The sequence below is a fragment of the Lepidochelys kempii genome, chromosome 28 (genome assembly GCF_965140265.1).
Source record: "Lepidochelys kempii isolate rLepKem1 chromosome 28, rLepKem1.hap2, whole genome shotgun sequence".
Taxonomy (NCBI): Eukaryota; Metazoa; Chordata; order Testudines; family Cheloniidae; genus Lepidochelys; species Lepidochelys kempii.
Window position 1 is genome coordinate 850,170 of NC_133283.1, and position 138,132 is coordinate 988,301.

Below are 138,132 nucleotides of genomic sequence, written 5' to 3' on the forward strand. Positions count from 1 at the left end.
CCTTCCATTCACTGGGGGACCCCACACCCACTGCACCCCCTGCACACACCCACTGGTGGGCCAGCCCTCCCCCCCCCCAAAGCCCTGTGGCACTCCTCCCTAGTCCCCTCCACTGAACCCGCACCCTCCCACGTGAACCTGGCCCTACCAGCCTGGGGGCACACGGATGCATGTCCCCCACCCCGCCACATCACCGCACATGTCGTCTGACTCCCGGCTCTGTCTCCCGCAGGGGACGTCTTGCTGAGGCCCATCTTGGAAGCGGCGGGAAAGGACATTAGTCACTGGTTCAACCCCAAGACCAGAGACGTGAGCACTGGCAGAGCGGGGGGTCGTTACAGGGGGCCGGTGCTTGCCCAGATCCCCAAACGCCACCCCTGCAGTTTGACATGGGCACAGGGTTCTCCTTCCCTTCCTGTCCGAAACCGTTGTGAAGTGGTTAAACAGCTGCTGGGCCCTGCCCCAGAGGTGGCTGCATCTCAGTACAGGGGAGGGATCCCTGGATAACCAGCCGCCCTGCCCACCCTAGAGGTGGCTGCATAGTGGGAATAGAACGTTTTCCTTCCTTCCTTGTCTCCAGGGGTCCTTAGAGGAATTCCCCAGCTGGGCGCAGAACTCCCCCCCCACACCCCCACGGATGGAAACCTTCCCTCCCAGCCACATCACCCTCTCCAGCTCTGCCCTTTCCTGTCTCACAGGGTGGGACTGGCTTGTTCGCTAAGCAGCTGACTACAAGCTCGCTGACTTGCCGACGGGGTCCTGATCCACAGCCATTGGGGCTTCAGGGTCTGATGCCTCTGTCCCCTTCCCCCATGAACCCCACACTCAGGTTCCTGTTTGTGGTTCTTCTTGAGGGAGTGGGAGGCTGGGATCCATCCTCCGCTGTCAGTGGGGTCTGGGACCAGCTGATCTGGTGGAATCCTGGGGCTGCCCCCTTCGCCCAAGCTGTGAGCCGATATTCAGGGTTGTTCCCATTGGATGCTGCGAGTCAGGGATTTCGGTAATGCAAGCAAAGACCGTACTGCAATCCTGTTTTCTGGGATCAAACACCAGGCAGTTTCCTTGCTCAGAAATCCCCAAGCCTGCCTCTCCAGCCAGTCCTGTGCCCCAAAGAGCTCTGCCTCCTTGCTGACTCCCTCAGCACGGCTTCCCTAGCTTTCTTCCTCGCCCCTGCACAGACACAACTGCAACCAATCCATATCCCAGTTGCAGGGAAACCTTTTGGCTCTCTGGCCTTGGGCGGTGGCTTCTTAGTCAGCTCTTATGATGCAAAGGGGGTATTTAATTGCTCCTTCCATTTACGGTGCTTAGCAGGCCCATCAGCTTTAAGCAAGTCTGTGATTCTTGTCTGCCTGTAACACATTTATTGACCTAGGAGGCAGTGGCTGGGGGAGTGCAGTCGGATTCCCCCTTAACCCTGCTAATGGAATCGCCTGCCTTTCAGATCCAGACCCACGTGGACCCGCTGACGGGCTGCGTCAAGTACTACACCCCCCAGGGCCGCTTCATCCACATCCCACCCCAGCTGCCCCGCTCCGACTGGGCAAACGACTTCGGGCTGCCATGGTGGAAGGACAGCAAGTATGAAGTGGGGATCCTGGCTTCCAAGACCCGGCACATCCGCATCGTCAACACCCTGACCTCGCAGGAGCACATGCTGGAAGTGAGCTGGGCCTCACACGGGGCAGGGAGCTTGAGTGGCAACGCCGGGCGAACTGCCATCCCCACGCACTATTCAGGGGGGCCTTGAGTTACCAGGACATACGGACAGGCGCTAAGTGGGGTCTCCAATCAATCTAGAGCCCACTCCTGTCCTGAAATACACATGATGCGGTAGCATGCTGGTCCTTTAAGGCTGGTCATGACCCCATTTCCCCCGGATGCAGGGGGATTCTGGGAGTTGTAGTCCCTGAGGTGGAGGGCTTGGTAGCAAGGCATGCTGGGAAGGAGGGATATAAGAAGCAGGGCAGGGTGGGACATGGAGCGGGGTGGAGGGGAGTTGGTGGTCTGAGCCAGCAGCTGCTTTACACAAGGCTGGTGCTGCTGGGTTAGGGAGGCAGTGAACTCCCCTGTGAGCAGCAGGGGGCGCCGGGGGGAGATGGTGCTTTTGTTTCCCTGGGAGCTGAGGTTGGAGGTTTGGGGGAAGAAATATTTGCTCGAGGGCCGGTCAGTCCAGCAGGCCCCAAGTCTCTCACGCCATCCCCCAGGTGTGCGCGGAGGAGTCCATGTGGGAGATCCTGTGGCGCTACCTGCCCCACAACGCCCACGCCGCCAGCTATACCTGGAAGTACGAGGGCGTCAACCTGGACATGGACAAGACGCTGGAGCAGAACAAGATCCCGGACGAGGACGTGGAGTTCTGCCAGCTCAACCTGGACTCCGACCTGTACACGCCGGGCATCTTGCTGTACTTCAACGACGACCTCACCGAGTTCTAGGTAGCGGGGGCGGGGCCACCCATTGGGCCCTTTCCTTGGGGAGATTTCTGCCCCAGGTGGGAAACGGCTCTCAGTTCTCCTCCTGAATTCTCCACCTGCAGCAGCGCTGGGTGCGTCGCTCTGTCTGCAGGCCTCGAACCCGGGACCTTGCAGCTCTCGAAGCTGAGCTAAAGAAAACCCGGTTCCCGGAGCTCAAAGCGCCGCGGAGTGTTAGTGTTCCCTGCTTCATCCCATCCTGCCCCCTATGTCTCACCCCCAGCATTGCCAACTCTCACTCAAATCACAAGCCAAACCGGATTGGACCATAGGCCCATCAAGCCGGTATCCTGTCTGTGGCAGGGACCAATTGCTTCAGAATAAGGTGTGTGACACCCCCTAGTGGACATTTGTGGCATAGCCTGCCCAGGGGAGATGTTCCCCTGAGCTTAGGGTTTGCAAGTCCGTCCCGAGCGCCTTTGGTAATTCAGGATGTGCTCATTTATCCATATTGACCCTTTTGCTGAATCTTCTCTAAGCTCGGTATCTTGTGGCAGAGAGTCCCCCAGGACAGCTTCGTTCTCTACCCAGGTATTCCCTTCGATTGCTCTTGACGACCTCTCAGTTGTCCATGAGTGAGGCGTCATGGTCTCCGTGTTCTTTCTGTCCTAGGCGCAGGGAAGGATTGGCCCCGGTTCGGGAGCTGAAACGGTCGCTCCCGTTCCACGTCGGATGCAGGGTTCCTGTTTCTGGCCTGTCTCTGTGGTGCTGGTACCGTGGGGCTGTTTTGTACCAACTTGTCATGTTCATAATGGAAATAAAATCTTTGTTACGACACTAACGTTATGATCGTCTCTTGAGGGATGGGGGGTAGGAATTGTCACCATACATCAGGACCCATCAATAACCCACCCCTTCCCTGCCACCTTAAATCAGACCTGTGGGCCCATCTAGCCTGGTATCCTGGCCCCTCTCTGCTGCCCTGGATCATACCTGTGGGCCCATCTAGCCTGTTATCCCAGCCCCTCTCTGCTGCCCTGGATGAGATGCATGGGCCTATCTAGACCGGTATCTCCCCCATGGATTTGTTTACTGGCCTGACCTATGAATCCTGGATGCGTGCTGTGATCCCAGGGCCCTGCGCACTTCCACAGGCCTCACCCCCTGTGCCAGGTAATGAGCTGCTCTGGCCACTAGATGGCAGCAGCTGAGCATCCATCTCCCAGCCCTCAGCTGCCTTGCCAGAGATCCCTGACCCCCAGCTCCCCTCCCTCTCCCCCAGCTATCACAGTCGACAGCTGGGACTGGATCTGACACCTGGGGGGTGCGGACTTCATAGCTTCTGACGGCCGAGCTCCGTGCACACCCTCCTGGCATCCTTTGTCCGCCCCACTAACTCCCTGTGCACCCCCCCTCCCTTCCTCCTCTGTTGCAAGGACCCCCTGCCATTCCCCCAGTCCTTCCTCTGTGCCAGAGACTCTGTCTACCACCCCCTGCCAGGGGCTCAGTGTGCCCCATTTCCTCTCCCCCCCGCCCAACACACACACCAGGGTCCCCTTGCTCCCCTCAGCTATGGGGTGGGATCCTGCAATCCAGCTGCTCTCAGAGCTGCTCTCCAGGTTACACCCTGCCGGTCTCCAGCCATGTTCCTTCGCCCCCGGGGCGGTAACAGTACACAGTGCCCCAGAAGCTGGTTCTCTAGAGCAAAGCATGGTTTATTTTGCCCCAAGGTACACACCGCTCAGAGAAGTGGATTTAAAATAACTGAGATCTACACACTCCGCATTCCCCTCCATTCTTCTTTGAGTGAGTGGGTGCTCCACTCCCGGTTACTTTAAGTGCACACGTGTCCCCATACGCCTTGGATTTTTGGTGTCAGTGTTTGTTTGACCTACACATGCGCCCCATACCTCCTTGCGCCCTGTACTGAGGACATATAGGGCTGTGTGGGCGAACGCCCTTCAGTTCCACCTTTGTCCTGAGATGGAGTGTCGAGCGTGCCCGGTTAGTATAGTTTGCTAGTTTGGTTTAGTTGTTTTGTTGGGGCGGTTGTTATCCTTTGGTTCCTTTTTTTCTCCAGTTGAGAGGTTTCTCTGGCCTTTTCTGTTCTGCGCGATGCCAGGCTATAAGCGGTGTCCTTCCTCCTGGAAAGTACAGTAGTACAGAGAGCATCACGTTCTAAGTCTCTGGGTATTGACAAGAAAAGTAAAAGTGCTAGAGGTCCTTCTAAGAAGTCTTGGTCACCGAGTGAGAAAAATGTTCCAGAGACCACAGGTCCGAGATGGAGTTCCAAGTGGGTTCAGCACCGTGAGGATATCTAAGGCTTCCTCTAAGAGCCTTAGTATTACAAAACAGGATTGGGTACCAAAGACATCTTCAGCTTCGGGTGGTAGTATCCATACTAGTAGAAGGTCTACATCAAAAAAGTCTGTGCCTTTGTACGCTTCTGCATACCTGTACCTATACCATCATCCTATACGTACCACCAGAGTCTGACTCTGAACTCATAGCAAGTGTTTGGGGCCCGTAGCACTGATGCTCTCAAGATTGGTACCTGCCTTGATATGGAAGCTGGCCTCCTCATGTAACTACCTCCTAAGTACCATTGGTACTGCAGGAGTTTAGATACTCAAAGGACTTTCTTGGGTCAAATAAGCCAGAGTCCTCATTATTTACCGCCACCAGACAGCTGTCCGTATCAAGATCTTCTGGGTCACTGACTCCACATTTTTTCATCAAAACCTCCTTATACAGGACTTCAACCCTCTAGGGTGAACAATTATCACCTCTCCTGAAATATGTTGACGATGACTCTTTCAGCCACCAGATTTTATGTTGGGGTTCTCCTGTTTATTCTGCAAGAGGCAATGCTTCTACCAATTCTGGCATGATCAATGGTGGATACCTCTTCTTATGCCCTATGGGGACCCCCAGTGGCCTTATTGAGACCCCTGGGCCCTATATCATCAACAGCCATAAGTGCCCTGAGTCACTCTTGTAAGGAGCAGAGACAGAGCCTTCTCCTTCACTTCAACCTTGTCAACCCGAACCATTAGAGGAGACTTTTGAGGAGCAGAAGGCAAGGGTTGGCAAGAATGTGGCAGGCTACATAAATATTTTGTCATTCCCAGATGAGGTTATAATGACTCCACCACCTTCCATGGCAGATTACTTCAGACAATTCCAGGAGCTGATAAAGCATGTCACTGGTACACTTCAAAACCCTTAAGAAGAGGTCCAGGATTCCCATCATAAACTCCTGGACAGCAGCTTCTGCATGTGTGGCCCTTCTTTGCTAGAACCTGCTAGGACCATCTGGCAGACTCCAGCAATGGCCCCTCCTACTTGTAAATGTGCCAACAACAAATATGTTCCAGCAAAGGACTCAAGAGTTTTAATTTTTACACCCAACACCAAATTCTCTGGTTATTGACGCAGTTAATGAAAATGGTAGACCACATCTGGGATCACGCACCATCCAGGGCAAATGGTCTCCCCAAAAGTGTCTTCTGTACATCCACATTCTGAAGTTGACAGCAGTCAGGAAGGCTTGCTGCCACTGATCAGAACCAAATCTGTCAAGATCACGACAGAAAATACGGCCTGCATGTTCTACATCGGTCATCAGGGCAGGGCACACTTCCTTTCACTCTGTGCTGAACCAATAAAACTATGGTATTGGTGTGTAGCTAACCAGGTAGTCATCTCAGCTTATTACCTCCTGGGTATACAGAACTCCATGGTTGACAGCCTGAGCAGGCACTTCTTCCAGAATTAAGAATGGGAGTAGGATTCACGAGTCCTAAAAAGCATGTTTCTCACCTGGGGGTTTCCAGGAGTGAGCTTCTTTGCCACTGCCCACAAAGTGCAAAAAATGTTGCTCGATCCTCAATCAATAGGAAAGACCTTCCTTATTTCATGGGCAAGGGGGTTTCTTGCTCTTGAAAGTTCTCAACAAGATCAAGTAGGACAAGAACAAGGTCATTTTGATGGCATTGACTTGGCTAAGACAGGGTGTGGTATCCTTGCCTGATTTGGTCTTGCTTGACATCCAACCTGGATGCTTCCAATCAGTTGCTGCTTGTTGTCTCGGGAGAACACTTCATCCCAAATTGGAAGTTCTGTAACTCCAGGCTTCTGAATGGTTCTCAGGGGTGGAGACTTGCTGCTCAAAAGAGGTACAACTCTTATTAGTAAACAGCAGAAGGACACCGATGAGAAATACTTCCCTTCAGAAATGGAAAAAAATTCACCACTGGTGTAGCCACTGACATCTCTCTCCAGTTCACTCTCCTCTTTCCACCATCGTGGACTACCTGTTGGGATTAAAAAGATGAGGTTTCCGTATGGGTTCCGTTAAGGTACACTATTGCAGCCTTTCATTTGTCTATGGGAGGTTTTTCAATTTTTGGTCATCCTCCAAATTAAAGATTCCTCATAGAACTGATTAAACTTTCCCCCCAGATTAGAGAACCTACTCCAATATGGGACTTGATCCTTGTCCTTAATTGCCTCATGAAACATCCATTTGAGCAAATTAGCTACATGTTCATTGCTTCACCTGTTTCATGAAAACAGCTTTTTTCGTGGCCGTCACTTCTGCCCAGAGGATCAGCGAACTGGGAGTTTTAATGGCAGACTATCTCTTTACCTTGTTTTTCAAGGAAAAGGCAATGCTATTACCACATGCTGAGATTCTACCTACGGTGTCTTCGGACTTTCATATTAATGTGACCATTCATCTTCTGTTTTTTTCCTCAAAACCGCATCAGACTAGGCAAGAAGCTTCTTGCCGTATTTTGGATGTCACAAGGATGTTAGCCTTCTCTCTTGGCAGAACCAAACCTTTGTGAAAGTCTCGCCAACTGTTTCTTTTCAGTTGCAGACAGATCCAAGAAATCCATAATCTCCACCCAGAGATTCTTGAAATAGGAGTATTATTTAATGTTATGACTCCTATCAACATTCAGCTCCCTTCTAGGGTGTTAGCATGTTCTACAAGGTCATCATCTACTTCCATGACATTACTCAAGGATGTTCCAACTGCTGAAATTTGTAGAGCTGCAACCTAGACTTCAGTACATACTTTCCTCAACCGCTGTGCTTTAGTTCATGCGTCTAGAGCAGATGCTGCAGTTGGCAATGCAGTGCTGTCTTCGGTAGTAGACTCTTGCCCAAAGCTCCCTCTTCTCTGTGGGGATGTTGCTTGACAGTCATGGGAGTGCCCTCAAAGACGCTACTCAAAGAAGAAGGAGAGGTTACTCACCTTGTCCCGTAGCTGGAGTTCTTTGAAATGTGTCCCCCTATGGGTGCACCACTCCCCGTCGTCCTTGCTGTCTGCTCTGGAACTTTCTCTGCGAGACTCTGTGGTAGAGAAGAAACTGAGGGTGGTTTGCCCACGCAGCTCTCTCTAGCCTCACAACAGTGTACGAGGACGAGTAGGGCGTGTCTTCAGATCGAACAAGCACTGCTACTGAAAATCTCTGATCGAAGGTGCATGGCAGCACATGCAGAAGCAGCAGAAGATACCTAAAAGTGGATAGTCCGCCAGCGCCCAAACCGTGGCCCTGCTCCGGCACTGCCCCTTCTCCCCGAGGCCCTGCCCCCACACCACCTCTAAACCCCCAAATCTCCCCGCCATTCGCTCCTCTCCTACCCCCATCACTCTCCTTTACAGACAATAAAAAGTGGGGGCGGGGGCATGGGTCTCTGGCCCACCATGTTCCGCCGCCCCGGATGCATGCACCCAAGGGGGGAACACATCTCAAAGAACTCCAGTTACTGTGCAAGGGGAGTAAGCTCTGCGCAAGGGGAGTAAGTTCCCCTCCCCCTGTACACCAACTTGCCTGCTGCAGACTCAGCCTTGGCCAACAACCCTTTCAACAGAATCATAGAATATCAGGCTTGGAAGGGACCTCAGGAGGTATCTAGTCCAACTCCCTGCACAAAGCAGGACCTAATCCCCAGCTAAATCACCAGCCAGGGATTTGTCAAGCCTGACCTTAAAAACCTCTAAGGAAGAAGATTCCACCACCTCCCTAGGTAATGCATTCCAGTGCTTCACCACCCTCCTCGTGAAAAAGCTTTTCCTAATAGCCAACCTAGACCTCCCCCACTGCAACTTGAGACAATTGCTCCTTCTTTTGTCATCTAGTACCACTGAGAACAGTCTAGATTCATCCTCTTTGGAACCCCCTTTCAGGTAGTTGAAAGCAGCTATCAAAACCCCCTCATTCTTCTCTTCCACAGACTAAATAATCCCAGTTCCCTCAGCCTCTCCTCATAAGTCATGTGCTCCAGCCCCCTAATAGTTTTTCTTGCCCTCCGATGGACATTTTCCAATTTTTCCACATCCTTCTTGTAGTGGGGGGCCCAAAACCGAACACAGTACTCCAGATGAGGCCTCACCAGTGCCGAGTAGTGGGGAATGATCATGTCCCTCTATCTGCTGGCAATGCCCCTACTTATACCGCCCAAAATGCCATTGGCCTTCTTGGCAACAAGGACACAGTGTTGACTCATATCCAGCTTCTTGTCCACCGTAACCCCTAGGGCCCTTTTCTGCAGAGCTGCTGCTTAGCCAGTCGGTCCCTAGTCTGTAGCAGTGCATGGGATTCTTCCATCCTAAGTGCAGGACTCTGCACTTGTCCTTGTTGAACCTCATCAGATTTCTTTTGGCCCAATCCTCTAATTTGTCTAGGTCCCTCTGTATCCTATCCCTACCCTCCAGCGTATCTACCACTCCTCCCAGATAAGTGTCATCTGCAAACTTGCTGAGGGTGCAATCCACACCATCCTCCAGATCATTAATTAAGACATTGAACAAAACAGGCTCCAGGACCGACCCTTGGGGCACTCTGCTTGATACCAGCTGCCAACTAGACATGGAGCCATTGATCACTACCCGTTGAGCCCGACAATCTAGCCAACTTTCTATCCACCTTATAGTCTATTCATCCAGCCCAGACTTCCTTAACTTGCTGACAAGAATACTGTGGGAGACCGTGTCAAAAGCTTTGCTAAAGTCAAGGAACAACACGTCTACCGCTTTCCCCTCATCCACAGAGCCAGTTATCTCGTCCTAGAAGGCAATTAGATTGCCCTTGGTGAATCCATGCTGACTGTTCCTGATCACTTTCCTCTCCTCTAAGTGCTTCAGAATTGATTCCTTGAGGACCTGCTCCATGATTTTTCTGGGGACTGAGGTGAGGCTGACTGGCCTGTAGTTCCCAGGATCCTCCTCCTTCCCTTTTTCAAAGATGGGCACTACATTAGCCTTTTTCCAGTCGTCCGGGACTTCCCCGGATCGCCATGAGTTTTCAAAGATAATGGCCAATGGCTCTGCAATCACATCCGCCAACTCCTTTAGCACTCTCAGATGCAGCGCATCCAGCTGCATGGACTTGTGCTCATCCAGCTTTTCTAAATAGTCCCGAATCACTTCTTTCTCCACAGAGGGCTGGTCACCTCCTCCCCATGCTGTGCTGCCCCGTGCAGTAGTCTGGGAGCTGACCTTGTTCGTGAAGACAGAGGCAAAAAAAGCATTGAGCTTTTTCCACATCCTGTCACTAGGGGACAACACTTTCCCTGACCTCCTTCTTGTTGCTAATATACCCGTAGAAACCCTTCTTGTTACTCTTAATATCCCTTGCTAGCTGTAACTCCAAGTGTGATTTGACCTTCCTGATTTCACTCCTGCATGCCTAAGCAATATTTTTATACTCCTCCCTGGTCATTTGTCCAAGGTTTCACTTCTTGTAAGCTTCTTTTTTGTGTTTAATATCAGCAAGGATTTCACTGTTAAGCCAAGCTGGTCACCTGCCATATTTACGATTCTTTCTACAGAGCTGGGGCCAAGCCCTTCCTGGCTATATACGTTTGAGGGGATGCTCTTTAACTATCCTGCCCTGGTTTCTGCTAACAGCTCCTTTAGTGCTAACTCTATGCTAGCAGTTTTCAAACTGTGGGTTGCGACCCAGTACTGTCGCAAAATGACAGGTTTCAGAGTAACAGCCGTGTTAGTCTGTATTTGCAAAAAGAAATAACACGCATCCGATTAAGTGAGCTGTAGCTCACGAAAGCTTATGCTCAGATAAATTGGTTAGTCTCTAAGGTGTTGCAAAGTGTAAGTCACTGGGTCTCAGTGGCTCTGGCCAGCCCTGCTGACCGGGCCATTAAAAGTCCCGTCAGCGGTGCTGCCCAGCTAAGGCAGGCGAGTCCATACCTGTTCTGACACCACGCTGCGCCCCGGAAGCAGCCAGCAACAGGTCCGGCTCCTAGGCTGGGGGGCCATGGGGCTCCGCGCGCTGCCCCCACCCCGAGCACTGGCTCTGCGCTGGCCAATGGGAGCCTGGGGGGGCGGTGCCTGCGGGAGAGAGCCACATGCAGTTGCTTTGCGTGCCTCCGCCTAGGAGCCGGACCTGATGCTGGCTGCTTCTGGGGCGCAATGCGGTCTGTGGTGCCAGGACAGGCAGGAAGCCTGCCTTAGCACCCGCACTGCGCTGCTGTCAGGGAGCTGCGGGAGGTAAGTCTGTGCCCCAATCACCTGCCCCAGCCCTGAGCCCCCCCAAACCCAGAGCCCCTTCCTGCACCCCAAATCCATCATCCCTGGACCCACCCCAGAGTCTGCACCCCAAGCCCAGAGCCCTGACCCCTTTCCACACCCCAACACGCAGCCCTGAGCCCCCGCAACCCAGAGCTCCCTCCTGCACCCCAAACCCCTCATCCCTGGCCCCACCCCAGAGCCTACACCCCCAGCCCAGAGCCCTGATCCATTCCCGCACCCCAACCCCCTGCCCCAGCCCAGAGCCCCCTCCCACACCCTGAACCTCTCATTCCCGGCCCCACCCTGCAGCCCTCACCCCTGCATCCCAACCCTCTGCCCCATCCCTGAGCCCCTCCCACACCCCGAGCCCCTCATCCCCAGCTCCGTTGGGTCATGGGCATCAACAATTTTTTTCAACTGGGTCGCCAGAAAAAAAAGTTTGAAAACCAGTGCTCTCTGCACTCAGGCAGGACAATATCCCACCTATCCACTGAGGTGCATATGGTATTTATTAAGAAATAATATATTTCCCAGTTCTCCACAGGAGTAGGAACACGAACCAATGGAGGGGCAGGATCTCACTCACACCAGCGTTGATCTGGACACCGATGGGAAAAGTTACTACAAATTGATGCTGGCGTATCAGGGTCGGATGAGCTGTGAGTGGAGCAGAAAGCACTATCGGTGATGCTTTGTGGTTTCGGATGAGGGCCGGTAGGTGTCACAGCAATGGGACAGAAAGGGATCAGGGATGCAGGGTCACGGATTTGCAGGGTGAGTCCCAATCGCTCTGGTAGAGACTTTGCCCCCTTAGGGAGCGATGGAACCAGAGACCCAGGGCAGCTGTTGCAAAGGGGCCTTTCGGTTAGTCTGGGAAAGCCAAGTTTTGCTCAGAGTCTGCGTTCATAGAATAACAGGGTTGGAAGGGACCTCAGGAGGTATCTGGTCCAACCCCCTGCTCAAAGCAGGACCAACCCCAACTAAATCATCCCAGCCAGGGCTTTGTCAAGCCAGGCCTTAAAAACCTCTAAGGATGGAGATTCCACCACCTCCCTAGGGAACCCATTCCACTGCTTCACCACCCTCCCAGTGAAAAAGTTTTTCCTAATATCCAACCTAAACCTCCCCCACTGCAATTTGAGACCACTTCCCCTTGTTCTGTCATCTGCTACCACTAGATCCATCCTCTTTGGAACCCCCTTTCAGGTAGTTGAAGGCAACTATCAAATCTCCCCTCACTCTTCTCTTCTGCAGACTAAACAACCCCAGTTCCCTCAGCCTCTCCTCATAAGTCATGTGTTCCAGTCCCCTAATCATTTTTGTTGCCCTCCGCTGGACGCTTTTCAATTTTTCCACATCCTTCTTGTAGTGTGGGGCCCAAAACTGGACACAGTACTCCAGATGAGGCCTCACCAATGTCGAATAGAGGGGAACAATCACATCCCTCGATCTGCCGAATCACCTTGCGTTCTTTTCCAAAGTGTCCTGGAGCTCATCTTCAGTTCCTGAGACTTCATTCGTACCAGCCCATCCCTTACCCCTGTGTCCCAAAGGAGACATTAAACACTTCACACCCAGCAAGTGGGGAAACCGAGTCATGCATAACGTTCCTAAATATATTACAGAAATGCCCATATTCTCCACACACAATCCTCTCTGATCCGCGTGACTCACGCGGAGAAGTCAGCCGGGCAGCACTCAGTCTTGGGGTATTTCTACACCAGAGCCAGAGGTGAAATTACTCTGAGCTAAAAACAGAGGTGTAGTTGCAGCAGTGGCTAACCACTCCAAGTACAACCCTGTCTGAAACCTTTGGAACATACTTGGGCACCATCGTGGCTACACACCTATTTTTAGCCCTTTAACTCAATTACAGCTAGTGCAGGTATGTCTACCTGAGTTGGGAATTACACTTCCGGCTCCAGTGTAGACGTGCCCGTAAAGACACAGTGTCACCAAGCCAAGCATTCAAAGATTCTGCATCCGACCCCTGAAAACCACAATATTGGCTTAAAATCCATGAGCTTGTTAAAAAATAATAAATCTGGGATTCTTCCTATATTTCCTTCTGGTTTTTGACCCTCTTAGGGATTGAAACCCTTTCAGTACCATGCCCTATGTATGTGTTTTTGTCATGGTCCAAATTTCTTGGTCAAGGTCCAGACTCCCGAGAAAATAATAATAATAAAAAATAATAAGAATCATAAGGAAATAGAAAGATTTCAGGGTCTGTTCAAAAGCATCTGGTGATCCAAATTTGGCCCGCGGTCTGCCTATTGACCACCTCTGCTCCAAGAGGCCAATCTGTTGCATTCAACAAAGAGGAGATGAAGGGGTGACGTGATCCTGGTCTCTAAGTACCTACACGGGGAACAGAAATGTGACGATAGAGGGCTCTTCAAGCTAAGGTCGAACAAAAGCTAGAAGTGGAAGCCAGACAAATTCAGAGTGGAAATAAGGTGTCAATTTTTTTTAGCAGGGAGGAGAATTAACCATGGCAACAATTTACCACAGGTCATTGTGGATTCTCCATGACTGGCAATTTTTCAATCAAGGTCTCTGGATGTTTTTCCGCAAGACCTGCTGTAGTTCAACCAGGGATGAATTCAGGGTAGCTCCATGGCCTCTGTTATAGAAGGTATAGATGATCACAATTGTCCTTTCTGCCCTTAGAATCTAGGAAGTGATGAAAAATTTCCAAATTTTCTCCACCAACATGAAGCGTAGAAATTTCATTTTAAAAAGAGAAATCATGTGACTTCGGGAGCCGGAGCCTTACGTGAAAAAAACCACCAACAGGGCGAGACTCGTTGGCTGAGCAACGTTCAGTCCTACATTCGATAGCGCTTCTCTGTTTGGCTGCTTGTAATGCAGTCGTTTTTGAAAACTGCATCCGATCAATTCCAAAGTGTCAGGGCCTGTTCGAGGCGTCCATTGGCAGAACGCCCTTTTGATGTGGGTGAAAATCATCAGACTGGAAAACCCGGATGTCTACTCAGATCAGGTCCTCAAAGAGCTTGCTTGGGGCTGCATGCAAAGGAAACCCCCCCACCCTCCCTATTGCCTATACAGACCACAGGCAATGAGAAGAAGGAGAAGTAAGTCTCTAGCTGGGATGGTTGTGAAACAATCCTTCAAAATGTGACCCAACTGTTACCAATGCAGGGAGACTGCCTGAGTCTGCAGAGAGCCTGAGCCCATCTCTCTGAGAATGGGGTAACGGCCCTGAAAATAATTGACACAGCGAGTCCTGCTTGAGTCTGCAGAGAACCTGAGCCCCATCCCCTGCCATGGGGCTCAGTGATCAGCAGGAGAGAAAGCAGCAGGCTTGACTCACTCTGCCACCCAAATAGATACCCTCTGGTGAGGAGAAGGGACCTCCACTGTGCCCAGGAGGAAAGAGTGTGCCGCTTATGTTCCTGGGGGTGAGGTAGCAGGCTCATGCCTCTTTGGGAGGTGAACTGCCACTGTAAATGGGGTGGATCATGACCACTCTGGAGCCCCAGATCACCTTCATTAAGCCCTGCAGGGAAAGGACGAAGTGGGTAGCGATTGCTTCTGAAAATGTCTGAACAGCTGAGCCAGAGCTCGGCAAGCAGAAGTCGGAGTTGCAGGGAAGGATCAATTATGAGGAGTGTGATTGCTCATCATCTCCTGTAGGGAGCAAGAGTGGAGGAAGTCAACGGATCCGGGGGGGGCAACGAAACCCACCATCTGGGATCTCCCAAGCTGGCGATCACACCAATAGACCTTGCGGGCCCTGCGGGAGGGAGGGAGGGAGGGCAGGCTACCCACACAGGGACATCTGCTCCACAGAGACACTTGCAAAGAATAACCAGGCCCAGAGCGTGGGAGAGAAACATCTGTTCAGCACTCTGGGGACCACCCGGAGAAAGGGGAGGAGGGGAGGTTAGACAGGAGCCAGGCGAGGCCGCCGGTGGCAGGGCTCTGAGCAGTGTAACCTCTGTGATGACTGGGCTCGTGCGATAATTGCTCAGTGGGTGTTTCTGTCTCAGTGAACGGCAGCCGGGCTCCCTGCCCACTGACCTGTGTCTGTCTGCAAAGAGACAGCTCTGTGAAGGGGAGAAAAAAAAAATCCCTCGCTGTTCAAAATGTGGCGAGGAGCCCTTACATCTCCCAGGCATGCGTCTGTCTGGCTCACTCTCTCTCTATCTGCTTCCCCCTGGCCATCTTTCTACCACCTTTCCAGGTTTTATTGCCACAAGGCAGCATCTGGCAGGGGACGTTTTTTCTCCGACGTACAAGACAAGTGATGTATGTAAGATCCAAGCCCCCAGCCGAGATGAGAATATGTTTTCTGCCTGGGTGTGATGAGGAATCAACCCACTTTCTTTTCGGCCCCAGTCATCTGAATATCACAAGTCGGGCCCTCAAAATCATGTGATTGGCTTGAAAAAATCATGAGACTTTGAAAAATAATACATTTGGGGTCTTCTGATGGGCCTTGTGAGTTTTGAGCCATTGTGTGTGTGTGTGTGCGTGGGGGGGGGGATGGTTTCAAGTTTTTTCCCTCGCTGACGAGAGCTAGAAATGTATGATTTTTTTTTTCTGTTTAAGCGAAAGCTGTGATTCTCGCAGAATCACGTGACTCCGGGAGCTTTAAGAAAAAACCATCAACGATTGGCAAGGATGAATGGAGCCTCACGATTCTCCCAGCTGGCAGGGAAGGCTGTGATATCAGCTCCATTTTGCAAATAAGGAAACTGCAGTCTGGAGAGATTAGCAACCATATTTTCAAGTGTCCTCTAATTATGGGATACTTGAGATTACTTAGACCTGATTTTCAGAGGCTCACAACTCCACAGAGAGCTGGGGTTGCCGAGCATCTCTGAATAGCAGGCCCTAAAATCCTTAAATCTGTCCCCTAAGAATCGAGGGAATCACAAATTTGGAAAAATCTCTCTTGAGTTATTTGTCTACGGTGACACATAAAGTGACATATGCTTAGGAAAGACGGTGTAGCAGTGATGTAAGACATGGATGTGGCAAGAGGATGTCACATGAATTAGAATTCACTGACACAAAACTTTAATTAGGTTGCCCTGCGGTATTTTGTGCCCTTCCGGAACGTCAAGTTCAGCAAAACTCAAACCTCTGAAAACTAGGCAATACAGAGTCAAGGTACACGCCGACACAACCTTAACTCTGCCCTCTTTCAGCACTGCCCGATTTACCCATAATTCTCATAGTTGCACTGTGCCTTCCCAGATAGTGCGTGTAGGAAGATTCTGGGTCATACCAATGGTCCATCTAGCCCAGTATCGTCTTTCGACAGCGGCTGGTGCAAGACGCTTTGGAGGGAGTGAACAGAACAGGGTAATTATTCCTCCTCCTCATATCTTTTTTGAGATGGGGTGACCAGAACTGCACACAATATTCAAGATGTGGGACCATACATAGTGGCATGATGATATTTTCTGTCTTCTTATCTATCCCTTTCCTGCATGGAAACTTTTTTAAAAACACCATAATAGAGGCTCTTGTGACAGTTCAGCTATATTCACCTCTTGGACCAGATCCTGTGCTCCACTTAAGACTAGATCAAGAATTGCCTCTCTCCTTGTGGGTTCTAGGGACTAGCTGCTCCATGAAGCAGTCGTTAATGGTGTTGAGCAATTTTATCTCTGCATCCCATCCTGCGGTGACGTGTTTCCAGTCAATAAGGGGATAGTTGAAATCCACCATTATTATTGGATTTTCTGTTTTTGTAGCCTGTCTAATCTCCCTGAGCATTTCACAGTCACTTGGGGAACAGGGCATGTGACAACTGTAACAGAATTAAATGCCTTCTCTTTTCTAAAGCACAGCTTGTTTTTAGGTGATCTGTATCGAACAGGCCAATGATGGCCATCAACTGAATATCCACCTCCAGGACCTCGCTAGATATCTATCCAGGTGGCTCCCCTGCAGACTAAATCCTTCTGGGATTTGTCACGATGCCGATGCTGTTCTGAACAGGAGCTCCCTATGCCTGTTCTGCACTCAGACACTGAGCCTGCTCCCCAGAAACAACCCCATACTTGCTACATTTTACAATCCCTTCAGCAAAGCTCTCAGCCGTGGCTTCTTAGTAGGGATGAAGAGCAGCTGGTTAGCACCGGCACATCCAGATGCTGCCCAGCCTGGTGACACTGACTGGGGCCCGAGAGACTCCCCTCCTTCCTCTTTAGGGAATCGTGGTTCCTTTGAGCCATGGGGAAGCCCCGGGTCTAGTGCGGTGACAAAATGCAATTTGAAGGGCAGACGTGTCTATTGGCTTGGAGCTGCCAGGCCCGTCACTTCAGGGAGAGTACATCCCATCTGTGAGACAGACAGCAGAGAGTCATCTGATGACATGGACTTTAGCGCACGAAAGCTTATGCTCAAATAAATTTGTTAGTCTCTAAGGTGCCACAAGGACTCCTCGTTCTTAGAGCCAAGAACGCCGCTTTTGCTTGCCTGACTCCCAGCACGTGCTTTTCATCAGGATTTAGTATTGTGCCAGGCCGGGAAGGGGGTCAAATGGTTCTGAGCTTGACTCCTGGACAACTCCGCCACCACCGATGAGCGTCCCCCTTACAGCTATGGCAGTCACTGGCATGGAAAAGTGATGTTAGGGAAATGTTCTGTGTATTTTTAGCTGCTTTCGGGATGATTTAGCAACTGGAAACAAGGAGGAGAGCCAGCATCACATAACCAGCCAGCTCTCTATGGACCTCAGCGTGGGAACCACTGCGCTAGGCACTTTACAGACCTGCAAAGGAGCCATACGTCCTCGATTAGTGTGATAGCACCGACTGGAATCAGAGCTCCATTGTACAAATGCATAGTAAGAGACAGTCCCTACAATCGGAATAGACAAGGCAGACTAACTAGGTTTAAAATTAAGTTTGATAAATTGAGGAACAGGGTGATATCACTGGGGTGGCCTGTGATAGCAGGAGACTGGACTTGATCCAGAAGGTGATCAGGAACAGTCAACATGGATTCACCAAGGGAAAGTCATTCCTTACCAACTTGATTGCCTTCTATGATGGGATAACTGGCTCTGTGGATATGGGGAAAGCGGTGGACGTGATATATCTTGACTTCAGCAAAACTTTTGATACAGTCTCCCACAGTATTTTTGCTAGCAAGTTAAAGAAGTATGGATTGGATGAATGGACTATAAGGTGGATAGAAAGCTGGCTAGATCATCGGGCTCAACAGATAGTGATCAACGGCTTGATGTCTCGTTGGCAGCCGGTATCAAGCGGAGTGCCCAAGGGGTCGGTCCTGGGGCCAGTTTTGTTTAACATCTTTATTAATGATCTGGATGATGGGATGGATTGCACCCTCAGCAAATTTGCAGATGACATTGAGCTGGGGGGTCGGGATAGGGTCCAGAGTGACCTAGACAAATTGGAGGACTGGGCCAAAAGAAATCTGATGAGGTTCAACAAGGACAAGTGCAGAGTCCTGCACTTAGGACAGAAGAATCCCATGCACTGCTACAGGCTGGGGACCAACTGGCTAAGAGGCAGTTCTGCAGAAAAGGACCTGGGGATTACAGTGGATGAGAAGCTGGCTATGAGTCAGCAGTGTGCCCTTGTTGTCAAGAAGGCCAACGGCATATTGAGCTGTATTAGTTGAAGCATTGCCAGCAGATCAAGGGACGTGGCTGGGATGATTTAGTCAGTGTTGATCCTGCTTTGACCAGGGAGTTGGACTAGATGACCTCCTGAGATCTCTTCCCACCCTAATCTTCTATGATTCTAAGGTCGCTTCCAGTCCAATATGTGTCCATTGGTCACCTGACAGGTGAGTGGCAGCAAATGCATTCGACCCCTGGACTCCAGGCAATTTACAGTCTAAGCTGGCATGAACAGAATTTTCACAAGACGGGGCCTAGTCAATCCTTCATCTCTTGGATGAGATGTGTCCTGGTTGACAAGCGCCAAATGTACAGACAAGGATGCAGTCTACAGATGTGATGCCAAAGAGTTGTCAGCTGAGGATGAATTTTTGGTCCAGATTCAAATCCATAATCAAGAGGCAAATAAAACCCCTGTAGCCCGACCCTGATTATCTGTGCCATCCCGTTTCTTTATCCCTAACCTATGCTGCTTGCTTGGGTGTTCAGAATACCCTTAAATATTGCTGTTCTGCTTTTTAAAAATGGCGGGCAACCTTGCACGTATTTTTAAAATTTATTTATGCACTTTTAATAGAAAGGTCTTTCACTATGTTCTCAAAAGAAGCTGCTTTGGAACGACCCTTTGGTTGATCTACCTGGGGCTTCCCAGTGAAAATGGTCACACAAAGGGAAATGAAGAATGAATCTCTCATCTGCTTGACCAGTGGTAGCCTCTCACTGGAAAAAGAGAAACAGCCCAGCCATCGAGGAATGATTCAAAGAAATATGGGAGATTTGTGATTATGGAAAAATTAACACACCAATTATGTATCCAGCAAAATAGACAGAGAGATAGATAGATACTTAGATATCTGGTTAACATTTATTCAGTACTCAAAGTACATTCATTTGCAAAAAAAAAAAAAAAAGAAAAAAAAAGAAAAGCACACCCTGTTCAATTTTTTTGAATATTAACATTAGACAGACATACCTGGTTATTGGTGCTTTCTCTGTAGTATGGTGACACCTTGTTAAATAAAAAGATCTGATGACTATATTCCTGTGTAATGTCTCTTGAACCAAAAGCTAACTGTTGTGATGATTGTCTTGTTTCTGATATTTACATGGCAAGGGTTTGCAAACTTCTTAAAATTCCCTAAATAAATAGTTTAAAGAAGAAGACGACTGCTCTGATCTTTCTGATGGTATTAATACTTAACATTTCTAGAACATCTTTACACCCAGGTCCTCAGCTGATGTAAATCAGCATAGCTCCATCAAAGTCAGTGGAAGTAACCAGTTTACACCATCTGAGACATCAACCTTTAATCTTCAGTGCACTGCATTACTGCCTAATTAATCCTCACCATGACACCAGTGTGTATTGTTACATGCAAGTAATTATCGTCATTTTTGTTTCACAGAGGGGGAAACGGTGCCATAGAAGGGCAGAGTGTTAGTGGCAGGGGTAGGAATGACGCACACTCCATGCTGAGAAGCAAAGCGGCATCCACCCGTTTCCCCAAACCTGGGCGCATCCTGGAATTTTTCCAGCTCACGGTTTTACAATCTTTCCAAAGATTATTTTTTTTAAAGTTCCAAAATTAAAAAAATACATACTGTATTTATATGGAAACCAAGTCCCAGAACAGTACCCTGAACTACCTCACTTAACTAAGATCACATCTATATGATGTTATATATATTAACATGCTATTTTTGTCAGCCTTAAAATCCACCCCTGTGCAGATGGCGAGCCCAAGGCCTATGCACCTATTAAAGCCTACTGCAAGTGAGTGACGGCTCTGTTTACTATCAGCTGTACTGCATATTACCCTGAGTAGCCCCACAGTGGAATTACTCGCTGTAGTAAATCCTATGCCATGGTAATAAACCCTAAGCCAGGATTCAGACACAGTTCTTCAGACCCTAGTCGAAAACTTAGCCCCATTATGCTGGGTGCTAAACATGTATGTAGCAGAAGAGGCAGACCCTACCTTGAAGAGCTTACAGCCTAAATAAACCAGACAGATGCGGGGACTGCAGCACAGAAAGAGAAAGTGACTTGCCCCCAATCCTGTAGGGAATGTGTGGCAGAGCTGCAAATTGGGCCCTTTTCTCCTGAGATCCCGACCTGTTTCTGACCTGCGAGACCATGCGGTGGTAAATGCTACAACTTTTCTAGTCCACGTGTGCAAAAATTAGCCGGGGTGAAACCATGGCCCGTCACTGCCAAAACTCCCACTAACTGCACCGGGCCAGCATTTTGCCCTCTGGTTCTTTAGCGTTGAACGTGGCATTCCCCCATTGTTATAGGTCGCCACACAAATTTAACATGTTATTAAAGAGAGAGAAAAAAAGCATCAGTATAGAAAACCAGTGGGGAAGAGGCCAAGGCCATGGCAGTTGTCTTGAAAGATTTTCCCAGTGCAAACAGAGCCTGAGACAGTTCCCTTGGGGTTATTACCGTCTGGGTATGGCCGTCTCGGCTCTTTGATCCTCTTGCAAGACAAAATGCGGTGGGCGAACCATTCTGATAAACACTACGACTTCTCTATTAACACTGTGCTATGTTTCTTCAGTGGTCTCCCTCTGACAGTTGCTGAGCTACAGAAAAACATCAAACAGAGATGAGAGACGGGTAAAAAAAAAACAAACCCAAAAAACAACACAACCCACCAAACCGTTCCCTGGGGAGTATAGACCAAGCCACAAACAGCCAGGGTCAAGTTGAAGAAGAGTTTCTCTTATTGTCAGAAAATGTGTGTTTTGCTCTGTGTGTATCTTTTTGTTTTTTAACAATATGATAATACCATACTAACCACCCTGCAAACATAATAAATTGGCAGCTTCGAAACCAGATGATCAGATGCCCCTTTAATTTCTTCCCCCTTTCCAGCAGCTAACCAGAGGACAAAATAAGTCAAAGATCATGAAATCAACTGCCACAAAAAAGCCCTTGTCTATTGCATTTTAAATCCAAAGAGAAAAACCCCAACCCACCCCTTTCGCCTCCAAATTCGTCCAGAACCATTGGCTTCTAGCGCTGCCAGGGAACTGTTTCAACATGAATGAATAGGATCAGCGCCCATGCTCCTGAGGGCTGTAGGGGGTGTTGAATTAAATATAAAAGGCACAGAGGGAAACATTTGGTTGGCAAGCAGTGTTTCCCTGCAGGCGATGGGCATATCCTATGTGGGTATTTATGACTATTCTGCAGGGGGAATGGAGCTGAGAATTAAACAGCATTCATAGTGGTGTGCATGCAAATCCGAACGCTTTCCTACCAGATTTAACACCACAGTTAATAGAAATACAGCACCTATGGCTAGGTTACGATTATGAAAATTACGACTGCAGTTGTAATGCAGTTAAAACTCCTTGCTGGGAGTTCTGCCTGTGTTAAAATTGCACAATCGGGTCCTACCTTCTAATGGTCACCTGTCTTGGATTCCCAACTTTTTTTTTTTTTTTTCAGATAGATTCCCCAGAAATGTTGTCCCAGAAGGCTGGCTACCTCTGACAAAGAATGCCGTAGAGTCTTCAGAGTTCAAAAGTCTTGTCTAGAACGGGCTTTATCCAGAAAATAGAGACTGCGGTTCTCTGGCCCGTATTATGCGGGAGGCCAAACTAATCTCTTCTGGACTTAAAATCTGTGAATTTTTCTCTCCTGGAATTGACAGTTGTAGAGAGAGATTACAGAGGGGAAAAATGAATAATCATCATACTTTCCCTGTAAATATTGAAGAGAAATTCTTCCCCCACCCAACCCTGGCTTGTAATTTTATTTGCTTCTTCCAGGCGTCAGAGTATTTGAAAATCAAAAAAGTTTAGAGGGTGTTTCATATTGTGCTGACATGCTTAACCGTTCCCAGGATTGGATCCATATTTAGAAAGGATTTCTCCATTTGCCTTGTGGTGTGATTAGCGGTCTCTTTTATTTTAATATACAGAAAACGAAACAAGCGGGGTATAATATGCCTGCAAAGGAAAACAAAAGGTAGAAAGATGGTTTAAAAACAAATATAAGTAGGGAACTCCAGGATCTGTTTGGATCCTCAATTAGGCCCTGATCCTACAACTGAATCTGCTAGCATAGACCAGGATTGGGGCTTTTATTTTACCTGCTATATTTTTTGAGTTGGTGAGGATAGTCCTAGAAACCTAGATGCATTTGAAAAGAAGATGGAATCAGAACAGGACTGCATCCCTTATTCCTATAGGAGGGGTTCCACAGCTTTCATTTTGCGGGGGTGCAGGTGGGGAAAGGGTATTTGAAATGCAGGTATTTTAAAGCTACAGGAGACTGTATTCCTTCAACATTTACTTTAGGAGCTCCCTGATTTTAAGGGACACAACCAAGCGGCCGATGAGAAGAAAAATAATTAAGCTTGGCATTCCCCAGTTCTAGGTCCAATTCTGTTCCTATTTCAGGCAGTTGCAGAACTCCCCCATCATCCTCATTAATATCGAAGGTCCCATCCTGCAAACAGGTACATGTGGGAGCAACTTTACCTGGGTAATCCCAAAGTTATATATATCTATAACATTTGCAGGATCGGGCTCTGTGGATGAGTGTCCAGGTTGTATTTAGGGCCCAAGCCGACACATGCTGACTATACACATCGTTATGGGGACTACCAACTGTAATAAACGTTGGCTAGGATTACTGAACCCCTATCTCGCAATCACTAGGCACCGCAAGTATGTTGAGTCGCAGACATGCAGCCAGTCACAGGATCAGGGCCCTAGAGAGTACTGTATCCCTTATATTTTTAGGAGCACCCCAATTCCATTTGCATTTTGGGGGTGGCTGTCAAGAACCTAGATGGATTTTGTGTTCCAGCTACAAGTTTAGGAAAAATTCCCCCTTCAAAAGCAGAAGCTTAAAAGAAAAATAAAATAAGGTACAAACAATTATAATATTTTGTTCCCCAATTTTATGTGGGAAAAGTTAACAACAAAGAAACAAAAAAGAAAGGACAGTGGTTTTTAATAGAAAAGCGGGGGGTTGGGGGGGGGAGAAATCTCATTCTTTTGTTTTGTTTTGTTTTTTTTGTGAGTGTGTGTGGAAAACCTTCTTGAAAAAGATATCAAGGAAAAGACAGAGTTAAATCCATCCCCACGATGTACTTCACCGAATTTGGACCATGCGTTTAAATTCTTTTTTTTTTTCCCCCCTTGGTTCTTCCTCTCTTGCCTTAAGCCTAAAGAAAAAGAGAAAAAAAAAACAAAACCCCACCACTCCCTTCTGAAGTATTTAAAAGTAAGAAAGGAAGAAAAAAAAATGAGGGCCCCCCTTCTCTTGTCTCTCACATGAACTAGTAAAGCAGGCAAAAAAAATTATATATATATATGGTGTTACTAGTATGGAACTAGTTAACCTTTAACAATTTATGCTGATGTCACACTGAGCATGAGTACTGATTAATCCCAGCCTTTTCTGTCCTCCCCCCCCGTAAAATATTTTTATTGAGGGAGGTGGGGGGGGGGAAGTATAAGAAAAAAGAAATAATTTAGAGCAGCCATCTTTGTTTTATGCAGAAATCTTTCTCTTTCAGTTCCCCCCCAGTGCCAGGAATATACAAATATTGTTCATCTATGCAATGAGCTGAGAGATTCAAACAAGCAACAATAAGGAGAAAAATTAAGAGGGGGGGTCTTTTTGTTGTTGTTGTGGCTGTTTTGGACTGATTTTGGGGGGGGCTGGGTTTTTTTGTTAACCTCAAGGAAGAGGTGTGTGTGTGGTGGGGGGGGGTGACTTAAAAATCAAGCCAGCCATTTTGTGTTTTTTTTGTTCAATAAAGAAAGGGGTGGGGGGGATTTTTTTCCCTTTTTTTTCCCTCGTGGGGGGGTCTGTTTTAAAAATAATTTAAGGGCGGCCATTTTTGTTCCTTGCTCTTGTGGCAAATATTATGCTGAGCTGCCCCCTCAGAATTTAAATATATTTTAAACCTCCCTCTCGCTTCCTCCCCCCCTTTTATATTTTTTAGAGGGGGGGAGGGGAAAAAGTTAGGTTTTTTTCCCTCTCTTTTTTTGAATTCATGGGACTTTTTCAGGCTCTTCTTTTTTTTAGTGACTGAGGTGATCTGAAGTGGGGGGGAGGATTTTTGTGTGTAGTGAAGGGGGGTTGTTCCCCCCCTTCTCTCTCTGTGTGTGTCCCTGCCCCCCCCCCCCCCAGCACCACCATGGCTTCCCCTCTGAGGGAGGACGAGGAAGAGGAGGAGGAGATGGTGGTGTCTGAGGTGGAGGGGGATGAAGAAGAAGAGGAGGAAGAGGAGGAGGAAGAAGGAGCAGGGGACAACAGCCCAGGCGACATATTCCCGCCCGCTGCTGCTCCGCGGGCACCAGCAGCATCAACTCCACCAGCAGCTGCGGCTCCTCCAGGTAAACAACCCCCCTCCCCAGAGCCGGGCGCCAAAACAGCCCCCCTCCCCCTCCAACGGCTTTGGAACTTTGGGGGGGGGCATTGTTTGTAAACAACCAACGGCTGCGGAACGTTGAGGGGCCGAGAGTTCCGACTTCCGAGGCTTCCCCCCCCCGCGGCAGCTATCCCCGTCGCGCGCGCGCCGCTGCCCAACGGCTTTGGAACGTTGAGGGGCCGAGAGTTCGCAGTTCCCCCCCGCGCTGCCCAACGGCTGTGGAACGTTGAGGGGCCGAGAGTTCACCCCCGCCTTCCCCCCGCAGGCGCGCGCTGCCCTGAGGGGAAAGTTTCCATTCCCCCCCCCTTCCCCTCTTTGGATCGTTGACGGGCCGAGAGTTCCGATCCCCCTCCCCCCTCCCGTGCGCCCGCGCTGCCCAATGGCTTTGGAACGCTGAGGGGCCGAGAGTTCAGCCCTACCCCCGCGCGCGGTCCCAACGGCTTTGGAACGTTATGGGGGGCCCCGAGAGTTTCTGACCCCCCCCACCACGCGCCTCGCGCGGTGCCTAAACGCTTTGGAACGTTGAGGGAGCCCCACCTGCCCCCAGAGATTCTAGTCCCCCCCCCCGCGTTTTGCTGGATCAGGATGGGGGGAGGGGTACAGGCAAGTCCCCCTCGACTTGGTTTTGAGGGCCCTCCCCCACCCAAAGTGGCCTCAGTGGGGCCCGATGCTCCCCCATGGATTCCAATGGAGAACAAGATTGCCCCCCCCACCCCCGAATGCGCGGTGGCCCTGATTGCTTGGGGCCTGCTGGGTGTTGGCGGGCAGGATGGGGGATGCTGGGTGTTGGCAGGAGTGGGGGGGTGCTGGGTGCCTGGCGGGCAGGACAGCTCCTGCTGGGTGTTGGCGGGAGTGGGGGTGAGCAGAACGGGGCCCACTTGGATCAGCTGGCACCGGGTGGCGTGGGGGCTCAGTAACCTGTGGGGTGGGGCCTGCTGGCATTAGGGGCGGTAGGTGTCATTTGTCTCTCTGACTCGTGGTGGTCTCCAGGGGATGGGATCTCAGGGTGTAGGGAGCAGGTGGAGATCAACACCCAACCCGACTCAGTGCCCTGTGGGATGGGCCACCATGGCTCCGGTGCCAGGGAGAGCGTTGGACTCTGGGCAGGGTGAGGGTGAACTGGGAGTGGAAGTGGCTCGGCTGTCCATGGGACAGGGCCACGGTGGTTACCTATATCTGTGTGTGGTGGTCCCTTGTGGGGCAGAGGTCAGTAGCCACCCCTCAGGCTAGAGTTACGTCACCTGTGACAGGAGTAAAGGGTGCCTTAAGGAATGAGGCCCATTCCCCTCAACAGGAGTGGATGGGTCAGGGCCAGGTTGGTGATGGCGGGAGTGGAGGGTGAGGGGAGGACGGGGTTAATGGGCTGTGGGGCCGTGGATGGGTCAGGGCCGGGTTGGCGATGGCAGGAGCGGAGGGTGAGGGGAGGACGGGGTTAATGGGCTGCAGTGGCAGTGGATGGATCAGGGCCGGGTTGGTGATGGCGGGAGTGGAGGGTGAGGGGAGGACGGGGTTAATGGGCTGTGGGGCCGTGGATGGATCAGGGCCGGGTTGGCGATGGCAGGAGCGGAGGGTGAGGGGAGGACGGGGTTAATGGGCTGCAGTGGCAGTGGATGGATCAGGGCCGGGTTGGTGATGGCGGGAGCGGAGGGTGAGGGGAGGACGGGGTTAATGGGCTGTGGGGCCGTGGATGGGTCAGGGCCGGGTTGGCGATGGCAGGAGCGGAGGGTGAGGGGAGGACGGGGTTAATGGGCTGCAGTGGCAGTGGATGGATCAGGGCCGGGTTGGTGATGGCGGGAGCGGAGGGTGAGGGGAGGACGGGGTTCATGGGCTGCGGGGCCCATGGATGGATCAGGGCTGGCTTGGCGATGGCGGGAGCAGAGGGTGAGGGGAGGACGGGGTTAATGGGCTGCGGAGCTTGTGGATGGATCAGGGCCGGGTTGGCGATGGCGGGAGCGGAGGGTGAGGGGAGGACGGGGTTAATGGGCTGCGGGGCTTGTGGATGGATCAGGGCCGGGTTGGCGATGGCGGGAGCGGAGGGTGAGGGGAGGACGGGATTAATGGGCTGCGGGGCTTGTGGATGGATCAGGGCCGGGTTGGCGATGGCAGGAGCGGAGGGTGAGGGGAGGACGGGGTTCATGGGCTGTGGGGCCTGTGGATGGATCAGGGCCGGGTTGGTGATGGCGGGAGCGGAGGGTGAGGGGAGGACGGGGTTAATGGGCTGCGGTGGCAGTGGATGGATCAGGGCTGGCTTGGCGATGGCGGGAGCAGAGGGTGAGGGGAGGACGGGGTTAATGGGCTGCGGGGCTTGTGGATGGATCAGGGCCGGGTTGGCGATGGCGGGAGCGGAGGGTGAGGGGAGGACGGGATTAATGGGCTGCGGGGCTTGTGGATGGATCAGGGCCGGGTTGGCGATGGCGGGAGCAGAGGGTGAGGGGAGGACGGGGTTAATGGGCTGCGGGGCTTGTGGATGGATCAGGGCCGGGTTGGCGATGGCGGGAGCGGAGGGTGAGGGGAGGACGGGGTTAATGGGCTGCGGGGCTTGTGGATGGATCAGGGCCGGGTTGGCGATGGCGGGAGCGGAGGGTGAGGGGAGGACGGGGTTAATGGGCTGCGGGGCTTGTGGATGGATCAGGGCCGGGTTGGCGATGGCGGGAGCGGAGGGTGAGGGGAGGACGGGGTTCATGGGCTGTGGGGCTTGTGGATGGATCAGGGCCGGGTTGGCGATGGTGGAAGAGGAAGGTGCGGGGAGGACGGGGTTAATGGGCTGTGGTGGCAGTGGATGGGTCGGGGCGGGTTGGCGATGGCGGGAGCGGAGGGTGAGGGGAGGACGGGGTTAATGGGCTGCGGGGCTTGTGGATGGATCAGGGCCGGGTTGGCGATGGCGGGAGCAGAGGGTGAGGGGAGGACAGGGTTCATGGGCTGTGGGGCCTGTGGATGGATCAGGGCCAGCTTGGCGATGGCGGAAGAGGAGGGTGAGGGTGAGGGGAGGACGGGATTCATGGGCTGTGGGGCCTGTGGATGGATCAGGGCCGGGTTGGCGATGGCGGAAGAGGAGGGTGCGGGGAGGACGGGGTTAATGGGCTGTGGTGGCAGTGGATGGGTCAGGGGCGGTTTGGCGATGGCGGGAGCGGAGGGTGAGGGGAGGACGGGGTTCATGGGCTGTGGGGCCTGTGGATGGATCAGGGCCGGGTTGGCGATGGCGGAAGAGGAGGGTGCAGGGAGGACGGGGTTAATGGGCTGTGGTGGCAGTGGATGGGTCAGGGGCGGGTTGGCGATGGCGGGAGCGGAGGGTGAGGGGAGGACGGGGTTAATGGGCTGGGGGGCCTGTGGATGGATCAGGGCCGGGTTGGCGATGGCGGAAGAGGAGGGTGCAGGGAGGACGGGGTTAATGGGCTGTGGTGGCAGTGGATGGGTCAGGGGCGGGTTGGCGATGGCGGGAGCGGAGGGTGAGGGGAGGACGGGGTTAATGGGCTGGGGGGCCCGTGGATGGATCAGGGCCGGGTTGGCGATGGCGGGAGCGGAGGGTGACGTGAGGCAGGGAGGTCAGCGAGGTCATGGCCAGGCTGAATGTGGCGGGTGCTTTTCAGGACAGGCTCGTCAGCCAGGTTCGGAGAGCAGCGGGTCGGTGCCTCATGTCAAATGGCCGTGTTTCGCGGGTTGCCCTCAGACCAGTCCATATTGCCCCTATGTAACTGACTTGCTTCCTACTTCCTGGGGCCCATCCCCTTGGTGTTGGAGTACTGGTTTAAAAAGTAAACATTAAACGTTAATGAAATCACGGGGATGCAACCGAAGGCTCTTGTCCTTTAAAAACATTTTGAATCTTTTCCTGCCGCCAGACATATCTCTCCCCAGATTCGCTTCGATTTGCTCTCCCTTATAAAGAAAACGTCAGGCGTGGCGGGGGGAAGGAAACATGAGGAATCGGAGGAGCAGAGAAATCAGGAAGTGTGGGCGTAAAATGCCACTGGTTTTACTTCTCCCTTTATCGTTGCCGTAATTATTAATTTATTTTTAGTCCAGTTAACACATGGAGGCCCTAATCATGGTTCAAGGCCCCATTGTCTTAGGCTATGGTACCTGGCTAACACATATGTCGTCTCTGTCGCAAGAGTTTACAGTCGATCTTGCAAAGACTTGTCATTCACCATGCGTCATGTGAAAGACGTGCAGGTCTTTTGCCTTCGTCTAAATGGACAGTCTCTGCCCCAATCCTGTTGTTCTCAGCAGTAGGGTCTTTCCGCACATGGATTGGTCGAAACGATCGGTGCGTAGAGAGAGAAAAATTACTAGTTTCAGCCTTGTAGGTAAAGGATTTGTGACTTAAAAAAAAGAGGAAATAAAGCCAATGTTTTTCTGTCACCAAATTTGATTTCTAGGTCCACAAAGTCACTTTGCTTTCTGTTGATTTAATAAATACGTTAATTTTAATGTTGAGTGTTTTTGGGCGGGGGTAGTTATTGATGCCAGTGTAAAGACTGCTGTCTTCCTCGACCTGCTTTCGTAGCATTCCCTGCCTGGTGGAAACTTGTGATCGCTACGTATATAAAACCATGTTCAGTGGTTTCAAAGCATTGGGTTTCTGATCCTGGAGACACTTGGGTGAGTAGCTTTGCTCATGGAAGTCGTCCCATTGGCTTCAGAGTGTGAGTCAAGTTCCTTGTGTTGTGTGTTAAGTCATGCCTGGAAGATGTATGGCTTGAGAGCTGTGTTCAAATCCTGCCTCTGCCCCTGGCCTTGCGAGGTCACCTTGAGCGAGCTGCTTCCCCACCCCTTTCCTCAGTTTCGCCCTCTGTGAAATGAGGCTAAAGATACTGTTGGCCTGCTTTGGAAAGCGCTTTGAAATCTACTGAAGAAAATAGGTAAGAGCTGGGGATAATTATTATATGAGAAAGTGGAGGAAAGATTTGCAGGTTTACGACATAAAAGGTGTGGCTAATTTAAAGAAAGGCAAAGATTATTCCCCGTTGCGAATACTGATTGAAAAAAAAACGCTAGAGAGGGAGAAAAACATTCACTTTATTTTCTCTTGATCAAGAAAACTCACTTTTCAGTTAAAAGGAAAAGGTGTGTGTGTGTGTGTGTGTTTAAGCTCCAAGTTTTAAAATAGAGTCTCCTCTTCCCCGCTTTTCAAAATGGTCAGAAATCTGTGTTTCAGTTTTAAAAGCAGCATTGCTTCATCACGAAACCGGTGTCCCTCCTTCCCCTCAATCTTTAAATCCACCTCCCGATTCTCCACTTGTAACACTGAGGCGCTTAAGCGAAAGAATCCAGAACCGTTCATAAAATGACAATATGGCTTTGCTTTTTATTGATTTGTATTCACGTACAGGCTGCTGAGCAGAGATCAGGGCCTCCTTGAACTAGGCCTTGTATTGAGTAGGCCCTGATCCTGCAAGGCTTTTCAGCATTTATGATGAAAATCCTGGCTCTGTTGAAATCAGTGGGGATTTTCCCTTTGTCCTCAATGAAGCCAGAATTTCGGCCAGAATTTTTTAACTTCTAAACACCTCCAGACCAGGAAGGTAGAAGATCACAGGTTGACTGCTTTTCCCAGAGCTCTCCCTTTCCTGAAAACATCCGAATTGTGGGGCTGCTTCTGGAAAGAGTTAAAGACACGCATAACAATGTGGACAGCTAAAGTCACTGATCGAAGCGGGATTCCTTGTGGGATCAGAATTAAGCACCCAATTAAGTCTTCACAGGATTGGGTACCCGCAGGATGTAACACCCTGGTGCCCGCTTCGGACGCTAGTCTAAGAAGCAAGTTCCTGGTTTGAAGAGGTGCAAAGGCTCACCATTTGTACTGAAGTCTGCTGGAGCTGGAGGTGCTCAGCACCTTTGCAAATCAGATCACTAAAGTTTGCAGGAGGGTGCTTTATAATTACCCCCCCCCCAAAGGGGCACTTTAAGTAGTATTTCCCCGTAAAACAACCAAATGGAAATTCTTACGGGATCTGAGAAACGTGGGGATATGTTTAGCCCCTGATCCTGTGATTGATGACGGATCCAGCTGGAGGATTGGCGGCCTTGGTTGCTTTCCAGCGTGAAATCTCTTCCAAAGTAGCTGTCCCCTCTCCTGAGTAGGGCACTGGGAACTCCACCAGGTTTCCTTGGCAAGAGTTTTCCTCACATTGGTCCTAAAGCGGTGACTGCTTTTCCATCTCCTGCTAATCCAGCTCATCGTCTGAAATGCTGGAAGGTCTCAATAACCTTCCTACTTCTGCACTGGGTCTCTGATCTCTCCCGGCCCCCCTGCTGGAGCTGCATTTACCAGGGACATTTCCTTGTCAGCTGGTGTCCCTGTGGATTTATACCAGATAAAGGCTAAATTTGCAAAGGGGCTCAGCAACCCACCTGAGAACAAGGGGGAAAGAGGTGGGCATTACGCACTTCTGAAAATCTGTCTGCTTCAGTCAGTTGCTTAACGGGGGACCCAAGCGCTTGCTGAAAATCTCCCTCATACCCTGTGTTTAATTCGGCAGAGTCCCGAGGTGCGTCGCCAAATGAAGTTGTACCCGTAATCCCTCCCCACCAAACCTGACTGGCGAATTTCTACCTTGCGGACAATGATTTTTAAAGCCACTATTAAAAATAAGAAGGGCCCATTCCCCTGCCCTGGTGGAAATGCCTCCTCCCACCCCCCTGTCCCGTTTCGTAGATAAAGGATCTGTTCTTGGTTTGCTTGTCTTTTGTTTAAATTTAAATATGCAAGTGGAATGGAAAAGACATCTGTAGTGAATGAGATGAAGATTCTTGAGTCTTTCTTTTGTTGCTGGTTACAGGGAAATAACTCTTGATTTCTGGTTTTAGTTAAATCTACATCCCACCATCCCTTGTTGCGTTATATAATATCTATGTGCGTGCAAGTATTTATATATATATATATATAACATATATATTAGAAATAATTTTTTTTCCAAGGTAGGGAGTGGAAATGTCACGTGTGTGGAAAATTCTAGTTGATTGCCTGCCAAAATACCCGTCTCGGCTGCGCATGTGCATCAATATTATGATTAGGGAGGGGGGGGGGGAATCTGAAAGGGGTGGGGGGGGGAAGAAAAGATTGATGGCAGGATTAGAAATTGACGGGATTGAGGGGCTGTAAGGATGCACTGTGGCCTGCCCCACTCCCCTCGGCTTTGTCAATTACATCCCACCGGGAACTGAGCAGCGGCGCAGGGATGGAACAAGGTGATTCAAACCCACAGGGCTGAAGAGATAATGTTGTATTGTCAGAAGAAACTGGGACGGAGCCAGATGCTTAGACAGAAGGGGCTGGTGGCTGAGGCAGGCTCCGACAGGAATCTAGGCGGGGAGGGTGCAAAGGCAAGTCCACCCCGTTGGCTGCGTCTCCATTTTTTATTTTTTGCATTTTGATTTGCAAGGCAAAAGAGCTGGTGGTATCAGCTACTGTGTGTGTGTGTGTGTGTCAGAAGGCGGTGTTGTCATTTCTAACCTAGCAAGGCATCCCCTGTTGAGGTGACTGGCATCATCCGACAGGTCATTCCTCTCTGTGCGGCTGAGTTCATGTTTGCCCTGCACCTGGCGCAGGGGTTTGGCCAATGTCTCTCCCGCAGCCAGCATGCGGTGTGAAGTTGCCAAAGGATTATTAGATGAGGAATCCACCCCGGGTAGGTGGTTGCAGGCTCCTGCATAAACCAGTGCATTTGTCTTGTCTTCCCTGAGGTTGTTTTTTCCCCTCCCTCCCTCCCCTGCAAACCAGGGAAATCCATTATCTTCTTTTGTAAATCCAGGCTCACCGCTCTGTTGCTCTGTTGTACCCAAGGCCCCGATCATCCAGCAAGTGGGACCCACTTGTATGCTTTGTTAGATTGGGGCCTGCGGGCAAAGACGTGGCAGTGTGAATTTAGCACTGGTAAAGGATATTAGTTTGGGATCCTGGAGAGGACAGTGTGATCAGTGTGCTTAATCTGTGACCTACAGGGACCCTCTCCGGGGGCTTGAGAGGGCAGCCGTGACCCCGTTTAGTTCTCGACCTCTGTCAAAAGACAGCCAGTTAGTGCCAGCTGTGATTTATGTGGCCACCTGCCCCACGGGAAGCCAGGCTAAGAACCCGCCAGCTTGTCACACGTGTAGGGTCACTGAACAGACGTCGGATAACGACGCGGGCTTGATTGGGATGGATGAGCTAGAGGAGAAAGGCTCTGTGTCCGGGGGATGGAACTCCTGAGCCAGGAGACAGACGTGCATGGGTTTCTTGGGCAAACTCTGGAGTCTGATCCTGTCTGTCCAGGGGGCCCTGAGGGGAAGGGACATGTCGTTATCCCCAGAACTGAGGGCCCCAGGGATCGAAGGCCAGATGTTTAAAGGTTTTTAGGTGCCTAAATCCCATTCATTCCAAATACCTGTAAAAATCTGGGTCTCGGTGACTTGGTCTTATCAGAAGTCTGTGATGGGAATTAAACCCAGATCTTCTGAGTCGTAGTCAAAAGCTTTACCCGCAAGACCCTTTTCCCTCCGTCCTCTGCTTAAACCTAACTTTTAGGGGTCTATCCTGTAAAGTGCCGAGTGCCCATGGCTCACGGCAGGAAGTGCTCCCTGATCGAGGTGTAAGGAGGGGAGTTGGGGCGCTATGGAACAGTTTGAATCCAGCCCAGGTGCCGTTAGGGTAGGGAAGGGTTCCCAAAAGGTGGGGTATCCACCTCTCAGTTGTTCTCAAGTGTCTCCGTTTTTATTTTAAAAAGACCAACGCTAGCGGCGGGAGGGAGACAAACCTTGACAATGTGCGGGAGACAAACCTTGACAATGTGACAATGTGATGCAGCGATGCTTCCTGAATTTGCAGAGAGCCTGCACCCATTGGTCTGAGAGAGGGGATTTGCCCCAAGTGCAAGCGACGTTCCCTTTTAGCATATGCACAGCGTGCTGCAGGTGGTAGGTGACCAGATTCATCACTGAATTTGGTCCGGTGGTTGGATCATTTGCTTCCTCAGCCCAGGGAGCGCGCAACGTGAACGCTGATCCATGCCCCCCAGTGACGCCGCCTGCGGGGGACAGCTCAGCTAGGGAATGAAAGTCATTCCTTTATGACGGCCGTATGGCGGCCCGTTGTGTGAAACGAGTGCAGGGTTCTCAGAAGTCCCGCCCGAGCACCCGTGTCAGACAAAGTGGTTGTAATGCCCCTTCTGGCCTTCAAAATTGACGCCGGGGACCCGTCGCTGGCCGTCCCAGCATTGAGGCCTGGCTGGATTGTGCCTGTTTCTGTCTGCTAATTATCTTCCGTCTCCGGGGCTGCCAGTCTGGCAATTGCCTTGACACCAAATTAAAAAAAAAAAAGGGATCAAAACCCTGTCACCCTGGGTGTGAGGAATTTGGCTGCACGGTGGCAGCGGCTGGGATTCTGGTCTTGCTGGTTTGAGGATGCTGTTCTGCGTTAGTCACACTTGGGGAACGTTCCCCTGCGCTCTCCAGTCAAGCAGGTGGAGAAATTGCTCACGGCGGGGAAAGGAGAGGGGCGAGGCGTGAAAACGGCTTTCTAATTGCTTGTTGAGCGGGCTGTCTCGTGTCGTTAGCCAGGCCCCGTTATGTCTGGCCTTCCGGAGCTAATCCAAGCTTCTGCGGAGGAGAGCAGATGTTTAAACTGCGGTCCAAAAAGGGCGCAGAGGTTGATTGCCGCCGGGCTGAGCAAGGAGGGAATTGGAACGGGGGGCGTGCTTCAGAATCCCCATGCTGCAGCCCACAAGCTCTGTCCGTTTTTGCCGGTATGCTGAGGACGGCGCTGCAAAGCTCTTGTGCCATTTGTTGATTTCCTTAAATCCTCAGCTCCCGGAGTCATGAGACTTTCAGCTTTGGCTGTTTGAAAATAGCAAGCTGCTTCCTCTCTGGGTTGTGGGGGAAAGCTTGGAAACATAAAGCCAGGAGGAGAAGGGCGGGGGGTGGGGGTGGGAATCCGGGATTTATTATTTATTTTTTAAATCTCAGGGTTTTGTTGTTTTTTTTAAAGCCGACCTCATAATTTTCTTTGCGGCCGGACTCATGGGTTTTGAAGGCTTCGGCTTGGCAGCGTCCAGTGGATTAAAAAAAAAAATCCCCTTTCCCTGAGGTCTGGCTTCAGTCATTCATACTACCCTGGGCCACAGGCGAGGGAGCCAGAATCTCTTTTCCTCTGCTCTTCGGTACATAACTCAGAGCCTCGCTTGTTTCAAACCGCCGTCGGCCTTGCCAGGATCCCGGTCATTTGACATTCGATAGCTGCTGTGAGGTGATTGACTCATGGGTTTGCGGCTGCTGGCCTCTCAGGTCGTGACCCATCTTGGGTTCTGATCCCATTGGATCTCACAAGCTGGGTAGGACTCGCGGGACGGAGGCACCAAACTCAAGGAGGGGGAGTGGTATTACTGTTAGTTGGTGATGGGAACGGTTCACTTCCTGTCTCAAACGCTGCTATTTTAGTGAGTGTGTGTGCCTATGTCTACCCTCCCAGCTGCCGCATGGACACACCGTAAGTGTCTCGGAAATCCAACGCAGTCTCGACTGTTTCTAAGTTCAAGTAACAGGATTAAAAGACAACACCACCTCAACCACTGGCAATTCGGTGTCCAGCTGCTTGCTCCTAAGGGCCTGGCCTGCCACGATGCTGGGTTTTTTGGGGGTTATTCAAACTTCTGCCTTCGATTTGCAGCGGGTAACTCTGCTGGCTGCCTCGAAGAGTGTGGAGGTTTCTTAGAGTTTAAGTCTGAAGGATCATCCGATGAAGTGAGCTGTAGCTCACGAAAGCTTATGCTCAAATAAATTGGTTAGTCTCTAAGGTGCCACAAGTACTCCTTTTCTTTTTGCGAATACAGACTAACACGGCTGTTACTCTGAAATCTGACCTCCTGTGATATCACCGGGTTACGCCTATAGGGAGCCTGATTACTTTAGTTACACCAAAGCATCTTGATGGTGCGTTAGCAGGAGCGTCGTAAGCCAGACACAAGAAGTAATTCTTCCGCTCTGCTCCGCGCTCATACGGCCTCAGCTGGAGTAGTGTGTCCGGCTCCGGGTGCCGCATTTCAGGAAAGAGGTGGACAAATTGGAGAGAGTCCAGAGAAGAGCAACAAAAATGATGAAAGGTCTAGAAAACATAAGCTCTGAGGGAAGGTTTAAAAAATTGGGTTTGTTTAGTCTGGAGAAGAGAAGACTGAGAGGGGACGTGATCACAGTTTTCAAGTACATAAAAGGTTGTTACAAGGAGGAGGGAGAAAAATTGTTCTTCTTAACCTCTGAGGATAGGACAAGAAGCAGTGGGCTTAAATTGCAGCCAGGGGGGTTTAAGTTGGACATTAGGAAAAGCTTCCTACCTGTCAGGGTGGTTAAGCGGTGGAATAAATTGCCCAGGGAGGTTGTGGAATCTCCATCATTGGAGATTTTGAAGAGCAGGTTAGACGAACACCTGTCAGGGGTGGTCTAGATAATACTTAGTCCTGCCATGAGGGCAGGGGACCAGACTAGAAGACCTCTCCAGGTCCCTTCCAGTCCTACGATTCTACATTCAGGAGACTAAACTGGCAGAGAACAGAAGAGACCGAGGTGCCCCCAATGTCCGAGACTCTTGTGCTACTAAGTGAGATTTGTGGCCAGGTGATCCCGGCAAGCAGTCTGCACCCACTGAAGAGCCAGGCGAACCCCTGGCAAAGGTCCCTGCTGATCTGACCTGGTTGGCGGCGGGGGGGAATGAATTCCTTCCTGAGCCCAAATCTGGGTTGTGATTTCAGTCCTCCACCCTGATCACCTCAGAGAGACGGGCAGACTGGAAATCCAACAAGCGCCTTTGCATCTGATCTTCCCTCCCTGCGTTTTGGGGGTGGGGTGGGGGGCACCCCGTTGTGCCCTGACCAGGCTCCCTCGCTGCCTTCCTGCTGGGGCCACAGGAGCAGGGCTGCCTCAGAACTCTGAATCGAACTACACATCAGCTTTGTGCGTGTTGCTACCAATCTTTTGTCCATCCTGAACCTATTTCCATTGAATTTAGGGCGAGTTTCAGCAGGGCTGGAACAAGTACAGGGTGCAAGCCCAATTTAGGGGGCTAAGGGTTTAACTGCACCAGGAAATCGACTGGAATAGTTCCCCACATGAATACTATTCTGAAATCAAAGTCATTTTAGTCCAGAACAGTAACTCTGCTTAGGAAGAGAATTCAATTACACTGAACGAAGGCCTCTCTTATTCTGAACGAACAGTCTCCACTCAGGGGTGTAATGTGGTTCAAAAGCATAGCTTTCGTTAATCTGGATTAATTTCCCCAAATCCTAAAGCCCTGATTCTGTCTGTTCCTGTGCATCTGTTGACGTGGAAAAAGATCAGCGGTTTGGAAAACCTGCCCCGTGAGTCCATGTGGAAGGATTTGATTTTTATCGGTGAAAGCTGGTAAATGTCGATTTCACCGTAGGTGCACCAAAAAGATGTCCATAGGTAATCGCTGAAATTTACAAATAGGCAAAGTAAGAAAAACGCTACTTGAGAACTCATTCGAGTTGGATCTGAGGGTAGTTCGTTTGTAAATTTTAACGTGTGATGTTGACAATTTGTGTGTTAGCGGTTATAAAGGTGAACTTTTTGAAGCGCAACGTTATGGTCCTTAAATCAGTGGTCCCCAAACTTTTCACACCCGACCCTGTCTGCGCTCCCGCCTGGGAGCCGGGGCCAGGAGTGGGGCCGTGGCTTGGGGGTGGGCATGGACGGGGTAAGGGGGCCGAGGCTGGGGCCACAGCTGTGGGTGGGTCTGGGGCCGGGAATGGACCTGTGGCTGGAGGTGTGAAATGACCAGCCAGGTCTGCCTACAAACCATAATTTCCCCTTACGCAAGGCCCAAACTCATATCTGCTGCTGTGTGTTTATTATTTTGCAAGAGAAGAGTAATGGGTAAATATCCGTTTCACCCTAAAAGCCCTAATAATGGTGGCTTTCCACAGCTGGACGGGTCAGTAGCACGATCCTAGGGAATGAATAAATACCAGAACGCAGCTGTCTGCCCTTTGGTGAAATAACAGGGTCTTCGGAGTAAATGTAGCATTTAGCCAGGGGGAGGTTGGGGCGGACTGCACGTGTGTATCTCTGCTGCTGGAAATCCACTGCCAGCTGTGAGGAGGATGAAGATGCAATCCGACCTGGTGAGGCCTCGTTTTGGAGAAGCATGTAAAGGCTTGTCAAGGCTTGAAACTTAATTTGGAGGAAGGGAGGGTGAGAATCGAGTAGCGATTCCTGACAAGGAGGTTTGGTGGAGCATACCACTCAATTTCCCTATGTAAATAATCCTTAATAGATAACGTGTGACTCCATTCCTAGGAATCTTTCCAGGTTGACGCTGAATTCTCTGTAACCTACACCATACTTGAAGGAAACCGTTGGGCCAGGGTGAAATGCCAAAAGCTATTCTGCCTGCAGGGATCCTTCCTGCGGTGCAAATGGCGTTACGAAAAGAGAACGTTTCCCGGTTCTTCGCTCCTGACGTCAGTCATTCTCAGCAATGTGGGCTGGGAATGCCAAAATTTGCAAGGAGCCCAGTAATTTGGTGCAATTAGGATAACGACTCCGAGCCAATCTCATGCTTCAGGGCTCCGGCCAAGTTGCCTGCAGGGGTAGGAAGGAATTTTCACCCTGATGCGCAATTGGTATCTGGGGGTGGGAGCCACTTTTCCCGGAAGCATTAGAGGTTGGCCGGAGCTGGAGATGGGACCGTGGGCTGGTGCTTTGATATCGTGCAAAAAATCTGCTTTCTAGCTGCCTGGCTGGTGCATCTGATCGGCCCTTTTGGCCTTGAACTCTAACTGGACAGGGCAGTGGACTGTGCGTCTGTGGGCCAGTCGTTCCCATGCCTGGTGTCTCAGTTTCCCCTTCTCTGCTGATTTCGATTGTAAGCTCTTTGGGAAGGGGATTTGTCTCTGACTAGGTGTTTGTGCAGCGCCTGGCACAGTGTGGGCCTTGGTCTTAGCTGGGGCCTGCTGATGCTTTCATATTATTGCAAAAAAACTCACAAGAGTAACATTCCCTCAAAACGCCAGATGAGAGGATTTGGCATGTTTGCATAATGAAAGGCCAGCTGATGGTTTGGAGCCGCTGCTCTCCAGCCAGGTCTGGCTCACTAGCAGCGGGGCTGCGTCTACGTAAAGCCGATGTGGGAAAGAAATGGAATTGGGCCCGTTGTTTCGTTGAAGGCCAGAACGAGCCGTTAGATCATCTAATCTGGCTTTTCTAGCCCGGGCCAGTCAATTTCCCCTGCACTCAGAGAAGTGTTGTTTTACCCTTTCACACTGTACAAAATCCAGGGCTCACCTGCCGAAACGCAGAGGCAGCCGGTTTAGTACGAAGAAGAGGAAGTAATTTTTTGGCACAACTAATCTGTGGAACTCATTGCCAGGGGATGTGGCAAAGACCAAAAATATAACTGCCTTTCAAAAAAGTTCACGGAGGATCGGTTCATTGGTGGCTCTTAGCCAAGATGGTCCAGGATGCAACCCCACACTCGTGGTGACCCTAAACCGCGGGCTACCAGGAGCCGGGAGCGGTAGACCGCCGTGGATCACTGGATAATTGCCCAGTTCTGTACACTCCCCCAGAGTGATAGCTCAGGCCGCTGTTGGAGACGGGATACTCGATTAGTTGTAGCGAGGCCTGACCCAGTCTGGCAGCCTTATGACTTCAGGATTGTGGGGGAGAGAATTAATGGGGAGCTACTGTTGACGCCGGCCGAGAGATTCCCTCGGTTCAGACAGTTCACCTGCGTCTCTTTGGCCTGCCGTTCACCTCGGAGGTCCCTGTGTGTCCTCAATGAGACGGCTTCGAGCGGCTGCAAAGCGCGACAAGCTGGGCTCTTAGCCCAGTTCCTGGGGGGCCTGTAATACGTGCCCGGCAACCGTAGCAGGCATGGAGAACAGATGGCAGCTCCAGGCCCGTGGGACGGCACGGCTGTAGGCAGGGTCTCTCGGCTTATTAGCGCGTGGCCCCGGCTGCTCAGAGGCGAGGATCCTTGGCAGAGCCGCGCTGGACAGATTGTAGGGGTGGGCGAAGAGGGAGCTGGGGGAAAGAAAGCTTGCTTCGGCGCGTGAGCCGGATGCACAGAATCCCGGGGCCTGTTTGACTTATTTATTTTTTCTTTCTGTAGACGAAGCAGATGGGGATCTCAGGAACCTGGAGAGCGCCCTGGGCGTCAAGAAGAAGAAAAGGGGTCCCCGCAAACAGAAGGAGAACAAGCCAGGGAAGCCCCGGAAGCGCAAAAAATTAGTAAGCTGCCACCCGTTTGCCGGGCTGCCGACTCGTCAGGTGCGGGGCAGCTGGCCGCGGAGGCTGGCAGGGGTGTGATCTCAGACGGGAAGGATCCGCAACTGGGGGAGGGAGGGTGCGATGGTGGGGTGGGTTGATCTTGGACAGGGAGGGGAATCTATGCGGGGAAACATCCCTTTTTGAACTCGGTGGGCATCGGGGGCTGATCCTGCCACCGTGCTGGGTTTATTGGCCTGGCCTGTCTCCTTAGCCCGGGAAGGCTCAAACCCTGCAGCCAAAGTCTGTTTGGCCTCTTTATTGGGGGCTGCTGGCACCCCCCCCCAAAATAAAATGTCAATATACAGAGCGCTGGAGCATGGCGCAGGACTCCTGGGTCCTATTCCCAGCTCTGACACTGGGTAACCTGGAGCAAATCACTCCCTTCTCCTTCCCACCAACCCCACGGGGCCTCAGTTTCTCCATCTGCAAAATGATGCTGACCTCATTTGTGAAACGCTTTGAGATTTGCTGATGAAATGCATAAGAGCCAGGGCACCTGAGAGATTCCCCCCAAATCATCCCAGCTGGTTCGATCCGGAGCCGCCAGACAAATCCCCCACCCGCAAATCGTCCAGCCGGTTCGACTGGATCCGCCAGACAAACCTCCTCCCCTCAAATCGTCCCAGCCCGTTTGACCGGGATTAACAACTGCCCTGTCCCCGCTGGGAGACATTGTGCTGACAGGTTGTTCCCTCCCCGATTAGCTCCCCTTTGACTTTGCCCCTCTCGCCCCTCAGGTGAGCGAGGATGAGTTTGAGTCGGACCGGGAGGAGTTCCGGGAGAAGTCGGAGAGCGGGAGCAGCGACTACGGAGGGGTGGCCAAGAAGAAGCGGCGGAAGCACCGGGAGAAGAAGGAGAAGAAGACCAAACGCCGGAAAAAGGTGGATGGTGACGCAGGCCAGAAAGTAAAGGTACAGAGCCTGGGAACGGCGATCCGCCACCCGCTGCTGTGTGCTGCTGGCCGAGCTCTCTGGGGTGAAACCCCCCCCCGGTGGCCCTCTGCACCTGTAGGGGAAATCACCGCCCGGATGCCCCGCTCCCTCGGGTTGTGGCTGCGTTGCATGGCGAGCATCAGTGGGCTGGAGCCGATATTCCCATAGTGCGTAAAGCCAGATGGGGCCACCAGGTAATCCACGCTAACCTCCTGTCTAGTGCTGGCTAGTCACTTCCACCCAGTTACCCCTCTACCGAGTCCAAAGACCTAACCATCTCGGGAGACGAACCCGGCAGAGAGCGGCAGAGACCGAGGTACCCCCGCAATGCCTGATTTCCCTGCCATGGCAGGGGACTGACGAGGCAAGACGTGCCCGGATGATCCCAACAGGAGATCAGCCCCCAAACCTGATGATCAGTTGGACCCTGCGTGAACAAGGCAGCTAGAGAGAGGGATTCCCACAGGTGTGGCGGGAGTGCTTAACTGCAGCCGTTGTATTTTAGTGAGCACCATTTGGGAGCTTGCTTCGGGACAGAAATCGCCACTGTCCCAAAGTGCTCTGGGAATGCTGTTCTGCTGGAGAAGGCACGGAAAGGAAGCATAAAAAAACAGTTCAGGGCAAACGGATGGAGTTGGGAATCCCAGATGTTTCTGTAGGGGAAAAACCACCCTCTGAAAGTTTTCACCAGCAAAATGTTGTGGTTTTGGTGAGAATTTTCCTTTCGAACCCCCATTTTTTTGCTTGCATTGGAAATGGTTTGTTCCGATTTTCAGATTTGGGGCTTTTCCCTTGTTCACCCTTTGATTAACCTCCCTGAGAAAAAGTGGGAAGAACGCCCCCCACCCCCCAAAACCGGGAAATCTGAAAATGGAAAACTGCAACAAAATTACTCCGTTGAGACATAAGACAGGCAGGGAACCCCGGAGTCACCAAGTTCAGTCCCGGCTAGCGCAGGCCACCCCATCATATCACCCCCATCAGACACCGGGCAAGTTCTGTCTCCAGACCCATTCATCTGTCTCCCTCGGGCCCTGCACTGGGAGACTGTTCCTGACCCTCCCTTCCTCTGATGGGTATAATTCTGCCTCAGTGAATCCCCATCTGTTCCACCAAAAATTGAAATGAAATTTCTCATTTTGATTTTCCTGATTTGGGAGAAATGAAACACTTAGTGAGTCTGGACAAAATCACATTTTTCAGTGGGAAGTTTTTCATGGGGAAAAGATCAGGAGTGTTTGAGCACCGATTTTAGTGGAAGATTTGGATTTTCACCCCCCTCCTGAGCCCCCAGGATTGAGCCAGAAAGGACAGTTGTGATAATCCCATGCCAGAGTCCCACTCAGCGCGTCCGGACCCCGCGTATGAGTGCATTAGCCTAGAGTTGGGCATTTTGCACCTGAAACTTTTGTCGGTGAAAAATACAGATTCAGGGGCACCGAAACATTTAGCAAATTTGCGTCCATTTTGCCAAGTTGTTTTGGTTCCAAAGTAACAAACAAAAAATCCCTGGCGGGGGGCAGGGGGGGAATGCTGAAAAAATCAAAATGTTTCTAAATGACTTTTCATCTAATAATTTCATTGAACCGAAAAGGTAAATAGTTCCCAAAACCAACATGAAACATTTTGACTTTTTCAGTTGAAAGCGATTTTCTATTTCATGATTTCCTGTTGTTTTCCTCTAAAAAAAATTGCAAAAAAAGTTTGCAAACGAAACGTTTGATTTTTGGTTTCTTTGGAACAACTTTCAAACTTTCCTTTCATTTTATTGAAAAAAAAGAAAAGAAAAGAAACCTGATTGAAATTGAAACCATATGTTTCAGGGTGAGCAAAAAGTTGCGTTCGACCCAAAACCGTTGGGTGGGTTTTTTTGGAGATGCCAAGAATTTTGAAAAACTTTGTTTGGTCAGACCCCGTCATGATTCTCGTGTTCCCGGATTTTTCAGACTTGCCCATGAACTGGAAAACGGAGGAAGGTCCCTGACCTTGTTGGGCTTAGTGCGTGACTGGCCAAGCGATAGACAGGAGGCCGTGCTGCATGATTTTGGTAGAACCTTCTGGCCGTGAACGCTGTGATTCTCTTTTCCCTGCTCTCTTTTGCTGGTAGTTACTGGATCCTTGGCAATTCAGTATGGAAGATCCATTATATCCCGTCTCCAGCAGGGACATAGGAGAGTGGAAGATCTTTCAGGACTAGAGTCTTTAGGATGCATCTGTGGTGGTCCCTCAGGCTTCCTCTCTACGCACCAATCCTGGGAAGCCTCCCACTGGGAGGGAAGGGGTGTATCGTCCCCTTTAGATAGGATCCCCGGCAACACAAGGAAACCACCCTCCTCCCCAGCTGGCTGCCTGGCTAACGGGGAGCGTTTGGCTTGCTCAGCAGGTGGATCAGAAATCCTCGGCCCAGCTGCTCATGACCTGGGGGCTGGAAGACGTGGACCATGTGTTTTCCGAGGAGGATTATCACACGCTCACCAACTACAAAGCCTTCAGCCAGTTCATGAGGTAAGGACCTGGAGTCTTTGGATTTCCCATTGAATCAGGTTGTAGGATGGACAGTAGGCAGCAGCTAGGAGTCAGGACACCTGGGTTCTGTTTATGCCCCTGCCCTGTCATGTGACCTGGGGTGGGTCCCCTTCCTTCTCTGGGTCTCTGTCTCCCCTCCCATCCATTATATGGGCAGACAGGGAGTTTTCTGGGCAGGGACTGTACCTCGTGCGGCGCCTGGCAGGCCAGGGCCCCAACCTTCGTTGGGATCTCTGGGGTGGTGGGCACCGTATCTCGGTCAGGTGGGTCTGTGCAGTGCCTGGTGTGATGGGGCCCTGATCTTGGCCAGGGGGGTCTGGGCAGTGCCCATCAGGTAGAGGGGTCTGTGCAGTGCCCGGCACAATGCGCACTCTGATCTTGGCATACAAGCCGCTGGAATATAAATGTAACAAGTCCTCTGTGGTCTCTTTGGGACTGAAGTCGGTGCTGAACAGCCAGCATGGATTCACCAAGGGAAGGTCATGCCTGACTAATCTAATCGCCTTTTATGATGAGATTATTGGTTCTGTGGATGAAGGGAAAGCAGTGGATGTGTTGTTTCTTGACTTTAGCAAAGCTTTTGACACGGTCTCCCACAGTATTCTTGTCAGCAAGTTAAGGAAGTCTGGGCTGGATGAATGCACTATAAGGTGGGTAGAAAGCTGGCTAGATTGTCGGGCTCAACGGGTAGTGATCAATGGCTCCATGTCTAGTTGGCAGCCGGTGTCAAGTGGAGTGCCCCAAGGGTCGGTCCTGGGGCCGGTTTTGTTCAATATCTTCATAAATGATCTGGAGGATGGTGTGGATTGCACTCTCAGCAAATTTGCGGATGATACTAAACTGGGAGGAGTGGTAGATACGCTGGAGGGGAGGGATAGGATACAGAGGGACCTAGACAAATTGGAGGATTGGGCCAAAAGAAATCTGATGAGGTTCAATAAGGATAAGTGCAGGGTCCTGCACTTAGGACGGAAGAACCCAATGCACAGCTACAGACTAGGGACCGAATGGCTCGGCAGCAGTTCTGTGGAAAAGGACCTAGGGGTGACAGTGGACAAGAAGCTGGATATGAGTCAGCAGTGTGCCCTTGTTGCCAAGAAGTCCAATGCCATTTTGGGATGTATAAGTAGGGGCATTGCCAACAGATTGAGGGACGTGATCATTCCCCTCTATTCGACATTGGTGAGGCCTCATCTGGAGTACTGTGTTCAGTTTTGGGCCCCACACTACAAGAAGGATGTGGATAAATTGGAGAGAGTCCAGCGAAGGGCAACAAAAATGATTAGGGGTCTGGAACACATGACTTATGAGGAGAGGCTGAGGGAGCTGGGATTGTTTAGCCTGCAGAAGAGAAGAATGAGGGGGGATTTGATAGCTGCTTTCAACTACCTGAAAGGGGGTTCCAAAGAGGATGGCTCTAGACTGTTCTCAATGGTAGCAGATGACAGAACGAGGAGTAATGGTCTCAAGTTGCAGTGGGGGAGGTTTAGATTGGATATTAGGAAAAACTTTTTCACTAAGAGGGTGGTGAAACACTGGAATGCGTTACCTAGGGAGGTGGTGGAATCTCCTTCCTTAGAAGTTTTTAAGGTCAGGCTTGACAAAGCCCTGGCTGGGATGATTTAACTGGGAATTGGTCCTGCTTCGAGCAGGGGGTTGGACTAGATGACCTTCTGGGGTCCCTTCCAACCCTGATATTCTATGATTCTATGATGCTTTCCATCTGCCTGCGGCGTTCGGTGCTGACAGTCATGAGCTCATTAGTGGCACCTAATGGGGGTGCATGGAGCTGCTCTACGGCATCTCTGTTCTGGCCGTGGGGTGCTGCCCCTCGTCTGCCTGCCCTGTGGCTGGGGAGGAGAAGGATGAAAAGGCCCCCAGCTGCTGATCACATCCCTGGACCAAGCCATCTCCCTCTGCCCCAACCCCATTGGCTGCAGCTGCCGCCAGCAGATCCGGAAGCGGGAAGAGGAAGTGGATCCAGTCTCGGCTCCCCCCACGCCCGGAAGCACCAGGTGTTCGGGGAGAAGGAACCCCAGGAAGACCGGTAACGTGTGTCAGTGGAGCCAGGGCTGATTGACACTGGCTAGGGATCTGGCCCCATTGACTGCAATGGAGAGACGCCCATTGACACCAGCCGGGATCTGGCCCCATTGACACCAGCTGGGATCTGGCCCCATTGACTGCAATGGAGAGATGCCCATTGACACCAGCCGGGATCTGGCCCCATTGACTGCAATGGAGAGATGCCCATTGACACCAGCTGGGGTCTTTCCTCTGCTGACCCCTGTCACTCTCCAGCCCGCTGTGCCAGGCCCTGAGGAGGGTCAGCCAGGAGACACGGGCTGTGCCATGCCATCATTACCCCGATGACGCCCCAGCAGCCCGCCCCCATCATGCCTGACCCAGCTGGTGCGGCAGCCCGGATATCCGTACGGACCTGGGCTGCGTGCCAGGTGGCACAGCCCCAAGAAGCCCGGGAGAATGCCGTGGGTAGCAGCCAGCAGATCTGGCAGGGTTTACACTGGTGCCCTTGAACGAGGGAGTTTGCGGCAGCCAGCTGGGGAGGGCGGGCTGGGGGGCTGGAGTCAGATCCTAGTCTTGCCAGGGAGGATCTGCAGCCAAGAAGGCTTCCTGACCGCCTGGCAACCGGAGAGCGCGGCCTGCAGCCGCCCTGGCCACGGAGAGCTCGGCGCTGGGTCACCGCGGTGAGCAAACACCTCCGGGCCTCCCAGAAACCCAAGCCAGCGCCAAGTCTATTCAAGTGGAATTCCAGGCCTGAAGCGACAGGAGCCGCGCCAGCTGCCAGCAGGTTCCCGGGAGGAATTAAAGGCGTCGGTAGTTGCCTAATTAGCCTTTGGATCTGATTCCCCTAATAGCAAATGCACTCAGACTGGAGCTGGAGCTTCTCGGGGTTTCCCATTGGGGGTCTCCTCGCCGGCTTTCTTGTCTTCCCGCAGGCCTTCGGAGAGAGCTGGGGGTCTAGCGGCTCCTTTTGGCCGTGTCACTTTGGTCCCGCCCGGGCCCAGAGATCAGGGGAGCAGCCCTGGGATAGCCTCTCAGTAGATGGTCACAGGGATCCCTTTGGGCCTGTGAATCTACCATCTCTGCATCTGGGATGGGGTTTCTTTTGGGAGCGATGCCACCAAAATGGCTCCCCCGCCGGCGGTTGCATTTCACCAGCCCTGTTCTTTGAACTCAGCTGAGGAGGGGACCTGGTCGGATCCGCTTCAGAGGAGGATTGGCTGAGGGTCTGAAAACTGCTGGGGATCACTCCCCAGCCTCCCACTCCCAGCCAAGGGTGGTAGGCAGCATAGGCTGGGAGGTAGGAGATCTGGGTTCAATAACCGGTTCTGCCCCCCATGCCTCAGTTTCCCTGTTTGTAAAATGGGGATAATACTCATGCTGCCCCTTTGCAGAGGGCCCCCACCACTCAGAATGTAAAATGCACGGAGGTCCCATCCAACCCTGATATTCTGTGATTCTATGACTGTTTGTCTTTAGGGCCCGAACCAGGATATCGTGGTCTTTTTCCCGAGGCTTTAGCTGGGCTGGGAGCGCCACCTAGTGTCTGATTTGGCAAATTGGCTCTTTCCGTGAGTTGGCTGGAAGGGATCTCAAGAGTTCTGGCCCCCGTTAGGCCAGTCCCTTCTTGTCCCGCCATGGACGGACATGGAGGACAATTGGTCTCCGTTCTCTTTATAACAACCGTTTTACGGTTCTGAAGACTGCGACCAGGGCATAGAAAGGACCTCGGGAGGTCACCTAGTCCGGTCCCCTGCACTCATGGCAGGAGTAGAATCATAGAATCATAGAATATCAGGGTTGGGAGGGACCTCAGGAGTTATCTAGTCCAACCCCCTGCTCAAAGCAGGACCGATCCCCGACTAAAGCAGGACCTAATCCCCAGCTAAATCACCAGCCAGGGCTTTGTCAAGCCTGACCTTAAAAATGTCTAGGGAAGGAGATTCTACCACCTCCCTAGGTAACGCATTCCAGTGTTTCACCACCCTCCTTGTGAAAAAGTTTTTCCTAATATCCAACCTAAACCTCCCCCACTGCAACTTGAGACCATTACTCCTCGTTCTGTCATCTGCTACCACTGAGAACAGTCTAGATCCATCCTCTTTGGAACCCCCTTTCAGATAGTTGAAGGCAGCTATCAAATCCCCCCTCATTCTTCTCTTCTGCAGGCTAAACAATCCCAGCTCCCTCAGCCTCTCCTCATAAGTCAGGTGTTCCAGTCCCCTAATCATTTTTGTTGCCCTCCACTGGACTCTTTCCAATTTTTCCACATCCTTCTTGTAGTGTGGGGCCCAAAACTGGACACAGTACTCCAGATGAGGCCTCACCAATGTCGAATAGAGGGGAACGATCACGTCCCTCGATCTGCTGGCAATGCCCCTACTTATACATCCCAAAATGGCATTGGACTTCTTGGCAACAAGGGCACACTGTTGACTCATCTCCAACTTCTTGTCCACTGTAACCCCTAGGTCCTTTTCTGCAGAACTGCTGCCGAGCCATTCGGTCCCTAGTCTGTAGCGGTGCCTGGGATTCTTCCGTCCTAAGTGCAGGACTCTGCACTTGTCCTTGTTGAACCTCATCAGATTTCTTTTGGCCCAATTTGTCCAATTTGTCTAGGGCCCTCTGTATCCTATGCCTCCCCTCCAGCGTATCTACCACTCCTCCCAGTTTAGTGTCACCTGCAAACTTGCTGAGGGTGCAATCTACACCATCCTCCAGATCATTTATGAAGATATTGAACAAAAAAAGTAGACCATCCCTGACGGGTGTTTGTCTAATGAGGAGGGGAATACAGATGATGTGTGTGCTACAGAGCAAAAATGTGTCACAAAGAGAGGGGGCATTGCCCCTCCTAAAACCCAGACGGTGGTTTCCGTTCGGAGGAGAAATGGATGATAGAGGTCAGAAATGCTGTTTGTTTACCATGAATATCCACCAACTCACAGTCTTAAATTTTAAATCAAGATGGGATTTTCCCCCACCAGCCCTCCCACCCTGAGATCTATTCCAATTCAAACAGGAATCACTTTGGGGAAGTCCTATGGCCTGTGTTATACGGGAGGTCAGATGATCTCAGCGGTCCCATCTGGCCTTGGAATCTGTGAACATCTAAGCCCGCCTTTCTCGCCAGCCCTGCGGCCTAAGGAGCTCTGTCTCTTGGCCTCCTCCTAGGATACAACTGCCTTTCTTTCGCTTTCTTCTGGCTTGCTGTCGCTCTCTCTCTCAAACGCACACTGCAACCAAATCAATCCCATGGAAACCCCCTTAGCTTTTGATCGGCATTGCTTTGGGCGTTAGCTTCCTGTTGTTTCAACTCTCGATGCATAGAGGGGTATTTAATTGCTCCTTCGGTTTAGCCCGATGAGACTTGACACTGGCCAGTATTGCACGGTTCAGATGCAATAAAGCTGCTATTAGAAAATACCTGCCCAGAAGGGAAATTTCATCCCATCTGTGTGTGCTTATGCACTTTCTCCTGTCCGATGATCTCATCTAAATGTCTGAGTGTGGGGAACAGGGGTTGAACCTGGGACTTCTGCGTCGAACACCATGACCCATGGTATAGCAACTCCTCAACCTCTCTCTGCGTCCCCTAGACAGAGCACCACACTGTGGTGTGGGCCGTCCCTCTAAATGACACGTCTAGAATGGCGGGTCATTTCTTTTCCCGTGATGCGAACAATTTGGCGAAACCGACATGAATCCACAAAATGTTCGTCGGTGACGCCAAATCCGTGGGGGGCGTTTTTTGGCGGAAATTTTTTGCCCAGCGTTCGTCTAAGGGCCCCTCCTCTTTCAAGTAGGTTTTGAGAGATGTCAGTGTTTTATCTGATAGCTGACCCCTCTCTCTAGTCGGGCTTCCCATGTGACTGAGGTTCCATTATCTCTGCCTAATGTACTTCACACCACTTAACGAGTGCATTAGGAGGCAGGGTGGTAAATTATTCAGACTCAGAGATGGTTGTTGACATAAAAGAACAAAGAACATCCTCCTTCCATGTTGTGCCGGGCACTGAACAGACACTCCCCCCGCCTCCAGTGACCGAGATCAGGGTCTCTGGGGTGCAGGGCGCTGCACAAACACACAGCGAGAGAGACCGTCCCTGTCCCAAAGTGCTCACAACCTAAATAGGCAAAACAATGGGGTGGGAGGGGAAACCGAGGCACAGAGCAGGGCAGGGATTCTCTCGAAGTTGCCAAGCTGGGACTAGAACCCAGGCGTCCTGCTTCCCAATGCACTGGCCGACACCGCTGTGGTCTCTTGCCCTTCGTTCCTGACCTGGCCTGGTCAGGTTCCCACCGCGATTTGGGGCGTCTGGGTTCTGTCGCGATACGACTCTACAGCCGATGCGACGGTTTGCTAGCTTACAAGCTCCAGCGGGTCTCCCTGACTGGGACTTTGGAGGTCTGGGTGCTGCTGACACCCGGGACCTTTCTCTGTGCCCATGTCCCGACGCTCTAAAATAGGAGTCACGATGAACACTGTCTCGAGCAAAGCCTGAACTGGTGCAGATTAGTATCGGTGCAGGCTCTGGATGCTTTTTTAACTTTATGTACACAGAAATATGTTTATTATCGTAAAGTCTTAGCACCTTTGGCTGTTCTGTTGGCGAGTGACAGGAAACGCTGAACTTGCTAGGCCAGGGAGCAAAGAGATTCAAAAGAAAAACCAAAGTCTGGCGCTTTTATGTTGTCTAGAAAACACGCACTTTACTCCGCGGGTTATCTGAGGCAGCCTGAGTCTGCAGAGAGCCTGAAACCAAATCCGCGTTGGGCGCGAACTGCCGCTAATGTAACTGACGCAGCCACATCTGCCCAAGAGGGTAGCGCTGGGGTGAGGAAGCTGCCCGGAGATGAGCTGCTGTCTGCAGAGAGCCTGAGCCCGTTGCTCAGAGAGGCGTGGAACAAAGGCTGTGCATCTCTGTGGCTGCGAACTCCGAGGCCCGGGAAGGCATAGGCGCCGACTCCGTGGGTGCTCCGGCTCTGGACCACCCATGGGAAAGAAAACAGTGGGTGCTCAGCACCCACCGGCAGCTCCTCCGCTTCCCCCGCCAGCGCTTCCCACCCGTCAGTGATCAGCTGTTCAGTGGCGTGCAGGAGGTGCGGGGGAGTGGGGGAGGGGTGTGAGCAGGAAGAGGTGGGGGGAGGAACAAGGCGCGGAAGGTGGTGGGAAGAGGCGGGGCGGGGCCTGGGGCAGAGCAGCGGTTGAGCAGCCCTGGGAGCTCTTGGCACAACAGCGGGGTGACCCATACTACTGGTCATCGCAGGGAGCCAGCAGCGGGCGGGGGGAGCTCAGATCTGGGGGGTGGGGGTGGTGAAAGGGGGGACTCTGCTTCCAAAGGCCAAGGCGGCGCCGTACTTATCTCACCCCCCCTTCCCCCCCGGTTTTGTCTCATGTCACGCAGGCCTCTCATTGCCAAAAAGAACCCCAAGATCCCCATGTCCAAGATGATGACCATCCTGGGCGCCAAGTGGCGGGAGTTCAGCGCCAACAACCCCTTCAAGGGCTCGGCTGCGGCTGTGGCGGCGGCAGCTGCAGCGGCGGCGGCGGCCGTGGCCGAGCAGGTGTCGGCGGCCGTGTCGGCCGTGGCTACCGAGCCGCAGCCCGCTCCCATCCGCAAAGCCAAAACCAAAGAAGGGAAAGGTGAGTCACCTGGATTTCCGTCCCACTTGTCTCCTGTCGGGGTAGGGAGGGGGGTTGGACCACATCTCCCATGATGCACCAGGGCCAGGGACTACCACAGTGCACTGCTTCTCCATCGTGAAGACCATAGGAGAGCATTATGGGGGATGTAGTCCCACCAGGGACCCCAGACTACAGAGGAGAAGGGATTCATGAAGCACCCACCACTAGAATACCCAGGATGCTAGGGTTAGGGTTAGGGTTAGGGTTAGGGTTTCATGGCTGGGTTTGCCCATGATGCACCTCTTCTCCAACACCATGGTGCATCATGGGATATGTAGTCTGACCAGGAACCTTGGCCTATACAGGACAATAGCTGCATGGAGCATCTGCAACTACAATTCCCATGATACCTCAGGGCCAGGAGAGGAAAGGCCCCGTGTCTCATTCCCCTCCCCACCCACCTGGACTCCTGGGTTCTCTCCCCAGCTCTGGGAGGGGAGTGCGGGCTGGTGGGTTAGAGGAGGGGAGGCAGGGAGCCTGGACTTCTGGGTTCTCTCCCAGGCTCTGGGAGGGGAGTGGGGGCTGGTGGGTTACAGCAGGGTAGGGGCTGGGAGCCCGGACTCCTGGGTTCTACCCCCAGCTGCTTGCATTGTGACTTAGGGCAAGTCCCTTTCCCGTGCCTCAGTTTCCCCTTCTGGAACAGGAGGCCGGCCATGCCTGTTGTTGAGGTGGATTTGGAGCTTTTGATCGATCTCGCTTTCTTTGACAAAAGGGCCGGGTCACAAAAGGCGGAGCAAGAGCCCTCGCGTGCCAGAGATGAAGAGGAAGATGAAAGGGAAGAGGATGGCTCCCCTGAAGATCAAGCTGGGCATGATCGGTGGAAAGCGGAAAAAGAGCAGCTCGGTAAGCCACGCTCCTTCCCGGCCACACTCGCTGGGGTGCGGGGAGAGCCGGGGGTGGTACTGGGAGCTCAGGAGGGAGGTCACGCCGGGTCCCCAACTCTCACAAAAGCGGGTGGGTTTTTTTCCCCCCTCCCGAATAATTCCTGTTGCTATGCCGGGGCCCCGCCGGAGAGGACTGGTGACTTGCTGCCAGGGCCTGGTTGGGAAGCTGAGAATGATCCCAAATGACAGCAGGCGAGGCAGGGACCAGCCACGGGCGTTATCTGAGGCTTTCAGCATGGAATGGATTGAGGGGGCGGGTTTTGATAGGAGGGGGGCCAGCTTTGGAGAGGGAAGGGGACATCGGCGCCGACTTCCCCTCTTTCCCATGGATTCTCGACCCCCCATGCCCCCGGCCCCACCCCTTCCTACCCCTTCCATGAGGCCCCACCCCCATACCAACCCTTTCCTCAAAGTCCCCACCCCAATTCTTCCCCCTCCCTGCCCCTATTCCTACTCCTTCCCCAAATCCCTGCCCCGTCCCCACTTCTTCCCCGCCTCCTCCCCTGAGCGCGCCACGTTCCCGCTCCCTCCCCCACTCCTGGAGCGTGCTAACGCCGCCAAACAGCTGTTTGGTGGCGGCCGGGGGGGAAGTGCTGGGAGGTGGGCGGAAGAGCGGGGATGCGGCGCGCTCATGTGGGGATGAGGAGGAGGAGGTTGGGTGGGGGCTGAGAGGAGCTTGGCTGCTGGTGGGTGCTAAGCACCCACTAATTTTTCCCTGGAGCACCCACGGAGTCGGCGCCTGTGGAAGGGGACAGGGCAGGGTTGGAGCAAACATCCGAGCAGCACCGGGAGGACATCATCCAAAGCATAGAAAGTTCTGCTGGGGTTCCGTCTACACCGCATTGTGAACCAGAGCTTACAATGGCTGGACCTGGGTCTCTCCGGCTTGCATACACGCTTCAAAATAACGGGGCTAGGACTTGGGGCACCCGACCCACGCCCCAGCAGCGTCCTGTGTCCCAAGTCCTGACAGCTCGCGGAGACCCGCGTCCGGACGGAACACAGGGGCCGTGGCTCAAACCTGAGTCCCAGCCCGGGCATCATGTGCCGTGTAGACGCACCCTTCCAGGTCTCTGCTTTGGCTGCTCGGTTTGCCCCCACGTGGCTGGGAAGTTACCTCCCTGGCTTCATGGTTATTCTGCACGGTCCCCCGACTTCGGAAAACCAAGCTCACGGGATTGGAAGTGCTGGATGACCGGTGGGGCTTAGAATCGCGCCGCACGGGGAGAGGGTCTTGAGCCCCCCAGCCCGAGTCACTTGACCTGAGCTCTGAAACTGGGGGTGGCGGGTTTTTCACTGGAGTGTGGCCGTACCCTGGCATCACCGAGCCAGGCAGGACTCTGGGGCACCGTCTCCCCTCCGGGCGTGCTGTCACGACCCGCCCTCCCGGCTTTCAATAACACGTGGGGGAAACTGAGGCACACGCACACAGCATTTAGACACAACATTCAGAGCATTCCCACTTTTTTTTTTTTGCACTGCGGACTTACCCTTGGAGTGCGTCTGTCTTGCATAGCTCACCCGGGCTCTCGGCCTTAGCCCTGCCCTGGCTCCCGCAGCAGACCCTCTGACCTGGGCTGTAGGTGGCCAGATGGGAGGAGGTGGTGGAAGCCACACTTGGCTTTAACCGGGGCTGGAGCCTGGCTGCTTTCCAGCAAGGCTGCCTGCCAAACTGCTGGCGAGCGGAGAGCCCTCCAGCGCCTTCCCTCCCCAATTCCCCCGCAGGCAAAGATGCCTCGGAGCGCCAGGGCAGGGGCCTCCCTAGTCTGGGGGCTCATGTGCGACCGTGGGGGCCCTGCTAATCCGTGGCCCAACCATGGGCGTGAACGTCTGTATTTTCGGTCCCACTGATGTCCCACTGATGTCCCCCTGCCCCCCGTGCCGGGTCTGGGGGGAGGGCGCCCGCAGCAATGAATCAGTGACGCCGCATGACCCGCCCTCCGTCCCTGTTCCCCCCCCCATCCCCCACTTTGCGCCTCTGGACGAGCCCCGGCTAACGAGGGCCACTATGGTTATGTACAGCATGTGTTTCAGAGTGACGAGGTGGGCGAGATGGAGGAAGAGTCTGACGTCGACAACTCCAGTGTCCACAGTTCCTCGGTGCGGTCCGACAGCTCGGGGCGGGTCAAGAAACTCAAGCGGGGCCGGCCTGGCAGGAAAAGGAAGAAGGGTGAGCGTGGCCGTGGCAGCAGGGTGGGAGGAGCTTTCATGCCAGGGGCGGGGCTTCTCTGGGTGGGAGGAGCTTTCATGCCAGGGGCGGGGCTTCTCTGGGTGGGAGGAGCTTTCATGCCAGGGGCAGGGCTTCCAGGGGTGGGAGGAGCTTTCACACCGGGGTGGGGGCTTCTTGGGATGGAAGGAACTTTCACGCTAAGGCGGGGCTTCTAGAAGAGGGAGGAGCTTTCACAGAGGGGCAGGACTTCTAGGAGTAGGAGGAGCTTTTACACCCGGGGTGGAGCAGTGCTGTCCGTTGAAATGACAGCCTGTGGGCTGAAATTAATTGAGAGATGCTCTGGTTGTTGCTGGCTTGCAGCAGAGGGGCTTGTACTGTACCAGACCGGGCTAGATGGGCCCATGGGTCAGAGCCTGCACGCCAGGGGCCGAGCTGGGTTACCAGGGTAGATGGGCCCATGGGTCAGAGTCTGCATGCCAGGGGACGAGCCGGGATACCGGGCTAGATGGGCCCATCGGTCAGAGTCTGCACGGCAGGGGACGAGCCGGGATTCCTGGCTAGATGGGCCCATGGGTCAGAGCCTGCATGCCAGGGGACGAGCTGGGATACCGGGCTAGTTGGGCCCATGGGTCAGAGCCTGCACGCCAGGGGGCAAGCCGGGATACCGGGGTAGATGGTCTGACCCGGGGCAGCAGTCCCTAAGATGTAGCTCGCCCCGGCTTGTGCAAAAAGGCCCCAGTAGCTTACGACTGTTACTCAGTGCAGTATGCATGGTAGTCAAATACTTGACGAGCATGAGTCCAGGACCCCAAGATAGGCAAGCTGGGCTGTCAGCCATCCACTTCCATGCTTCAGGGCATGAGCTGTCTGAGGGGGTCAGGTAGCATCTTCTGGCACCCCTTAAAATGGAAAGGCCCCGTGCCCCATTCACTGCCCCCCGAGCCAGCCTGTGGGTCCGACAGCTGCAGACTCTGACTTGTTATTGTGTTACAGCGATTTCCACAATCCCAATCCAGGATCGGGGCCCCGTGGTGCTGGGCGCTGCGCAGACGCATGGTGAGAGGCTGTCCCCCGCCCTGACGAGCTGTTCCAAGGCTAGGAGGGGGGATCGTGGTCTCTCGTCTGACCTCCTGGGCGATGCTTCCCTGAAGGAATTCAAGTGGTTGAACCAGAGTGTGTCTAGTTCCTATAATAACAGACTTTAGCTCTTATCTAGCGCTTTCCAGCAGCATATCTCAGAGTGCTTTCCACAGGAGATCAGTATCATTATGGCCATTTAGAGTTAGGGAAACTGAGGCACAGGGAGGCAGCTTGCCCAATGCCAAGCTGGGAACAGAACCCAGTTCTCCTGTGTCCTGGTTCAGTGGGTTTCTAGCTTGTTTTCGTAAATGTCACACTTGAAATGGGGTTTTTTTTACCAATAATTTTTTTTTTTAGTTAAGTAGCATGTAGAGAAGCCCTGAATAGATAGAGGCTAAGTGGGGAAACCGAGGCACAGACGGAGGAAGTGACTTAACGCAGCTGGGCAGTGTCCATGTCCTCCGTCAAGCCAGACTTCCTCTGCTCCTAGTACAGACAATAAAGTTGAACGGGAATCTTTTGATGAATCGTTTCTTCATCGTCGGAAAGTGCCAACTTGTGAAATCCGAAAGCATTCAGAACAGGTCGGGCTTGGGGAATTTCCCGACTCGAACCAGAACCCGAGGCAGAGGGGTTTGAAACTCTCGAAATGAAAAGTTCTGGTCTGAAACAACTTTTAAAACTTGAACTCTCAAAAATGTTCTTGGGACGGGAGAAAGCTTGAAATTGTGGAAACAAAACGTTCCTGTTTTCTGCTTCGAAATGCCGTTTTGTTTAGAAATTTTAATGAATTAGACTGGGGAAAGGTTGAAGTTGGGAATATTTTCAACCTTGAAACTAGTCAAAATCGTGACTAGTTTTGAAATGTAAGCCAATTAGATCCCGAAAGGTGGAAATCAGGCCCATTTCAAGCCCATCGGACTGAAAAAGGTCGAAAGCATGCGCATTTTCTGCTGGAAAACCGGTCAGAATTGCAAATGGTTTTGAAACGAGCTAATTAGACTTAAAGAAAAGTTGGGAAATGGTCCAAGTTGAAACCAAAGATTTAGAAATTCGCCAGAAGGTTTAGAAATTCGATTGGCCCAAAGTGGGGAAAAGAGAAAGTTTTGTCAGGCCGCAGCTATTGGTGAACTTTTGAGCTGTTTGCCCTGGCTCAAGCCGGGCCGGCTGGGGTGGGGATCCCGACCTTGCTGAAGTCTTTGCGGGACGGGAAATCCGTTTCCTGGCCTGCGGGAACGGTGCGTCCCGTGTGGGGCGGGAGGTGCAGCAGCCTGTGGGGTCTGGGCGCCGCCTTCTGCAGTGTCTGCTTTTGCGTCCCTTCCCAGTGGCTGGCGAGGAGGAGGTGGACGGCTACGAGACGGACCACCAGGACTACTGTGAAGTGTGCCAACAGGGCGGCGAGATCATCCTCTGTGACACCTGCCCCAGGGCCTACCACCTGGTGTGTCTGGACCCCGAACTCGACAAGGCGCCCGAGGGCAAATGGAGCTGTCCCCACTGTGTAAGCCGCCCTCTGTTCCTTCCTGGCCGCCCCCCTCGCTCCCTGACCCCCTGCCCGCCTAGGTACCATCCCTGTGCCCTGTTGAGACCCCCGCCGCCTTTCCCAGAAGGGACTGGTGCGTTTTGGGTGCTACTTACAGGTGTCCGTCCTGAGAAATCGGTGCCCTGTGAGGCGTCTCACTTGTGATCGCGGTGACCCAGAGGGGTAGCGGCTGCTGAAAAGCTGGCTGGCCTGACTCGGTTTCCCTGGGCAGGATGCTAGAATTTGTAGAGAAGAGAGTCAAGCTTCCTCTGAAAGAGGGTATTGATCTGTGCAGGCCATTTGCGTCCCGCCTGTCCCGCGCCTGGCGTCGGGTCTCTGGCCGCGCGCGTCCCGCCGGGGGCCTGTCCCGCGCCTGGCGTCGGGTCTCTGGGCCCGTGCGTCCCGCCGGGGGCCTGTCCCGCGCCTGGCGTCCGGTCTCTGGGCCCGTGCGTCCCGCCGGGGGCCTGTCCCGCCCCTGGCGTCGGGTCTCTGGTGGGCGCGTGCGTCCCGCCGGGGGCCTGTCCCGCCCCTGGCGTCGGGTCTCTGGTGGGCGCGTGCGTCCCGCCGGGGGCCTGTCCCGCCCCTGGCGTCGGGTCTCTGGTGGGCGCGTGCGTCCCGCCGGGGGCCTGTCCCGCGCCTGGCGTCGGGTCTCTGGTGGGCGCGCGTCCCGCCGGGGGCCTGTCCCGCGCCTGGCGTCGGGTCTCTGGTGGGCGCGTGCGTCCCGCCGGGGGCCTGTCCCGCCCCTGGCGTCGGGTCTCTGGTGGGCGCGTGCGTCCCGCCGGGGGCCTGTCCCGCCCCTGGCGTCGGGTCTCTGGTGGGCGCGTGCGTCCCGCCGGGGGCCTGTCCCGCCCCTGGCGTCGGGTCTCTGGTGGGCGCGTGCGTCCCGCCGGGGGCCTGTCCCGCGCCTGGCGTCGGGTCTCTGGTGGGCGCGCGTCCCGCCGGGGGCCTGTCCCGCGCCTGGCGTCGGGTCTCTGGGCCCGTGCGTCCCGCCGGGGGCTTGTCCCGTGCCTGGCGTCGGGTCTCTGGGCCCGTGCGTCCCGCCGGGGGCCTGTCCCGCGCCTGGCGTCGGGTCTCTGGTGGGCGCGTCCCGCCGGGGGCCTGTCCCGCGCCTGGGGTCGGGTCTCTGGCCGCGCGCGTCCCGCCGGGGGCCTGTCCCGCGCCTGGCGTCGGGTCTCTGGCCGCGCGCGTCCCGCCGGGGGCCTGTCCCGCGCCTGGCGTCGGGTCTCTGGGCCCGTGCGTCCCGCCGGGGGCCTGTCGCGCGCCTGGCGTCGGGTCTCTGGGCCCGTGCGTCCCGCCGGGGGCCTGTCCCGCGCCTGGCGTCGGGTCTCTGGGCCCGTGCGTCCCGCCGGGGGCCTGTCCCGCGCCTGGCGTCTGGTCTCTGGGCCCGTGCGTCCCGCCGGGGGCCTGTCCCGCCCCTGGCGTCGGGTCTCTGGTGGGCGCGTGCGTCCCGCCGGGGGCCTGTCCCGCCCCTGGCGTCGGGTCTCTGGTGGGCGCGTGCGTCCCGCCGGGGGCCTGTCCCGCCCCTGGCGTCGGGTCTCTGGTGGGCGCGTGCGTCCCGCCGGGGGCCTGTCCCGCCCCTGGCGTCGGGTCTCTGGTGGGCGCGTGCGTCCCGCCGGGGGCCTGTCCCGCCCCTGGCGTCGGGTCTCTGGTGGGCCCGTGCGTCCTGCCGGGGGCCTGTCCCGCGCCTGGCGTCGGGTCTCTGGGCCCGTGCGTCCCGCCGGGGGCCTGTCCCGCGCCTGGCGTCCGGTCTCTGGGCCCGTGCGTCCCGCCGGGGGCCTGTCCCGCGCCTGGCGTCTGGTCTCTGGTCGCGTGCGTCCCGCCGGGGGCCTGTCCCGCCCCTGGCGTCGGGTCTCTGGGCGCGTGCGTCCCGCCGGGGGCCTGTCCCGCGCCTGGCGTCCGGTCTCTGGGCGCGTGCGTCCCGCCGGGGGCCTGTCCCGCGCCTGGCGTCGGGTCTCTGGGCCCGTGCGTCCCGCCGGGGGCCTGTCCCGCGCCTGGCGTCCGGTCTCTGGGCGTGTGCGTCCCGCCGGGGGCCTGTCCCGCGCCTGGCGTCCGGTCTCTGGGCGCGTGCGTCCCGCTTGGCACCCGCCCCCGTCTGACCGGCTGCCTCGCTCCCCCCGCAGGAGAAGGAGGGGGTGCAGTGGGAAGCCAAGGAGGAAGACGAGGAGTACGAGGAGGAGCTGGAGGAGGAAGGCGAGAAGGAGGAGGAGGACGACCACATGGAGTACTGCCGGGTCTGCAAGGACGGCGGGGAGCTGCTGTGCTGTGATGCCTGTATCTCCTCCTACCACATCCACTGCCTCAACCCGCCGCTGCCCGAGATCCCCAACGGCGAATGGCTCTGCCCCCGCTGCACGGTAGGGCGCCCAGGCGGACGAGAGCCAGGCCCCCTCCTGCACTGTCTGGTGCCCCAGGCTCAGCTCCGCCTCTCGGCGTGGAGATCTCTGCATTGTGCAGCATCCCGTGGGATCCCAGAGAGACGTGGAGTTCATGGGCATGGGGAGAGCTGCAAAAATTGAGCAGAGATGCGGCCGCCTCTGGGGCAGGGCGGCTGGTTGTCCAGGGACCCCTTGCTCAGCGTTGAGATGCAGCCACCTCTGGGGCGGGGCGGCTGGTTACCCAGGGACCCCTTGCTCAGCGTTGAGATGCAGCCACCTCTGGGGCGGGGCGGCTGGTTACCCAGGGACCCCTCGCCCAGCGCTGAGATGCGGCCACCTCTGGGGCGGGGCGGCTGGTTACCCAGGGACCCCTTGCTCAGTGTTGAGATGCGGCCACCTCTGGGGCGGGGCGCATCAGCTGTTCTGAGAGAGGATGACCAAACCTAACAGGGCCCTTTTAGGACAGGAAGTGGAGTCCTGCCCAGAGCGCAAGGGGGCAGCAGACCCTGCGGGGACCGGGGGGAGCCGGCGCTGAATCCGAGCGGGACCCGGTGCCCGGGTGGGGGAGCGCGGCGGGCCTGACTCCCCCTCCGTCCCCTCCGCAGTGCCCCGTGCTGAAGGGCCGGGTGCAGAAGATCCTGCACTGGCGCTGGGGGGAGCCGCCCCCGCCCGTGCTGGTGCCCCGGCCGCCCGACGCCGACCCGGACGAGCCCTCGCCCAAGCCGCTGCAGGGGCGCTCGGAGCGGGAGTTCTTCGTCAAGTGGGTCGGCCAGTCCTACTGGCACTGCTCCTGGGCCAAGGAACTGCAGGTAGATCTCCGGGGCGGGCGGGGGGGAGGGCGTGTGTGGGCTGGGGGGGTGCCTGGGGGTCTGTGCAGAGCCTGGCATACCCAAGCGCCTCACCCCCCCTTTCCTCTTCCCTCCCCGGCCCGCCGGGCGCCCAGCTGGAGATCTTCCACCTGGTGATGTATCGCAACTACCAGCGGAAGAATGACATGGACGAGCCGCCCCCGCTGGACTACGGCTCCGGCGAGGACGACGGCAAGAGCGAGAAGCGGAAGAGCAAAGACCCGCTCTACGCCCAGATGGAGGAGCGCTTCTACCGCTACGGCATCAAGCCCGAGTGGATGGCCATCCACCGCATCATCAACCACAGGTGGGCCGGGGCGAGGCCCTGGGGGTGCCCCCCGCGCTGCCCCGGGGCCCTGGGGGTGCCCCCTCTGCCCCCTGTGCTGCCTCAGGGCCCTGGGGGTGCCCACGCCCGCCCCCACACGCTGCCCTGGGGGTGTCGCCCCCTGCTCTGCCCCGGGGCCCTGGGGGTGTCCCCCCCCGCCCCCCCTCACTGCCCTGGGGGTGTCCCCGTCCGCTCCCCCGCTCTGCCCCGGGGCCCTGGGGGTGTCCCCGTCCGCCCCCCGCTCTGCCCCGGGGCCCTGGGGGTGTCCCAGTCCGCCCCCCCTCACTGCCCCGGGGCCCTGGGGGTCTCCACATCTGGGTGTCCCTCACCGGCTCCCTCCCCGGGCAGCATCGACAAGAAGGGGAACTACCACTACCTGGTGAAGTGGCGCGACCTGCCCTACGACCAGTCCACGTGGGAGGAGGACGAGCTGGCCATCCCCGACTTCGACTTCCACAAGCATGCCTACTGGAGGCACAGGTACCCGCGGGGGCGGCGCCGGAGGGGGGCGCGGGGAGGAAATCCTGAGCCCCGAGGCCCCAAGAAGGGGGTGGCTGGAAACCGGCCGGCCCCGGGTTTCGGCTTGAAACAAGGCGAAGGATTTTCGGCGGCGCGAAGCTCGGGAACAAAAAAACCGAACCGGCTTCGGGACTGCGCTTGATCCGTTTACGGGGCGAGGGGACTGGGGGGCGTTTCCCAGCCAGGGGCGGCTCGCCTCGTCCATTCCCTGCTGCGGCGGGGGCTGCCGGGGCCCCCCTGCGGTCTGTCCCGTTCGCCGCCGGTTACCTTGCCCCGGTTACCTCGCCCCCTGCACCGTCGGGTCGGTTCCTAATCCTGCTCTCACCCGCCCAGGGAGCTGATCATGGGCGAGGACCCGGCCCAGCCCCGGAAGTACAAGAAGAAGAAGAAAGAGATGCCGGCCGAGGGCCCCCCGAACTCCCCCACCAACGACGTGAGTGTGTGTCCCCCCCCACGCCACGCCCCAGGGCAGCGGTTTCAGGGAGGGGGAGCCAGATGCTGGAGGCGCCCGGGAGCTGGAGTGGCAGGGATCCGGCAAAGCAGCGTCATGGGGGGCCGGCTGGGGAGCCCCGGGGCGTGGCCCCCTCGGCTTCCCCCCTGGGGGAAAGGGCTGAGATGGAGAGCCACTCGGCCTCCCGGCGCTCCTGCCGGTGGAGAACTGGATGGGGCTCGGTGATAGGAGTGTGTGTGGGGGGGACGGTGGGTAACTGACTCCGTGTGTGTTTGTGTGTGTAGATTTGTGTGTGGGATGGTGGGTCACTGACTTTGTGTGTGTGTCTATGAGAGAGCTCTGAATCGCTGGGCCTGGGGGTTGTGATTTGTGATTTCTGTGTCCACCCGCCTGTGCGTGCACTAATTCATGTGGTGGCGGCGTGGGGTTGTGATTGTGGCTGGCTGGTTTGCTGTGTGTGTGTGGGTGCTTTGGAGCGTTGTGAGTGCGTGATCCATGGGGTGGGCCCGCCCTGTCGCACGTCTGTTTGTTCCCGCATTTGCGGCCGTGGTCACTTGAGCCTGGTTTGCTGTGGGTGTGGTGGGGTGGATTTTGGTGTCTTTGTGCGTGTCTGCCTGTAGACGCCAGCAGTTGCGGCGTGGGGTTGTGACTGTGTGTGACTGGTTGGCAGGGTGTGGGGTTGTCGTTAGTGGGGTTGTGCCGGGGTGGATTTCTGTCCGTGCCCACCTGTACGTATGTGATTGGCCCTGGCTGCGTGTGTTTCAGTGAGGGTGGCTGCCGCCGTGGGTTGTGGTTGTGTGGATCTGTTGTGGTTGTGTGCGCCTTCCTGCTTGAGTGTGTCCGATCTCGGGGTTTGCGGCATGATAGCATGCGGGGTTCTGACTGTGTGTGATGGTTGTCTGTGGCTACGTGTGCCCACGCACAAGCCTGCGTGATACTTGTGTGAGTGTGTTAGATTGGTGTGGCTGTGTGTTGGGGACACCAGATCAGGGGAGCAGTTGTGTGCGATTGGGGACGTTTGCGTGTGGAGGGGCGGGGTTGTGATTTTTGTGGGTGTTGCCTGTGACTTGGGGCCTGGGTCGTTGTGGGATCTCGGCTTGGCAGGTGTGTGTGTCAGTTGCATGCTCAGGGTTGGGGAGCTGGCGTGAGTTTGGTCTGCGGATGGGGCAGGTTGTGTGATTTGGGAGTTGTGATTTTTTTGTGGTTTTGTGTGTGCAACTGAGCAGCAACCCCTGTGGGATATATGCAGGGTCGGGGGCTGGGAGCCAGGACTCCTGGGTTCTCTCCCCGGCTCTGGGAGGGGAGCAGGGACTGGTGGGTTAGAGCAGATGGGGGGCTGAGAGCCAGGACTCCTGGGTTCTCTCCCCTGCTCTGGGAGGAGAGTGGGAGCCAGTGCTTAGAGTAGGGGGGCTGGGAGCCAGGACTCCTGGGTTCTCTCCCCAGCTCTGGGAGGCGAGTGGGGGCTAGTGCATAGAGCAGGGGGGCTGGGAACCAGGACTCCTGGGTTCTCTCCCTGGCTCTGGGAGGAGAGTGGGGGGCTAGTGCTTAGAGCAAGCGGGCTGGGAGCCAGGACTCCTGGGTTCTCTCCCCGGCTCTGGGAGGGGAGTGGGGGTTGGTGGATTAGAGCAGGGGGGGCTGGGAGCCAGGACTCCTGGGTTCTCTCCCCTGCTCTGGGAGGAGAGTGGGAGCCAGTGCTTAGAGCAAGCGGGGCTGGGAGCCAGGACTCCTGGGTTCTCTCCCCGGCTCTGGGAGGCGAGTGGGGGTTGGTGGATTAGAGCAGGGGGGGCTGGGAGCCAGGACTCCTGAGTCCCGTGGCTCACTCTGAAGGCAGCAGGCTCCCAGCTCTGCTCGGGGCGGTCCCTTGCTGTTCCCGGAGCCAGCCGCGGGAGGTCGGTAGCGAGACATCCCCCCCCAATCACCGGCTCCCTCTCTCGCCCTTCAGCCCACGGTGAAGTACGAGACCCAGCCGCGGTTCATCACCTCCACGGGCGGGACCCTGCACATGTACCAGCTGGAGGGACTCAACTGGCTGCGCTTCTCCTGGGCCCAGGGCACCGACACCATCCTGGCCGACGAGATGGGCCTGGGCAAGACCATCCAGACCATCGTCTTCCTCTACTCCCTCTACAAGGAGGTAACGTCGCCGGGGGAAAGAGCCAGCCGCCCCACCCCAGAGGTGGCCGCATCTCGGCGCCGGGTGAGGGGTCCCTGTGTCAGCAGCCGCCCCATCCCAGAGGCGGCCGCATCTCGGCGCCGGGCGAGGGGTCCCTGGGTCACCAGCTGCCCCGCCCCAGAGGTGGCCGCATCTCAGTGCCGGGCGAGGGGTCCCTGGGTCACCGGCCGCCCCGCCCCAGAGCTGGCTGCATCTCGGCGCCGGGCGAGGGGTCCCTGGGTCACCGGCCGCCCCGCCCCAGAGCTGGCTGCATCTCGGCGCCGGGCGAGGGGTCCCTGGGTCACCGGCCACCCCGCCCCAGAGGTGGCCGCATCTCGGCGCCCCTGTATAACCAGCCACTCTTTTCTCTGCCCCCTAACCCCCTGGGTGTCTCTCTCTGCCCAGGGTCACACCAAAGGCCCCTTCCTGGTCAGCGCCCCGCTCTCCACCATCATCAACTGGGAGCGGGAGTTCCAGATGTGGGCGCCCAAGTTCTACGTGGTGACCTACACGGGCGACAAGGACAGCCGCTCCATCATCCGCGAGAACGAGTTCTCCTTCGAGGACAACGCCATGAAGGGCGGGAAGAAGGCTTTCAAGATGAAGGTGAGGACCCCCCCCCGCCCTGAGCTGCGTGTGCCTGGTTATTCTCATTGGGCAGGGGAGCCAGGACTCCTGGGTTCTCTCCCCGGCTCTGGGAGGGGAGTGGGGGCTGGTGGTTAGAGCAGGGGGGGCTGGGAGCCAGGACTCCTGGGTTCTCTCCCGGCTCTGGGAGGGGAGTGGGGGTCTGGTGGTTAGAGCAGGGATGCTGGGAGCCAGGACTCCTGGGTTCTCTCCCAGCTGTGGGAGGGGAGTGGGGTCTACTGGTTAGAGCCGGGTGGTGGTTGGGAGCCAGGACTCCTGGGTTCTCTCCCGGCTCTGGGAGGGGAGTGGGGGTCTGGTGGTTAGAGCAGGGATGCTGGGAGCCAGGACTCCTGGGTTCTCTCCCAGCTCTGGGAGGGGAGTGGGGTCTACTGGTTAGAGCAGGGGGGGCTGGGAGCCAGGACTCCTGGGTTCTCTCCCGGCTCTGGGAGGGGAGTGGGGGTCTGGTGCTTAGAGCAGGGGTGCTGGGAGCCAGGATTCCTGGGTTCTCTCCCAGCTGTGGGAGGGGAGTGGGGTCTACTGGTTAGAGCCGGGTGGTGGTTGGGAGCCAGGACTCCTGGGTTCTCTCCCGGCTCTGGGAGGGGAGTGGGGGTCTGGTGGTTAGAGCAGGGATGCTGGGAGCCAGGACTCCTGGGTTCTCTCCCAGCTCTGGGAGGGGAGTGGGGTCTACTGGTTAGAGCAGGGTAGTGGTTGGGAGCCAGGACTCCTGGGTTCTCTCCCGGCTCTGGGAGGGGAGTGGGGGCTGGTGGTTAGAGCAGGCGGGGCTGGGAGCCAGGACTCCTGGGTTCTCTCCCGGCTCTGGGAGGGGAGTGGGGTCTACTGGTTAGAGCAGGGGGGGCTGGGAGCCAGGACTCCTGGGTTCTCTCCCGGCTCTGGGAGGGGAGTGGGGGTCTACTGGTTAGAGCAGGGTGGTGGTTGGGAGCCAGGACTCCTGGGTTCTATTGTCAGCTCCTGTCACCTTCCTGTGCCTGTGTCTCCGGGCGGGAAGCGCGGCTCACCGTGCTCGGGGCTTGCAGGGCCCTGAGGCTGGGCTGGGGAGGCGCAGGGTGTGAGCGGGGCTGGGGATCACTGATGGGGCTGCCCGTGGCTCGGGGTCCCCGGCTTGTTAGCCGCCAGGGCTCATCCCCGGCGGGGGTCCCGGCCCGGCTGCTGCTCCACCCACTCACCCGGCCCGGCCTTTCCCTGCAGAGGGAAGCTCAGGTGAAGTTCCACGTGCTGCTCACGTCCTACGAGCTGGTCACCATCGACCAGGCGGCGCTGGGCTCCATCCGCTGGGCCTGCCTGGTGGTGGACGAGGCTCATCGGCTGAAGAACAACCAGTCCAAGGTACCGGCATGGAGCGGGGAGTGGGGGCTGGGGGGCTAGAGCAGGGGGGCTGGGAGCCAGGACTCCTGGGTTCTCTCCCTGGCTGCGGGAGGGGAGTGGGGGCTGGTGCTTAGAGCAGGGGGGGCTGGGAGCCAGGACTCCTGGGTTCTCTCCCTGGCTCTGGGAGGGCAGTGGGGGCTGGTGCTTAGAGCAGGGGGGGCTGGGAGCCAGGACTCCTGGGTTCTCTCCCTGGCTCTGGGAGGGGAGTGGGGGCTGGTGCTTAGAGCAGGGGATGCTAGGAGCCAGGACTCCTGGGTTCTCTCCCCAGGTGCCGGAGGGGAGCAGGGGCTGGTGGGTCAGAGCAGGGGGCTGGGAGCCAGGACTCCTGGGTTCTCTCCCTGGCTCTGGGAGGGGAGTGGGGGCTGGTGCTTAGAGCAGGGGGTGCTAGGAGCCAGGACTCCTGGGTTCTCTCCCTGGCTCTGGGAGGGGAGTGGGGGCTGGTGGTTAGAGCAGGGGGGCTGGAAGCCAGGACTCCTGGGTTCTCTCCCTGGCTCTAGGAGGGCAGTGGGAGCTGGGGGCTTCAGCTCTTTCTCTGCTGGCTTGCCAAGCTCTCTGAGCTCCCTGCACAGCACCCTTGGGCTGCCCCCACTGGTGTCTGGAGGAGTGGGGTGGGGGCTGCAAGCCTCTGACACCCCCCGCGCCCCTCCCAGTTCTTCAGGGTGCTGAACGGTTACAAGATTGACCACAAGCTGCTGCTGACGGGGACGCCGCTGCAGAACAACCTGGAGGAGCTCTTCCACCTGCTCAACTTCCTCACGCCGGAGCGCTTCAAGTACGTCAGCCCCCCGCTGCCCCACACGAGACCCCTGCCCTGACCCCCTGGGGCGCCGCAGGGAGCCAGGACATGGCTTCGTGCTGGGAGATCCCCCTCCCTGACCCCCTGGGGCCCTTAAGGGAGCTGGGACACGGGCTCGTGCTGGGAATTTCACTCCACCCTCCTTTCTGGCACATGCACCCTGTGCCCCGCACCTTCAAGAAGACCCCTCCCACCCCGATTTGCCTCCACCTTGCCTGGGCATCACCCCACCTTGGTTGGCTTGGTTTGGCGTGGGGGGGTGTAGGAAAGTCACGCCTCATGACCCCTAGGAGTATGGGACCTCACACCCGTGGCAGCGCAGCAAGGGTCGGTGGCGTGCTCTGCTGGGGATGTGAGACCCCAGGCCCCTTGGGTCCAATCCCCCTAGTGAAGCAGGATAGGGCTGGGGACACCAGAGGGGTGCCGTGCTGCAGGGCGGGGGCTGGCGGGGCTTGGCATGGGGCGGTGCTGCATGCCGGGAGGTTGGCCCGGGCCCGGCCAGGGAGGCTGGCAATGCTGCCGGGGCGGGGGGCCCAGGCTAACCCGGCTCCGTCCGCCTGTCCCCGCAGTAACCTGGAGGGCTTCCTGGAGGAGTTTGCCGACATCTCCAAGGAGGACCAGATCAAGAAGCTGCACGACCTGCTCGGCCCTCACATGCTGCGGCGCCTCAAGGCCGACGTCTTCAAGAACATGCCGGCCAAGACGGAGCTGATCGTGCGTGTGGAGCTGAGCCCCATGCAGAAGTAACCGCCTCTGTCTGGGGGAGGGTTAGGGCGGCGCTCGGGGGGCGCGGTGGGGCAGGGAGTGGGGCGGGGGGCTCAGTGGCGGGCATCGGAGATAGGGGCATAGGATGTGGTGTGGATGGGATTGGAGAGCCGTTCCCTGCCTGGCACTGTGTGAGTGTGTTGGGGTACGTGGTGAGAGCAGGGGCCGGGGCTGGGAGCCCGGACTCCTGGGTTCTCTCCCCGGCTCTGGGAGCGGTCTAGTGGTCAGAGCAGGGGGGCTGGGAGCCAGGACTCTCTGCCCTTCCACACTGCTGGGGAGCAGGCTCTGGGGCAGTGGCAGGGCCCAGCCTCACCCTCCCTCCCGCTCCCTGCTCAGGAAATACTACAAATACATCCTGACCCGCAACTTCGAGGCCCTGAACTCCCGGGGAGGCGGCAACCAGGTCTCCTTGCTCAACATCATGATGGACCTCAAGAAGTGCTGTAACCACCCCTACCTCTTCCCTGTGGCTGCGATGGTACGTCCCGCCCGTCGCTGGGGAGGAGTCTGGGGAGACCCTGGTGTACCCCGGAGCATGTGGGCCCATTGGTAACGTCCCACCTGTCCCGGGGGAGCAGAGGAGTCTGGGGAGACCCCGGTGTACCCCAGAGGGTGTGGGCGCGTTGATACATCCTGCCCGTCCAAGGCGTGTGTGTGGGGGTGTCAGGCAGACCATGGTTCATCCCGGAAGGGAAGGGCTTGGACCCAGGAGGCGGAGTCAATGAAGCTGGGTGGAGCTTTATATGCAGATTAGGCCCCATGGATGCATTCTACGACTTCGCATCGATTTTGGTCCGGAAAGAATCCTTTGAAAGAAACGTATCAAAATGGAAACATTTTTTTAAAACGTTGGAAAGGATTTTACAACGTCCACGGCGTTTTGATGCCGAGCATGGATTGAACGACGGGAAGATTAGCGGGAGCAGCCTGGGGGCAGGGGGGCAGAAAACGAGTGAATTTGATTTAAAAACCAACGTGGTGGGGGAGGGAAAATCTTTCATTGGGGGCGACGGAGACGAGTTGTCGGGGCTGGGAGAGGGACGCGAAGAATCACCATCGAGTAGCGTAAGGCGTTAGCCGCCATGGGGAGGAAAGCTGTGGGGTTTCCGGCGGGGTGGCTGAGGATTTGGGGCTGGGCGCCGTCCCATTACCCGCCCTCCGCTGGGATCTGTCCCTAAGATCTCCCCTTAGCAGTGCCCGGAATCAGCCCCGGCCCTGCCTGGGCATGACGGGGGCGTTTTCGGAGCTGAACAGCTGCCATCTTGGCCTCGCCAGGAATCCCCCAAGCTGCCCAGCGGTGCCTATGAGGGCGGCGCCCTCATCAAATCCTCCGGCAAGCTGATGCTGTTACAGAAGATGCTGCGGAAGCTGAAGGAGCAGGGCCATCGGGTGCTGATCTTCTCTCAGGTGAGGCGGGCCGAGGGACCGGCGCGGGTGGCGTCGGCCGGGGCCTGTGTGTTAATTCGCAGCCTCGTGCAGGTGACACGTACGTGGTGTCTTTCCTCTGATGCCCAAATGCCTCGGGGTCATTAACCACCCCGCACCAGGCTTCGGAGGGCGCAAACCCAGGCGTCCTGGGGCGTTCCGGCCCTGGGCAATTCCATCCTGCCCGATGGATCCCCTCTCAGACGGATACAGCAGCCTCCCTCGTGTCCCGTCTGAAACTCCTGCACGGCCAGGGGTGGTTAAATAGGGGCTGCCCTGCCCCAGAGGTGGCTGCATCTCAGCCCCGGGCGAGGCGTCCCTGAGTAACCAATTGCCCTGCCCCAGAGGTGGCCGCATCTCAGCGCCGGGTGAGGGGTCCCTGGGTAACTAGCCGCCCCGCCCCAGAGGTGGCTGCATCTCAGTGCCCGGCAAGGGATCCCTGTTTTCGGAGCCCAGCATTGACCACCCTCATCTCCCCTGAATGTTCAGATGACGAAAATGCTGGACCTGCTGGAGGATTTCCTGGACTACGAAGGCTACAAGTACGAGCGGATCGACGGTGGGATCACTGGGACGTTGCGGCAGGAAGCCATTGACAGATTCAACGGTACGAATCCTGCTGCCCAGACCCCCCTGACTGAGAATGGGGCCTCGTCGTGCCGGGCCGTGCCCAGACCCCCCTGACCAAGATCGGGGGCCCATCGCGCCAGGTGCTGCCCAGGGAGGTGGTGCCGAGTGACAGTGACGTTGCGAGTTGACCCCTCCGGCCTGGGCCCCATGATCCCCGCAGCCCGGGCCCGGGCCAGCGAGAGCCCCCCTGTGGCGAGTTGGGGGAAGTCAGCTGTAGCAGAGACTTGCCTTGGCAGCTGCGGCCAGTTTGGTTCGTTAGCGTCCTGCTCTCGTCAGGGAGGAGATTCCAACCTGGCCCCCTCTGCCCCAGTCCCACCAGTGCCCAGGGTCATGGTCCCAGACAGCAAGAGCTTTGATGGTTCCAGATGGGGGCGGGTTCTTGCCCATGCGGGGAGGCTGGGATTTCCCCCGGGTGACCCGTGCTATCTCTCCCCCAGCTCCCGGGGCCCAGCAGTTCTGCTTCCTGCTCTCGACCCGGGCCGGGGGTTTGGGCATCAACCTGGCCACCGCAGACACGGTGGTCATCTTCGATTCGGACTGGAACCCCCACAACGACATTCAGGTGAGTTCCCCGCGGCGCCACGCCCCCAGGGCGGGCAGCTGGGGGGCAGGCGAGGATTCCCCTTGCCTAGGATGGCTGCCAAGGAGACCCAGGCCCGGAGGACCCACCTGGCTCCTTCTTCCTGAGCCCCAGGTTGCATCTCTGGCTCCGGAATAGCTCTGTGACCATCCATGGAACCTCGCCACTTTACCCCCGTCAGGGGAGAGGCCCTTCTCTTGGGGGGCGCCGTGAAGGGGAATCTGGGAAACAGTTGGCTGGCCAGAGAGGTGCCCCTGGGGCAGGGTGGGTGGTGAGATAGAGCCAGAGGGGACTCCGTGTCTCGGGTGGATGGACTCAGGCAGAGAGTTGCCCCGGAGGACGGGGTAGGTAGATCTTTGCCTCTGAGATGGGTTGGGTGGATCCAGGTCACGGGGAGGGAGGGAGGCATGGAAGGGACAGGCCGGCTTCCCTGGGAGGGTGGGTCAGATGAACGGATGGGCAGGCGGGTGGGTCGGGGTGGGGGATGGGTAGGCGGGGAGGTGGGCGGGTGGGTCGGGTGGATGGATGGATGGTTGGGCGGACAGGGAGGCAGGTGGGTGGGTCAGGCGGATGGTTGTCAGGCAGACCGGGAGATGGGTGGGTTGGGCAGACGGGGAGGTGGGCAGGGAGCCAGGCCGACGGATGGATGGGCAGATGGGGAGGCAGGTCAGGCGGGGTGGGTCGGACGGACGGGGAGGCGGGTCAGGCGGACGGGGAGATGGGAGAGTGGGGAGGCAGGCTGATGGATGGATGGGCGAACGGGGAGGCAGGTGGGTGGGTTGGGCGGATGGGGAAGCGGGTGGGTGGGTCGGATGGACGGGGAGATGGGCAGGTGGCGGGGGCGGGTGAGTTGGGCGGGGAGGCAGGCCGATGGGGAGGCGGGCGGGTGGGTGGGTCGGGCGGACGGGGAGATGGGAGGGTGGGGAGGCAGGCCGATGGACGGATGGGCGAACGGGGAGGCGGGCGGGTGGGTTGGGTGGATGGGCGATTGAGCGGATGGGGAGGCGGGCGGGTGGGTTGGGTGGGTGGATGGATGGGCGGGCGGATAGGGAGGCGGGCAGGTGGTTGGGCGGCTGGGGAAGCGGGCGGGTGGGTTGGGCTGATGGATGGATGCTCGGCGGACAGGGAGGCAGGTGGGTGGGTCAGGAGGATGATTGTCAGGCAGACCGGGAGATGGGTGGGCGTGTGGGTTGGGTGGGTGGATAGGGAGGCGGGCGGGTGGTTGGCAGCTGGGGAGGCGGGTGGACGGGGAGGCAGGCGGGTGGGACGGGCGGACGGGGAGACGGACCGGCACCCCTGCATCTCACCCCACGCCCACCTGTCCGGCCCCGCAGGCCTTCAGCCGGGCTCACCGCATCGGCCAGGCCAACAAGGTGATGATCTACCGGTTCGTGACGCGGGCCTCGGTGGAGGAGCGGATCACGCAGGTGGCCAAGAGGAAGATGATGCTGACCCACCTGGTGGTGCGCCCGGGGCTGGGCTCCAAGGCCGGCAGCATGTCCAAGCAGGAGCTGGATGACATCCTGAAATTCGGCACCGAGGAGCTCTTCAAGGATGAGAACGAGGGTGAGGGGCGGCTGGGCGGGGTGGGGAGGACAGGAGTGGGGCTTGGCGGGGGAGGGTATGGCTGGGGAGGGTGTGGGGGTATAGGGGTAGGGTAGGGGATGGCTGGTGTGGGGGGTGAGGGATAAGGGTGGGGCTGCCTGGGGAGGAGGTTGGGGGATAGGGGGCGGAGGATGGGGTGGCTGGGGAGGGAGTTGGGGGATAGGAAGTAGAGGATGGGGTGGCTGGCTTGGGTTGTGTGGGGCAAGAGATGGGTGTGGGGCTCGGAGGCGGTGGGGGGTGGGGGAGGGGCTGGTGGGGCGGAGCTCAGAGGGGGCCAGCTGGGTGGCGGGAGGGGGGCAGGACTTGGAGGAGCCTGGGCTGTAGGGGGCGCTGATTGGGGTGGGGAGGAAGCCAGGCTGAGGGACGGGGGCCCTGCGATCCCAGGGGGCGCGGAGCCTGGACCCCCCAGTGGGGGGAGGCGGGGCGGGGAGGGGAGCCCCACAGCCCTTGTTGCCCCCAGACTCGCCCCCTGGCTTCAGCCTCCCTGCGGGGGCCGCGGGTGGGGCTTGAGGGGCCCCCACCCTGACGTGGGTCTGCCCCCCCCCCCAGGGGAGAACAAGGAAGAGGACAGCAGCGTGATCCACTACGACAACGAGGCCATCGCCCGGCTGCTCGACCGCAACCAGGATGCCACCGACGACGCTGACGTGCAGAACATGAACGAGTATCTCAGCTCCTTCAAGGTGGCGCAGTACGTGGTGCGGGAGGAGGACAAGGTGAGTCGGGGGGAGCCCGGGGCTGGAGCCGGGGGGGGCCCCGGCCCGGCCCGGCCCAGCCCCTCACCCCCGGCCTGCCTCGGCAGATCGAGGAGATCGAGCGGGAGATCATTAAGCAGGAGGAGAACGTGGACCCCGACTACTGGGAGAAACTCCTGCGCCATCACTACGAGCAGCAGCAGGAGGACCTGGCCCGGAACCTGGGGAAGGGCAAACGGGTCCGGAAACAGGTCAACTACAACGACGCTGCGCAGGAGGACCAAGGTCAGCACCCGTCGGTCCCTGCACTTGGGCGGGCAGGGCCGGGAGCGAGGGGCCCGGGCAGAGCTGGGCTGGCAGGAGGCTGTGGGGCAGGACTGGAGACAGGGCAGGGCCAGCCGGAGCTGCTGTTATGGGTCCTCTCCTGTATCCCGCGGCTGAGAGGGGGAATTTGCATCCGCCCGGCGGGAGGGGCTGTTATTCCCACTCAGCGACGTTGGGGCGAGTGGGGGAGAAAACGAGTGTGTGGTGCAGGTGGGGGTCCGGGGGGATTGGGGTGGTGTCCTTTTCGGGACAAACACACCTCACCCTTGTTACGCCTTCCGCCCTAGACCCACAATAGTAGTGAGCTCTGGTTTCCGGGATTGACGGGAGAATAGGTGCTGGGTGTAACTGGATGTGGTGTACGCTAGGAGGTACAGTTTTGGGCTGGGACGTCCAGGGTTCTGTTCCTGGCTTCGCCAGCGGCTGACCTTGAGCAAGGCCCCGCCCTGTGCCTCAGTTTCCCCATAATTCCGACCTCCTTGAGAGCTGCTGCTAAGAGCTACAGGATTAATAACCAAGATTAATAACCCGTCCTGCTTGAAATCGCTGCTGACCCTCAAAGCGGATGGAAATCTGCCTGCCGAGATGGAGAAGAAGTAACGTAATCTCCACGTGGAGAGGGAAATAGGGCGCGTTAAGTCGAGCGGCTGGGGTTGGTGGCAGGTACCTGCAGCCTGGAGATAGGATGCAGATTTCTCACCGCCAGGGGCAACAGCTTCCCCCACAGGTGGTGGATCCGCAGTAAGATCCACGCTAGCTCCCTGTCACGGAGTCCCCGGGCGATGTTCTGGAACTGCTCCCCACAAAGCCAGTCGGGACTCTGGGGCAGTCTCCTTTCTGGGAGCAGCCTGTCTGCAGGACACACAGCTCACACAGCTTCCACCTTCCTGGGTCTGACCTCGGAGCATTCGGCCTCCTCTGCCCCTCCGTGCTCTTCCCACAGCGAGTCCGCCCAGGCGGGGTCCTGGGGAAGCCAGAGGGTCCTGCCCCCCAACTCCGCAGTCAGACAGGACTCTCCGCCAGCCAGTAAAACAGAAGGTTTATTAGACGACAGGAACATGGTCTAACACAGAGCTTGTAGGTGCAGAGAACAGGACCCCTCAGCTGGGTCCATTTTGGGGGGCAGTGAGCCAGACAACCCTGTCTGCCCTTCACTCCATGTCCCAGCCAGCCCCCAACTGAAACTCTCTCCAGCCCCCCCTCCTCTGGGCTTTGTTCCTTTCTGGGCCAGGAGGGCACCTGGTTCCTTTGTTCTCCAACACTTTAGCTCTCACCTTGCAGGGGGGAAGGGCCCAGGCCATCCGTGGCCAGGAAACAGGGTGTCGGCCATTGTCTGTGTCCAGACCCCTGCACACACTTGCCCTCTAGGGCTCTGCAATGATCATACACCCCCATCCCACCCCCTAGATACTTAAGAACTGCCTGGGGGAAACTGAGGCACCCCCACAGTATTCAGAGGAAATATTAAGAACAGTCCCACTTCGTCACACTCCCCCACAAGATATGGGCCCGGTGCAGGGATTCCTGGGTGTAATTGGTCTGTGACACACCCGAGGTCAGATCCGATCATCAGATTGGCCTCTCCAGGCCTATCAGTTCATGGCTCTCCCTGTGGAGGTCTTTAATGAGAACCAATCAGAAAACAGTCAATGTAGCAGTTTTCTGCCCGGAAAACACTGTTTTGTTTAAACCAAAATGTCTCGTGGGAAGGTGTCGATTTCAACGGGAAAATTTCAAAATGATTTGAATCAACATGGAGGGGGTCTCAGTTCATGTCATTTCGACTTTCTCATTGAGCTTCATTCCCTCTTTATAGCTCCTTTTGACTTTTAATTTTTAAACACTTAAACTTTTAATTTTCATATTATTTTTATATATGATATTTTGTATTTATATAATACTTTATATATTATAGTTGATAATAGTCAACTTTCAATTTTATCCATATATTAACAGTTAAGTTTTTCTCTATATACTTGATATTTAAATATGATCTCTAATATAAAATATTAACTATTAAAATATACATTTTAATTAAAATTTAATATTTATAGTATATTTAAAGTATAATAAAATCTTATCAGTTATACTTTAAATATACTAAAAATACAATTAAAATAAATATATATAATTTTCTATTTTATTAAAATATTTTTGTAATTTAGATTAATACATTATATTTAAGATTTTCTATTATACTTTAAAAATAATACAGAGTATTAACTATTACAATAGATACAGATTTTATATTTATATCTACTTTAAATATAATACAAAGTATTAACTATTAACATCTATATCAAAATTTTATATTATACATTAAATATAATATTAACTATTCAATATATATTTATCTATTTTACTATAAAGTTATAAAGTATTATAAAGAAATCAGATAGGAACTATTAAAGTATACATTTATCTATTTTAATAGTTCTTTATTTAATTTCTGTATAGTTTAATAGTAAATATTTTATAGTAAAATGAAAATCATGACAATAAATAAAACATAATATTTTATAGTATACTTTGTTTTTTATATTTAATAGTTTATATTATCTAGAGCATTTTAAATATAATCAGTATATAAATATAAGTTAATATTTTCCATAACACTTTACATTTAACATATACCGTTGTGAATATTTTATATTCTTTATAATACTTTCTATAGTATATTCAATATGCAAGACTTGGTGTGTGTGTGTGTGAAATATTTCACATGGATCGAGATCTGTATCATACTTTCGAATGTTTCAACATCACATCAGGAGGGTCATTTTGATGTGTCCTAAACAAAAAGTTCTCGAATTCCCATCTCGTGGGAACTTTTGGAATTTCGACTTTGGGAGAGAAGGGAAAATGACTCGTGTGGGTTGGGGGTCAGGACGTGTCCCGGCGCCGTGAGCCACTCAGTCTACGATTCCCCCTCCCTGCCATCTGGGTATCTTCGGATGTGAACGAGCCAGCTTCTTCATTTTTAAGCCAGAGCCATGCTGTGATGTGGGGGGCAAATTAGCGAGCCGTGGTGCAGTGAGGATCAGAAGGAGGAATCTGTGCTGGGATTCCCGCATGCCCCCCCACCCTTGATCTGGAGTGGGGCTAACTAGGGAGTCCTTTTCCGGTTACCAACTGCCGTGATGCTATTTCAGACAATCAGTCCGAGTACTCGGTGGGATCGGAAGAGGAAGACGAAGACTTTGACGAGAGGCCGGAAGGTGAGGGCCCGGGTTTGGGGGTACAACCGTTCTGTGTCAGTTGGGGGGGAAAACATCAGACCCTGTCCCAGGGCTAGGCCCATTTAAGCCTTGCTTAGGAATGTCAAATTCCCAGAAATTTTGCGGGCGTGACAATTTTTTGTGGCAGGGGGAAAAAAAAGTACGGAAGAATGAGATCCCGTCCGTTGTCTCCCGCTTGTCGAAACTTGCTCTGCTCCTCCATGTTACGCGGGATGTAGTTCGCATGTAAGAAAGGAGAGCTGGTGACGTTGATGAAATCAGCGTGCCTAAATCCTTTCGTTTTGATTCAGATAGAGTAGTAGGAGCTAGACCTGCACACCAAGGTACCGGGGCGAATTTCGGTTTTTTGCCCACTGGCAAACAGCGGGGGGGAAAACCAAACAAACGTGGCCAATCGAAAGCATCCGGCGTGGGATGAGCCAAGCCGGAAGGTTGTATCTTTTGGGCTTGGAAAGCGTTTGCGTGGACGTGATCAGGCGGGCGGAAAAGACACTCTTCTTTCTAGCGGAAGAGCTCGGAAACGCGGTTAACGAGCACGGTCTGTCGGCGTTACCGGATACGGCCGGTGTCGTGGCTGTAGTGTAGACAGACCCAGCCGCAGTCTGAACACGGCCCAGGCCGGGCGGGAAGCTCCGGGCCCAGCATTGGAGGTGTACTTTGACCGCTAGATCTCGTGCCTAGTGTGACTGGGGGGGGCCAGGTCCGGGGGGGCACATGGGGCCCTGGCTTTAGGGGCTGGGTCTGTGCAATGCCTGGCATAATGGGAACCAACTTCGGGATGGGGACGGGGTGGGGTCCGTGCAGCCAGCGCTTGGCTCTCGGCCCGTGCGCCAAGCCCCCGGCTCCGTTCCCGGCCCCCGGGGCAGGGGCTCCGGCCTCTGGCTTGGCGGGCAGGGACACTTCATCGCGTCTCCTTCCGCCCACGCAGGACGGCGCCAGTCCAAACGGCAGCTCCGCAACGAGAAAGACAAACCTTTGCCACCACTGTTGGCCCGAGTCGGGGGCAACATCGAGGTGAGACGCTGTCCTGGGAGCCAGGACGCCTGGGTTTTCTCCCGGCTCCGGGAGCGGACTGGGGGCTGGTGGGTTAGAGCAGAGGGGCTGGAGCCAGGACTCCTGGGTTCTCTCCCCGGCTTTGGGAGGGGAGCGGGGGCCGGGAGCCAGGACTCCTGGGTTCTCTCCCGGCTCTGGGAGGGGGGAGCAGGTGAGCTCTGGCTCTGCTAAGCAGGGCCTCATCTCTCAGCAGTGGGCCCCGCGGACACTTGGGCCCCGGGGAGGGCGCTGGGGGGCCTGCAGAGGGCGGGGAGCTGCCCAGGAGGGCGCTGGGGGCCCGCAGAGGGCGGGGAGCTGCCCGGGGAGGGCGCTGGGGAGCTGCCCAGGAGGGCGCTGGGGGAACCTCAGAGGGCGGGGAGCTGCCCGGGGAGGGCGCTGTGGGGCCGCAGAGGGCGGGGAGCTGCCCAGGAGGGCGCTGGGGGGCCCGCAGAGGGCGGGGAGCTGCCCGGGGAAGGCGCTGGGGGCCCGCAGAGGGCGGGGAGCTGCCCGGGGAGGGCGCTGGGGAGCTGCCCAGGAGGGCGCTGGGGGAACCTCAGAGGGCGGGGAGCTGCCCGGGGAGGGCGCTGTGGGGCCGCAGAGGGCGGGGAGCTGCCCAGGAGGGCGCTGTGGGGCCGCAGAGGGCGGGGAGCTGCCCAGGAGGGCGCTGGGGGAACCGCAGAGGGCGGGGAGCTGCCCGGGGAGGGCGCTGGGGAACCGCAGAGGGCGGGGAGCTGCCCAGGGAGGGTGCTGGGGGGCCCGCAGAGGGCGGGGAGCTGCCCAGGAGGGCGCTGGGGGTCTCTCTCTCACCCGCCTTTGCCGCCAGGTGCTGGGGTTCAACACACGCCAGCGCAAGGCGTTCCTGAACGCCGTCATGCGCTGGGGGATGCCCCCTCAGGACGCCTTCACCACCCAGTGGCTGGTCCGGGACCTGCGAGGCAAGACAGAGAAGGAGTTCAAGTAGGTGTAGACGCAGGGTGCCGGCCTGGGGAGGGCTCGCCAGGCCGGGGAGACCCTGCTCCGCAATTCCCCCAGCCTCTCTGGGTCCCGGGGAGGGAGGGCAAGCAGGGCCCCCCCAGTCCGCGGATGCTGCACGTGCCCCCTTGCCACGTGATGACGGTTCTTACTCATCTGAGTGCCCCATTGCGCGGCCAGCCGTCTGCTTTCCTGGAGTGGGCGTGGGAAGGCGCTGCCCCCTCCCTCACGCAGACGGAGATCACCCCCTCTTGGGGGGCGGCTGTGCTGGGGCAAACGGGGGGGACATGCCTGAGCTGTGGCTGTGCCCCCCACCCCGAGCCGGCCCGCCGCACAGGCTCCCCGCGGGGCGCCCCGATGCAGGGCGGGATGAGAAGCTGGTTCTGATGGCAGCTGGCGGGCGTTCGAGAGAGTGGGGAGAGCGTGCGGCGCGGCTGGCATCCTGACGCCGGTGATTTTGGGGCTCCCCTGTCCCGTGGGCCCGCCGGATGGGGGCACTGCCCCCCGCTGGCGTGTGTCCTAGCCCCCGCATGTTGCTAGCAGCCAGCCAGAGGGGATTCCCCTTCAGCTCATGTGGGGGGCTGTTCTTGCCAAGCGGGGGGGCTTCGTGGCTCTCAGCTCCTGGTCTCTCCACTCCCCCCCGGCAGGGCCTACGTCTCCCTCTTCATGAGGCACCTGTGCGAGCCCGGGGCAGACGGCTCGGAGACCTTTGCTGACGGCGTGCCCAGGGAGGGGCTGTCCCGGCAGCAGGTCCTGACACGCATCGGTGTCATGTCGCTGGTGAAGAAGAAGGTGCGTTGCCGAGGGGGGGTTGCGGGGGGGTGGGGCCTGGGCTGAGGAGTGCGGGTGGGAGGCGCGTCTGTCGGTCCGTCCCCGGCCTGCGGGAAGGAGCTCGACAGCTCTGGAGCGTCGGCGAGCAGCCGCCGCTGGAGACGCCGGGAGAGGATCCGGGGTGTGAGCTGAGCAGCCTCCAGGGAGGAGGCCTGAGCTGCGTCTAGTGAAGCTGATCCTGGAGTGGGGGTGGGGGGAGCTTGCACAGGGGGTGGGAAAGGCCCAAGACAGCACGATCTAGTGAATAGCCACTGACCTTCCGCCAGCCCCCCCACCCAGCACTGTGCCTCAGTTTCCCTTCTTGTCTATTTAAACTGTGAGCTCTCTGAGGCAGGGGCTTTTTTCTCACTGACAGGCTCCCCGATTTCATTTGGGGCAGACGAGTTGATTGCACTCTCTAGGATGATGGTGGGAGGGGCCTGATCTTGGGCAGGGGTAGGGGTCTGGGTTAGGGTTGTGGGGGAGGGTGGGGGGTGGGACTGACGCAGTGCCGTCTGCTCCCCACTCACCCCACAGGTGCAGGAATTCGAGCACATCAACGGGCGGTGGAGCATGCCCGAGCTGATGCCCGACCCCAGCGCCGACTCCAAGCGGTCGTCCCGCGCCTCCTCGCCAACCATCAAGACCTCCACCACCACCCCCGAGCCCAGCTGCACCAACACGCCCTGCACCTCCAAGCCAGGTGGGGCCTGGCCCCACGGGGGCCGGATCCCGGTACCGCCCCGCTGGGCCGCAGCCCGGGAATCTCACCCACACGGGCGGGGCCTCACCCTATCACGGCGGGGAGGGAGGAGCCTGAGGCCTCACCCTATCACAGGGGAGGAGCCTGGGACCTCACCCTATCACAGAAGAGGGAGGGGGAGGAGCCTGGGCCTCATCCTATCACAAAGAAGGGAAGGGGAGGAGCCAGGGGCCTCATCCTATTGCAGAGGAGGGAAGGGGAGGAGTGGGGGCCTCACCCGATCACGGAGAAGGAGCCTGGGGCCTCATCCTATCGTGGAGGTGGGAAGGGGAGGAGCCCGGGGCCTCACCCTATCACAGAGGAGGGAGGGGGAGGAGCCTGGGGCCTAATCCTATCACAGAGGAGGGATGGGGAGGAGCCTGGGGCCTCTCCCCGCCGCAGGGTCCCCTGGCCCCACCCGGGAGGCTGGCACTGCCCAGTTGAAGCTGGTCTTCTCATAGCCACGCCAGCCCCCAGCGAGCGCGGGGATGGGACGGGGCCGCTGGCCGAGAAGGAGGAGCCGGAGAGCAAGGAGCCGGAGAAGGAGCCGAAGAGCAGCGAGCGGACGGAGACGGAGGTAGGCGCTCAGGGCCTGGCAGGCAGCCGGGGCAGACCCAGGCACTTCCCAGCCCAGCCAGAGACCCAAAGGGAAACTGAGGCAGGGGTCTGGGGCTGAACTTCGGTAACAACGGCACAGGGCCTTGCTCGGGGCTGATTTCCACGCTCCGCTGCCCATCTGCCCGTGCCTTGCCTCTACCGGGCTCGGGTACTTTCGAGATTTGCACGTTTTCCCTTGTTCCATGCAGGGGGGCGACACCAAGACCTTGTGGCTTCTCCCCACCCCAGAGACGGCCCTGAAGAGCCAGTTGGCCAGCGGGCAGGTCCCTGATTTCGTGGGATAATTCCCCTGTGGCTGGAGATGGGACTAAAACCCAGGGAGGTGCTGGGCTCGGTACCTCCCTCTGAGACTCAGTTTCCCCACCTGTGCAGCGCGGGGCTGATAATCCTGCCCCTCGTTCTGGGGCAGATAAACGGCCGCGTTAGGCCAGCTGCCTCCTGCGAGATGGCCCCTGGGATGTGGCATGGGACCTGGGGATTTGGCCGCTCCCCCTGCACATCCGCCTCCTCGAACCCGTGTCCTCTCCCCCTCAGGGGCCTGCTCTGGAGCATCCAACGCCCACCACCTCCCCCGGGGAGAAGAGCGAGCCGGAGGCAGCCAAGAAAGCGGACGAGGACGAGCCCATGGGGCTGGGGGAGAAGGAGCCGGAGGCTGAGCCCTCGGTCAAGGACGAGAAGGAGAAGTCGGGTAACGCCCGGTCTCTTCATTGGGGTCAGTGGGCCTATATGGGGAAGGATATATAGTGGCTATGGGGTGGATGGATGGAGAGTGTCTATAGGGACGGATGGAGACCCAGTACTCTGCCTGTCTGATAGATGGGGAAACTGAGGCTGGGAAAGGTGCTGGGACTTGCACGGAAAGGTGGCCAAGACGGGTCCTAACCCGGGGCCTCTGTCCCGAACTTGTCCCAGCACCTGGCTGATTGTGGCTCACGGGTCTCGGTGCTGTCTGGTTCTAGGTGCCGGGCCGGAAGAGCCAGCGGCGGAGAAGGCCGAGGAGAGACCTGCTGACACCGATGAGCCCAAGGAGAAGGGGGACGGGGAGGGGCCGGAGGTGAAGAAAGGTAACTTGCGGGGGATTCACAGGCCTGAAAGGGCGGGGACCTGGGTTCAGGATGCGAGAAAGGTTTCCTTCCGCGCGGCTTTGTCCGTGGTTTCACCGCGGGGTGACTCGGGGAGCCTGGAGAGCTTCTGACATTGTGCGTGAGGGGCAGCGATCAGCGCTAAGAGCGGCGTGAACTGCCCCTGTACAGCTCTGTTGGGGCATTAACTCTGGACCCTAATGTTGGATATTTAAAAGGCCACCCTTATTAGCTGTTTCACACAGCCACGGCGGGGTGGAGGGGTGAGGGACAACGTCTGGGCCTGAGCTGTCTGTCTGTCTGTGTGCATAGCAACTGGGGGTGTTGACTCTGACCCCTAATGGTGGCCCTTGTGCTTGCAGAAGAGGTGAAGGTGGAGAAGGAAGCTGGCAAGGAGCCTAAGGCAGGCAGCATCAAGGAGGAGAGCAAGGCCAACGGGCGGAAGGAGGACAAGGCCGAGAAGCCCCGGTTCATGTTCAACATCGCGGATGGCGGCTTCACGGGTGAGAGGCCGCCCCTGGTGTGCCGGGGCTAGTGTCTGAAGAGCGGGCGCGGAGAGTGGGGAGAGGGGGACAGTCTGTGCGGCGACGGGGCCCTGATCTCGGTTGGGAAGGGGGCGTCTGGATGGTGTGGGCACGCCCGCGGATCTCACACCACCCGCCTTCTCCCCTCCGCAGAGCTGCACACGCTGTGGCAGAACGAGGAGCGGGCGGCCATCTCCTCCGGGAAGCTGAATGAGATCTGGCACCGGCGCCAGGACTACTGGCTGCTGGCTGGCATCGTTCTGTATCCTTCACCGCGGCCTGGCTCCAGGGACGGGGAATCTGATCCCTCCAATTTCAAAGTGTCTAATCCATCCCAGCGCGCAATTCCCCCCAGCTGTGGGGTGTTACCGATCCCAGCACGCAATTTCTCCCCCACACTCCCCAGCCAATGGAATATCACCGATCCCAAAACCCAATTTCCCTGTGGAACTCCCCGCCACTGGATATTACTGATCCCCAAACCCAATTTCCCTGTGGAACTCCCCGCCACTGGATATTACCAATCCCAAAAAACATTTCCCTGTGGAACTCCCCACCACTGGATATTACTGATCCCCAAACCCAATTTCCCTGTGGAACTCCCTGCCATTGAATATTACGGATCCCAAAAAACAGTTTCCCCATGGAACTCCCTGCCTTGCATATCACCAATCCCCAAAACCCAATTTCTCTGTGGAACTCCCCGCCACTGGATATCACTGATCCCAAAAACCTATTTCCCTGTGGAACTCCCAGCCACAGGATGCTACTTAATGCCCCAGTGCCGGATTGATACCCACAAGTTCCAGAGAGCCTGGTTATTTTGAACCAGTTACCCAACCTGCCAAGCTTCCCTGGCACCCCCATTCCCGATGGGTTCTCCGGAGCATCCCTGAGCCCTGTCCCCTCCTGTGAGGGCATCTGGTTGGGAGTGGGAGGGAGAGGCAAAGGGGGCAGCCCCCATCCGCCACCCGGCAGGATCCTTAGCGCCCCCGGCCCCGCGCAGGCACGGCTACGCCCGCTGGCAGGACATCCAGAACGACACCCAGTTCACCATCATCAACGAGCCCTTCAAAACCGAGGCCAACAAGGGGAATTTCCTGGAGATGAAGAACAAGTTCCTGGCCAGGAGGTTCAAGGTAGGAGTGGGAAGTGGGGACCCCCCCCGACCCCTGAGTCAGCGGGGCTGGGTGGGTGGGAAGGGGGCAGGAGGCAGGGCCCAGGACCGCTCTTAACAGCGGGGTCACAATGCCCTTGGGAGAGGAGAATCCTAACTAGGACTCCTGGGTTCTCTCCCCGGCTCTGGGAGGGGAGTGGGGGCTAGTGGTCAGAAGAGGGGAGGTGGGGAGCCAGGACTCCTGGGTTCTCTCCCCAGCTCTGGGAGGGGCATGGGGGCTGGTGGGTTAGAGCAGGGAGGCTGGGAGACAGGACGTCTGGGTTCTCTCCCGGCACCGGGAGGGGAGTGGGGTGTAGAGGGTCAGGGCAGAGGGGCTGGTGACAGTCCGTGAGCCCTGTGCCCCTGCGGGTTGCGGGTGGCTCAGCCAGTTCTCCTGCCCCCTTCCCCGCAGCTCCTGGAGCAGGCACTGGTGATCGAGGAGCAGCTGCGCCGAGCCGCCTACCTGAACATGACCCAGGACCCCAGCCACCCGGCCATGGCGCTCAACACCCGCTTTGCCGAGGTCGAGTGTCTGGCCGAGAGCCACCAGCACTTGTCCAAGGAGTCCCTGGCTGGCAACAAGCCTGCCAACGCCGTCCTTCACAAGGGTAAGAGGAGGGCGGGCAGGCGGGCGCGGAGAGGACGGTGTCTGTAACGTCCAAAGCATCCTCTGTACCGTGCTCTCTGAATCATTAAAGTGGGGTTGTGATCAGAAATGCCGCTGTGTTCGGTTGTCTCCTTAATCCTGCTCTGTGTATCTCTGGTGTATCCTCTGAGTATCTCTGGTGTATCCTCTGAGTATCTCTTTGTGTATCTGCTGAGTAATCCCCAAACCTCTGCTGAGTATCCCCCCAAGAATTGGCTAAGAATTTCTGGGGTATCACCCGAGTATCTCCGGTGTATTCCCCAAATATCAGATGGGTATGCCTGGAGTATCTCTAGCGTATCTGATGACTATCCTCCAAGTATCTGCTGAGTATCGCTGATGTGTGCGCTGAGTATTGCTGGTGTATGCCCTGAGTATCTGCTGAGTATTGTTGGTGTATGCCCTGAGTATCGCTGGTGTGTGCCCTGAGCATCTGCTGAGTATTGCGGGTGTATCTCTTGAGTATCCTTTGAGTATCTCTTGGGTATCACTTGTGTATTTCTCCCCGAGTATCATGTGAGTATCTCTGGTGTATTTCACCTCCCTTCCTAACCCTGAGTATCATGTGAGTGTCTCTGGTGTACTTCACCTCCTGCGTATCTCTGGTGCATTACTTCACCATCACACCCCCCCACACCTGATGGGTATCTCTGGTGTATTCCCGTCCCGAGTATCATGTGAGTATCTCCGGTGTATTCATCCTCTTGAGTAACTCTGGTACAGCGGTCCCTGCTGAGTATCTCCAGTGTAATTCTCCCCGAGTGTCACGGTGTATTTAAGTATCACTCGAGTATTTCCAGCATATTCATCCCCCTGAGTATCACTTGAGTATCTCTGGTGTATTCATCCATCTGAGTATCACCACTCGAGTAGCTCTGGTGTATTCTTCCCCCAAGTATCTCTGGTGAATTCACGTTCCCACCCCCGAGTAGCACTTGAATATCTCTGGTGTATTCATCCCCCCCGAGTATCACTTGAGTATCTGGAGTTTTCATCTCTCTGAGTATCCCCCAAGTATCTCTGGAGTATTCATCCCCTGAGTATCCCCCCGACTATCTCTGGAGTATTCATCCCCCTGAGTAATGTAATTACTCCCGAGTAATGTCCCTCCCCACTCGATGGTCTCTGGGCTGAGCCGACCTGACACGGAGGTTGGGGGAGACGGGGCAGGGCCCTGCTCTGCCTCTGGCACCCCGGCTGGCTCGGCCCTGGTGGGGCGGGGCCCCCACCGCGCAGCCGGCCTGGCCCCCGCGCCCCGCCTGACGCCTCTCCCCCTCTCTCTGTCTCTCCGCGCCCCAGTGCTCAACCAGCTGGAGGAGCTGCTGAGCGACATGAAGGCCGACGTGACGCGCCTGCCGGCCACGCTGTCCCGCATCCCGCCCATCGCCGCCCGCCTCCAGATGTCCGAGCGCAGCATCCTTAGCCGCCTGGCCAACAAGGGCAACGAGACGCAGACCGCCCCGGTAACGCCTGGGGGGGGCTTGGCCCCGCCCCCGCGGGCCCCGGTAACGCCTGGGGGGGCTTGGCCCCTCCCCCACGGGCCCCGCCCCCTGCAGGGCCCGATAACGCCTGGGGGGGCTTGGCCCTGCCCCCGCGGGCCCCAGTAACGCCTGGGGGGGGGCTTGGCACTGCCCCCGCGGGCCCTGATAACACCTGGGGGGGGGCTTGGCCCCTCCCCCACGGGCCCCGCCCCCTGCAGGGCCCGATAACGCCTGGGGGGGCTTGGCCCTGCCCCTGCGGGCCCCGGTAACACCTGGGGGGGAGGCTTGGCCCTGCCCCCCACGGGCCTTGGAACTACTGGGGAGCTTGGCCATGCCCCCGCAGGACTTGTAACCACTGGGGGGGCTTAGCCCTGCCCCCACAGGCCCCATAATGCCCGGGGGGGGGCTTGGCCTTACCCCCCTGGACCTTGTAATAACTGGGGGGCCTAGGCCCCGGCCCTGCAGGCCCCATACCACCCTGATCCACCCCCCATGGGCCTGGAGAGTCACTGCCCCCTCCCCCCGCCTTCTCTTCCAGGCCTTCCCGCCGGGCCCGTACGCCACCCCCCAGAGCTTCGGGGGTTCCTTCAGCGCCGGAGCCCTGCCCACGGCGGGCGCCAACTACAGCCAGATGCCAGCTGGGTCCTTCATCACAGGTCAGCACCCGCAGGTCCAGGGCATGGTGGGGGCGGAGCGAGGGGGGGGCTGGGAGCCAGGACTCCTGGGTTATCTCCCCGGCTCTGGGCAGGGAGCGGGGGCTGGTGGGTTTCTCTCTTCTCACCCCACTCCCCCCTCTTCACCGCAGCCGCCACCAACGGCCCCCCGGTGCTGGTGAAGAGGGAGCGGGACGCTGACCCCCTGGAGAAGAAGGAGCCCCGGGCCGGCGAGGTGATCTGTATCGACGACTGACGGGGACCCCTCCCCTCCCGCGGGCAGGGGCAGCCCCCTTCCTCTCTCTCTCTCTTTCCCCCGGGGGAGGGGGGCATGATACTGGCCCCACCCCCGCTCTGTCCAGACGGGACCCCGCTTCCCCCCCCTGGGGGGAGGGTACGTAGCCTGGGTGGGTGACGGGGGGGTCCAGTCCTGGGACCCCCGCCCTGCCGGCTACTCTATAAATATGAATATATATATATATATATACACACACATACTGTATGGGGTGCCCCCCGCCAGCCCCCCAGGCCCTCCCCTCGGCACCCCACTGTGGGGGTGGCCCCCCCCGGCCTGGGAAGGTCGCCCCCCATCCCAAAGCGGGGCAGGGGGGCAGTTCTACCTCGCTGCAGTCTGGCTGGAGGGGGCGGGGCGGCTGGGGGCGCGCCAGGAGTCACTCCGGATTGTCGGCAGTTCGCATCACTTCTTGTTTAAACCGCGCGGAATAAAGGCACCGTTTCCTTGGCTACATGACCCTGCCTCCGGCTGTGTTTGTGGGGGGCGGGGGTCTCCCTAGCCCCGCAGTGGGGCAGGGCCCCGTGCCCCCACAGCGGGAAGCCCCTCCCCAAAGACCACCACAGCCCGCTGCTCCTCTTGGCACGGCTGCACGCCTGTCCCTGCACGTCCGCCTGTCCCCGTCCGCAGGTCCGCCTGTCCAACCCCATGCGCCTGCCTGTCCTCACACACCTGTCTGTCCCCGCATGCCCACTTGTCCCCATGTGCCCGCCTGTCCATTCCTCCATCCCCGTGCGCCCGCCTGCCTGCCCCCACACCCCTGTCCATCCCCACGCGCCCGCCTGTCCACCCACGTAGCCGTTCCCCGGCACCCTGTCTGTCCGTCTACCTGTCTCTATCAGTCCCCACAGAACCCTCACACGGCCCCGTCTCTCCCTGCACCCCCCCCAATCTGTCCAGCCCCCCCTCGCCACTCCTCCACACCCATTTCTCTCCCCTGCCCCACATCACCGGTCTCTCTGTGGCACCCAGTGACCATTTCCCGCTGCGGCCTGTCCTGGCAAACCCGGCTGGTCCGAACTGATCCCACAGTAGCCAGGAAGGGCCAGTGACGGGGCAGCAGCCGCAGTCCCCAACATGGCAAACCGGGCAGGACTCAAAGCGGTCACGGGGGTGGTCCGGGACCACGGGGCTGCTCTCACCCAGCATGCCTGAGGCCCCCAAGTCGAGGGGGGCGTTGCAGGGGTCTCAGTGAGGCACCGGTATAAAGTCTGCAGCAGGGGCGAGCCCCAGACCGGGCCCTGCTGCCAGCCCTGAGGAAACGGGGCAGCCACGAGCCCCCCCAGCCCGGCGGTGAGGGGACGGGGGTACAGGTGTGAGGGTCTTACTGGAGAGGAAACCCTGGGTGTAAACTGGAGCAGAAAGGCAGGACCACCTCGCCAAAAGCAGGGGGTCCTGGGAGCCAGGACCCCTGGGTTCTCTCCCTGGCTCTGGGAGGGGAGTGGGGGGCTGGCTGTGGCCCCATGCCAGGCAGACCTGGGGGAAATGAAGGGAAGCAGCCCCCTGGGTGCTGGATTTGGGGGGGCCTCATTCCCTTGGGGAAGGGGGGGCCCCTGCTAGGAACCATGAGTTGCTAGCGGGGTGGGAAGAACCCCTCCCGGCCCCACATCTCTGCTCCAGGGGGGCTCGGCTGGAAAGAAAGAGCCAGGTGGGGAAACTGAGGCAAGGTTCGTTCCGGCCCATTCCCGGGGGAGCGACCCCCGCCCCACAGAGAACACGGACGTCATGGCCTAGGCTCCACGCCTGGTTTATTGCTGGGGGGCAATGGGGCCAGGTTCCAGCCTGGGCCCTACAACAGCCCCCCCCCCCCTTATTAAAGCAGCAGCAGGAGATGCCCGCAGGCAGGCCCCGGGTTCGAGCCCAGCGCCGCTGCCCTCTCTGCCAATCGGGAGCTGGTTTGGCAAAGTGGGAGGGGCTCCTGCTGGCCATGCTTTGTTGACTCAGTTTACGCCCAATCAGAATCCGGTTTGTAAGAGTGGGCGGGGCCTCCCAGGGTCAAACGAGGCAACTCCCAGTCGCAGCGCCCCATTGGTTGGCTCTGTAATGACATCATGGCCAGGTGTAGCCTTCATACATGATGTCAAGGCCTGCAAGCCCATTGGTGGACGTCACTTCCTGCTGGGGCCCATAGCATGACATCACTTCCTGCTTGGCCCTGCATGGCTAGGTCGGGTCCAGTGACATCACTTCCTGCTGGACCCAACCCAGACCAATCACACCCGAGCTGGCCCCTTCCACGGGACGTCCCTGTGTCCACCCCCACCCTCCCCTCCTGGGGGGCACAGCCCCGTCCCCCCTTGAGCACAGAGCCAGAAAATCTAGGGGGCAGTTGCAGGACTCCTGGGTTCTTTCCCCCTCACTCTGCAGCCAGGAGAATCCTGTGGGGGGGGGGGGGGGGCAGCAGGGTTCTTTTCCCCTCACTCCACAGCCGGGCTGGGGGGGCAGCCGCAGGACTCCTGGGTTCTTTCCCCCTCACTCCGCAGCCAGGAGAATCCGGGGGGGCAGCCGCAGGACTCCTGGGTTCTTTCCCCCTCACTCCGCAGCCAGGAGAATCCTGGGGGGGGGGGGGGCCCACAGCCGGACGCCTGGGTTCCTCCCCCGGCTCAGGCCACCTTCACCACCTCCTCCAGTTGGCGGTACTGGAGCAGGAAGTAGGGGTAGCACGGGTCGCCGTCGAAGACCACGTCGATCTGGGGGTCGCTCAGGCTGTCCACGCACGAGTCGTACAGGTCGCTGGCCGGGTCGCCGGCGTCCAGGGGCGGGGGCCGGCTGCCCCAGGCCCGAGCGCCCCACCAGCACCTTGCAGAGGGAGCCGTGGCGCAGGCCGGCCTCGGCGGGGGGCACGTAGGGGTGGGAGTAGCTGGCGCGGCAGGCGAAGTAGCTGCCCTGCCCGTAGAGGGCGGCGTGTTCCCCCGGCAGCCGGCGGTCCAGGTTGTGTTTGCCGAAGGCCGGCACCGCGCCCGCCGACGTGCCGTGGAAGAGATGGCGCTCGTTCCGCAGCCGCTGCTCCGGGGACGTCTGCCGGCTCACGTGGCTCTGCTTCCTGCAGGGGGACACACCGGACTCCTGGGTTCTCGCCCCGGCGCCGGGAGGGGAGCAGGCGGGGCTGGGAGCCAGGACTCCTGGGTTCTCGCCCCGGCGCCGGGAGGGGAGCAGGCGGGGCTGGGAGCCAGGACTCCTGGGTTCTCGCCCCGGCGCCGGGAGGGGAGCGGGGACTGGTGGGTCAGAGCAGGGTGGGGCTGGGAGCCAGGACTCCTGGGTTCTCGCCCCGGCACCGGGAGGGGAGCAGGCGGGGCTGGGAGCCAGGACTCCTGGGTTCTCGCCCCGGCGCCGGGAGGGGAGCAGGCGGGGCTGGGAGCCAGGACTCCTGGGTTCTCGCCCCGGCGCCGGGAGGGGAGCAGGCGGGGCTGGGAGCCAGGACTCCTGGGTTCTCGCCCCGGCGCCGGGAGGGGAGCGGGGACTGGTGGGTCAGAGCAGGGTGGGGCTGGGAGCCAGGACTCCTGGGTTCTCGCCCCGGCACCGGGAGGGGAGCAGGCGGGGCTGGGAGCCAGGACTCCTGGGTTCTCGCCCCGGCGCCGGGAGGGGAGCAGGCGGGGCTGGGAGCCAGGACTCCTGGGTTCTCGCCCCGGCGCCGGGAGGGGAGCAGGCGGGGCTGGGAGCCAGGACTCCTGGGTTCTCGCCCCGGCGCTGGGAGGGGAGCGGGGACTGGTGGGTCAGAGCAGGGTGGGGCTGGGAGCCAGGACTCCTGGGTTCTCGCCCCGGCGCTGGGAGGGGAGCGGGGACTGGTGGGTCAGAGCAGGATGGGGCTGGGAGCCAGGACTCCTGGACTCTCGCCACGGCTCCGGGAGGGGAGCGGGGACTGGTGGGTCAGAGCAGTGGGGGCTGGGAGCCAGGACTCCTGGGTTCTCGCCCCGGCACCGGGAGGGGAGCAGGCGGGGCTGGGAGCCAGGACTCCTGGGTTCTCGCCCCGGCGCCGGGAGGGGAGCAGGTGGGGCTGGGAGCCAGGACTCCTGGGTTCTCGCCCCGGCGCCGGGAGGGGAGCAGGCGGGGCTGGGAGCCAGGACTCCTGGGTTCTCGCCCCGGCGCCGGGAGGGGAGCGGGGACTGGTGGGTCAGAGCAGGGTGGGGCTGGGAGCCAGGACTCCTGGGTTCTCGCCCCGGCGCCGGGAGGGGAGCGGGGACTGGTGGGTCAGAGCAGTGGGGGCTGGGAGCCAGGACTCCTGGGTTCTCGCCCCGGCACCGGGAGGGGAGCGGGCGGGGCTGGGAGCCAGGACTCCTGGGTTCTCGCCCCGGCGCCGGGAGGGGAGCGGGGACTGGTGGGTCAGAGCAGTGGGGGCTGGGAGCCAGGACTCCTGGGTTCTCGCCCCGGCACCGGGAGGGGAGCGGGCGGGGCTGGGAGCCAGGACTCCTGGGTTCTCGCCCCGGCACCGGGAGGGGAGCAGGGGCTGGTGGGTCAGAGCAGGATGGGGCTGGGAGCCAGGACTCCTGGACTCTCGCCCCGGCTCCGGGAGGGGAGTGGTGGTTAGAGCCGGGCACCCTTCCATTTGTCCCTGTTGCACAGGAAGGGGCTCTGCACCCAGGAAATGCCCAGGGGGAGGGGTTAGGGGGTGCTGGGGGGCCGTGGAGGGGCAGGTGCTGGGGTGTGTGGCCGAGGATGCAGGGTGAGAGGGACAGGGCAAGGAAAGGGGGGGGCGTGGCCAGGGGGCAGGGTGTGGGGGGGCAGGGCTGGAGGGGCACAGGGTGTGGGTGGGCGCAGGGTGGGTGGGACGCGGGGGACAGGGGTACGGGGAAGGGGGGGGCGCAGGGCTAGGGGGGAGCATGGCAGGGGGCACAGTGCAGACAGGGCTAGGAGAGAGTGGTGGGCGCAGGCCTTGTGGGGGCTCAGCGGGGGCAGGGCAAGGGGGCGCGGCAGGGAGCAGAGGGTGCGGGGAAGGGCTGGGGGTTGCGACGGGCGCAGGGCGTGGGGGGGCAGGGCTGGGGGCGCAGGGCTGGGGGGGCGCGGGGGGGGGCACTCACCGCTGGTACTTGTCCCACAGGAAGGGGTTCTGCACCCGCCGTGCCCGCTCCAGGCGGCACCGGGCCTCGGGCAGGCTCTTGTGGAGGAGCCCGTAGATGAGCCGGAAGCCGCACTCCTCCACCGCCACGGGCACCTGCTGCCAGTCCGGCCCGGGGGCCAGCGGTGCCCAGGTCTCGGGGTAGGGCGGGGCCGGCAGGGGGCCCCGGGGCCGGCAGGGGGCCCGGGTGCAGGCTGCCGGAGAGCGTCCTGCGGGGGCGAGGCAGGGGGTGAGGGGGCCGTGAGCCCGGCTGGGGGGGGGGCGCGGGCGGGGGGGGGGCACCGTAGCTCCGGCAGCAGCAGGGCGGGGGCGCGGAAGGCAGGCCGGGCCCGCAGGGTGCCCGTGGCCAGGTTGCGCTGGGAGCCGGCCCGCAGGTCAAGCCGGTAGCCATGGTCGGCCGTGCTGCACAGCGCCTCCTCCTGGCCGCTCCGCAGCGCCGCCTCGATGCTCTGGGCGAAGGGCTGGGGGCGGAGAGAAGAGGGGTCAGCGGCCCACGCCCCTCCCAGAGCCGGGGAGAGAACCCAGGAGTCCTGGCTCTCAGCCCCTCCCCCCTTGTTCTACCCCACCAGCCCCGACGCCCCTCCCAGAGCCGGGGAGAGAACCCAGGAGTCCTGGCTCCCAGCCCCTCCCCCGTTGTTCTACCCCACCCGCCCCTACGCCCCTCCCAGAGCCGGGGAGAGAACCCAGGAGTCCTGGCTCCCAGCCCCACCCTGTTCTACCCCACCAGCCCCTACGCCCCTCCCAGAGTCAGGGAGAGAACCCAGGAGTCCTGGCTCCCAGCCCCCCCCACCCCCCGTTCTACCCCCCCAGCCCCGACGCCCCTCCCAGAGTCAGGGAGAGAACCCAGGAGTCCTGGCTCCCAGCCCCCCCCCCCCCCCCCCCGTTCTACCCCACCAGCCCCGACGCCCCTCCCAGAACCGGGGAGAGAACCCAGGAGTCCGGCTCTAACCCCCAGCCCCCATTCCCCTCCCAGAGCCCGGGAGAGGACCCAGGCATCCCGGCTCCCAGCCCCCCAGCGCCCCCCCGCGGCGGGGAGGGAACCCCGGCGTCCGGTGCACCTCGCTGTCGGGCTCCCAGCCGCCGAGCGCCTTCCAGCAGTAGGTCCTCGTGGTGCGGAAGGGGGTGCCGGGGGCGGGCGGGGTTTCGAGGCGCCGGACCGAGGGGAGACGGGGGTCACAGGGGGGGCCTGGGCTGGGGCCTGCCCATCACCCCCGACTGCCCCCCGCTACCCACTCACTGCCCCCTAAACGGCCATTCCCTTCACAGCCCAAACCCTGCCCCACTGCTCCCCCCACTGCCAGCCCCTGAAGTCCCCAAACCCTGCCCCACTGCCCCCATTCCCCCCACGCCAGCCCCCCACCCCAAGCGCTGCCCCCTTTCCCTCCCATGCCCCCAAACCCTGCCCCACTGCCCCCATTCCCCCCACGCCAGCCCCCCACCCCAAGCGCTGCCCCCTTTCCCTCCCATGCCCCCAAACCCTGCCCCACTGCCCCCATTCCCCCCACGCCAGCCCCCCACCCCAAGCGCTGCCCCCTTTCCCTCCCATGCCCCCAAACCCTGCCCCACTGCCCCCATTCCCCCCACGCCAGCCCCCCACCCCAAGCGCTGCCCCCTTTCCCTCCCATGCCCCCAAACCCTGCCCCACTGCCCCCATTCCCCCCACGCCAGCCCCCCACCCCAAGCGCTGCCCCCTTTCCCTCCCATGCCCCCAAACCCTGCCCCACTGCTCCCATTCCCCCCAAACCACCTGCCCCCATTCCCCCCACCCCAAGCACTGCCCCCTTTCCCTCCCATGCCCCCAAACCCTGCCCCACTGCCCCATTCCCCCCAAACCACCAGTCCCCCCACCCAAAACCCTGCCCCACTGCCCCCATTCCCCTCAAACTGCCAGCCCCCCACACCTCCAAACCCTGTCCCACTGCCCCGTTCCCCCCCACGCTACCAGCCCCCCCAAACACTGCCCCATTGCCCCCCACTCCCGCCCCAGAGTCCCCAGGATCATGCACAAATGCCCATTGTCCCCTAGGTCGGGGGTTCTCTCCCGCCCCCCCAACGTGCTGTGGCCCAAGAACTGGGTTTCTGCAGATCAAAGCCGGGGCCGGCGTTAGGGGGCAGCAAACAAGGCAACAGCCTGGGACCCCCGCGCCCCCCAGTGCTCAGGCTTCAGCGGCAGCCCCGGGTGGTGGGGTCGGGGCCCCGGGCCCCTGGTTGAGAGCTACACCTTAGGCGACCCCCCGGCCTCTACCCCAACCTGCCCCCCTCCCGTGCCCCAATGAACCCGACACCCCCCAGCTGACCCCTTGTACCCCACGTCCAGCACAGACCCAATGCCTGCTCCCCCCCCAGAACTGTCCCCCCCCACATCTGCCCCCGTGTGTACCCCTCCCTACCTGCCCCCTGATCACACCCCACACGTCCGGCCCCTCATCCTGCCCCAGCCCATGCCCCCCACCCCCAGCCCTGTCAACGACTTTCCCCCAACCTGACACCAATCGAGGTAACTCGGGGACATTGAACAAACCACCCAGGCGTCCTGGTTCCCAACCCCCCCCCCCCCCCAGCTCTAACCCACCAGACCCCGCTCCCCTCCCAGAGCCGGGGAGAGAACCCAGGCGTCCTGGCTCCCAGGGCCCCCCGCTCTAACCACCAGCCCCCACTCCCCTCCTAGAGCCGGGGAGAGAACCCAGGCGTCCTGGCTCCCAGGGCCCCCCGCTCTAACCACCAGCCCCCACTCCCCTCCTAGAGCCGGGGAGAGAACCCAGGCGTCCTGGCTCCCAGGGCCCCCCACTCTAACCACCAGCCCCCACTCCCCTCCTAGAGCTGGGGAGAGAACCCAGGCGTCCTGGCTCCCAGGGCCCCCCGCTCTAACCACCAGCCCCCACTCCACTCCCCTCCCAGAGCCGGGGAGAGAACCCAGGCGTCCTGGCTCCCAGGGCCCCCCGCTCTAACCACCAGCCCCCACTCCCCTCCCAGAGCCGGGGAGAGAACCCAGGCGTCCTGGCTCCCAGGGCCCCCCGCTCTAACCACCAGCCCCCGCTCCCCTCCCAGAGCCGGGGAGAGAACCCAGGCGTCCTGGCTCCCAGGGCCCCCCGCTCTAACCACCAGCCCCCACTCCCCTCCTAGAGCCGGGGAGAGAACCCAGGCGTCCCGGCTCCCCCCGGCCGCGCACTCACTGGTAGGAGGCCCGCACGTGGGTGCGCTCGGGGTCGCCGTAGAGCCGCTCCAGCGCCCCGTGGGCCTCGGGCCCCACGCTCAGCCAGCCGGGCGGGAGGCTGGTGCTCCACCAGAGCTGCCAGAGGTAGGGCAGCAGGGTGCGGTGCGGGGGGCAGCGGGCCCCGGAGAAGCAGCAGCCCAGGAGGAAGTGGGGGCAGATGCGGACCCCGTCCTCGGGGCGGGTGTGGTACTCCAGCTGGGCCACGATCTCCAGCAGGTGGTCCAAGGTCAGCTCCTCGCACCCGGGCCCGGCCTCGGGGCTCGGCTCCGGAGCCGCCTCCCGCAGGGCCAGTTCCACCCTCTCCCCGTAGGGGTTGCCGGCGGGGGCCGCGGAGGGCGGGCGGGGGGGCTGGGGCGGCCCCGCCCGGTTCCGGGGGCCGGCGGGGGAGCAGCCGCGCCTGGGCCTTGAGCCGCAGCGCGATGGGGGGGCGGAACGCCGAACGGCGGGCGGCGGGGCTACGGGGGCATCACTGCCGGCCGCCATGGGGCGCCTGGACACGGCCCGATCCTCCCGGGGAGAGCTGGAAAACAGGGAGACAGAGAATGAGCAAGGGTTAGTGTTGGGGGACAGAACCCAACCCCCCCGCTCTAATTCACCAGCCCCCGTTCCCCTCCCAGAGCCGGGGATGGAACCCAGGAGTCCTGGCTCCCAGCCCCCCTGCTCTGACCCACCAGCCCCCGTTCCCCTCCCAGAGACGGGGATGGAACCCAGGAGTCCTGGCTCCCAGCCCCCCTGCTCTGACCCACCAGCCCCCGTTCACCTCCCAGAGACGGGGATGGAACCCAGGAGTCCTGGCTCCCAGCCCCCCCTGCTCTGACCCACCAGCCCCCATTCCCCTCCCAGAGACGGGGATGGAACCCAGGAGTCCTGGCTCCCAGCCCCCCCTGCTCTGACCCACCAGCCCCCATTCCCCTCCCAGAGACGGGGAGAGAACCCAGGAGTCCTGGCTCCCAGCCCCCCCTTGCTCTAACCCACCAGCCCCCGCTCCCCTCCCAGAGCTGGGGAGAGAACCCAGGAGTCCTGGCTCCTAGCTACAATTCAGTCAGTGCCGGTCGGCGGCAGAGCCGGGACGCCGAGCAAGGTGGGCCTGATCCGGTGTGATGACTCCCTCCCCCCAGCTCCAGGGCTAATGAGGGTCTGTCTGGGGTGCTTGAGGGGGTGGGATTCGGGACTGATGTCTAGAGCGGGGGTAAATCCCGTGTTTTAGGAAGAGATCTGAGAGACCCCGAGCAAAGATTGCCAAGGTCTCTTCATGCAAAATTCTCCATCTGAAACCTCCCACACCCTGGAAGAAAAAGGGGACAGCGAAATGAGTTGCAAATTTGTGGCAGTTTCACCCCATTGTTTGTTTGGAGGGGGGGTGTGTTTTGACATTTTCCCCAACAAAACCGTCCCGGCTTGAAGCCAGTTTGGGTCGGCTTCTCGAAAAGGCCGGCGCGGTGGAAATCCCAAAAAACCCGAGCCGTCCCGTGTGTCCGATCCACGGTGATCCCGTCACCTGCCGGCGTCTGCTCGCTCCGTTAAAGGGGGCGGATCAGTTTTGCCGCGATCTTTTGAAACCCTCGACGCTCTTCCCACATATCTGGCTGACTCGATGGGCACTTCAAGCCTGGCCGTGTCGGTCAAGCGTACGAAAACCGACAGCAACACGGCTCTGCCGAGCAAAACCCCAGCGTAGACGCGGCGAAGCCGAGAGAAGAGAAACGGCATCTGTGTGTCGGCCTGGGCTGGGCCCTCTCTACCGGACCGAGAGCGGTGGGTTTTGCAGCTCACAGGCAGGGGACAAAATGGTTTTTGACGGCGTTTGGAGCGAAACAAAACTTTTGCGGGGACTTTTTGGAGAAACACAGAGCCGTAAAAAGGCCAAACTGCGGCGCGAGTGAAAACTGTTTCAATTTTGACGGGTTACAAACCCCAAACGTTTCGGCAAAATTTCCAAAAATTCCATGCCTGGAAACGCCCAAAACCCAGAGCAGTTTCGAATAGATCTTCATGTTGTCTTTAACGTCTGGGCAATTTTTCAGCCGACGCAAACCAAAAGTCGGGCGGGATAAATTTCAACGCAACAAAAGGCCAAGGCGAACCGAACGCCGGGTTTCAACGGTTCTTCGAAGGCTTTGGTGATTTTTAAAACCCCGTCCCGTGGAAGGAAATTTGAAGTGTCCTTTTGATCCTTTCCACCCCCACCCCAAAAAATATCAAGCCACTTTTGACTTTTTTGAGAAGCTTTTTGCCCCCAGCGGGACAGTTTGGCAAAACCACTGCCAACCGGCGAGACGCGTAGCCGTGTTTTTGCGCTGCAGGGGGGAGCTGGGAGTTTCGCCCCACAACGGAGACACGGTTTCCCCGACACACCAGGGCCAAATCCAGAGGTAAAAAATCACCTCCTCCGGACGTATCGTTTTCCTTCATTGAGAACTGAGCCCCGGCAGTTTGTTCCCCCGGCCCGGCCCAGAATCAGTAACCCTGAGGGCCACAGGGCGGGGGTCACTGATCCATCGCATCTCCCGGCCCCCCATGCGGAGGGAGGAGCTGGGATATGAACTACGCCCCGGGTCAGCCCCGAGAGAACAGGCCCCATCCCCCAACACCTCCAGACAACGGGTCTTGTGATTCGGCACTTGCCAGCTATTGCCCGGCAGGGCTGGGAATGGCTGGAATGGAACCCAGGAGTCCTGGCTCCAAGCCTCCACCCTCTACTCTAACCTCTAGCCCCCCTCCTCTCCTTGAGCCAGGGATAGAACCCAGGAGTCCTGGCTCTCAGTTCCCCCTACTCTAACCCACCAGACCCCACTCCCCTCCCAGCGCTGCAGAGAGAACCCAGGAGTCCTGGCTCCCAGCCCCCCCTACTCTAACCCACCAGACCCCACTCCCCTCCCAGAGCTGGGAAAGAACCCAGGAGTCCTGGCTCTCAGTTCCCCCTACTCTAACCCACCAGACCCCACTCCCCTCCCAGCGCTGCAGAGAGAACCCAGGAGTCCTGGCTCCCAGCCCCCCCTACTCTTACCACCAGCCCCCACTCCCCTCCCAGAGCTGGGAAAGAACCCAGGAGTCCTGGCTCCCAGCCCCCCCTGCTCTAACGCACCAGACCCCACTCCCCTTCCAGCGCTGCGGAGAGAACCCAGGAGTCCTGGCTCTCAGTTCCCCCTGCTCTAACTCCCCAGCCCCCATTCCCCTCCCAGAGCCGGGGAGAGAACCCAGGAGTCCTGGCTCCCAGCCCCCCCTGCTCTAACCCACCAGACTCTGCTCCTCTCCTCCACCCAGGGCATTTCTTATTGTAGGGTCTCCCCCTGGCTCCCATGGGCCACCCCCAGAGCAGGCCAATGGGCCCAGGACTGACATCAGACACACCCCGCCCCTCCCCCCTCCAACAAGACGATATGGGGGTGTGTGTACAGATATCACCCCCCCCCAAGGCCATTCCACTACTTAGGGAGATGGCTCCGTAGTGGGGGTATTTTAGGGGGCTGGGGAAAGCAATATAGGACCTGTTGGGCGGGGCACTGGGAGCCAGGACTCCTGGGTTCTCTCCCCGGCTCTGGGAGGGGAGTGGGGGCTAGTGGTTAGAGCGGGGGGGTGGGGCTGGGAGCCAGGACTCCCCCCCTTTTCTTCTGGGTTTGCACAGCTGCAGGGAGAGGGAGGGGCTCAGCCAGCAGGAGACACCTAATTTAGGCAAGGTCTGGAAAGATCACCCCACCCACAGCTTGATCAGCAACCCAGCCAGCCCGCCCTGCTCTAACCCACCAGCCCCCACTCCCCTCCCGGAGCCGGGGAGAGAACCCAGGCGTCCTGGCTGCCAGCCCCCCCTGCTCCAACCCACCAGCCCCCACTCCCCTCCCGGAGCCTTGGGAGAGAACCCAGGAGTCCTGGCTCCCAGCTTTCCGATGCAACCATCCACTCACCTCATCGCATCCGTTCTCAGCCCAGACCCGCCCCAATACCTCAGCTCCCGGCAGCCAAGGAGAGCAGGGAACCGCCCCCCCCCACCCCAGCCACTGGGGGTGCCCCCCACTCACCCCCTCTGCAGCCAGCTCCGCCTTCAGAGCAGCCGGGGCTCCGCACCCCACCTGCCTGCGATCCGCTTCCAACAGCAAGGGGGGGGGCTGTTGCTTGTATTTCCCCCCCTCTTCTCTTCCTTTTTTTTTTGGGGGGGGGCGCTGCCCAGCCTGGCCCCGCGCGGGTGGGGGGGCTCAGGCGTTGGGAGAAGCCCAGGGCAGCCGCGATCCCACCCCAAACCCAGCGACCCAAACAACAACAAGGTCTCGTCAAAGTTTCACTTCTTCCCAGTCCCCACCGGAGCCAACTCCCCCCCCCCGGCCCCCTGTGCGGAACCCGCCCTGGCGCCTCCCCCGGGAGGCTGTGGGACCCGGGGGGGCCGGCTCCGGTTTCGCTTTCCTTTTCTCAGCCCCTGGGGAGGGGACGGGAGAAGAGGCCTGGCTTTAAATAAAAAAGAAATGGAGACAATGGCTGGTTTTTTTTGGGGAGGGGTGTCAATTTCACCGATTTTGGGGACAGAGGGTCAATTTAACTTCAAATGGAGTTTTCCTGGGAAGAGTGTTATTTGGTAAGTTTTTTGCAGTTTTGATTGGGGGGGGGGAATCTATTTTTACAGTGAAATAATTTTTAAAATGTGAGTTCATCACAACCCCTTTCCTGGGGGACCGCGGAGCGACTTGGGACAAAATAGCTTGTCTGTAACTGGATCCCAGCAGCAGGCCTGGGAATAGGACCCAGGAGTCTGGGCCCAGTCCAGCTGCTGGCTCAGGCTTCATAGGAAACCGCTCCAAAATATTTTCTCCCCGGCTCTGATAATATTTCAAGCGCAGTCCCCCCAGTGATACTGATTACAGGAAGGATGAATGAGAGAGGAGTGGGTTTTGAATGATCCATGTGCTTAAACTATTTGTATTGACATCTCCCTACATGGCTAGCAGCCCCCATCATGGCCCCCCGTGCTAGGGGCTGTACAAACAGAACGAGACTTACGACCTCTGTGATATTCATCTCAGACGAAGATAAGACACTTTCCACTTCGTCGGTGCCGATCTTGCCACCACGGTTTAGATTTCACAGAAACGTAACAGCACCTCGCTCTCATCAACAGCTCTCCAGGTGCTTTCCCACATTCTCTCTCTGTAGCAGATGGGGAAACTGAGGCAGAGATCAGTGGAGCAGCTTTACCCAAGGTCACCCAGTGGCCAAGCCAGGAATAGAACCCAGGTTGGTCCTGACTCACCTCAACAGGCCTCCATAAGTATGTAACACATCAAAATCCCAGTGGCTTCAAATACTCCGCCGACTGATCTTCCTGTCTGGTGTCCTGCTGTGGCCATCCTCTGAGGCTGCAGAGGAAGATAAAAAAAAATCCCAGCTATATCTGGCCAATTGTGCATTGGGGAAACATTCCTTCCTGACCACAGCTGGTGGCCAGCTGAAGGCCTGAAGCATGACATTGGATTGGAGTTATTTTCTTAATGCACCAGTTTAACCGTATAAAACGGATGGCACAACCCAACTGCCTAAAGTCAAGCACTCGTGTGAAGATTCAGGGCATTTTCTGGAGGCCCAACACAAACTGAAACGAATCAGTGTCCCTTTCTCCGCGGCATTGGCAGGGGGAATGGATGTTGCCATCCTGCAAATATTTTCAAGAGGCTGAAATTTCCCCTCAGCTTGAATACGGACAAAATAGTCAAGAGCACAAAAAATATTTGCAGATCAAAAAAGATTTCTTTTTTTCCATTTCAGACCAGTTGGAGTGTTTTGTTCCAAAACTTTTAAAAGGGTCAATTTGGATTTTAAAGTTCTTCTCGTCTTTATGCTTTTGTCATTCGCGTAGCTCATGTAAATTGGGTAATGAAAAACTCACTTCAAATGGGAAACCATCTGGATTTTTTTTGCTTGTTCTGAAAAAAATGTCGAAACAAAACATTTGGACAATTCTTCCTCTACACTTTTTTGGAGCAGGAAATTCTTTGAACCTGTCCCCGTTGTGTGAACAGTTTGGAAATCGAGAAATCAGTATTTTTGGACCCCCAAAGCCCCCTGATGCGTTGAACAATTCCTAAGCAGATCTATCTACCCCTCATAGACTTCAGCCTTGTTCCCAAAGTGTCGAAGGATAAATGTTGAAGGACGAGCAACAGATCTCCACAATGTTCTTCAGTCACTGTGTGATTTCGTTTTTGCGTCTTGATAACCAGTGTGTGGGACCAGGAAAAAAAAAAACAGGTCTCCAGATGTTATAGTTACTGTGACAAAGTGGGGTTTTAGTCACCTTGTTATGTTGCATGTGAGTCTTATGGTCCTGTATTAATATGGTGTGTGCCTCAGTTTCCCTGTGTATTACACCAATGCCTAGGTGGTGGGAATTGGGTGTGATTTAGACTGAGGCCCTCGGGGGCAGGTGAGGCTGCTTAGCTGTCTGCACATATGTAACCTGAGACCCAGGAGGGGGATGTGACCAGGTGACACCTTTTGCCCAGGAAGCAGGACAAAGACCAGGAGGAGGAGCAATGGGGCTGTTGGGGGTTGGGTCGCTGGAAGCTGGGCAGTCTGCGGCTTGGGGCTGGAAGAGAGGGAGGCCAGGGCAGTCTGGGCCAGGACTCCCCAAGATGGATGTGGCTGAAAGTCACTGATTTCTGTGCTAGCAAGTTCTGTTCTACACTGTGTTTCTGTCGCCTAATAAACCTTCTGTTTTCCTGGCTGGCTGAGAGTCACGTCTGACTGCGGAGTTGGGGGTCAGGACCCTCTGGCTTCCCCAGGACCCCGCCTGGGCAGATTCGTGGGAAGCGCACGGAGGGGCAGAGGATGCTGAATGCTCCGAGGTCAGACCCAGGAAGGTGGAAGCCGGGTGAGCTTCTTGCCCTGGTGACAGTCTGCTCAGAGAGGAGGCTCCCCCAGAGTCCTGCCTGGCTTTGTAGGGAGTAATTCCAGAGCCCCGGTGACTCTGTGACCGTTACAGAGAAAACCTTCAAATTCTGCCCTGAGCATCAGCAACGCTGCCTGAGTCTGCTCAGAGCCTGAGCCCGTTGCTGTGAGAGTGGGGAGCTGCCTCAAATGTAACCCGTGCAGAGACCGTGACGCTGTACGACGGAATCTGGGGGACGCTTGAGGATATTATGAATATTAATATTGTAAAATTGCAATGAGTTGTGCCAGATATGCCATGTAGGGCATCTGCAAATATGTTATGATTTGCCAAATATGATCATCTCATTTATGTGTTTGTATCACCTCTGTATTATGACAGGTTGCAGAGTAGCAGCCGTGTTAGTCTGTATCCGCAAAAAGAAAAGGAGGACTTGTGGCCCCTTAGAGACTAACCAATTTATTTGAGCATAAGCTTTCGTGGGCTACAGCTCACTTCATCAGGTGCATAAAGTGGAAAATACAGTGAGGAGATTTATATACACAGAGAACATGAAACAATGGGTGTTACCATACACACTGTAACCAGAGTGATCAGGAAAGGTGAGTGATTACCAGCAGGAGAGCGGGGAGAAAAAACCCTTTTGTAGTGATAATCAAGGTGGGCCATTTCCAGCAGTTGACAAGAACGTCTGAGGAACAGTGGGGGGGGATAAACATGGGGAAATAGTTTTACTTTGTGTAATGACCCATCCACTCCCAGTCTCTATTCAAGCCGAAGTTAATTGTATCCAGTTTGCAAATTAATTCCAATTCAGCAGTCTCTCGTCGGAGTCTGTTTCTGAAGTTTTTTTGTTGGAGAATTGCCACTTTTAGGTCTGTAATCGAGTGACCAGGGAGATTGAAGTGTTCTCCGACTGGTTTTTGAATGTTATAATTCTTGACGTCTGATTTGTGTCCATTTATCCTTTTGCGTAGAGACTGTCCAGTTTGCCCAATGCACATGGCAGAGGGGCATTGCTGGCACATGATGGCATAGATCACATTGGTAGATGTGCAGGTGAACGAGCCCCTGATGGTGTGGCTGATGTGATTAGGCCCGATGACGGTGTCCCCTGAATAGCTATGCGGACACAGTTGGCAACGGGCTTTGTTGCAAGGATTATGAGTTATAGATATGTCTGTATTTCAAAACATGTGCTATGCTTCTGGGTGACACCCCCAGACAGTTTGGCCCACTAAGGACCATCAGCGATACAATTGTCCCATTGAGAGAAGGCAAGGGATACACCTTATGACATGCCTATGGAGAGAAAAGGCTTCCAAGCCATGTGCCGGGCAGCTTGTGTTGGAAACAAAGGAAGCACAGGCCGCGTGGCAACAGACTATAAAAGGCAATTGCATCTTCTCCATTTTGTCTTCAGTCCTGCTTCTTAGCTCTGGACGAATCTTTCTACAAACTCTCTCCAATGTGTCCACATCCCTTCTGTAGTGGGGGCCCAAAACTGGACGCAATACTCCAGGTGTGGCCTAACCAGTGATGAGTAGAGGGGAATAATCACGTCCCTCCATCTGCTGGCCATGCTCCTAGTCATGCAGCCCAAGATGCCGTTGGCCTTCTTGGCAACAAGGACACTGCTGACTCCTAGCCAGCTTCTCCTCCACGGTAATCCCCAGGTCCCTTTCTGCAGAACTGCTGCATGACCCATCCAAGCTGTGGATATGCTCCAGAGGGACTTTCAAGCCAGCAAACTCACCAATACTGCTAGGAACCTGATCTGTGGACTTTAAGTCTTGTATGTATGTGACTGTTTTACCATTTGACATCTCTCTGCTTATCTTTTCTTGTTTCTTTATAATAAACTTTTCGTTTTAGACACTAAAGGATTGGCTGACAGCTTGGTATTTTGGGTAAGATCCCAACCTCTACTGACCTGGCGACGTGGCTGGCCCTTTGGGGTGAGAAGAACATTTTGTATACGTGAGCAGAGTTTTTTTTAATAACTTCTCACTGTACTGGACCTAGGTGCTGACTGGGAGCCAGAGAACTGGAATGCAATAAGATCACTGTGTGATTTCGTTTTTGCGTCTTGATAACCAGCGTGGGGGACCAGGAGCACACTCTGTGACTGGTTGGGAAATTTAACTTCAGTGTTACCCAGCCGTTGTGGGAGTATCTGTGCTCCATTTTGCAGCCTGCCCTGACGGTGGCTTTTCCAGTGAGAGCTGCCCTGGGCACCCCGGATCACACAGACCTGGATCCCACCAGGCAGGGGGGTAGGGGCCAGGAGTGTGAATACCAGTGCCCCTCACCCGCAGCCCCCTGCTAGCCCAGACCTGAGCTCCCTCCCCAGCTCTGCCGGTGCCCCTCATGCCCAACATGCAGCCCCCTGCTAGCCCAGGCCTGAGCTCCCTCTCCAGCTCTGCCGGTGCCCCTCACTCGCGACCCACAACCCCCTGCTAGCCCTGCCCTGGCCCTTGATGCCAGATTGGGACCGGTCCCCCATAGAGGGGAAAGGCCCCATCTCCCATTCCCCACTTCCCCAGGCTGGCTGGTCTCTGTTCTTCTTGTCGAGGAAAATCCACTGGGAAATTCCTGAGTTTTATTTCAGGAGAAAAGGAAGCAGGAAAGGGGAAATTCCTCTCCGGCTGGGCTTTGGCTCCGCTCCGCAGCATGATCGGCCATCCCCAGCTCTGAGAGAGGCGATTTCCCAGCAACAGGAAGAAAAAGAAGCGTGCAGACCTGGAACCGGCCTGAAGGAAGAGGCTGTACCCGCCCCCAATCCCATCTCCTCCGTAAGTTGCAGTCATCACAGCTGTGATACAGAGAGGGGAATGGAACCCAGGTGTCCTGGCTCCCAGCCCTCCCCCCCGCTCTATCCACTAGACCCCACTCCCTTCCCAGAGCCGGGGAGAGAACCCAGGAGCCCTGGCCCGGCCTGCATAGCACTGCCTGGGAACCAGTCCCTGGGGCTACAGACCCGTGCCCTGTCCGGCCCCAGGCCCTGGCTCAGCAATTGACAACGAAAACTCGCCTCTGGAGGAGGTTGTAGGGTCTGGGGGGATTAGAGTGAGGGGGAGGGGCAGCAGGCAAGGGGATGGAGTGACTGGCCCCACACAGAGACCCACAGTCACAAACACACAGAGATGTCACACACACCGACACACAGACCCACAAACACACACAGACAGTGCAGACATCCCCCCACCCCCCCAACACACCCCACACCCGGAGACTCACAAACACAACACAAATTGCACACACCAACATAGACACATAAAGACCCACAAACACACAGCTCTTTCTCACACAGACACACACCCACAGGGCTCAGAGGACCCACAGATCTCACACACACGATTGCGCCCCCCTTCCCGCTCGGGGTCATCCGCAGATTTTCTAAGCCTATGCCCCACTCTATTATCCAAGTCAGTCATGAAAATAGTCATCCCGGATCCAGGACTGACCCCTGCAAGATCCCACTAGATTTGCCCTCCCAGTCCGACAGTGATCAATTGATAACTACTTTTCAAGTCTGGTCTTTCAGCCGGTCATGCACCCACCTTGTATTGATTCCATCCCTCTTGTGTTCCCCTGGTTTGCTTCTGACAATGTCCCATGGGACTGCGTCGACAGCCCACCTAAAATCAAAATCTCTCACGTCTACTGCTCCCCATCTACTACGCTGGTGGCCCTGTCAAAGGATCACCCGCGGATCTCAGTCAACCTCTTGCCCACAGCGTCCTCACGGTCAGCTAATTATCCCCCCATGCTTCCCCAAATCCTTTTCTGAGTACCTGCTTCTCTGGAGAGAGTCCACCCGGCAAGTCTGGCCTGCATTCGTCTTGAGGACGGCTGGGCTGGGTTGAGACAAGACCATGACCAATTGCGCTGACCACTATCGATTCATTTGTTGTCTGGTACTTCGATCGGAAGCGGTCTGGGGCAGGTTTATACAGCCAAGCGCAGGGGTCCCACAGTAACGAAATAATCCAGAATAATCCATTATCCAGAGTGGTTTGATGCTTCTTCAAGAACTGCACATGGGAAGCGTCCTGCTAGATTAAAACACCCACGCAGGTGCTGTCAATGGGTTACCTTTGTAATGCCAGTGTTGAGGGAGGGAATGGGGTAACGCTATGGGCTAGTGGCTAGGGACCCAGGAGTCCGGGTTTAGAATCATAGAAGATCAGGGTTGGATAGTCCAACCCCCTGCTCAAAGCAGGACCAGCCACAACTAAATTATCCTAGCCAGGGGTCAAGCTGGGCCTTAAAAGCCTCTAAGGAGGAGATTCCACCACCTCCCTAGGGAACCCATTCCAGTGCTTCACCCCCGTCCTCGTGAAATAGTGTTTCCTAATATCCAACCTAGACCTTCCCCACGGCAACGTGAGACCACTGCTCCTCCTTCTGTCATCTGCCACCACTGAGACCAGCCGAGCTCCATCCTCTTTGGGACCCCCCTTCAGGCAGTTGAAGGCTCCTATCAAATCCCCCCTCCCCTTCTCTTCTGCAGACTAAATAACCCCAGTTCCCTCAGCCTCTCCTCATAAGTCCTGTGCCCCAGCCCCCTAATTATTTTTGTTGCCCTCCGCTGGACTCTCTCCAATTTGTCCACATCCCTTCTGTAGTGGGGGGCCCAAAACTGGATGCAATGCTCCAGATGTGGCCTAACCAGTGCCGAGTAGAGGGGAATAATCACTTCCCTCCATCTGCTGGCCATGCTCCTATTAATACAGCCCAATATGCCGTTGGCCTTCTTGGCAACAAGGGCACACTGCTGACTCATAGCCAGCTTCTCCTCCACTGTAATCCCCAGGTCCTTTTCTGCAGAACTGCGGCCTAGCCAGTCGGTCCCCAGCCCTAATTCCAGCCCTGCCCCGAGCCTGCTGTGAGATCCCAGGCTAATCTCTGCCTCACTGTTTACTCTGGTGTAGCGCACGTCACTCCTGGGAAACTGGAATGAGAAGAGCAGGAAATTCTCCCGCTGCTGATCTTCAGTTGCTCTTTCCTCTCGGCCGGGATTCACCTCTCACACCGCTTCAGCGGAGTCCTGACTCCAGATTTAGATTGGGTTTACTGGCCCGGTTGGCACCCCACTAAAAGCGGGGGGCCCTCTGGCAGCTGTGGTTCAGTTACTAAAATATGGACCTCCTTCCTTTCTTCCTCATCGACCAGTAATTCAAAAGCACTGGTTGCAAAGTCGAATGGCTTAGAGCAGGGTTTTTGACATTTTCCCATCAAAGTGTGGCATTTGCAAAACATGCCTTTTGGATTCTGACCTCTTTATCCCATGGGGAAGAGCTGGATTTTCTTCTCGGCAACGCCGTTATAAAATCGGATATTTCCAACCTTCCGAGTATTGAACCCCAGAGTTACGAACTGACCAGTCAAGCACACACCTCATTTGGAACCGGAATCGGGCAGCAGAAGAGACCAAAAAAAAAAAAAGAGCAAATACGGGACTAAAAAATCCAAGGAAAGCCGCATTTTTCTTCTGCATAGCAAAGTTTCAAAGCTGTATTAAGTCACTGTTCGGCTGTCAACTTTTGAAAGAACCGTCGTAATGTTTCGTTCAGAGTTACGCACATTTCGGTTATGAACAACCTCCATTCCGGAGGGGTTTGTAACTCTGAGGTTCCCTTGTATTAAAATTATGCTTATCTGTCCACTAGATGGCAACAAATCCCGACAGATATAACCTGTAGTAGCGTTATCGGCTGGGGGGCCTGGACTCCTGGGTTCTATCCTGGCTCTGGGAAGGGAGTGGGGTCTGGTGGGTCAGAGCAGGGGGGCTGGGAGCCAGGACTCCTGGGTTCTATCCTGGCTCTGGGAAGGGAGTGGGGTCTGGTGGGTCAGAGCAGGGGGGCTGGGAGCCAGGACTCCTGGGTTCTATCCTGGCTCTGGGAAGGGAGTGGGGTCTGGTGGGTCAGAGCAGGGGGGCTGGGAGCCAGGACTCCTGGGTTCTATCCTGGCTCTGGAAAGGGAATGGGATCTAATGCCTTAGCGCAGGGGTTTCAACATTTTTTCCATCAAAAGTTGGCAAAGCAAAACGTTTCGCTCTGAAAATGTGTCAAAACAGGATTTAAAAAATATTTTTTTTTTACATATTTGTTGTTGCAAAGAAGAAATTATCGTGTCTGCCCCCTTGTGGTGGAAGTTTGGGTATTGGCCAACTGGCATTTTCTGAGGAAAATAAAGTTCCATGCCAAAAATTCCTGACCAAATCAAGTCAAAAACACTTTGCTAGTGGTAGCCGTGGGATTTTGAAGGAGATCCCCTGTCACGGATCCTCAGGATCTATGCTTAAGCAGACACTTGGGAAGACCTCTTTAGTGTGCCAGACCCACAAGGGGTTCCAGTCCTTCCAAGACCATCCACACAGCCTCAACACCTCCGAGACGAAGCCTCTGGGCGCCCTCACTTCTGCTTGGCCCCGTGAGCTCTGCCCAGCGAGTCCAAGGCTTTTACGCTCCTCGGGGACACGCACCTCCGCAAGCATTTGCGGTGACACCCGACAGACTTTCAGAACAGGGTCGGATTTGTCAGTCAGCTGGCACATGGCATCAGGAAGTCCTTAGGTTCACACAAAAGAGCAGAAGATAAGACCAAGTCCGTCCTGCCCAGTGCCAGGGCTCTGTTGATCTGTGCTGCTGTGGAATGATCTTTGCATCCTTCCTCTGTTTCTGGTCCTTCATCTCAGTCTGGGGACAGAGCTGTGGCTGCTGCATCTCCTTCATGTGCCTTTCCCAGAGCTCTGTGGAGCTCGAAAGCTTGTCTCTTGCACCCACATAAATGACATTACCTTCCCCACCTTGTCTTTCTCTTATCCTGGGACCAACATGGCTACAACAGTGCTGCAAACATCCGAAAACCAATGGAAATTAGACGCCTATTACCACTGGCCTTAGAATCTGAGCTCTCTCCTAGGTCACGGGCCAGGAGGCTGCGTTCGGAGCAGTGGATAAGAGTGGACATGCTAGAGCTTTTTACCTAGCTTAAACGGCCGTAATATTGCCTGGATTGAGGGCGCGTCGCGCGCTTCAAGCTACTTGATGCGGTGTTCAGGACTTCAGACATCAGAGGCTTGAGCAGCTGAAATCATGGTCAAAACCTTCTGTCAGGGTTCCCTCCCCACTCTGGGGTACAGCTGTGGGGACCAACATGAAAGACCCCCCTACGCTTATTTCTACTAGCTTAGGTTAAAATTTCCCCAAGGCACAAATCCTTTCCTTGTCCTTGGATGGTACTGCTGCCACCACCAAGTGAGTTAGACCAAGATTCAGGAAAAGGACCACTTGGAGTTCCTGTTTCCCCAAAATATCCCTCCAAACCCCTTCACCCCCCCTTCCTGGGGAGGCTTGAGAATAATATACCAACCAATAGGTTAACCAGGTGAGCACAGACCAGACCCTTGGGTTTTTAGGACACTAAAAACCAATCAGGTTCTTAAAAGAAGAACTTTATAATAAAGAAAAAAGTAAAAACAGCACCTCTGTAAAATTAGGATGGAAAGTAATTTTACAGGGTAATAAAAAGATTTAAAACACAGAGGATTTCCCTCTAGGCTCAAATTCAAAGTTACAAAAAACAGGAATAAACCTCCCTCTTATCATAGGGAAAATTCACAAGCTAAAACAAAAGATAATCTAACGCATTTCCTTGCTTTACTTACAATTTTTGTAACCTTAGATGCTTATTTCAGGTAGGGTTTTCGGAGATGTTTTTTTTCCTGCCCTGGTCCCTCTCTGTCAGAGAGAACAACAAAGAGAGCACAAACAAAACCTCCCCCCAAGATTTGAAAGTATCTTCTTCCCTTATTGGTCCTTTTGGTCAGGTGCCAACCAGGTTATTTGAGCTTCTTAACCCCTTACAGGTAAAAGAGAGATTTTATGCTACCCTGAGCTGTATGTTTATGACACCGACCATCAGATGGACGAAGGTGTTCTAGACCTTGGAAGTGCTGGAAGAAGGAGATCTGGGATGGACCTAAGAAAGGAGGGGGCCCCTGGTGTGTTACTCTGGATGTAAACCCTCCATCTCCAGCAGAGATCAGAATCAGCCCCATGAACTCCAGGAGTAACTCCACTGGTCGACATCGACGTGAGAGGGGAATGGGCCCCAATCGACTCCGGTGGAGTTACTCCTGATCAACACCAGTGTGTGAGCGCATGAGGAATCCGCCCCAGTGACCCAGCCGGAGGAAGACACCGAAGGGACTGACAAAGAATGCCTCCATCAAACGGTAGAGAAAACGCCCGGGGCTTAACGAGAGAGAGAGGATACGCAAAGAGGATAGGCAGGGCTGACGAAGTCCTCAGCGAGGTCCAATGGTGCAGGAAGAATTCAGATAAGAATGTCTACATGGGGAATTATCTCAGCATAGCTATGCTCGTCAGCTTCCTCTGGTGGACATGATCCAAGGCTCAGACCAGCTGATCGCTCCAGGCGCAGACTACGGAGAACTTGGGAAGGCCATTTGTCCAATAAAAGATATTCCCTCCCCCACCTTGCCTCTCTGCCATGTTTGTGAACAGAACGGACCAGCTAAGCATTTCCTGGAAGGCCAACGGAGGAGCCTTGGAGCGCAAGAGCAAAGAATTCTTAGCGGGAACCACCATCAACGGGAAAAATATGTTCTTGGAAGACAAAGGTTCAGGCAACTTGGGAGAGCAGCTGAAAAACTCTATGGCACGGTGTATTGAAATCTGTGGTATATCACTTCAAATTCTCAGGTGTTTTCCTGGTCCTGCAGGCTGGCTGGCGGGAAGCATGCACGCTAGGTCTAGCAGCAGGCAGTCTGCAGCCGGCCAGCCTAGAAAGGTGAGATGAGTTTTCTCTATTTTGGCGGGGGGAGCAACCTGTTTTGTCTCTCTCTGGTTTCGGTTCTTGTGTTCGGGTTCTGCATTGTAAGCAACAAAGTCATGGTGTGTTGTGGTCTCCAGCAAGTCTCCAGAATGTTATTGTTTTTTTTTTCCTCTCTAACTTCTCTGCTTGTATGTCCTGAACATATTGTCCATAGACCAGCGAGAAGGAGTAATAATATTTTTATGAGAAAGATATGTGACTCAGTTTCCCCCATCTCACTTAGTACTGCTAGCCACTGGGTGGGAAGGGGTTAGTTTCTTCCTTGGGGTGGGGGAATGGGGTCAGAGTCCCATGAGGCAGGGCTGCGTCGGTACGAATGACGTGTTCACAACTGTCGAAGCAGAAAGGCAGAAAGAGGTGAAACCCAGAAGGCTGCAGGCAGGGGATTCCATCAGCAAGGACTCAGAGTGAAGACTAACCAAAGGCTTCTTAGATCCTGGATTTCAGGAGACTAATAAATGCCAGCTTCTTTTGGAAGCCTGCCCTGAGTCTCTGCAAATCCCTAAAGGATGAAGTCATAGAATCACAGAATATCAGGGTTGGAAGGGACCTCAGGAGGTCATCTAGTCCAACCCCCTGCTCAAAGCAGGACCAATCCCCAACTAAATCATCCCAGCCAGGGCTTTGTCAAGCCTGACCTTAAAAACCTCTAAGGAAGGAGATTCCACCGCCTCCCTAGGTAACGCATTCCAGTGTTTCACCACCGTCCTAGTGAAAAAGTTTTTCTTAATATCCAACCTAAACCTCCCCCGCTGCAACATGAGACCATTACTCCTCGTTCTGCCATCTGCTACCACTGAGAACAGTCTAGAGCCATCCTCTTTGGAACCCCCTTTCAGGTAGTTGAAAGCAGCTATCAAATCCCCCCTCATTCTTCTCTTCCAGAGACTAAACAATCCCAGTTCCCTCAGCCTCTCCTCATAAGTCATGTGTTCCAGTCCCCTAATCATTTTTGTTGCCCTCCGCTGGACATTTTCCAATTTTTCCACATCCTTCTTGTAGTGTGGGGCCCAAAACTGGACACAGTACTCCAGATGAGGCCTTACCAATGTCGAATAGAGGGGAACGATCACGTCCCTCGATCTGCTGGCAATGCCCCTACTTATACATCCCAAAATGCCATTGGCCTTCTTCATAGAATCATAGAATATCAGGGTTGGAAGGGAGCTCAGGAGGTCATCTAGTCCAACCCCCTGCTCAAAGCAGGACCAATCCCCAATTTTTGCCCCAGATCCCTCAATGGTCCCCTCAAGGACTGAACTCACAACCCTGGGTTTAGCAGGCCAATGCTCAAACCACTGAGCTATCCCTCCCCCACCCTTCTTGGCAACAAGGGCACACTGTTGACTCATATCTAGTTTCTCGTCCACCGTAACCCCTAGGTCCTTTTCCGCAGAACTGCTGCCTAGCCATTCGGTCCCTAGTCTGTAGCGGTGCATGGGATTCTTCCGTCCTAAGTGCAGGACTCTGCACTTGTCCTTGTTGAACCTCATCCGATTTCTTTTGGCCCAATCCTCTAATTTGTCTAGGTCCCTCTGTATCCTATCCCTACCCTCCAGCGTATCTACCACTCCTCCCAGTTTAGTGTCATCTGCAAACTTGCTGAGGGTGCAATCCACACCATCCTCCAGATCATTAATGAAGATATTGAACAAAACTGGCCCCAGGACCAACCCTTGGGGCAGTCTGCTTAATACCAGCTGCCAACTAGATATGAAGCCATTGATCACTACCTGTAGTCCATTCATCCAGCCCATACTTCTTTAACTTGCTGGCAAGAATACTGTGGGAGACCGTGTCAAAAGCTTTGCTAAAGTCAAGGAACAATAAGTCCACTGCTTTCTCTCATCCACAGAGCCAGTTATCTCATCATAGAAGGCGATTAGATTAGTCAGGCATGACTTGCCCTTGGTGAATCCATGCTGGCTGTTCCTGATCACTTTCCTCTCCTCTAAGTCCTTCAGAATTGATTCTTTGAGGACCTGCTCCATGATTTTTCCAGGGACTGAGGTGAGGCTGACTGGCCTGTAGTTCCCAGGATCCTCCTTCTTCCCTTTTTTAAAGATGGGCACTACATTAGCCTTTTTCCAGTCGTCGGAGCCTTCCCCCGATTGCCATGAGTGTTCAAAGATAATGGCCAATGGCTCTGCAATCACATCCGCCAACTCCTTTAGCACTCTCGGATGCAGCGCATCCGGCCCCATGGACTTGTGCTCATCCAGCTTTTCTAAATAGTCCCGAACCACTTCTTTCTCCACAGAGGGCTGGTCACCTCCTCCCCATGCTGTGCTGCCCAGTGCAGTAGTATGGGAGCTGACCTTGTTCGTGAAGACAGAGGCAAAAAAAGCATTGAGTACATTAGGTTTTTTCACATCCTCTGTCACTCGGTTGCCTCCCTCATTCAGTAAGGGGCCCACACTTTCCTTGACTTTCTTCTTATTGCTAACATACCTGAAGAAACCCTTCTTGGTACTCTTAACATCTCTTGCTAGCTGCAACTCCAGGTGTGATTTGGCCCTCCTGATTTCATTCCTGGATGCCCGAGCAATATTTTTATACTTCTCCTGGTCATTTGTCCAATCTTTCACTTCTTGTAAGCTTCTTTTTTGTGTTTAAGATCAGCAAGGATTTCACTGTTAAGCCAAGCTGCTCGCCTGCCATATTTACTATTCTTTCTACACATCGGGATGGTTTGTCCCTGTAACCTCAATAAGGATTCTTTCAAATACAGCCAGCTCTCCTGGACTCCTTTCCCCCTCATGTTATTCTCCCAGGGGATCCTGCCCATCCGTTCCCTGAGGGAGTCGAAGTCTGCTTTCCTGAAGTCCAGGGTCCGTATCCTGCTGCTTTCCTTTCTTCCCTGCGTCAGGATCCTGAACTCAACCAACTCATGGTCACTGCCTCCCAGATTCCCATCCACTTTTGCTTCCCCCACTAATTCTACCCGGTTTGTGAGCAGCAGGTCAAGAAGAGCTCTGCCCCTAGTCGGTTCCTCCAGCACTTGCGCCAGGAAATTGTCCCCTACACTTTCCAAAAACTTCCTGGATTGTCTGTGCACCGCTGTATTGCTCTCTCAGCAGATATCAGGGTGATTGAAGTCTCCCATGAGAACCAGGGCCTGTGATCTAATAACTTCTGTTAGTTGCCGGAAGAAAGCCTCGTCCACCTGGTCCGGTGGTCGATAGCAGACTCCCATCACGACATCACCCTTGTTCCTCAGACTTCTAAACTAAATCCAGAGACTCTCAGGTTTTTCTGCAGTTTCATACCGGAGCTCTGAGCAGTCATACTGCTCCCTTACATACAATGCAACTCCCCCACCTTTTCTGCCCTGCCTGTCCTTCTTGAACAGTTTATATCCATCCATGACAGTGCTCCAGTCATGTGAGTTATCCCACCCAGTCTCTGTTATTCCAATCACATCATAATTCCTTGTGTAACCCTTCTGCCCGTCAGAGTTGGCAGCAACAAGGGCCGGGTTCAATATCTAGGGGATCCATTCCAATAACACAATGCAAACCGGCTCGAGCCCCCACCCAGTGACCTGGGACAAATATATACCACCCCCGCTGGGCGCCTTCCAGAGGCAATCCTTCCCCTCTCGCAAGCACCTAGTCTGAGTGTAGCAAAAAGCCTTTTAATAACAGAGAGAAACAATGTGGCATTATGTTGGGGAAACACCACCAACAGGATTCACCAACAGGATTCATAACACAACCCATGAGCAAAAACAACCCCACCCCAGGCAAATTGGGGCATGCCCTTTTCCCTTTGGTTCTTGAGTCCAGCAACCCCAAATCACCCAAAGTCCCAAAAGTCCAATGCCCCAAAAGTCTCTGTCCCTGGTCAGGGCAGCCCCAGAGTTCGAAAGTTTATCTGCGGAGCTTTACCTCCCAACCTGGGTGGAAATGGGACAGGGGTAAGAGGCACCTTACGTGATCTGAAGCTGACCGCTCCATAGCGGTGCTCCGCTCCACCAGCCGCCCCACAAAACTCCTTCGCTCAGCTGCGCTCCGCTCCGCTCCGCCAGCCGCCCCACAAAACTCCTTCGCTCAGCTCCACGGCCCACAAGCAGCTCCTGCCATCCACACACTGCTCCGCGTCAAACTGCTTCACCAGCCATCCCGCAAACTGCTCCACAATATAGCTTCAGGCTCCCCCACTACTTAACACAACACTCAGTGATTTCAGCTCTTAGGTGAATTCAGCTTACAGTAGGGGAGCCCCAGTGTTGGTGCACTGTCAGCCCAAAATGAGCTCAGCAGCCTATAACTAGACTTCTAATGAAACCAAAATTAGCTCTGATATTCTACAGTGGAGAGAGGAGGAAGTGCAATCAGCATGTAAGGCCCTCACCAAGGGGCCCATGCCACCAAGTATTAATACTTGTCCCCAGCCTCTCTCTATTCACACAGTTTTGGAACCCATGACCCTTGCCTAGCGAGTGCTACTTAGATGATGGTGAATCCCTCCATCGTAACAAAAGGCCACGTACAGTTCCAAGCACAGTTCCCATAATCAGGGTAATAACAATTTATTCTTCCTGCCCCAATAACAGAGACACTGGGGATCCCACAGCAGCCAAAGTGACCATTTGGGCAGCTATGGTCTCATTCTAGGCAGGGTGGGTGTGCCTATGCAAATGAGATCAGCCCCTGAAGTTCTTTTCCACAACTTGCCACACCTCACCACCAGATGTCAGGGTGGAGCTCATCCTGACACTGCTTACACTTGGCTGTGCCAGGACTTCCAGTTCTCCCTGCTTGTTTCCCAGGCTTCTTGCATTTGTGTATAGGCACTTGAGATAACTTACTGATCGTCCCTCTTTCTCAGTATGAGGCAGGAGCCCTCCCCTTTCGTGCTCTCCTGCTTGTGCTTCCTCCCGGTATCCCACGTCCCCACTTACCTCAGGGCTTTGGTCTCCTTCCTCTGGTGAACCTAGTTTAAAGCCCTCCTCACTATGTTAGCCAGCCTGCTTGCGAAGATGCTCTTCCCTTTCTTTGTTAGATCGAGCCCGTCTCTGCCTAGCACTCCTCCTTCTTGGAACACCATAGAATCATGACAGGTTTCAGAGTAACAGCCGTGTTAGTCTGTATTCGCAAAAAGAAAAGGAGGACTTGTGGCACCTTAGAGACTAACCAATTTATTAGAGCATAAGCTTTCGTGAGCTACAGCTCACTTCCTCAGATGCATATCGTGGAAACTGCAGCAGGCTTTATATATACACAGAGAATATGAAACAATACCTATTCCCACCCCACTAAGACAGTGGGGTGGGAATAGGTATTGTTTCATATTCTCTGTGTATATATAAAGCCTGCTGCAGTTTCCACGATATGCATCTGAGGAAGTGAGCTGTAGCTCACGAAAGCTTATGCTCTAATAAATTGGTTAGTCTCTAAGGTGCCACAAGTCCTCCTTTTCTTTTCATAGAATCATAGAATATCAGAGTTGGAAGGGACCTCAGGAGGTCATCTAGTCCAACCCCCTGCTCAAAGCAGGACCAATCCCCAACTAAATCATTCCAGCCAGGGCTTTGTCAAGCCTGACCTTAAAAACTTCTAAGGAAGGAGATCATCAGTCTAGATCCATCCTCTTTGGAACCCCCTTTCAGGTAGTTGAAAGCAGCTATCAAATCCCCCCTCATTCTTCTCTTCCGTAGACTAAACAATCCCAGTTCCCTCAGCCTCTCCTCATAAGTCATGTGTTCCAGACCCCTAATCATTTTTGTTGCCCTTCGCTGGACTTTCTCCAATTTTTCCACATCCTTCTTGTAGTGTGGGGCCCAAAACTGGACACAGTACTCCAGATGAGGTCTCACCAATGTCGAATAGAGGGGAACGAGCACGTCCCTCCATCTGTTGGCAATGCCCCTACATATACATCCCAAAATGCCATTGGCCTTCTTGGCAACAAGGGCACACTGTTAACTCATATCCAGCTTCTCGTCCACTGTCACCCCTAGGTCCTTCTCTGCAGAACTGCTGCCGAGCCATTCGGTCCCTAGTCTGTAGCGGTGCATGGGATTCTTCTGTTCTAAGTGCAGGACTCTGCACTTGTCCTTGTTGAACCTCCTCAAATTTCTTTTGGCCCAATCCTCCAATTTGTCTAGGTCCCTCTGTATCCTATCCCTACCCTCCAGCATGTCTACCTCTCCTCCCAGTTTAGTGTCATATTGGATGTTTCCCTGAAAGATCTGCTCTAGTTCAGCCAGGAAACAATTCAGGGCAGCTTTATGTCTGTGTTATAGGAGGTCAGACTGGATGATCTGGCTTAGGATCTATGAAATACAAAAATAATAAAGCAAATAAAAAAAACACTCAAAATAAATCTTCTTAACAATTAACGTGTCCACTTACCCACTAGGTGGCAGAGATGAACTGAGGGAAGAGATATATTGATTTGATTCTGTTGCTCAGTACGTTGAAATAGAATGAGGTAAGTGCCAAGATCCCTTAAAATACTCCAGTGTTTACCCATATAGATACATCAAATGTTTAGACACATGCCCAACTCTGCTAAGCCACCGATTTCGCCCGATCCATCGCTAACACAGATTTTATTATATAATTCTGAGCTTGCTAGTCTTCAAATACGTCTAATGAAGTAAGCTCTAAACAGTGAAGGAATCCGTTCTATTGCACAAAAGTAAAACTTTAAGCAAATATTTGGGGTGCTTATATAGACAGCGAAATAAGATTCAAAATAGAAATGTGTGCGCATTCCAAAAAATACACACATACATAAGAACGGTCAGCCTGGGTCAGATCAATTGTCCATCTAGCTCAGTATCCTGTCTTCCGACAGTGACCAACAGCAGATGCTTCAGAGGGATTGCTACTGGGAAATCATCATGCTTGAGAAATATGACTGGTATGGCTTAAAGGAGTTTATTTTTGAGTTTGAGATTCACTGAGTTTTGAGGAAACTCAGCCAAAGTTATCAAGTTACAAGTCGTTTAAGAGCTGGGTAGGAAATGGCTTTTTTGTCCTGTGAACATCTGGGAAAGTTTGGAAATTTTTCCAGTCCCAAATCAGGAGGAAAACACAAAAATTTGAATATTTTCACAAACTGAAAATTCCCCCCCATCCCCCAAATTTAGTTCAGGTCAATCAAAACATTTTGTGTCAGTCATTTTCAAATGTATCATGTCTATTCAACCATACTGGGTGTTTTAAATATTTGCTTTCTAATTAGCTAAACATTTCAAAATAAAAAAAATCATTTCAAAGTGGAAAAAACACAATTTTTGGTTTTGAAACATTCAGAATTTTTCAAAAATGTTTCACATCGAGAAATGTGTCCAAACCGAGCCTTTCCCACAAAATTTTGGTTCTGACATTTTTCAACAAAGAAACATCACGTGGAAACATTTCTCACTGGCTCTCATGGTTTTGCTTGGAAACCATGGAAAAAACCCTGAGTGTTGTAGTTTCCACCCTAAATTGTAAGTATCCCCAAACTCTGGGGGTAATTGATATGAATGGGAAAGTTCCCCCATCTCAGAGCAATTGGCTCAGGCTCTCTGCAGACTCAGGAAGCATTGCTGCATCGATTACACTCAGGGCCGCTCCCCCCTTCTAAAACTTTAGCACTAAACTCCCTGAAATCTTGGCTCTGATACTAACTGAGCCCAGAAACACAGCACGGTTCAAGAAAGGATTGGACATTCATATAGATATGAATATCCAGAGTTCCAAAGTTGATTAGCATTCACTATTGTAAGGGATCTTACTCCTCATGCTTCCAGATTTAAACCAATCTCTCCCTAAAGGGATCAGAAGGGGACGTGAGGGACAGATTATGTCACGTCTGTCCACGCTGGGGTTCTTCCACCTTCCTCACAAGAACCTGAGGCGACATGCTGGTCTAGATCCAGTATGGCATAGTCTATGCTTTCCTAATTAACCCTTGCATCGCAGCTCCCAGGTACCTCCATATTACAGATGGGGAAATCTGAAACCGAGGCAAAAGGTCAACATTTTGGGTGCCCAAAACCAGGCACACATGTGCACAACTAGCCCCATAGACAACTGGTCTGGTGTTCAGAGGCCAGTAGCTTCCATAGACTTAGAATCCTAGAATATCAGGGTTGGAAGGGACCCCAGAAGGTCATCTAGTCCCACCCCCTGCTCGAAGCAGGACCAATTCCCAGTTAAATCTTAAAGACTTCTGCTTACCGGGCCTAAATATGGATTTGAGGGTCTATCTTTAGACACAAAAATTTGGGCCTAAAGGCTACAGAGAGATAGCAAGAGCTGGGAGTTGCTGTGTTGATGGAAAGAGGCCATAAAGACGACCCTTACCAAAATACCTTCCACTTATCATAGAATCATAGAATATCAGGCTTGGAAGGGACCCCAGAAGGTCATCTAGTCCAACCCCCTGCTCGAAGCAGGACAAATTCCCAGTTAAATCTTAAAGACTTCTGCTTACCGGGCCTAAATATGGATTTGAGGGTCTATCTTTAGACATGAAAATTTGGGCCTAAAGGCTACAGAGAGATAGCAAGAGCTGGGAGTTGCTGTGTTGATGGAAAGAGGCCATAAAGACGACCCTTACCAAAATACCTTCCACTTATCATAGAATCATAGAATATCAGGGTTGGAAGGGACCCCAGAAGGTCATCTAGTCCCACCCCCTGCTCGAAGCAGGACCAATTCCCAGTTAAATCTTAAAGACTTCTGCTTACCGGGCCTAAATATGGATTTGAGGGTCTATCTTTAGACACGAAAATTTGGGCCTAAAGGCTACAGAGAGATAGCAAGAGCTGGGAGTTGCTGTGTTGATGGAAAGAGGCCATAAAGACGACCCTTACCAAAATACCTTCCACTTATCATGGAATCATAGAATATCAGGCTTGGAAGGGACCTCAGGAGGTATCTAGTCCAACTCCCTGCTCAAAGCAGGACCTAATCCCCAGCTAAATCATCCCATCCCAGCCAGGGCTTTGTCAAGCCTGACCGTAAAAACCTCAAAGGAAGGAGATTCCACCACCTCCCTAGGTAACGCATTCCAGTGCTTCACCACCCTCCTCGTGAAAAAGTTTTTCCTAATATCCAACCTAAACCTCCCAACTACATGCTACCCTCCAGGCAGCCCCTGATGAAAGGGGTAGGAGCGGGCACACCTGGCTATTCTTAGATACTAGGCAGGTGGGAGAAGTTTGTTAAATCTGTCATTCCTCTCCCTTTGAAACATCCGTCACACTCATTAACACACAGCGTTTCTATTTATCTGCCTGTGCTCAAATACTTATTTACTCCTGGTTCAGAGGCTGCCCAAGATGATCTGAAATAGCCCAAATAACGCGACTCTCCGGGTATGCTGAAAACGACCTTTGTTGGGCAGGCGGCTTCCTAGACGAAGGGTAGCTGGCCAGCCGAGATCCTGTGAAGCAATGATTTTAACACCGCTCAGATTTAATTTAATTATATGATTAATGATGCTAGGGTGCATCAGAGCGTCAGAAAGGCATCTTTCTGATTTGAAATCTAAAAAAATAAATATAGCCCAGAAACTGGGCTGGGGGCTTCCCACCCAGCGTGTTATACAAGATAGGACTACAAGGGTCCCTCCTGGTGTTATAATCTATGCATCCATGTTAGAACGACAAGGGACCCGAGAGATGGAATTATTGTGGCTGGCTCGCAGCTCCGTTTCCCTCTGCTTAGCCTCGGAGAGCTGAAATCCAACCACATCTGACCTAGTTACACTGCTCTTTTATGCACGTACCTCTTTTATGCCTGTCACACAGCACTGCACGGGAGGATTTTAATAGCTTCGCTGAGGCTGTTCTTTCTGCTCAACTCCCATCCCTTCTAACACCTCTCTCTCAACCAGGGACAGCTGGCCAAACTTTGAGCACAAGGCACTTTTGAACACCTTAGAAGCGACTTTTCAGGAACCTAAGTCTCACTGAAAGTCAGTGAAACGTAGGCTCAAATCTTTAAAGTGATTTAAGCTCCTAACTCATCAGTGGAAGTTAGAACACCGAATCTTGATTTAAAAAATGGTCAGTGAGAGAATCCACCACGGCCCCTGGTAAGTTGCTCCTATGGTTAACTGCTCTGTTAAAATGTTATGCCTTATTTCCACTCTGAATTTGTCTAGCTTCAATTTCCAGCCATAGGAACATGTTGTTCAACCTTTCTCTACTAGATTGAAGAACCCATTATTAAATATTGTTTCCCCGACTGACACTGAGTCAGCAGTGTGCCCTTGTTGCCAAGAAGGCCAATGGCATTTTGGGATGTATAAGTAGGGGCATAGCGAGCAGATCGAGGGACGTGATCGTCCCCCTCTATTCGACATTGGTGAGGCCTCATCTGGAGTACTGTGTCCAGTTTTGGGCCCCACACTTCAAGAAGGATGTGGATAAATTGGAGAGAGTCCAGTGAAGGGCAACAAAAATGATTAGGGGACTGGAACACATGAGTTATGAGGAGAGGCTGAGGGAGCTGGGATTGTTTAGCCTGCAGAAGAGAAGAATGAGGGGGGATTTGATAGCTGCTTTCAACTACCTGAAAGGGGGTTCCAAAGAGGATGGCTCTAGACTGTTCTCAATGGTAGCAGATGACAGAACGAGGAGTAATGGTCTCAAGTTGCAGTGGGGGAGGTTTAGATTGGATATTAGGAAAAACTTTTTCACTAGGAGGGTGGTGAAACACTGGAATGCGTTACCTAGGGAGGTGGTAGAATCTCCTTCCTTAGAGGTTTTTAAGGTCAGGCTTGACAAAGCCCTGGCTGGGATGATTTAACTGGGAATTGGTCCTGCTTCGAGCAGGGGGTTGGACTAGATGACCTTCTGGGGTCCCTTCCAACCCTGATATTCTATGATTCTATGATTCTATGATCAAGTCACCCCTAGTCCTTCTCTTTCTTAAATTACCTCGATTGAGCTCCTTGAATCTCTCACTCTAAGGCAGGTTTTTGAATCCTGTAATCATTCTCATGGGTCTTCTCTGAACCTTCTCCAGTTTATCAACATCCCTTCCTGAATTGTGGACACCAGACCTGGACTCAGCATTCCAGCAGCAGTCACACCCATGCCAAATGCAGAGGTAAAATCATCTCTCTGCTCCTACTCATGCTGCTCCTGTTTATGCATCCAAGCACTGCATTAGCCCTTCTGGTCACAGAGTTCATTGGGAGCTCATGGTTCACCTGATTATATACCACAGGCCCCATATATATATTTTTTTTCTCCTCAGTCATTGCTTTCCAGAATAGTCCCCCCCTCATGTAAATAAATAGCCTATACTTTGTTCAGAAAACAGCCTCCTCTGTTAGGAACGTGGGTGAAATGCAGCCAACCGGCCTGAGGCCATTCTGTAGGAGACGTCACCTTACGAAGCAAGCTGGTCCAGGCATGAAAAATCTCCAAGAGAAGCTAGAGAAGCAGTGGTTTCTTCCCTTGAGCTGGGAGGCAAAGGCCAGAGAAGGTGACATTTCAAGGGACTCTCCCTTGTTTGGAGCCTTTATGACAAGATAGCTTTGTGAAAGATGTGTTTTAATCCAGCTTCTGTGTGCTGTTTGTATGGTTTTTGTGGTCCCAGCTGGCCTTGGAGTCTATGAATCTAACCTCATGCTTCAGGGCTTCAGCCTGTCACCTGCAAGGGCCAAGAAGGGACTTTTTCCCCCACCCAATGTGTGTTTCCAATCTCCCCTGCCCACCAAGTAGTGTTATTGTGCATTTGATCGCTGCAGTGACAGTAGTCAGGTGCTTGGGAATCCCCGTCACGTCTGGCCATGGAAAGCAAGGAGTGACAGTGCGGGCCAAGGCCAAGTCTCACTCTTCTCGTGTCGGACTGCAGTTCCCAGTCGGGTGGGTGCACCGGCTGCTGCGCAAGGGGAACTATGAGGAGCGAGTGGGAGCTGAAGCCCCGGTGTACCTGGCCGCTGTGATGGAGTATCTGACCGCTGAGATCTTGCAGCTGGCTGGCAATGCTGCCTGGGATAACAAGAAAACCCGCATCATCCCTCAGCACTTGGCCGTGCAGAACGACAAGGAGCTGAACAAGTTGCTGAGGGGAGTCACCATTGCACAGGGTGAGGTCCTGCCCAACATCCAGGCAGTGCTGCTGCCCAAGAAAACCAAGAGCCACAAAGCAAAGGGCAAGTGAGAGTGGATGCCAAACCCCCCCCCCCCAAGACCACCACCTTCCTCTGAAAGATCAACAATTGGCCACAGCAGGAGACGGGACAGTGCTCTGAGCTTGCCCATAGAATCCTCTCTCTGGATGCCTGGCTGCTATGTCTTGCTCACATGTGGGTCCGATTAATAAACAGATTTGGGGATGGGAAGGAATTTCCTTACAGATCAAATAGGCAGGGACTTTGTATGTGTGTGGGGCGGTTGAGGGGGGCACAGGGAATTTATCTTCCTCTGCAGCATGGGGCATGCATCACCTACTCAATTCCCTGCCATTGCAGGGGACCTAGGCGTGGCACCTGGCTTTCTCCTGTTCTCTGCCAGTTTAGCATCCTGAGGGCGGATGTGCTTTGGTCTAACTGAAATCATCAGGCTCAACATAGCACTATCTGGGTGAAACTGAGTAGCCCGTGCTTCACAGAAGGTCAGACGGGATGATCTGACAGCCCCTTGTGGCCTTAAACCCACTTACACCTTCTTTGGAGAAGAGCACAGATGGAAAAAATCCACTTCACAAGCTCCCCAAACTGGGTCGTTCTTAAAAAAAGGAAAGTCCACCCACCTCTGTTTATTTTTACTCTAGATTTGTTTCCTTTCAGGCACAAAGCGCAAACAATCACAGTCAATTAAGAGCCACAGAGTCCCATTAGCCAGACAGGGAGTCTCCAGGGACTGGCCATGTTCCAATCTGCCTGGCTGGTGTGCCTCATTTTCTCCTTATTTACTGCCACCAAAGAAACTCTACTCAAGGCTCAGTGTCACACCCTAGGTGACAAAGGAGAAGAGCACGTCTGGGAGGGTGTAGGTGAGTGAGGCAAGGGCTTCTTCGTGATCTGAAAGTCACATGCCATGAGATCATTTTAAGATCAGAGTAAGCACGAGTCAGCAGAGCTGCTAGGTAGGAAGGAGGTCAAGATGAACTGGGTTTGCCCGGGATTATGTATGGCTAGTTACTGTAGATGCCAAACAAATCAAGGTTGGATGTTTTTCTAAGAGATTCTTCTCTAGTTTAAACAGGAGAAAATTCGGGGAAGTTCTCTGGCCTGTGTTATGCAGATCAGACTAGATGATCACAGGGAGCTTAGAATCTATTAAATTTTAAATAATAAACAGCTGGTGCTTAATGAGAATTGTTAGTCACCAAAGTCTTAGTCATATCCTCTCCCCTAGGCCAGGCACAGATACGTAGTTCCAGCGTGTGGCTCTAATCTCAGGTGATGGTGCAGCCAAATCCACGTGGAGTTTACAGGGCCCATTTTAAAGAGCTGTCAGTGGTGGGAAATGAAAACCTGAAGTCCTGAGTAGGGGATAAAATTGAGACACACCGTCAGAACATGGGTGCAGAGAACGATCAGATGGGCTCAAGGAGTGGGGAAGAAAGAGCAGAGGCAGCTGTGAGTGCTAAAGACAGTTTGAGCCACCTAGATAAGAGTGTTGGGTCTATGGAGTGAAGAGAAGCTGCACACAGTGTCTTAAGACTACACAGAAATAGGAGCAGGCCACATGGTAACTAGAATGACTCTTCTAGGAGGTTGTTTTAACAGGGGCTAGTGGCAGAGACTTGCCACAAACCAGTGACAGCATCCTTCACATTTGAGGTTATGCACTATTCAGGATAAGGAAGGACCCTCGCTCTGCAACAGGGCTTAAAAAATAACCCCCTCGTGCTCTAAGCATTAGAGACCGTTCTCTAAGCCAGTCCTGACTCCCTGTCCTGATTATTGGACCTCCCTCCCTCCCAAGTAACAGCAATGGGTCTTACTGATGATACTGTCCCCAGGCACCACCTTCCTGTTGGAAAGGAGATCAAGGCAACCAAATAAGCGTTGACATTTCAGGTTTTATTAAAATTAAATATAAGTTACAATAGTTAAATATTAAAGACAACAGATACACACATTCCCTATTTCAAACTCTTCAATATTTAAATTCATTTCACAGAAATGCTACAATAGCAGAGAGCACCAAGAAGCCAGCCTCTTCAGCGAGAGATGCATGGGGACGTCTGAAACCTTCGCCTCATGCAACAGTTTCACATGCAGCGCTCCGAAACTGGGGCCAGACAGGAATTCTGCCTCCAGATTGGGCTGCTAACTTGCGCAATGGTAAAGGATAAGGGTTGGCAGATAATTTGGCAACACCACCACAGCAATAGGCTTTTCATTGGGATTCGCAGAGAAAGAGGTCATGGGTTTGAGGGGTATTTTTAACTAGTTCGTTAGCACACAGACTTAATCTTGCTGTCTGAATCAGTTAATACTCGAGGCTCAGAGTTTGCCCATATGGGACTTTCCACCAGATATTTACCGTATCTGCTGGTAGGTGGGTCAGTGGCATCGCTGGCATTTTATACGGCAGAGAGGGGTGGAGAGTGGGAGAGCCGGACACGTAAGGCATTTCAGGGGCTGTAGATGTCAGGACCAGACAAGTTGTTGGGATGCCACCCTCCAAACTGATCAGCCGCCAGGCCTCATGGCGACAGACAGTCAGATCTCTGCGGCTGATTTGACCCAACAGCCCCTGTCAAGTCTCCCTGCTTGCAACAGAGATGAGCAGTGACAGGTCAATGCCGCAAGCAATCGCGCCAGTCGCTGGTGCCTCGGGAATCTCTCTCTGCAGGTTAATGAGAACCAGGAACTCTAGCTCCAGTGCTATGGTTGAGTCCCATAGAGCTGATGGAGTCTAATGAGATCAGACAGTTTGTCAGTAACTACCTGCCTGGAGAAGAAGCTAGCCAGCACTGCTTGGGGAGGGGGAGAGAAAGAGCTGGTTTCTCCCAAGAGTCTTCTAAGCCTTTTGACGAGCAGCCAGCCCCAACTCTTGTGGCTAGCCCTTGGAGCCTCACATGATGTAGCAGTTCATGAGGGCAAGATCCTTCATCTCTGGACAATAGGCTGCGGGAGAGAGTCACAGAGCCGTGAGTGCAGGCAGAGACCGGACGACACAAGTGATAACGCTCCCGGGCCCACGCAACCCAGCCTGGCAAATATGTACCACTGAAACGCCTCTGCTCGAGGATTTCCTGTCCCCATGTTAGAGAGCGGGAACTGAGCAGAAAGGCGGGACGGGTACTGATGATGCCCGACCTCCTGCCCCACCTACCTCCCAGAGCGTGCCGCCCCCCCCCCACTCTAAGCTACTAGACCCCAGTTCCCCCCCAGAGTGAGAGATGGAACCCAGGAGTCCTGGCTCCCAGCCCCCACCCCATTCTAATCACTAGACCCTACTCTCCCCATGGCCAGGGGGTGACGTCACCCCCCCATAAGAGATGACCTCACCAAGGAGGGGGATGACATCACCCACCCACCTAGGGGTGAGGGGGCACGTGCCACGGTGGGGGTGAGTTTACATCACCGCCCCCCATGGTGGGCACGCTAAGGGGGGAGGGAGGGAGTGACTTGACAGCACACCCCCCCACAGACCCCTAGGGGTGGAGCGCTAGCTGAAGGGGGGAGTTGACTTGACATCACGTTGAGGCCAGGCTCCTACCCCTCAGAGCCCGCCCTTGGCCAAAGTGGGAAGGACCCGGATGTAAGTGGCCCAGGCTCTGCGCCCTCCTCAGGCACGTGCGGCCCCGCCCTTCGGGCAGGCAGCGCGCGCCCGAACCGTTGAAGGGGAACGGGGAGGGGTAAGGGGCGGGCGCGAGGGGAGAGACTTACGGTTGATTGGCTGCCGCTCCCGCGCGCTACTGCGGCTGCCGCCCCCTCGCAGGAGCTTCATCAGCGCCCGCCACAGCCGCGATTGGCCCGCCTCCTCCGGTACGTCATTGCCAGGCACCGCCTCCTCCTCCTCCTCCTCCCCCGCCTCCTCTTCCCGCCGGCCAATCCGCTTCCAGAGCTCGGGGTCGACGGGGGGCAGGGCCAGGCGGCGCCGGCTGCTGCTGCTGCTCCGCCTCCTCGTCCCCGCCTCCCAGCCCCTGCCGCGCACGCGCAGCGAGGTGGGGGTGCGGCAGAAGGGGCACGTGACCGCCTCCCAGCTCTGGTCGCGCGCCAGGCGGCAGAGGCAAGCGGTGCAGAGCGCGTGGTGACAGGGGGCGGGGCGGCGCCAAGCGCCGTGCGCGGGCCCGAGGCGGCGCGGGGCGCGCGCCCGGCGGTCGTAGGGCAGGTAGCAGATGCCGCACTCCAGCTCGGCGGCGCCCCTCTCCGCGTTCGCGTCCATGGCTCGCGTGTCCGCTGGCGGCCGCCGTACCCGCGTTCTCTCGCCTAGCGGCTTCCTCCCCCGCGGGCCGGCGGCGGATATATAGCCGGCCTGGCCACGCCCCCGGCCTGGGGGGGCGGGGCGCGCCCGCGGCCAAACTCCGCCCCTTCCCGGACCCGCAGCGCGGGGGAGCCCCGGACTCCTGGGTTCTCGGGCGGGGGGGAATGGGAGCACCGGACTCCTGGGTTCTCTGCGTGGGGGGATGGGAGCCCCGGACTCCTGGGTTCTCGGGCGGGGGAGCCTCGGACTCCTGGGTTCTCTGCGTGGGGGGATGGGAGCCCCGGACTCCTGGGTTCTCTGCGTGGGGGGATGGGAGCCCCGGACTCCTGGGTTCTCTGCGTAGGGGGATGGGAGCCCCGGACGCCTGGGTTCTCGGGCGGGGGGAATGGGAGCCCCGGACTCCTGGGTTCTCTGCGTGGGGGGAGCCTCGGACTCCTGGGTTCTCTGCGTGGGGGGATGGGAGCCCCGGACGCCTGGGTTCTCTGCGTGGGGGGATGGGAGCCCCGGATTCCTGGGTTCTCGGGCGGGGGGAATGGGAGCCCCGGATTCCTGGGTTCTCGGGCGGGGGAGCCCCGGATTCCTGGGTTCTCTGCGTGGGGGGATGGGAGCCCCGGACTCCTGGGTTCTCGGGCGGGGGGGAATGGGAGCCCCGGACTCCTGGGTTCTCTGCGTGGGGGGATGGGAGCCCCGGATTCCTGGGTTCTCTGTGGGGGGAGGAGCAGGTGGAAGACCCGGACTCCTGGGTTCTCTATGGGACCCCCCCCCCCCGGACTCCTGGGTTCTCTGTGTGGGGGAGATGGGAGCCCCGGACTCCTGGGTTCTCTGCGTGGGGGGATGGGAGCCCCGGACTCCTGGGTTCTCTGCGTAGGGGGATGGGAGCCCCGGACTCCTGGGTTCTCTGCGTAGGGGGATGGGAGCCCCGGACTCCTGGGTTCTGTCCCCATCACTGCGTCATTTTCTCCCGCTGTAAAAGGAGGTTCCGACCAGGGCCCCCGGCCGAGGGGTTGCCCTAACCCTGGTTCCCTGGCTGAGCCCCGACCGCTCTGTGCCCCCCATCCCCCTACCTAACGGCCTGTTTCCGTCCGTCCAAAACCCGTCGCTTCCCCTCACGCCTCTGCCGGCCTCCTGTGCGCGCCTGGTGCAGCCCTGAACCAGGCCTGGGTGCCTGGGCGCCCGCCAGGGAGAAATCAGAAATAATCCCCCTCCGAGGGGACCGGCTCTCCGGCGGGTCTCGGGGTCTCCGCGCCAGCTAGTTAACACCGCCACGCCTGTCTGTCTAGAGGGGGAAACTGAGGCACAAACAGGGTGGAGGTGATCGCCCAAGGTGGGGATAGCCTCGGGTGTCCACGCCCAGAGCCCCAGCCACTAGACTGCACTCTCCCCTCAGCCTCCAATCCCGCTGAGGGCCTGTCCTGGGCCCATTTGGCCGTGCCCTGACCCTCCGTGTTTTACAGGGCTGGGCATGTGGGTGACAGGACCCCGTGGCTTACGGCCTCCCCCTGCCCCGGCCACCTGTTCCAGCTTCCTAACATGGTTCTTGCGCATCCTCTCCTAAACGATCGTGTCGTGGTGCTCTGCAGCTGTTAAACCTCGGCTGTGCTTTGCTCCAGAGGTGGCTGCATTCCGGTCCCGGGCCAGCGATCCCTATGCAGCATCGCTCAGGGATTGTTACCCAGCTGCTGCGTCCCACCCCAGAGGTGGCTGCATTGCAGTGCTAGGTGAGTGATCCCTATGCAGCATCGCTCAGGGATTGTTACCCAGCTGCTGCGTCCCACCCCAGAGGTGGCTGCATTGCAGTGCTAGGTGAGTGATCCCTATGCAGCATCGCTCAGGGATTGTTACCCAGCTGCTGCGTCCCACCCCAGAGGTGGCTGCATTGCAGTGCTAGGTGAGTGATCCCTATGCAGCATCGCTCAGGGATTGTTACCCAGCTGCTGCGTCCCACCCCAGAGGTGGCTGCATTGCAGGGCTAGGTGAGTGATCCCTGTGCACTGTTTCTCCGGGGCTGTTACCCAGCTGCCGCGTCCCACCCCAGAGGTGGCTGCATTCCTCGACGGGCCCTTGGTGTGCTGCACCAGAAAGGGGCTGAGGAGAAGCCGTGGCAGGATACCCCCGGGGGTAGGATGAGGTCACCCCCAGCTGCTGGTCCAAACGTGCGTCATTCGCTCTTCCTGCAGGTGATGAGCCCGGGCCTGGATCCAAGCGGAGTTGGCTTTGGAAATGACGGGCCCAGCTCTGGGGCAGCTGGAGCTGCAGGGGCTGGAGTCATTAGCAAATAGCTGGGCTCCCTTGTCAGCAGCAGGCTGGGGGGGGGGCACTGGGAGCCAGGACTCCTGGGTTCTCTCCCCAGCAGTGGAAGGAGAGTGGGACTAAATCCATTAGTGTCAGGCACTCGTTGCCCTACCCAGAGGAGGACGCCCATGGGTGCCGGGACTGTGCCCACTCCAGGCAGGTCGGGGTAGTTGGGGGGCTGGGGAAGCCCATTCCTCTAGTGTCGAGTTTGCCTGAGGGCTGGATCCTACCCCATCCCCACCCCCAAAGGCCCAGGGCTCCCTACCGGGGCCAGATCTCCCCATGGCCGAACACCCCCCAGTCTGGCTGGGGGCTTGCAATTGGCCACGGGGTCAGCACATTCTCCGTCGTGTTGCCTGCGAGTGGGGGTACGGTCGTACCCATGACCGCGGTTGCCTATGGCGGTGCGGCCGTCTCCGGGTACATTTGTGGTGTCCCCCGCGGGTTGTGCGCGAGCGATTGATAGATCATGTGTGTTTATGTCCTGCTTTCCTCTCCAGCACCCATGTGCCCCAAATCTATCCCCTGTCCGCCTGTCTTCCCTCCATCCTACAACCAGCCTGATTTCCCGTCCCCAGACCCCAGCTGGTGCAGGGGCGTTTCCTGGTGTCTGCCTGGCTCGGGGTGCAACAGCTTTCGGACAGCCCCAGACCGGCAGGGACCTCGGCGTGTCCTGTTCGCTGCCGGCAGACCTTGGTGTAACTGGACGCTCTGGGCTGGGCCTGGGGGTGTCGGGGGGAATCGGGGGGCCTGGGAGCTACAGAGAGGATCTAGGGACCCATGTGACCCCCCCCAGGCAAATAGCTTCTGGGAAGGGGGAGATGACCCGGCGGCCTGTGCCCTGCCACATGGCCGATTTCCCAACCTCTGACTCACGCCCGCCAGCCACAAAGCGTGAGCGTGAGTCAGTCCCAGCGGGTAAATAAATACACCAGGTGCCTACATGCCACTCGGCCAGAAAGCTGCGGGCATGTCCCCTGCGCCCCACGACCGGCTCTTAACCCCTTGCTCTCTGGGACTGGGTACGGCCTTTCCCCCCCAGGCTCCCAGACGGCCCCGGGCGGGGACTAGCTGGCTCAGGGGGGCAGGGGATGGGATTCGGGGACGCTGGCTCTGCAGGGCTGGGATTGGGGGCTGGGCAGAGAGGTGCGTTCGGGGGGTTGGGTCCTAGCCTGGTTTCCCTGCTGCGGGCACCGTGCCAGCTTCCACTGGGATTTGCGTAATCCCAGGAGCCGGTTTTCCCAGGATTGCTCAACCCGGCGAACCTGGAAAGGGGGCTGAGGCACCCTGCCCTACAGCAAACTGACTCCCAGCCCTGAGCTCCCCCCGCCTGCCCCAGCCCTGCCAGTGCCCCTCACCCCCGACCCGCAGCCCCCTGCTATCCCCGCCACCCCGCTCCCAGCCCTGTGAAATAATCACACAGTCTTAAGGAAGCCGTAAGACCATTCAAACCGGATCTGGGCCCCTCATTGTGCCAGGTGCTGCACAGACCCATGGGGAGCAACGGGCTCTGCCCCAAAGACTAGCCAAAGAGGTGGGGAAACTGAGGCACACAGCCCCACCTACCTGTCTCTGGTAATTGAAGCTGCCATGTGCCTGGCCAGTCTCCCTTGGTCACGGGAGGCGCATTATCCCCACACGCCTGGCTCAGGGAGCATGAAATTTGTTGGCTAATTACTGCGGGCCTGGCGGCTGGCTGGGCCTGTCCAGCCACCTTCCCGGCAGGGCTGTAACTGGGGTGTCACCTCCCCAATGGGCAGTGCCCGGGGGGTGAAGAGGAAGAGGCAAATTAGTGAACAGGATGTGATCAGGTGGGTTTGGGACGTGGCACATGGGGCCGCCCAGCCGGGCGCAAGATGGTGGAACGGCAGGGACGGCCCATGGGAGTTGGGTGCCGATATGCAGCATGGCACAATGTGCCAGCCCCTCCCTGTTCTTGCGCTGGGTGGCCCAGCGGCACGTAGAGAAAGGGGGTTACAGCCAAGATGTGGAATGACTCCTGATTGACTCCGGAATGAGTGTGTGTGCGGGGGGAGGGTGATTGTCCCAGTGACTCCAGGGGAGTGACTCCTGATTGACTCTGGAGTGAGGGAGGGGAGAGATCGGTCCATTGACTCCCGTGGAGTGACTCCGGATTGACTCTGGAGCAAATAACAGGCTAACTGGGTTTATGGTCAAGTATTTTGTCCCCTCCGTTATTCTCCGCCGGGATTAGCGAGATGTTGGCCCAAGCCAAACTCAATTATGTAGCAGACAAACGGCCGGCACGTCGGATGGACATGGGCGTGCTGGGGTTTGTTTCGGGGGACTAGCCCCCACTCCCCTCCCAGAGCTGGGAGAGAACCCAGGAGTCCTGGCTCCCAGCCACTCACTCTTCGCCCCCAGAGCCGGGAAGCCTGTGGAAACGCACGGACCGTGTGCTCTGGCCCGTTGCCACCCCCCCGTGTGACTCTAATACTGATGAGTCAGTGGCTCTGCGGGGACTCTCCCAGCTGCCGAAGCCCCTGCCAGCACCCGCCCTGGCCACACGTCGGCCCCGTCCAACCCCGTGCGCGCCAGGCTCCCCCCTTGTGCCTGGCTGGGCACCGTGGCTGATTCAGGCCCCCTGTGTGGGGGGACGTGCCATCTAGGCCCCATCTCAGCCACGCTCCCCCCCTCCCGGGCTCAGCCCAGTTCTCCACACGCCGAGGGGTCCAGGGGACGAGGTGGGACCGGCCGGTCTCTGTGGGGGGGCTACGCTCAGCTGGGGGATCGGGCTGAAACAAGCCTGAGGAAGGGGAAAAATTAGCAGCCACTAAGTCGGGACGCACGGGCCCAGGCAGCAGGATGGTGGGAAAGGATCCAGGGGGGTTACACCAGAGCCCCACTTCAGGATGATGCTGTGGGGGGAAGAGGTGGGGCAGCTGGTGACCCAGCGACCCCTTGCCCGGCGCCAAGATGCGGCCGCCTCTGGGGCGGGGCGGCTGGTGACCCGGGGACCCCTCGCCCGGCGCCAAGATGCAGCCACCTCTGGGGCGGGGCAGCTGGTTACCCGGGGACCCCTCTCCTGGCTGTGTGGCCCAGTCCCCTCAGCGTCACTGCCCCCTGCTGGTGCTCGGGAAGAAGGCAGGCGCCACCAGGCTCGGTTGGTTACTGGTTTATTATTTTCTTTTTTACATTTCAACCTTCTGAAAAGAGAGCGAAGCGTCCACACCCAAACCCCAGATATCTCGGGGGGCGGGGGGTCCGTGTGGGGTGAGGCTACAGGGCAGGGGGGCCCCAACTGGAGGGCACAACAGAACGACCTGCAATGCACCGCATCAGGTGGGTGGGGAGGCATAACCCTGAGATAGACCCACACCTGCGCCCTCCACACCCCAGCCTTGCCGGTGCCCCTCACTCCTGACCCGCAGCCCCCTGCTAGCCTGGCCCTGGGCTCCCCCCTGCCCTGCCGGTGTCCCTCACTCCTGACCCGCAGCCCCCTGCTAGCCCGGCCCTGGGCTCCCCCCTGCCCTGCCGGTGCCCCACACTCCTGCCCCGCAGCCCCCTGCTAGCCTGGCCCTGGGCTCCCCCCAGCCCTGCTGGTGCCCCCCACTCCCGCCCCGCAGCCTCCTGCCAGCCCAGCCCTGCCCCCCCAGCCCTGCTGGTGCCCCCCACTCCTGCCCCGCAGCCCCTGCCAGCCCAGCCCTGCCAGTGCCCCTCACTTCCGACCCGCAGCATCTGCCCCCCCAGCCCTGCCGATGCCCCTCACTCCCGACCCGCAGCCCCCTGCTAGCCCGGCCCTGGGTTCCCCCCAGCCCTGCTGGTGCCCCCCAGTCCTGCCCCGCAGCCCCTGCTAGCCCAGCCCTGCCGGTGCCCCTCACTTCCGACCCGCAGCCTCTGCCCCCCCAGCCCTGCCGGTGCCCCTCACTCCCGACCCGCAGCCCCCTGCCAGCCCAGCCCTGTCAGTACCCCCCACTCCTACCCTGCAGCCCCCTGCCAGCCCAGCCCCCCCAGCCCTGCTGGTGCTCGTCACTCCCGCCCCGCAGCACGGCAGCTATTTCAGGCCTTGGGCTATTCTCCTTTCACGCCCTACTGCGGAGAAAGGGGACAAACATCCCGTCCGCCGCAGAACCGCTCATTGAAGCGGCTCATTATGAACAGTGGAGAAGGTCACAGACTGCGTCAGCTCGGCATAGAACCCAGGAGTCCTGGCTCCCAGCTCTCCCACACCGCTCTAACCCACCAGCCCCCACTCCCCTCCCAGAGCCGGAGAGAGAACCCAGGAGTCCTGGCTCTGAGCCCCCCCTGCTCTAACCCACCAGCCCCCACTCCCCTCCCAGAGCCGGAGAGAGAACCCAGGAGTCCTGGCTCTGAGCCCCCCCTGCTCTAACCCACCAGCCCCCACTCCCCTCCCAGAGCCAGGGAGAGAAACCAGGCGTCCTGGCTCCGAGCCCCCACTCCCCTCCCAGAGCCGGGGAAAGAACCCAGGCGTCCTGGCTGCCAGCCCCCCCGCCTCTAACTCACCAGCCCCCACTCCCTTCCCAGAGCCAGGGAGAGAACCCAGGAGTCCAGGCTCCCAGCCCCCCCTCCTCTAACCACTAGCCCCCACTCCCCTCCCAGAGCTGGGGTGAGAACCCAGGAGTCCTGGCTCTCAGCCCCCCCCCCGGCTCTAACGCACCCCAGCATTTAATTCCCCTCCCAAGTCTGAAACCCATCTGGTGGGATCTAAGAAAAACGCGCCCCCTACTGGCTCTTGAGGTGCAGTGCAGGTTCACACAGGGTCTGCGGGAAAGAGCCCAGTTCAGGGGGGGGCCCTGCTCTAACTCACCGGCCCCCACTCCCCTCCCCAGAGCCCGGCTCAGAGCGGGGGCCACCTGCCTGCCAGCCCAGCTGGAGCAGCCCCGCGGGAGCCAGTGCCGGGCCACTCAGGGACCCCTGGCCCGATGAGGAGACGCGGCCACCTCTGGGGCAAGTCATGGCAGCCGCATGCCACGTAGGCCAGGAAGCAAAGGAAAAGCATGGTTCAGGGGAGCGGAGACTTTGTCCCGGACGCCTGGGTCCTGCCCCCACCGCTTTCCTCTGGGTTTCTGTCAGCAGCAGGGCCTGTCGCCCCCTCCTGGGGAGAATGGGAAGCGCCGCTCTCGTGTTGGTACAGAGTCCACCTTCCCCCGAGAGGACGGGGCGCGTCTGTCCAGCCCCCGTCCGTCCGACCGGAAGCCAGGATTGTGCGAAAGCAGGAGGGGGAGGGGCGGTCCTGGATGGGGGGGGCTCGTAGGCCCCCCCCGCACCCCTCCTCGCTGGAGCATTATTGCTATAGGAACAGCTGGCTCTGGGTGATCGATGGGTTTGGTTTGGTTTTTTCCATTTAAAGCAGAGAAAGAAACTCAAGTGGACAGAAAAATGTCCTGGGGTGGGTGGATTGGAGCCATATCCTTCCGCCACCGGGGGGGGGGGCAGGGAGAGGAAAAATAGGGAATTCCCCAAGGCCCCAGCAGGGGGCAGCCAGCTGGGGGGGGGGAAGAGTCCCAGAGCCACACAGGAGCCAACGGGGGGGGGGCGCAAGGAAAGTGCCCCCATGTCGTCCCCCCCCGTTCTCCACGTCAGCTGCCGGGCTGCGCACTTGGGATCCAACCCTGATTTCCCCCCACCTCTGTCCGATTACTGGGGTTCCCCCCGGCCCGTGCAGCCCACGCTCCTGGCTCCCCCGGGGGTCCTCACGGCCCCTCCCCAAATCTCTCGGACAGATGGACCCAATAAATAAATAAATAAATAAATAAAAATCGGGAAACCGGCTCAACTAGCAGAGGCCGCCAGCAAATCAACGAGGGTTCGTTAGGTCGATCAATGAACCCCTCGCCTGTCCCCCGGGACGAGGCGGGGGCCCGTCCCTTTAAAAACGGGAGCATGGATCCGGCGGGAGGCGAAGCGGCCGGCGAGATCCGGCGCGGAAGCTGGCGGGGAGGGCGGGGCCTCTCGCCCACCAATCCCCTGGCTCATGCCGGCAGTGGGGATAGGTCGAAGCAGCGGCCAGGGAGGACGGGGGGGGCGGAGGGATCCGGCTCCGCCCCGCCCCCGCCATGGAAAGATACGGGGGGTCCTGGGGTCATGCGCGAAGCGGCTCCTCCTCTCCACCAGAGAGCCAGGCGGAGGGATACACAGTCCGATGGGACACGGTCGTGCATAGGCCCGGGCGCCGACGTGTCCCTAAGCCCGGGACTCTTTTTTTGTATTGGGCTTGTTGCCCAGGAGGGCGTCAATTTCCTGAATGACGGGCGGGGTCAGCTGGGCCAGCACCTGCCGGGAGACGGGGGACGGGGGGGGGGGTGAGATTCTCCCATGCCCATGCCCCTCCCCCTCCCCCTGCCAGGAGAGAACCCAGGAATCCTGGCTCCCAGCCCCCCCTGCTCTAACCCCCAGCCCCCACTCCCCTCCCAGAGCCAGGGAAAGAACCCAGGAGTCCTGGCTCCCAGCCCCCCCTGCTCTAACTCACCAGCCCCCACTCCCCTCCCAGAGCCCGGGAAAGAACCCAGGAATCCTGGCTCCCAGCCCCCCCGATCTAACTCCCCACTCCCCTCCCAGAGCCGTGAGAGAACCCAGGAGTCCTGGCTCCCAGCCCCCCCTGCTCGAACCCACCAGCCCCTGTCCCCTCCAGTGCCGGGGGGGGCGCTCACCTGGATGGCTCCGAGGTTCTCAATCAGCTGTTCTGCGCTCGACACCCCAAGCAGGACGGAGCTGACGCCCTCCGAGCGCAGGCACCAGGCTGTGGGGCAGAGATAGGGAGGTGGGTCAGTCCCCACTGCCCCCCAGGGGAGAGTGCCCACTGCTGAGCCCCCTGCCCCACAGCACCACTGAGCCAGCCCGGCCTGCCAGGGGAGAGCGCCACCTGCTGAGCCCCCCCCGCCCCACAGCGCCCCCTAGCCCCGCCCTGGGGCGGGGCCTGTCCCTCACCAATCGCCAGCTGAGCCACGGTGCAGCCCAGACGCTCAGCGATGGGCTGCAGCTCCTTGATCTTGGCCTGTTGCTTCCGTCCATCGTCGCTCTGGAGCTTGTCCTTCAGCCACTGGTAGCCCTGGGGGGGATGGGGACAGGGCGTCAGGGGGGCCGGGGAGCGGGTTAGGGGACACGAGGCAGAGGGAGCCCAGATGGGGGTGCAGGGCCACCAGGGGCACCGCAGGCCTAGAGGCAGGACAAGGGTGAGGGGGTCATGGCAGAGTGTGTGTGTGGGCGTCCGGGCAAGGCATGGGGGGGTGGGCAGGGAGGGGGGAAATGGGGGGGGTTGGGGGGCCCCCGTACCTTGATGGCGGCTCGGCAGTTCTCGGGGACCCGCTCCTCATACTTGCCGGTGATGAGGCCGCAGGCCAGGGGGGACCAGGTCATGGCGCCCACACCTGGGGCAGGGGAGGGGGGAACAGAGGGATTAGCGCCCCCTAGCGACTCCCCCCGCCCCTCCCCATTTGCCCCACAGATCCTCCTGTCCTCATCCCCTCCCCCTCAGCACCCTGCCCCATGGACCCTCCTCCACCCACCCCACAGATCCCCTCCAACCCCAGCTCCCGATTCCACCCCCCAGCACCCTGCCCCATGGACCCCCCTCCCCCCCTCCCGCCCAGCGCGGGCACCCACCGATCTTGTGGTAGATCTCGGGGAGCTGCGACTCCACCTTGTCCCGCTGGAACATGTGGTACTCGGCCTGGTCGCACACCGGCGGCACCAGGTTGAACTGTCGCGCCACCGAATATGCCTCCTGCGGGCACGGGGGGGGGGGGTCAGACTGGCGTGGCCGGGGGGGCGCCCCCCAAAGTCCCTCCCACCTCCTGGCATCGTCCTCCCAGGCATGGGGCCCTGAAAGTCTCTCCCTGCCTGGAGGCCACGTCCCCTCCCCTCTGCCCCGCTCCCCCCCCAGAAACCGGGGGTGCCCTCCGCCCTCCCCCATTCCTGATGCGGGCGGGTCACTCACCATGATCTCCATGGCGCTCCAGCGCGAGGTGCCCCAGTACATGGCCATGCCCTGGTTGATGACGTAAGTCATGGCCCGCACGATCTCTGGGCCCGGGGGGTTGGTGGGGAGAAAGAGGGAAGATAGGTCAGCCGAGGACCCCCGCTTCCCTCCCCCCCGAAGGGAGCCCCGCTTTCTACCCCCAGCTGCTCAAAGCGGCGGGACCTGCGCCCCACTTGGGTGTCGTGTTCACTCTGAACCCTACCAATAGCACATTTTAGCCTGAGCTGTGGAACAATGGCTCTGTCAGAGCTACAAGCTGCTGGCAGACACCAATGGGGGTGTTAATCCTGGCCCCTACCGATGGGCAAGTATATAGCCCTGACGGATATGGGGGCCGCTATAATTTAGCTCAATGGACCATTGACTCTGAAACCGACTGATGGCAGCGTTTCCGGCCCACTCTGCGGACAGATGTGTGACCTGACCCAATTTACCTCAGTGACTGGGTTATTTCTGAGACCTAAGGGTGATGAATTCACTCCTGGCTGGCCACAGGGGAGACATGACCCGGCCCCATTTAGCTCAATGGGGTGTTGTCTCTGAAACCTACTGAGGGCAGTTTTTCACACCCAGACTGCAGAGCCAGAGCAGACAGAGGTGGGACCTGGGCCGAGCCACCTCCGAGGGACGTGTCGGCCACGGGCCTGTTAGGATCTGTGTCGGTCTGTCCACGGGCAGGGCTCACCCCATCTCCACCCCCCCGCCCAAACATTACAGTACGAGCAGACACCTCTCTGCATTGACACGTACGCATAGAGCCTGACCTATAAGGTAGAGTCCCGTGAACCCCACAGCAACCCAGCATGGGGTCTCTATCCTACACTGCTGGGTCAATGAGGGTCGGGGTGCTATAGGGTTCTAGGGGGCTTTGGGGCAGGTCTCTATGGGGCTGGGTCTATGAGGGCTTGGGGGGGTCCACCCTATGGGAGAGGTCTATGGGGTTTGGAGAGCAAGGGGGATTAATGGGGTTCCAGGCGGTTCAGGGATCTCTGCCCTACAAGGCCGGGTCCATCGGGGGCGGGGGGGCGAGGAGGTTTCTGGGGCATTCAGATTCTATTAGTTTTAAGGGGCAACTATGGGGTTTCGGGGATCTCTATCCTACAGGGCCAGTTCTATGGAGTTTGGGGGGTCAATGGGCATTCCAGGGGATCTCTGCCCTATGGGGCCAGATCTATGGAGTTTGGGGGGGGGATCTATTGAGTTCAGGAGGGTCTCTGCCCTATGGGGTCAGGTGTATGGGGTAGTACAGGGATTCAGGGGTCTATGGGGTTTGGGGGTATCAATGCGAGTTCAGGGGGCTCTCTAGCTCACAAGCCTGGGCCTATTGGGTTCGATAGGTTCTGGGGGGTTCTATAGGAGTTTGAGGGGTCTATGGGGCTGTAGAGGTTTCCATGGGGTGGGGGTCTATGGGGAGATCGGGGGGGGGTGTCTCTCCAGTACCTTCCAGTAGCAGTAGGCGGAAGTTGGGGTCATACTCTGCGGGGGGAAGCAGACAGAGGTGAGGGGGGGATATGGGGGGCCCATCCCCCCACAGCCCCCCCATGAGATCTCCCGCGGGACACACACACGCGAGGGCTCTCGGTGCCGGGGTGGGGGCTCCCCGGAGGGGCAATGCTGAAGGGACGGGGGGAGGGGAGACGGAGCCAGCGGGGGCGGTGTGAGGGGGCAGGACCCACCTTCCATGGGGCTGT

General features: G+C 56.7%; 5 protein-coding genes and 1 pseudogene across 12 annotated transcripts in view; 3 read left to right on the forward strand and 3 right to left on the reverse strand.

Moving 5' to 3' along the window:
- CYB5D1 (cytochrome b5 domain containing 1) overlaps positions 1 to 3,251 on the forward strand; it is a 4,684-nt gene extending 1,433 nt beyond the window's left edge. Inside the window, exons 2-5 of the mRNA XM_073326484.1 lie at positions 233 to 309; positions 1,445 to 1,663; positions 2,208 to 2,438; positions 3,087 to 3,251. Coding sequence (XP_073182585.1) covers positions 233 to 309; positions 1,445 to 1,663; positions 2,208 to 2,438 — 527 coding nt within the window. The 3' untranslated portion in view covers positions 3,087 to 3,251. The remainder of the gene's footprint in view (positions 1 to 232; positions 310 to 1,444; positions 1,664 to 2,207; positions 2,439 to 3,086) is intronic.
- A 21,172-nt stretch (positions 3,252 to 24,423) lies between these two features.
- CHD3 (chromodomain helicase DNA binding protein 3) lies at positions 24,424 to 86,291 on the forward strand. 7 transcript variants are annotated; one of them, XM_073326778.1, is made up of 41 exons: positions 24,424 to 24,961; positions 40,103 to 40,221; positions 40,998 to 41,171; positions 43,573 to 43,697; positions 51,152 to 51,390; positions 52,145 to 52,275; positions 54,339 to 54,486; positions 55,480 to 55,659; positions 56,892 to 57,067; positions 59,209 to 59,442; positions 60,069 to 60,272; positions 60,407 to 60,618; positions 60,985 to 61,116; positions 61,489 to 61,588; positions 63,549 to 63,740; positions 64,164 to 64,364; positions 65,589 to 65,726; positions 66,416 to 66,537; positions 67,131 to 67,304; positions 67,663 to 67,804; positions 68,602 to 68,733; positions 69,241 to 69,358; positions 69,819 to 69,943; positions 71,296 to 71,527; positions 72,116 to 72,282; positions 72,369 to 72,546; positions 75,738 to 75,803; positions 76,753 to 76,838; positions 77,680 to 77,813; positions 78,476 to 78,620; positions 79,176 to 79,341; positions 79,842 to 79,957; positions 80,533 to 80,710; positions 80,958 to 81,062; positions 81,443 to 81,583; positions 81,758 to 81,866; positions 82,611 to 82,743; positions 83,173 to 83,368; positions 84,706 to 84,869; positions 85,426 to 85,543; positions 85,693 to 86,291. In XM_073326778.1, the coding sequence occupies exons 1-41, from the start codon at positions 24,763 to 24,765 to the stop codon at positions 85,794 to 85,796; spliced, it is 6,255 nt and encodes a 2,084-aa protein (XP_073182879.1). In that variant the 5' UTR covers positions 24,424 to 24,762; the 3' UTR covers positions 85,797 to 86,291. The 7 variants fall into 7 exon arrangements, with proteins under 7 accessions (XP_073182879.1, XP_073182881.1, XP_073182883.1 ...); XM_073326780.1 differs by having other exon boundaries at positions 81,446 to 81,583; XM_073326782.1 differs by having other exon boundaries at positions 80,533 to 80,686.
- Positions 86,292 to 87,343: 1,052 nt separating this feature from the next.
- LOC140904171 (protein mono-ADP-ribosyltransferase TIPARP-like) lies at positions 87,344 to 96,781 on the reverse strand (annotated as a pseudogene).
- A 24,576-nt stretch (positions 96,782 to 121,357) lies between these two features.
- On the forward strand, positions 121,358 to 122,189 carry LOC140904170 (histone H2A.J-like). Its single transcript, XM_073326494.1, has one exon. The coding sequence runs from the start codon at positions 121,412 to 121,414 to the stop codon at positions 121,961 to 121,963; it is 552 nt and encodes a 183-aa protein (XP_073182595.1). The 5' UTR covers positions 121,358 to 121,411; the 3' UTR covers positions 121,964 to 122,189.
- A 1,623-nt stretch (positions 122,190 to 123,812) lies between these two features.
- Positions 123,813 to 126,203, reverse strand: RNF227 (ring finger protein 227). Its single transcript, XM_073326493.1, has 2 exons — positions 125,652 to 126,203; positions 123,813 to 124,886 (listed from the first exon to the last, which is right to left on the reverse strand). The coding sequence occupies exons 1-2, from the start codon at positions 126,148 to 126,150 to the stop codon at positions 124,834 to 124,836; spliced, it is 552 nt and encodes a 183-aa protein (XP_073182594.1). The 5' UTR covers positions 126,151 to 126,203; the 3' UTR covers positions 123,813 to 124,833.
- Positions 126,204 to 134,537: 8,334 nt separating this feature from the next.
- KCNAB3 (potassium voltage-gated channel subfamily A regulatory beta subunit 3) overlaps positions 134,538 to 138,132 on the reverse strand; it is a 7,947-nt gene continuing 4,352 nt past the window's right edge. Inside the window, exons 8-15 of one of the 2 annotated variants that reach the window (XM_073326528.1) lie at positions 138,118 to 138,132; positions 137,882 to 137,917; positions 136,400 to 136,485; positions 136,066 to 136,186; positions 135,736 to 135,830; positions 135,391 to 135,511; positions 135,114 to 135,202; positions 134,538 to 134,736 (exon numbers count right to left, since the gene is read on the reverse strand). The exon at positions 138,118 to 138,132 is cut by the window's right edge and continues 72 nt beyond it. In XM_073326528.1, coding sequence (XP_073182629.1) covers positions 134,647 to 134,736; positions 135,114 to 135,202; positions 135,391 to 135,511; positions 135,736 to 135,830; positions 136,066 to 136,186; positions 136,400 to 136,485; positions 137,882 to 137,917; positions 138,118 to 138,132 — 653 coding nt within the window. In that variant the 3' untranslated portion in view covers positions 134,538 to 134,646. The remainder of the gene's footprint in view (positions 134,737 to 135,113; positions 135,203 to 135,390; positions 135,512 to 135,735; positions 135,831 to 136,065; positions 136,187 to 136,399; positions 136,486 to 137,881; positions 137,918 to 138,117) is intronic. The other variant, XM_073326529.1, reaches the window with a different exon arrangement.

Bases quoted from the DNA above. Each gene is read 5' to 3' on its own strand.
- CHD3 (XM_073326778.1), top strand. From the start codon at position 24,763: ATGGCTTCCCCTCTGAGGGAGGACGAGGAAGAGGAGGAGGAGATGGTG. The intron at 77,814-78,475 runs GTAGGTGTAGAC...CCCCCCCGGCAG, and splicing joins AAGACAGAGAAGGAGTTCAA to GGCCTACGTCTCCCTCTTCA. The intron at 79,342-79,841 runs GTGGGGCCTGGC...GTCTTCTCATAG, and splicing joins GCCCTGCACCTCCAAGCCAG to CCACGCCAGCCCCCAGCGAG.
- LOC140904170 (XM_073326494.1), top strand. From the start codon at position 121,412: ATGAATCTAACCTCATGCTTCAGGGCTTCAGCCTGTCACCTGCAAGGG.
- RNF227 (XM_073326493.1), bottom strand. From the start codon at position 126,150: ATGGACGCGAACGCGGAGAGGGGCGCCGCCGAGCTGGAGTGCGGCATC. The intron at 124,887-125,651 runs GTAAGTCTCTCC...TCTCTCCCGCAG, and splicing joins GGAGCGGCAGCCAATCAACC to CCTATTGTCCAGAGATGAAG.